At 40.9% G+C, this 144,179-nt stretch overlaps 1 protein-coding gene across 1 annotated transcript; it reads left to right on the top strand.

The window, feature by feature from the left end:
- The first annotated feature begins 36,292 nt into the window (after positions 1–36,292).
- Positions 36,293–128,940, top strand: LIN28B (lin-28 homolog B). The gene is made up of 4 exons (XM_062570998.1): positions 36,293–36,326; positions 43,951–44,138; positions 87,159–87,343; positions 128,571–128,940. Exons 1-4 carry the CDS (start codon positions 36,293–36,295, stop codon positions 128,938–128,940), a joined length of 777 nt encoding a protein of 258 aa, XP_062426982.1.
- Positions 128,941–144,179: the final 15,239 nt, after the last annotated feature.

Here is a 144,179-nt window from a genome sequence, read left to right as displayed (position 1 = left end):
GAGAAATGCGTTTGTGGAGCCTCAAAAAGTATGAAACTGCATCTCTAGCTGGAATTCATGGAAAAAATCTTCTGCAGTCTGGGATAAGTATTACTGCAAACATAGGTTGTTTGTGTGTCTGATTGAAAAGTGACTCATATACTACTGAGATCCTGTGCTTTGTAAAATTAACATGTTATGGTAGGATGTTCAAAATTTAGGAGGAAAAATTGGGGTATTCAAGCCTCTTCCTGATAGGGCACCTGTTAGGGATAAGTAGCAGTATCCCTTACTTATACTAATCCCTTGCAAATAATAACAGTGAAAAAGGTAATGGATGAAAAGCTATTGTTTCTTATTTCTCTCAGCTTCTGTCTTGTAATTTGTCTGGAAACTGTCTACTCTTTGGTGCAAGAGCAGTTTCTTTTTGAGTACTTTCTTCTCAGAAAAACAACTAGACATATTGACCACTACAGCAGTCACAAGGGGTATAGAATCACAGACTCAGGAGTTAACATACATTGATTTAGTACTCATCAATTATTTTATAATGAGTACCTCTGGAGAAATACAGGATGTCAGCAAGATAATGCAATAGCAGAACTTATCTAAAAAAAAATCTGACATAGATACTTTCTACAGAAAATGCAATGCTTCCAACATATAAAAGTCAAGGTTTCAGATCAGTCAGTCAATTATATTAATATTTTTCAACATTTCTAAATATATTCTATTAGCATTTGCCATTTAAAGAGCTTGTTTACATTGCAAAATTGATTAGAGTATTACGTCAGGTCTTATGCCAGAAACTTCTAGTGTACTTGGTTTCATGGGTAACTTTACATCAGTCAATACAATCCTAGCTCAAGTTTCATTGAAGACAGCTAATAGAGTTACTGTATTCCATTAAAGAGAGTTTTCTTTCCTTGCCTGATGCTTAACTAGCTTCTTAAATGTTCACATGTTCATTTATTCTCAGCATGCGATTTTCTAGTGTTTTAACATTTCAAGACAAAGTTATAGATCCATGTCTCTTTCAACATTAGTCTTAACTATAGACAATGATGATGAAAGATGATAATTTACAGTCCATTTCTTGCCCTGCATTCATAAGCTTACCCATTACATTCTTTACCTTCCTATTCTGTCACTTTATTTTCAACTTAAAAAATATGCCCTACGACCACCACTATCCTCATCCTTCTCTGCATCATCTACCAGTATCACTTCAAGTCTTCAGAATGCTCACTCAAGCATAAAGACAGAAAAGAAACCAATCCAAGTAAATATGACATGTACAATTACCAGTTTCCACACTATAGACACATGTTCTTTCTTGTATTATGGTGTTTTTCAGAGGACAGGATGTGGCTCAACCAAGGGAACTGGGAGATGTGTACTGTAAGATACAGGTGCTTTTAACAGCTCATGGCAAGGCCATAGAAGGATAGGATTTTCCTAACTTCAGCTTCCAAAAATTTGGAAAATGCTTTTCTTTCAGGCTTTTTTTCATTTGTTGTCCTGTACCACATTAAATCTGTACTTGACTTTCAATATTTTCAGACATCTTCCTCACCCTCTTCTTGGTCCTGGAATTTAGACATATGACAAAGTGTCTATAGCTCACTTCCTTCTTGAAATACTGGATCATGTGACAAGGGACATGCTGAGACGCAGAACTGTAGCTGGAGAGCCTTTTTTTCATCAGGTATTCCTGGTTGCTCCCCAGCCTTGTGGCCTCCATGGTCCTCCCTGCCAGACGCAGCTGTCGGGGGGCCTTTCAGTTACACCTGGTATATAGGATGCTGGAACCAGAAAAAAAAAAAGATGCAGGAGAGCCTGGGGATATATCCTGGAGGTACATGATTGTTTGGTACTATGGCATGGTACAATGGGTTAAGGTAGGTTGAGTAAGTCTCATTTTTAAAGGATGATGTGACAGATCTAGATTTGGGAAGAAAGACCATTCCCTAATACTTTTTAAAACACTTAACAAGCCTTAAACACTAGAATGTAAGTGATAACAAATAGCAACTTTATTATTATTTCTTCTTATAATATATATTTTTATTATAATATCTGTTATTGTTCAGAGAGGTTTGTTGTGGGAATATGCCATAGAATTTAACTTGGTAAATGAAGGCAACAGTGTAAATGAAGAGTTAGTCATACAGAATATGGACGTGGTTGGGACAAATAGCCATCTATAATACCCAGTCTTGTCACCCCTATCTATATCGTCATCTCATTAACTTCTTTGGAGGAGGGAGTATGGATGTGTAAAGAGATTAACCCATGGAAAATGAAGCTATGAAAAAAGCAGCTATGTTGAAGTGCCAGAAGAGGGTGATCATAGCCAAGCAGTGGCACATAGCCACAGACAGATTTGGCAAAATTTTCTCATATATTTGTTATTTGTAACTTGAGTTACAGAATCAGGGAAAAGTGACGCTCTCCAGCAAACTGCTGCCTGTAACACACCACAGAGGGCATCTTGCAGTGAAGAATGATAGCATGATAAAGTCTATAATGTTACCATCTTAATGAGACAAGAAGATGAGAATCCACAGGAAACAGCAGCAGCAAGCTAGAGGGAGATAAATGCTGTGAAGGAGTTTAACTTATCACCTACCCTTTTCTTCCAGGAAATGACTTGAATGACTTTCCCATGAACAAAGCATTACTAGCAGAGCCCCCTGTTCAGGACCTGAGTCCCAGCTGTGTCATAGGGTTGTAGGGAACTGTGCAAGCTGTCAGGACACCGTTCTGTGGCGCTGACCCAAAAATCCCAGACAGACAGAGCTTAAGCCTTGAGGTTTGAAACTTTCAAGTGTAGATGCAAGAAGGTTTAGAGCACTTTTCTGGAGGTCAGAGCCATCTGAACTGTTACATAAAAATTGCTAAGACAGCCTAGCACCCACAGCCTCTGCTTGGCTTCTACATCATTCCTACAGTCCCCAAGTTTCACAACTGACACAACTGAAATAATGCCATGCTAGAAAAAAACATGCCAGATCGCACATTAACAATATATTGTATTATCTACACATAAAAATATAGAATATAACAAGCCACTGGGATGTTTTCAATTCTTGCAATGACCTAATTTCTGAGTCGTCCTAAAAGCAGACAACAGCTAGTTTAATCTGAAACTTTTATTTTCATATTATGTTTAAATAATTAATAAAGCCACCAAATTCTTATCTAAACATACTCATTTATAAAGGTACATGTAACCATACAAAGAGAAAGATATTATTTTTTCACCTTTATCCTTTAAAAAAAATCCTCTTAATAAATAATTTTTGTCAGCCCCACAGATTTTCTATTTATAGCAAGGACACCAGATAATAAGCAGAATATTCTTCATTATAAAGGCATCAGAATCTAGCCATAAAGGGATTAATATATATATATATCCATTCATAAATTATGCCCCTATACAGATATTTAAATAGAGTGTTAGGGAGCATTTATCTCCATATAAGGCCAGATTTATACATATGGGTATGTACGTTAAGGATGCTTCAATGCACTACTAAGCAAAATCTGATTTCTGAATGTGCTAACTGTTGTGCAGGACTGGTGTACTCCAACAGTTTAATGACTGTATCTAATCCTGATTATTCCTAATCTTAAATCAGAGGAAAAAATCCTTCCCTCCCCCCCTGCAATCACATGATCTTGATTCCTGGATTATCTTATAAATACTTCATTGCTTATTAACATGAATCATTCTCTTTCTTTAAATATATATACTCTGTAGGGCATATCTTTAATTTTCTCAATCCCAAACATTGTTCTCTTATGCTAATGTCTTCTAGATCTTCTAGGTATGCTGTAGAAGAAAACATTTGGAATAATCTTATTTCTGAACATTTTTATCTTACTCCAAATACAGAGAAAATATAAGTGGAAGGAACATCATACATTGCAGAGGAACTGCACCCACTCAGTGTATTAGTTTGCCAAGTTACCTGCTTCTGAGGTAAAACAAGCAGTGCCTGGAACTAATCCTGGGCACTGGAACTGAAATGCCGATATTGCTAAATTGTGGGAGCAGTTCATGGAACAATTTTGGCCCAGGCATATCTCATATTGTAAGTAATCCCCAGCCATGGCTCGAGAATTAGCCAAGGCCAGGGACCATTTCCAACAGAGAGTTTGCATATTCCAACCCTCATTTAGAAACAAAGGCTGACACAGGCTGGTCTCTGTCATTTTGTCAGTACCAGCAAAATGCTAGTTCGTTAATAATTGACTAGTTTAGGAACAGCAGGAACTATTCAGGTGCCTAAACATTGGTGTCTCATGCAATTGTACGTACCTTAGGCATATGAGTGGGGCTAACAAATATGGCACAGGACCTACAGGACACTACTGCCCATGCTGAGCTGCAGATGGAGGCCAGGCAGGACTCCAGAGGGTGATTTGGATGGGACCCATATTCCTTGTGTCTGATGACTATGGCTTGCACCCAACAGCCAGGCTTATTCCTGTGAGAGATAGCAGCTCCAGAGCCAGTTCCATTATTGATGAAATGTGAGTTCATTTTATCTTCAAGAACTAATGATGGCTCCTAACAAAAGTCCCATCACAAGTCTGGCAGAAAGACTAATAAGCATCCCTCAAGGTGTGAGCTGCCATCGCTTTGGAGGGCATGCTCCAGCAATGTTCCCCAACATTTGCATGGAAGAATGATCCATTTTCATTGGTAAATCAAAGGAGAACAATAAACAAATAGAAAACATCATTGTACTACTGAATACTCTGGGCAGTTCTGCCTGCTTGGCCACCTCAGAAAGGATATGAAAGAGTGGCAGAGATGACCAAAGTTATGAAATTGCTCCCACACAAGGAGATTCTGAATACTTCACTTGGTAAAGACAGAGTTGGGGGTGAGGAGAAAGACATAGTAGAACTCTTTAAAATCGTGAATAGCACAGCAAAGGTGTGCACAAAGTGATTGTGGAATATCAAGTGAAATTACCAGGCAGCAAGTTCAATATGAACAAAAAGAAGTATTATTTCACACAGCACATAGGAAACTGTAGAACTGACTTCCCAGGACATTGTGGTAGCCCAAAGTATGGGTTCAAAAAGCAGCTAGAAAAAATCCTGGAAAAAAAAGGCCATCAAAGGCTGTTAAGCACGATGTTGCAAATACAACACTGGCTCTAAAGTGACAGTGGACAACAGCAGGAAAATATGAGGAGGAAAATATCACTATATGTCCTTATACGCTTTTTCTAATCATCCTGGTCATTGCTTGAGATTAGGATAGGGACCTTAGGGACCTTAAGTTTAGATCAGTAAGATCATTCTTATGTTCTGTTCTCCAACAGAGTTAAACATTGTTAATGGCTGTCAGGCCATAATTTGCACTGTCCATAATATAATGACTTTCTGTTGATTCTTCCATAACTTTTGGCCTGTTCTAATATTTGTTAACTAATACAATTACAAGGTTGAGTTTGTAATAGAAACATTATTTGCATATTTGTTTCATGACCCAAACAATTGCTCCTTAAGCATGGTTAAACAAAAATGCGTGTGTACAGTCTCCAATGGAATCATCTTACTTAGTACATGTTAATTAACTAGTGCTTAAATAGAACTGAAAATTCAGGGTGGCATTATCCAAAAAAATCTATGATTGGCATCTTTGCCATATTTAAACATATAACATATACTATATAAGTCTGAGTGAGAATGGTATATCCCATTGGACACTGGCATCATGGATATGCAAGATATGCAATTGAGTACAGTGCTAAGGACAGTGTTAAAACAACAGTGTAAAGCTTCCATGCCTGTTGTTAAAAGGATATATCATCATGACTCCAGCTCAGAGCTGGATTAACTTTGGATATACAAAAATAGCTTCAGCGGCTGTGTAAGGTGAGTTTTGACTTTGGAGATTAGTGTTTCACAGGAAGATAAGATATTCTAACAAAGTCTCTACACACAACCACTTCCGAGGAATTAATAGTTCTGAAGTCAAGCCAAATGAATTGATGAATCATCTGAGTAAAAACACTGGGAAAGCTTGACTTTATTCAGCTCTGAACCCAAATTCTACTAAATTAAGCTCTTAAAAAGTAAGTTATAAAAGAGTGAGCATCAAGGTACCAAGTCCAAGGCAGAGTTACACATAGTTTATTTATTAAATAATGATCCATATATACTTTCCTGATAGATAAATAAATTGAGTAGTGAGAACAAGTTTCCATATGTTATTATACATGTATTTTTGTCTTTTCATGTTTTCCCTTCTTTCCTTTAAACCCTGGCAGGGCATATACACTAGTGAATATCTGGTAAGAAAAGCACTACACCACCTAAAACTATGCAAGTGCAAAGAGTTTTAAAGGAGGTTCTTCTCTGTAACCACTTGAGAGTTTGGTCAATGGGCTTGTGCAGGTATGTACTTTTTAGGTATTTTACCCTCATAGTAGCATGTAAGTTTTACATTTTTGAAGCTCTAAGAATATTGCCATCATCACAATCTGAGACTTACTTAAGGGTCTACACTAGCTCTCAGTCAGCTAGGCTTTATCACTTCGACTTTCTTTTGAACAAATCTGTGCAAACAATTATTGAATCCTCAGCTGGTGTAATCTGGGATGCATGGACAGAGCTGTTATAATACGTTTTAGTGGAATATATCTTGATGAAGAAATAATTTCCAGGCTAAACGGGCATCTTAAATTTAGTCCTATGAGATCTTGGTTTCTAAATATGTCACTAAAATAATTTTCTGCAAAGTTATGTTGGGAATGAGTCTGACAGTTTATTCCATTCCATTAGTATCTTAATATCTTTAATAAGCATATTAGGAAAATATACCATGTACCAAATTACATGCAAGTGCCCCACAGGTATGGAGAGTAATGCAGTTTACTATCACCAAAGTATAAATGCTGGCTAGTTTAGAGATGGGGGAAACAGTGGAAGTGGCAGAACTGCCTGAAAGGACAACTAACCTAGAGCTATAGGGAGCAGTGAGGAAAGCACTTGCTGTGTCTTGCAAATACTGTAGACCTCCAAGGTCATTTTCCTGTTGTCCTAAAGGCATTAAGGTTTTAGTTCTGTTGAATTACTCTAGAGCACTCACTGTTTTCCCCTTCATTTATGTTCTGTGCATAAATGAGGAGTTGTGTGTAAATGAGTCCGTGCACGTGGGCTCAACAGAACTAATGAATGTGCTCAAATGTGCAGTCAATGCAGAGCTCTGTGAACATTTTTCCATATCTTTTTTGTATCTTGAAGACCAAAATAAGAAGCCTTTCACTCTTAGAAGCATGTTGTAGATTTTTAAATTTGTGGGGAGAGAGGGCAGGGGGGATCAAGGTGAGACATAGACTAGCTGAGGAAGAAAACTCATTCTATATTTGGTGTTTAAGTTACGTCATTCTTAACACTTTCCCACTCAAGTCCAGAGAACTGATAGGATTTAGTGCAAACATAATAATATAGTTTTTTTTGTTTGTTTGTTTGCTTGTTATTGCTTTTTCGGCTGATTTTTTATGGACTTATTTTTTCAGCCAGATCCACAAATGTAAGTTTTACTCTGCAAGTGCACACTGATATAACACAGGGAATGATATAACTGGAAAACTTAGGAATTTTGCTGTTGTGATTTTGAAAGCCATCTTCTGCATCAGATAAAAAAAGCTAAAATTACTGGTAAATTGCAGCAAACCTCCAACCTCTGCTTTTGAAGTCAAAACCAAAATTCTGAGAAAGGGTTTTCTGTTTGTTTTTGATGAAAGAAAGCTGACGGCCACCATCAGGCCAAAATGTTGGCAAAATCTGAGACTATAGGAGCAATTGCTGAGAGCAGTTTCACCGTCATGAAACATATTATTGCTCTGCATTTCCCTTCCTGTTGAAATTAACAATGTGGTGGTTGGAAGGTCTAATTCCTGTAGTATTTTATTGGTAAGTGAAAAAATTATCAGAGGACAGCAGAACAAAATATTCTTTAACAATCCCTTTGGAGAAAAAAAAATGGAGTTAGTACTGATCAGTGTCTCAGTGGAAAGATTTTCTTAGAAGAGAACGGTTTGTGGCATTTTCCACTTTAGATCATCCTCTTCTCTGGAAGTTTGTTCTATCTCTGTATTTCTTTGACAGAGAAAGTTTTGTCTCCAGCCTTCCCTTACTTCAACCAGAGCTTTGAATCGTCCAAGAGGAGCACAGCTGTGGTGATGCTTCAGAGGTCAGGACATAGTCTTTAATGTAGGTCACATTTGATAGATGAATTGGTTCAAAAGCCAGGGGTACAATGGCAATTTACTCCATGAAAGTTTGCCTCCAAGTATTTTGGTGTCTTTCATACACATAGCAAATGATTGTCTCAGGTTTCATTTACTTCCTGTTCTATTTTTTCCTAAGGTTCCAAGAGGGCAGGAGAGTGGGTCTGCCTACATAACCCCTCCTGGTTAGGTAAAGTTTTTTGGACCAAAATGAACTGACTAACAACCGTTATGTATTTTACACATTGCTTGTATGATGGTCTGACAGTTTTTTCAAAGGATGGACAAATACTTGGCAAGTAAGGATAGTCAGGAGGGAGTGTCAAACTGCATTTACATTACATTGTTCATTTTTCATTTACATTACAAATTACATCCACATTACATTTACATTTTATTTTTCATTAACACAGAAAAATTGTAAGTAGGAAAGGAGCAAAATTATTTAGTTTCTTCACAGTATATTGGAAAAAGCTCTTCACTTCCCTTGATGGTCTTGGAGTAGACATATTGGAAGATTGAGACAATAGCAGCATTGTTGGATGGAGTCCCTGGAGGGAAGGGGCAATCAGCTTTACACAAAATTTGGAGGATGTCAGGAGTGCCTTGGGGTGGGGGAGGAAGGAAGAATGAGAGAGCAGCTTCATTTCAAAGAGTTTGATTTGCTTCCAGTCTACTTTCTTCTGTGTCAACAGGGATTCAACAGGAGCATTCATGCAGGAGAGAGCAGGTGTCAGTCCTTCTCATGCTGGGAGAGGGCAGTACCATCGTATCTCACACTGCCATTCCACATACCGCTCCTCAGTGAACGCAATTTGTGGCGATGAGTTCATTTGTCATTAAGATGTCAGTTCCTGTCTCAGGTCAGAGTCTACATTGCCTATTTGTCAAAATTTAAAAAAAAAAAGGACCTTTGTGATTCTTCACATGCTGCTCCTCACACTTAGTAAGAGCTCTCTGTAACTACACATGCTGCTCCTCACACTTAGTAAGAGCTCTCTGTAACTACACAAAGCTATTTCATTATCCTTTTTTCAGATCGCTCCTTTAAACTTTTTCCATAATGCCTGTACAAAGTATGGCAATGGTTAGATTACTGGTGTGCTGTGATCACTGTTATCTCATTGTCTCTTGATACCTTCCTGTCAATCTTTGTTCTTATACTGAGATTGTAAACTCTTTACTGAAGATACTGTCTTTTCCTGTTGTATTTTCATGAACCCTTACACAAATAATCCTGACATTTAAATGTCAGAGAGAAGGAAAGCAAGAAAAAATGCAATTCAGCATGTCTCCTACATAATCTAATTCACTTGCTTTCTGCCTGCCTCACTCACTTTTTAGCTTTTGGTCCCCTTGAATAAACAAAAGTAGAAGACTGAAATGACTCCAGTTCAGTTTTCATGAACAGAGCCCTAAGTGTGATTCAGTGCAAGAGGATGCAGGCTCAGTTGAAAGTCTTGTCTGTTTTTAGCAAGTCTTTTTTTTTTCTTTGTGGACCCTAGAGATAATGAGAGGATAAAGCCTTTATCTTCTCCTTTCCTTATTTTTGCAATTTCTACCTTCATAGATGGTTATTGGGTAGTTAAACAAAGAAAAGAAAAAATAAGTCTTCTTTTTCTTCAGACTTAAGCTGTGCTAGCATATCTGTTATTTAGATGCTCCCTGGTCTTGCACAGCACAATGGGATGGCTCTGCAGAGCTCTGAGGCTTGTCTCCCCTTATTAAGTTTCTGTTCATGGTTGAACGGCAAAGGGATTTATAAGCAGAGTTAGATACATAGGAAGGGCTATAATGAAGGTTAGGAAGTGTTCTCTATATATCTATTAAGGAGTTACAGAAAACTCCTCATTGTGGTTTCCATTTAATTTTCTTTGAGGGTTCCACTATTAACTGTTAAGTAGAATGCATAGCATGTCATCAAGCTAAAGTATGTGTATCCCAGTATTTGTCATCTTTATACTAAGAAAACTGTATGCTAGAGGGAGTTCTCAAGGCTTTCTTGACTTTTCCTCAGATTGGCAATTATTTTTTTTTAGAACAGCAGTGGGAGTTGAGAGGCTAACAAACTTCACAAAAAAGTCCTTTCTCTAAAGACTTTTATTAAGGGATGTTTTCATTCTCGGACTATAAAAATGAAACAGAGGGATTCAGATTTCCATGAGAGAGACAATTTCTAACAGGCAAAACGGATACCCCAGATTCCATGTTCTATATTTATCTGATTATATCTGATTATATATTATATATTATATCTGAGTCACTGATTCACTTAGCAATGCTGTATAAATTATTTACCCTTTTTATGTCTTAATTTCTGTATCTCTAGAGCAAGGCTACTATTTTTAGAAGTGCCAGAAGCAACTCACTAGAAGGACACTGGGTGACAAGTAGCACTGCTACGTAATGTGGCATGTATAATTAGGAGAACACTGATCTTATCAAATTATCATCTTATAGCAGTAATAAATAATAAAAAACTTCTTAAGCCATCAAAAAAAATATCAATGAATATTCATTGAAGGAATCTTGAACCGCTCTTATGAAGCGCTGCAACTGAACACTTAATTGAGAAGAACTTAGAGTGGCAAATTTACTTACTTAAATTAGTATGTCTATGATGTTAGGCAATTTTACAACTTCGGAATTCTTTCCATTTTCCAAACTGATATTTTTTTTAAAAAATCAGCTTTTCACTCTAAGTCTTTTTATATAGAAAATATGTTTCATTACTGTGATGTTCATTCCTGTTCACTTCAGATATCTTACATTGGATTTGTTTAGTACATTGTAAATTTTACATTTTTTAAAAAAAAATGATATTGTATTGCTGGGTGACTTATCTCAAATCAGCTGATAATCAACTGTTATAATATCCCTATGCAGAATGCAAAGACCTAGGGTATGATGACTTAGTAAATCAGAGGTGTAGAAGTTATAACAAAAAGAAAATGTATAAGCATACGTGCACATCTTTTCTATCTAAAAGGCAATGAAAGCTGCAGAAACTTGCACTCATTTTATCAGGTCAGATCTAACATTTCCCTTGGCTTAATGCAAAAATGAACATTTCCTTAAACATAAAAATGTACACATGATGTTCTGTTACGGCAGGACTGTCAGCTGATGGTTTTATTCAGATCACTGTGATCTGCAATAAAATTTTAGTTGTTCAGTTGTGTCAGTTTCACTAATCACTTAACTAACTTCTAAATTTGTACAGTAAAATTTATTTTTTTAACTTTTTAAGGTTGTACTTCATAAGATAGTCAAATGAATAGGCCACTAGACTAAAAATGAAGAGACAGTAGTTCATTTTCCAACTCAGTCATAAACCCACGTGAAACAACAAGAAAATATGTTTTTTTTTTAATCTTGCACTTACATTTTCTGTGTGTAAAATTGGGAAAACGCTTCTTTTTCTTTCATGGCTGTCATAAGAAATAAAATCCACTAATGGCTATGAGGCATTCAGATACTGTAATGAGGAACATATGGGTACATCTGCAGTAGCAAACTAAACAGTGCCAGAAAATAGGTCTGAACACAGGACTACTCTAACACTGAATCAATTAGCTCTTTCCTCAGCAGTTCTAGGGTACTGCTCAGGAGTTAACCTGGAGAGAGACCATTTTCAAAAATGAGGTTGCATCTGGCCACCCTATTTGAAAGCTAGAGAGATTAATAACACAGACCTGGCTACCCCAAACCAACTGTCCCAGAGCCAGAGAAAGGTCCTCGTATGTGAGAAGAAATGTAGCCTGTTGGTCCTGAACCAACAGATGATTCATAAATTTCCTGGTGACATGATTAGCTTTACATGCCACAATATATGATATGTTACTGATTCAGGTGAGCAGATTTGAGGAAGGGAACAGTTTCCCAATCCATGAAACTTATTTTTTGGAAAGCTCTCTGCTCTGCACTGTGAAGAAAACAATGAAATTTCCACTTTTTTTTTTCTTTTTTTTAATGGAAAGACAGAGAAAAGATGGTTATCTGGTTGTCTCTACTCCCAAAAACATTTTGGGATGTCTCTATTCCCAAAACATTTTGAGATGAGAGACCAGTTCGAAATCTTGGTCTGAATCCAGCAGACAATTTGGTCAGCTCCAGTTTGTAGAATGTACTTTAACTGCACTAAGTCAGTATCATATTCCACCATTACAAACTCTATTCAGAATCCCAGCATGGAGTTACCAGGATAATTTAGCCAGATGAGCTCACTTTTCTTTCTTCTGAAGCAACCTTACCTGAGCACTGATCTTGCAGGCTCTTCCACCTGGATGAGCCCATGAAGCTATGCATAGTTCCAGCTAAACTGCAGATGTCTGCCCACACAGAAGAGTTTATCCTTATGTTTCATTCTTAATGTTGAATGATTTATACCATTTATGCTGGCTGAGATTATGTTTGTGCTCAACTCCATTTCTAGGCTGCAATTCATTTTTTGTTTAAATATGATGTCCAGCACATACACAAGGACAAGAATAGCCACAAGAATGAACTGCTGGATCATGTTCAGCTTGTTGTCCACTAGAACCCCCTAGGCCTTTTCTGCAAAGCTGTTTTCCAATTGTTCAGACCCCAGGACATACTGGTACATAAGATTATGCCTTCCCAGGTGCAGGACTTGGCATTTCTCTTTGTGGAACTTCAGGGGATCTCTGTGGCCCGTTTTCCCAGTTCCATCTGAATGGCAGCACAACCATCTCGTCTATCAACCACTCCTCCTAATTTTGCACTACAAGCGAAAAAAGAAAAAGCTCTTACAACACTCTCATTTCTGAAATTCATCTTTACACAGCCTCTCATTTCTGTAAGACAGTTTTTAGCCTCTGTGCAAGCTCTTTCTGGGGTCCATCTTGTAAAGAGAATATAGCAACAGAGATACCCAGCAACACTATGGAAACCCAGAGCAAAGCTAACATGTCTTTTAATGGAGAAAGGGGATAGACATTTCTGATTTTTTGTTGTTGTTGTTGATGTCTGTCCCCTTTTGTAGAGTGCATTTCAAGTTTACAACTCTCATCAATCCTGGAATACACTCCAAGAATGTCCTGTTCTTTGAAGAGGACTGTGACAAGCTATAAATCTGCCTTAGAGGGTCTTTTGTTGCACAGGGAACTAACCTGTAACCATTTTCTATCTCATAGTATCGATGCCAGGAAATAAAATCTTTTTTGCTTAGTAGATCTTCTTTCAAAAGTAAAGCTGAATCTTTGATAAAATCCTGCAGACTCAAAGGAACTTGGCAGAGACCTGGAAGAAGAGATATTTGCAGTGGTTTTTAGGTTTTCCTGGAAACAATCAGTGTTTGAAGAGAAGCTGGAAAAAGCAAAACCCGTACTTTTCTGTATGGCAGGTCCTGAAGCAATTAGGGTCTCCAATATGTTTGAGAGGATATAGATAGAGGTAAGAGCACTGTAAGCTCTCAGATAAGGTCGAAATATTTGAAGATATATACCCTCTCTTATACCAGTTGACTATCAACTGGTAAAGACATGTGATTCTAAAAAGTGGTTGCCCAGTGTGATTATTCACTGTTGTGTTATGGTCCTGTATATCTATATAATGAGCTGAACATGAGCCAGCAATGCACCCTTGCAGCAAAGAAAGGCAGCAGACTCCTGGGCTGCACCAGGAGGAGTGTTGCCAGCAGGTCAAGGGAGGTGATCCTTCCCCTGTCGGGGGGTGAGGTCACATCTGGTGTGCTGGCCCGGGTCCAGGCTCCCCCGTATGACAGAGACGTAGACATACTGGAGCAAGTCCAGTGAAGGGGCACACAGATGATGAAAGGAATGGAGCATCTCTCATACAAGGAGATGCTGAGAGAGCTGGAACTGTTCAGCCTGGAGAAAAAAAGTATCACGGGAATCTGATCTATAAATATCTGCTGGGGGAAGCAAAGAAGATGGAGTCAGACTCTTCTGAGTGGTATCCAGTAACGGGAGAGGAGACAATGGGCACAGATGAAATATATGAAATTCTATTTAAACATAAGAATTTTTTTATTTTATTATTATTATTATTATTATTTTCTGTGAGGGTGAACAAACACTGGAACAAGTTGCCCAGAGAGGCTGTGGAGTCTCCATCCTCGGAGATATTCAAAACCTGACTGGACACAGCCCTGAGCAGCCTGCTCTAGATGATCCTGCTTTGGGCAGGAGATCAGACCAGATGATCTTCAGAGGTCCTTTCCAGGGTCAAGCATTCTGTGCTTCTTTGGGGTATTGTTTTCTTGTTGAATGAGCACTGAAAAAAGAATTTAAAATATCCCAGAGCGAAGATTTCATCTCTTTCAGGTACAGATCTAGACTGTCTTACTTGAAAGGGAAACTGAGCAGCAGCTACATCACCACGGAGTGAAGTAAGAGATCTATGACACTCTTTCACTCAAGTCTTTGACTCATCAGGCTATTGTTACAGCTTGGAGCCTGCTGTTTCCACAGCAGGCTTCGACAGCACTATTCTTAACTGATAACAAGGCAAGTCGCTAACTAAATGAGACGTCATCAGTGTTTTGGGGTTCTTTTTTCTTTATCTTTGTTTTGATCAAAAATCTAGTCCATATAAGTAGTCATCAGAGTTCTGATAGTTTGTTGACCTTTTCTAGATACATATGTGAAATAAGGCAGTAACTTCAGTTTAATTCCTAGTACATCCAAAAGCACACATCTACTTCATCCTTGCTAGCAACTAACTTGGAAGATGGCTTACAGCACCGTAGGTTTTTTTAATTAAAAAGTAATTTACATTGTGCTAATTACTTTACAAACAGACTACAGATGTAATTCAACATACAGCTAAAGCATCACTGCCATCCAGAAATCATCTATTACTCCACTCTTTCCACCACACTCACATACTCTCACTCAATTCCAGAGAGAACCACAAGTAGGGACATACCAAGAGACCTAGCTGAAAATCCTCCTGGCTGTAAAAATTATCTTGCTGAAAAAGATATACTTCCGCCAGGTTCATTCCCCAGGCCAGTTCACTGTGAGGGATAGCTCGGGACAGAGTATTTGTTCCGGAATTAGCTCAAGACAGAGTATTTTTTTTTCTGTGGTAATGAATGACTAAAATTATGGCATAAGAATAGCTTCATTCTCTCTGTGAGAAGAGGTCAGACCTAGGAAGAGAATCAAGACCTACTTGTGAGAGCAGTATCATGTAGTTTAGACTACACCCTCTTCCAGACAGTACTCTTACTCATGAAAACAGCTCCTCCAGGCCAGGACCAAATGATTCTGGGGTCTTGCAAGAAGTATGTCCCATGTTGTACTTCCCATGTTGCAGCTACTGCAATCTGATTTTCTTTGGATGGTTGTCAATTTGTAATCTTTTAGTAATGTTATACTTGACCGTGAAAAAAAAAACAAAGGGGGGGGGGTATACCAAAGCAAGTACAAACCTTATGTGTATCAGCAAATAGCTTCTAGTATTTACTAGAATTAGTTGTCTAACGCCCTACTTATTTGTATCTTCTCGCTGTTTGAAGGCTGTATAGAGATCAGTTTTAATGTCTTTCATGAATGCTTTATCTCTTTACTTCTTTCCAGGCTCCTTTCTTCTGCTTTATGGGTCCTCTGTATTTTTCTTCTTTCTTCAGAAGAAAGCAAGCTTGAGGTTTTTTTTAACGATGATCAAGTCATCCCCTCTAAACTAACTACAATGCACATATAATTAACAATGGAAGCAAAAGGTTGAGTAAAGCAAAGGTCATGGTAATTGAGGCTGATTTCATTAGACAGTGTTGGTATGTTATTGTTCCCAGTGCAGAATTCTAGGTTTAAAGGAAGATAATGCATTCATGAAACTGGGCCACAGGAAATGATCATTCTTCTGTTAACATTGGGCCACCTGCAACTATTAGGTAATTAGGGTCATAAATGGACACTGCCAATAAATAATCTGAAAATGACAGAAGAATGGAACTATGAATATGCTTTTATTAAAATAATTAATAAACAGTTAGATTATTCCACCCTTACTTACTGGGTAAAATTTTCCTTTACAATCAGCCATACATATAAGTGTGGAAAAGTCTTTCTTCCACTGATTTGTTTCACTTCCATTTTTTTCTTTCGGTAATAAAAAAGGAATGGGAAACTCAGGACCAAACCACTGAAGGTTTTGATAAATTTAGCAAAACTAAGATTAGGAAGAGATACTTAATCAAATGAAAACTAAACTATGATAGTTGAAGAAACACACAAAAAAGCAGCTTTGAACTCTTCAGATGAATGATGTATTGCTAAGGTACTAACAAAGAACTGTTGAAAATAAGAAAAGCTGTTCTCCCTCTTTCTTTGGGGAAAAGGGCAGGTTTGAGGCTAGAAAGTACTCTCTTGGCTACATGAAGTCAATATAAATTGCAGTATTGGGGGTCTGAATTAATTTCTTTGATACTTCTGTTACCTGCAGTGGATTTTTTTCTAGCAACAGATTTAACTCTGCATTTTAATAACCTATATTATTAAGCCTAATAATGCCAGAGTTCCTGAGTATTATCGGCTGATGCCAGCACTCTGCTTCTGAGAGAGAAAAATGCCAACCTGTTGGATAAAAACAGCTGTTGGATGTTTTTATATACTTATAGTTCATCTTCCAACTCTCCAGCTGCTTAGTGTCAGCCCTGTCTCCATTCTTCCCTCATTTCCACCTGGCTCTGGCATGTAATCTTCCCTTCAGTGGCTTCATTGACTGGCCAAATATTGCCAGTAATCACACTACATGCCTTAAGTGATTGTCTGATTTTTGATGCTCCCGTTTCTCTGCCTTCCTTGCATCATCAGTACCTCGCCTCTGATTATACAGAGACCCTTTGCCTCCATTGCCATTCTGTAGCTAACTGCTTTGTTTTGAAGCTCAGCTATGTCTTTGCTATTTACATTTTTGCATATTTACAGAGTCTGTTGAGGAAAATCCTGAGATCTCTAAGTTCCCACAGCAAGCCTATCCCCCTTCCTAACTCAACTTTTACTTTGGCCAAGGAGCCCCTCCTTTCATTCCATGATTTTAATTTCTGTTATCTGTCACTTTTTTGCATTTCTGAAAGATGAAGTAGGATTCACTAAGATCTCCATTCCATGCCTCCTTCCCCACTCAGCTTTCAATATGGGCTCTTTCTGCCTGTTTTCCAGATCAGCTCTGATAGCAAGTACAATAGGACTTCAAACTATTCTGACTTTTAAAGAAACTCAGAAAAAAAAATCATAATCTATTAAAACACTATGCCTCTACTTCCATTATCCCCCCCCCCTTTTTTTTGATTAAAATAGAATGGGAAATAAGCAGTGAGACTCTCCTGTACAAAAGTGTTTTCCATTTGAGTCAGCTTAGATTTGGATCAGTTTGCTCTTTTGCAATATGGCATACCTCTGCATTTAATCTGTGAGTGAATTCTGATTGACTAGAACCAAAATCTCAGAGGTAAACCCGGAATAAACCAGAATGTTATTTTCAAGTCAATATTTTGAGCGTTTTAAGCACTGCTTATCAATTAAATTATTTTTTCTCTTGAAATTCATCATTAACAATAAAAGTGACACTGAAAACTAGTGCTCTGGAAATTATTATTCTAGTTGCATGTTGTTGTAGTCCAGTGGAGATGTAGAGAAGCTCCTTCTCCATCTTGTTAATTTCTCTACTTGGCTTTTCAGTGTTCAGTAGACTATGGAAATGCTGATCGACTTCCACAACTGCAATTAGTTCTTGTGACTAGAGTAATGGCAGATGAAAAAACAAAGTAAATGTACAAACCAACCATGGCTTACCTCCCACAGACTCATGAAGCAGGCACTTTTGCACTCTACGCCCCCAACTCCAGGTAATCATTTCCTTTCTTCACCGCTGCATACTTTGAAAAATGTTCCGTAAGTTTTTCCTACCAGCTAACAATTCCCCCCCCCCCCCTTTTTATTTTTGAGCCTAGAATTCCCTAGGGAAACTAGTTCTAACTCCTTAAATCAGGCTGCTATCAGGAGCCAGACAATCTGAGCTGACGAAAACTGCATACAATGTAATTCAATAAAACTCACAGACTAGTCTCAGGCATAATGAAATAAAATTTATTCCTAATGTAAAGCTAACATTTTCTTATGGTTGCTGCTCTTAAAGGCAAGACATATTGATTTAAAAAGCATTAATTTTAAAGTTTAACCAAGTCTACTATATATATCACTGAATTAAAAAAATGATTTTAACATGACTGTGGCTCTTTTGAAATATTTGTTTAAGTCAGAAGATTTTATGCGCTAATTCAGCTTTATTTTAAGTCTCTCATTCTGCACCAAGGGAGGCTCTTTGCTGTTGCTGTAGCTTTCAATGAGTATAAGATGAAAAGCTAAGACAAATTTTTCTTTTAAGAGAGTGCCATAACCACCAGTCTGCTAATTATTCTGCACAGGAGCATGCTCAAACCTTTCTGTTAGAAGTGGACCAAACAGGAGTGAGAATCATGAGGGCAGAAGTAGAATAAACACACACCAAAAAATTCACTGTGAACTACCACTCTGGATAGTCAGCTGGTCAGAAGGGAGACCTGAGCTCTTTTATCCCTACTGCCTACAACCATTTTTTCATTCAGCAATAGTGTAATGTAAAATATAGAAATAATTCACTATGTTATTTGTCTCTTTTGAGGGCTGGCTGTCACAGAAGAGGTCTTCATAGGTAGAGACCCCCCTCACCAAAACCGACGTCATTGTGGGGTTAAGGCCCAAAGGCTTTGTCTATACTGGTAAATGGTACAGAACCCATTTTCTGGCCTTGTGGCCAACTAGCATGGTGCATCTCACAACCATACATGGGTTTGAATCAGTTTTCTCCCCAAACAGCGTGGCCACATGCAGGCTGCTTTTTAGGGCTTGGCTTTAGCCCATGGTAGTCCCCAAGCTCCAGCCAGAATTGTTTTTGGTGAAGCCTAGTTGACTGCATACACTCAGGGCTCGCTCTATCATTTGCCCTGGCCTTGTTTAGTTTACTAGCTGAGATGTAACTGAAGAGTCCTGATAACCCTGAACAGGCAAATTAGCAGTGAGGAGCCAGGCATAAGATTTTCCAACTATGAAGCAAAATGTATTGGGGGAAACAGCCAGATAAAGAGCAATATTCAATATACTCTTTTGCCAGGAGGAAAAAAAAAAAAAAAAAAAAAAAAAAGTCATTCTCCTTGATGTGAACTTGATGTGAAAGCAATGAATGTGTGACACAAAAGAGGTCAGCTCTAAAAAGACACTCTCATTCACATTAATAATAAAGCACAGGACAAGAACTCATTTTCTGGAGTTTCAAATGCGGCCTCACTCCAGAAAGCTAAAAGCAGGATCTGCACTGATTCAGTGGATTCACAGCTTGCTCTTTGATTTGGTCTTTCGATCATCCTATCATCAGCTGATGCCATGCGAGTTTTTGACATCCACAATTCAAGTTCTGCCCAGCTTAAAAAACAAACATAACCTCAATTTTCATTCAAATTAGCATAGCAGATCCACTGAAAACGGACAGAAATGATCAGCAGATTCAAAGAAGGTAAAAGAACTACTGATCTGGAATGAAATGTAAACTTGTAAAGGTGGTAAATATTGTTTTAATGAAGGTCTGGAAAAGTGAATAGTTGAGACTTGGCAGAATGCTTTTGATTTGCCTACAATAAAGGCTTGACTGAAATGTAGCTGACCTGGCTGCAACTAAATAAATGTCTAAAAAAGGCATCTGTGATTTTTGATTACCATATTGAAAGTTCATGGGCTTAGATATCTGTCTAGATTTGCAATGGAATGATCTCGAGAATCTTGTATTAAAATTTAAAACTTCATAAAACACTGCATGATTTTCTCAAGGCCACAGAATAAAGTAGAACAGTGTATTTTTGGCACAGCTTTTCCATACTAACTTAAAGCAAAACACTTCCTTTCTTTAGCCCCATTGGCAAAAGCAAATAATAGAATAAGAGGAAGACAGAAGGAAAATAGGAAACTTCTCTAACATTTTCATTTGGATCATTGAAAAATTAGAACAGTCCCAAACGGCAAAGGAGACTAATAGCCGAAGGGAAACAGCAAGTTCGGTAACTGCATGCAGCCATTACTAGCTAAGAAAGAGAGCATAGTTTGGACTTTCAAGAGGCCTGAGTGGTTCTTGGGAAAAGAAAACAGGAAACAGAGAACAAGGCCCTCACTAGGGTCCTTCTATAGCACATTTTATATGAACTTTGCTGCCAACATGCAGGGAATTTTTAAGTTTGCAACTTTAGTAGTTTTCCTTTAATTGAGTTTTGTTGAACCACTGTTGGAAGGTACATGAAGCCACCATAAATGGTTGACAGCTAGTTGGCAGCATCAGGGGCAGCGAGGGGAGGCCTCCCGCAAGCAAAAGGGAGCCAGGAGCAAAGATGATGGCAGAGTTGGCAGGGTAGCAGCCTCATCGCCCAGGACACCATCTCATAGTGCACAAGCAAGGTGAGCAGAGATGATAGCCACGTCAGCCACGTGGCCAGACAGCCAGACTCTGCCCTGCCACAGTCTACCAGAACTCTTTATCAAATCTCTTTGGCTACTCTTTCGTCCCCATTTTCCAATCAAATATCTAATTATTTCTGCTTTCCCCACTGCGTTCCAAGCTCCCGTTTCTCTTCCTCCTTTCAATGTATCCTGTCTCCCACTAACTTCCCGTGCTTCCTCCCTTGCGGTTTTGCAGTCAGCCTCCTCCACACATACTCCTTGCCTCCTCATGCCCCTATAGACAAGAGTCCTTGCCCCTCATTGTAGTGGACTGGATGCTGCTACTTCCCACTGATCTAAATGACAGCTCTTCCAGCCAACAGTAAGGCTGGTCTTTATTAAATCGCACTTCACAAACTGCGAACTACATTGTGCTGGCAAATGAAGTGAAATGTTCTTGGCCAGTGAGTCTCAGCCTCCCCTCTCTAGTTTCTAGTCTCGACTTTTCTACCCCTGTATCGTGATCTCAGGAGATTCTTCCTCCTAATCCGTTTTTTCCTCATCCTGGCCTGCCATTTGTCTTTTTTCCATTTGAGCCAGACAGCTTCTTCCGTCATGCTTCTAGGGTGTTAGCAACAAGGGTCAGTGAAAGGATAAGACAGAGAAACTTCTTGTTTTCAGTTCCAGTACAAGAACCTGTTGGGAAAACAGGGCATCCATGGGAAGTTTTTCAGTGATTCTGTAGCCCCGGTGTGAACATGCACAATACAAGGAGGGCGAATATGTGAAACGGACCCATTCACTTTAGAAGACCAGGCGTACACGGGCTTTTCAGCACCCAGTGTTGGAAATGACTTGGGTACTCTGAGTTATAGTCAAATCTTTCTAGATTTGAGCTGTTCAGAAAGGCTCTCAGCAAGTACAATAGCAATTATGCAATGGGTTATAGCTCAGCCAAATCTGGACAGCGTTCTCACAGGAACAACAAGAAGCATACTCCTGCCCTATCAGATTTCAAGTGCCTGCTCTAAATGGTGGGACCACTACAACATTTTAAATAAAATAGTGTCTTAACACGACAAAACAGGTATTTTTTTAACCTTTCTCCTGGAAATGCCTGAGGAAAAATGTAAACAGCCTATAACAGAAGACACGGAAAATTTCATTCCAAACAGGTAGCTTGTCAAAGATATAAGCAACTGGAAAATAGTCTTAAAATGGGAATTTTGGGGGCAATTTTAGGCAATAGCTATATTTAGGCAATAGCTGACACAAACAGCCCAAAATGCTGCAGATAAAACTATACACAATCTTCAGAAGTTCCTACTCAGACCCTCATTAAGCTGGTATAAAGCAAGACTAATGAAGGGGCAGGCGATTTGGAGATGATACTGGCAGGAAAGAAAACACAGTATGATCAAAATAGGACAAGAGGATAAATGTGGAAGGATGGGAAACATGATGCAGCACAAAGCAGTGAGCACAGAAGACTGTTCAGGATAAAATGAATAAAAGTACTCTCCGGTCAGAGTAGATGTGGGAATGGAACAGAAGCAACTCCTCTTCATCTAAAATCTGTAGTTTACAGACTGGGACTGGCTTACAGAAACCCAGGAACGTGCTGAAAAACGTGCTACTTGAAACGTCATAAATTCTCTCCCCATGATCAGCATTTTTGTTCCTTCTTTTATATGTTCAGTGAGTAATTCCCACTGGCGACATCATTACAAAATGGAAAACAGCATCGTTTACTGAACGATTTTTTTTTCTCTAGAAAGATAGTGTATTGAATGATTTTATGAAATATTTTCATGAACTAGTCCAGAAACTATTTTCTGATAGCAACACAACACAAATAGACTAAATGTTTTGTTTTGCTTTGAGGGGAATAGATAGCATGAAAAAACAGAATTGTGTTTCCAATCACTACACTTCTTGCAAAAGTGCCCTTTCCTTTTGACCAGCAATGGCACATCATTTTAACATGTCACTTTATGAACCAATCTTGTACTTTATAGAACTGTTTAATCTGCATGGAAAGAGGCGGTTTTTCCACCACATCCTCAGGAGAAACCCTCTGGACAAGCCCAGTGAATGAAAGCTGAGAAATGGAAAGTAATATAAAAGAATGTGCTCTGTTCTCACATTCTTTCAAATTGTTTGCAGTTCATTATTTATTGAAAGAGTTCAATACTTTTTACTTTTCTTGTATAATTTGTTTTATAGAAACTTGTTAAAAATTTAGATTATGTCGTATGCTGAGGGCACAAAAGAAAAGCAGGAATATTTCTGAGAAAACATTTCAGCCCAAATACCATAGACTGAGAAGGAACTTGTGCTCATCTATGAAAAAATAATTAAGAAAGGAATCAAGACCATGTTTTTTTTCAAAGAAAAAAGATCCTGTATTCTCAAACTATTAGCAAAATAGTTATAGCTGTATGAGGGTAACAGATTTAGATATTGTGTATATACACAATTGTGTATATATGCTATATACATATATATATAGCATATATATGTATATACGCAGAGTGCAGACTAAAATTTAAGTAACGTGGTCAAATATTAGCAGCTAGCAAAATGTGGCTATTTAAGACTCACCTGGGAGACATAAATAAAATAAAATAACTCTCAGGATTAAGTGGAACTATGTTATCTAGTGACTCCACAAGACTCCGTCCTGAGTCTTGCAAATGTTTTTCTGTCCATCACAGAATCACAGAATTGGTAATGTTGGAAGGGACCTCTGGAGATCATCTAGTCCAACCTCCCTGCTCAGCAGGGTCACCTAGAGCATGTTAGACAGGGTTGCATCCAAGCGAGCCTTGAAGATCTCCAGAGAAGGAGACTCCACTACCTCTCTGGGCAACCTGGTCCAGTGCTCCGTCACTCTCACAGGGAAGAAATTCCCCCTCATGGTCAGGTGGAACTGCCTGTGCTTCAATTTCTGCCCATTGCCTCTTGTCCTGTCACATGGGACAACTGAAAAGAGTTTGTCCCCGCCCCTTGACACCCTTCAGGTGCCCTTCAGGTACTTGTACACATTGATAAGATCCCCCCTCAGTCTTCTCTTCCCCAGGCTGAACAGGCCCAGCTCTCGCAGCCGTTCCTCACAGGGCAGATGCTCCAGCCCTCGGATCATCTTCATAGCCCTATGCTGGACCCTCTCCAGTAGCTCCATGTCTCTCTTGTTCTGGGGAGCCCACAACTGGACACAGAACTCCAGATGAGGCCTCCCCAGGGCAGGATCACTCCCACTGACCTGCTGGCAACACTCTTCCTGATGCACCCCAGGATATCATTGGTCTTCCTGGCCACAAGGGCACATTGCTGGCTCATGGTCAACTTGTCATCCACCAGCACTCCCAGGTCCTTCTCTGCAGAGCTGTTTTCCAGCAGGTCAGCCCCCAGCCTGCACTGGTGCATGGAGTTATTCCTCCCTAGGTGCAGGACCCTGCACTTGCCCTTGTTGAACCTCATGAGGTTCCTCTCCGCCCAGCTCTCCAGCCTGTCCAGGTCTCTCTGAATGGCAGCACAGCCCTCTGGTGTATCAACCACTCCTCCCAGCTTGGTACCATCAGCAAACTTGCTGAGGAGGCACTCTGTCCCCTCATCCAGGTCATTGATGAAAAAGTTGAACAGGATGGGACCCAGTACTGAGCCCTGAGGGACGCCACTAGTCACAGGCCTTCAGCTGGACTCAGCGCCACTGACGACCCTCTGAGCTCTGCCTTTCAGCCAGTTCTCAATCCACCTCACAATCCACTCATCTCACCCACACTTCCTGAGCATCACAAAACCTTTTCAGCTAAGTAGGGCACAATGTCTGCAGGCTTGAGAGGGTACATGGCTTCTTTAACTTTAAAACACAGGCCAGAATCACACAGCAAAACTCTGTGGAAAGCTTTCATTGTGGAAAAGTTAAAAGCTATACATGGTAAATACTTCAGCACTGACTGCTACCCATGGCTGGGCCTCTCCCTAACTGTACTCAAAATGCACAGATAAATTCTTGAAAGTCTTGTTGGATTCTCAAAAAGGAAATACATAAATGAAAGCCTAAGAATTGGAAATTAGGGTCTGGAAAGGCATACCAACACCTAATGATAGAAACCTACACAGACTGAGCTCACTAGAGAGAACCAAGCTCTTCAAAAAGTCATCCTTTCCAATTGTCATGTTTTTATCTCAGCCTCTTAAGAAAATACAATGGCATTTTCTACCCATCCCTTTGCTCCCAAATAATTTTTGAACCCTTTCAACAACTTCAGCCAAATTCGATAGGAAGGCTCAAAGATACTAAGTTCCTGTAAGCGTCAGGAAAATGAGCAGTCTGAGACCACCGACCAGGGGAAAGATCACCGTGTGACCTCAGCAGTTCTCTGCTGCTGGCCGACCAGTGGCCAGGTAGGGTGAGCTCGTGGGTGTGCCCACCCCTGCGCCCGGCTCGCTGGAGGGTCCCTCCTTCCCACCTAACAGGGTGCAGGGGAGGGAGCGGGGGCTGCGGCAGCGTGCGGAGAGGGCCTGGGCAGAGGGGATGGGGAACGCACGTCCACGGGTAACCCAGCTTCGCTAGCACCACCATTTCAGCACGTTCTGCGAACCCTCCTGCGCAAAGCGCGTTCATGACAACACATAAACTGCTAACGGCATTCTGTGAATAAGCCAGGTCAAGCCTGAAAGATGAAACTCTGGGATTACAAGTCTCTCAATGCAGGAAAGGAAGCCCACCGTGGCGCAGGACATGGTGACGAGCGGGGACAGGCTCCAGACCAGCTGCGCGCTCGAAGCCTGCCGGCCTCGGGGCAGCCGAAAACACAGCGCCCGCGGGAGCCACGAGCAGCCGGCTGCGACCGCCGGGCGGGTTACGCGGTGCGTGAGCCCGGGCGCAGGAGCGAAGCCCCACGGGCCGGCAGCGAACTCGGCGAGCGGGCAGCAGGCGAGGGGGCCGCACGTGCTGCCGTCCGGGGGCCGGGCGTCGGCAGCGGCGAAGCCCCATGAAATCACGGGAGCGGGAACCCCGCCGAAGGCCGGGAGCACCGGGACGCGGCCTGCGACCCCCAGGCCACGGCGCGGGGACACCAGGCCCGGGCAGCTGCACCTCAAGAGCGCGGGGCGGTGGGCGAGGCAGGCCGGGGAGGGCCGCATGGCCGCTGCCGGCCGGCAGCGGGCGGGGTGAGGGCGGCTCCGCGCGCCGCCGCCGCCGCCGCCCGCCGGGCGCGGGCCGCCCTCGAGCGCCCCCCCCCGCGCGCGGCCGACGGGCCCCCGCCCGCCGGCGGGCAGGTGTGCGCCGGCTGCGGCGGGAGCCAGCGCTGGGGCCGCCGCCGCCCGCCCGCCCTCGCTCGCCGCCTGCCGCCGCCGCCTTCCCGGCGCGAGCAGCGCTGCCCGCTGCCGCCGCCTTCGCTCCTTCCTCCCCGCCGCGGCGCCCCCCGCCCCGGCGGCCGCCTCGCCACCGCGGCAGCCCCGGGCGCAGCCCCGCTTAGCCCGGCGACCATGGCGCGCGGGAGGTAAGCGAGCTGCCTTCACCTCGCGGCGCGGCCGGTCTCGCCCTCCCGCCGCCGCACCTGCCGCGTCCCGCCGCCCGCGGGGCCTCCGCGGGGCGCCCGGCAGGCGCCGGGGAGGGGAGGGGGGCGAAGGAGGGATTTTTTTCCCCCCTTTCCTGAGGGAAAAGTTGCTCTTAGCGGGGACAAAGTGCCTTTTCTGTTATTATTTTTGCGTGGTGTTTCCATGCGGGCGGTGGCGTGGCGGGTGTACTTCCGGGTTCACACCTTTTTCTTTTTTTTCTTTTTTCTTTTTTTTTCCTCTTTTTTCCCCCCGCCCCTCGCTGTTCGCCCCCTCTGCTGCGGGCCGCCGGGGAGCCGCGGCGGCACCGGAGCTGCAGCTAGGGGTGGGGGGTGGCGGCGCGGCTTTGCGCCTCCGTAATTCAGCCTAACGGCAGCAGCAGCGACAGCGGGGCCGCGAGGGGACAAGGGACGGCGCCGCCGCCCGCTCGGCGGGGGCGGGGGCCGCGGGGCAGCGCCCGCGGGCGGCGGCGCGGCAGCCCGACGCCAGGGGGCGGCCCGCGCCCCGCCGCCGAGGCCGCCGCGGGGTGGCGGTGCCCCGCCGGGGGGGAGGGGGCGGCGACGGGGAGCGGCCGTTGCGGAGGGGCCGGCGGAGGAGGGGAGGCGGGTGCGGCCGCAGGCCGGCTGGCGAGCGGCGGAGGCGGCCTGGCGGCCCGCAGCGCGTGACGGCGGCGCGGTGACTGCGGCCGCCGCCGGGCCGGGCGCGCCGCTGCCGGGGGTCGCGCGGGCGGGCGGGGGCTTCGGTGCGAGTGGCGGCGGGGCCGCCATTTTGAATGGTTCCCTGCGGCGCGGCGGGAGCCCGCGGCCGCCCCCCGGGCCCGGCGGCGGCTCGCCGGGCAGCGGCGGCTCGGCGTGCCGCGGCGGGAGCCGGCCGCGACGCGGGGTGGGGAGGACGAGTCGAGTGGAGGGGTGCCTCCGTCTCGCCGCGCTGTGCCGTGCCGTGTGGTGCCCGCGGCGGCGCGGAGCCGCCGCGCTCCCCCGAGGCGTGCGGCTCGGGGGACGAGCGGCGCCGGCTCGTCGCCTCCGGGCTTCGGTGCGCGTTTCCCGGGGTTTGGGTAGGTTCCGGGGTGCGGCTGTGGCTAAACACGTGCGACTTGCCTCAGTGATAAACAGTTACTAAATCCTATGAGTAGATTAATTAAAGATAAGGAAACAACTATGCAACGACTCAGGTAAATGTTTTGTTCAAGCTATAACAAAATGTGAAATGGGCATGTTTTAAATAAATCAGGGAAAACGCCAAGTTAATGTTAAATCCTTTTGCTTCAACGTATGTAAAATAGCCATTTTGAACTGGTAAACATATTGCCTGATTTGCTTCATTTACTTGTTTTCCCAGTTGTTAAGATAGTAGTACTGAGTAAATTATGCATAGCGTTCTTACAGTGATCGGGAGGAAATAGTAGTATGCTCTGCCAATTTCTTTAAAGATCTTTTACTTTTTCCTTTTATAAACAACCTTCCTTTTCTTACAAACTAAGCTTAGGGGTTTTTTTACACCTATGCAGCCTGTTTTGGAATTTCCCATCTTGCATACAACTATTGCTTGTAGTTACAGCTACAATGAAATGTGCTGTCATGAACAAAGTACCAGATAGTATGAAAGTAACTATAGTTAAATATGGTTGTGGTTAATTTAAATATAGTTATGTGTAGTTACAGTTTTAGTGGTATTTGGATCTAAGACTTAACATACAATAAGTATATATTCACTGTTAAACTGATACATGTATGCTTTGTTGTAAAAAGCTACAAAAATCATTTATTCTTTAAGATAAAATAAAAAGAACACTTCAGAGTACAATACTATCAAGCTTGTTTTGAAAATTATTCATAAATATGCAATTAAGCTGTAGTTCTTTGAAAGATTTATGATTTTTTTCCCCTCGGCATAGAGTAGGAAGAATCAATAGTGAATTAAATTATTACCTTAATTATTAATACTCCAGGAAGCCAAGTTTCCCTTGCTGTAATGAAGCAAAATATGTATGTAGTGGCAAAAGTAGTGACTGTGACTGATACCTACATTATGTAACAGTTACAAAAATGCAGTTGTAGTGCAACTCCTGCCTGTGTTTCTGTGGGAAAAACATCTGTATTCTGTTCTGTATTTAAAATCCATCCTGTCAAGGGTATATGTCTGCATCTGTTTTATCAAGACCTCATTTTTTAAAAAATCTGCAAATACATTAGTTGGCATGTACTAAACACTTAAGAAAAAGAAAAATAATGATAAAAAATGGGGAAAGAAACCCCAAGCTCTCTCCCATCTAGGCCTTAGTTACTGCTGTGTAAACCATTGCTTGTGTGCAGTTGTAAGTCACAAGCAGTGTTTCAGATCACGTCCCCAAGAGCAAAAATGAAATTTAAAGCCTCAGCAGTTAAAGGATTTGTTTTCCTTCTTCTCTCCCTCCCCTTTTTAATTCCTTAGCTGTATTTTGTTTGAATTGCAGCCAGAAAAGCTTGATTTATATGACAGTCACTGTGTGAGCCAGCAAAGTCCCAAGCGATAACTCTTACTATTGCGTTTGGATGGGAGATAGTTTCTAAAGGAACCATTTTTTCCTCAACGAGGAGTCTGAGCACCGTGCGCTGTAAGGCAGACTGCTGACTCGTTAGGCAGCCCGAGTAGCCCCCCGTTCTGCAACGCAGTTAACCCCTAGGATGGCTGGGCTCGGGGCTGGTGCGTTTTGTGCAGGCAGCGGCGTTTGCGGAGGCGGGAGCGGGCGGCGGCGGCGCCCCTCCTCTGCCCCGCCGCGCCCCTCCTCTGCCCCGCCGCGCCGTGTCGCTGGCCGGAGTGCTGAATCGAGACAGCCATGTTGATCCGTGCTGCAGCCCGCTGCGAGCCCTCCCTCGGGGCTGGGCAGCCTCAGCAGCAGGGTACCGGTAGTAAGTTCGGTTTTCATATTTTATTCATCTTGCGTATTTTGCATCGTTCACAAGGGGTCACAGTAGGTTAATGCTTTCACCAAAAGCCTTTGTACAATACACTGTATTACTTTGGTATTGCATGCTGGTGGTAAGATCAATTGCAGAAATACTATGGCACTTTTTTGTTTGAAAATGATCCCTTCTTGCAATGAAGATCTTTTTGTAGACAACTTAGAAAGTATAGCATTGCCTATATAGAATGGAAATAAAACTGAAAACAGCAACTAGACAAGAGCTTGCTATTTGCTCTTTTTAACCAGAGGTTCCCTTTATGAAAGGACTAATATCAAAACAGCATGTGACCAGTGAGAACAAAATAAAATAACCTGTGATAGCATGGGGAAGGAAGGATCAAGTAGAAACAGGTATTCATTATCAAAACACAGACATGAGCTGCCCTTTTTTTTTTTTTTAAGGACATTTCAATTTGGAAAGACATGCAGTCTGGAAGATTTTTTCTTTCTGAATTCACCTTAGGTGTTTTGGCATCTCTACTAAATAAATAAATAAAGGTATTCATTTTTGTGATTATGCTCTGGGTGCAGTTATATAGTTACATAACAGAAAGCAAGTATGTTACTCTGGTTTGATACATAAAGGTAAAGAACAACAACCGGATGTATTTGAGTTGTATGTATATAAGGAAAAAATAGTAACTTTTTAACATTCTGCTTCTAAAAATAGAATGAATTGATATGCAGGATCTTCAAATTAAAGGTCAAAGGTGACAAACCAGGACAAAGGTCATGCAGCTCATTTTCAAGCAATCAGTTTCTAGTTTTTTCATGGTTGAACAAAAGCTTAATTATACAGAAAAGCAAAGACTGTAATGTTTAACCAGTCTATTTTAGCAGAGAAATAGAGATAATTTCCTATTTCCTTGATGCTGCTTAATATGGCATTTGTGCTAGTGTTAATGATATAAAAATAGATTTGTCTAAATTTAAAATTTAAATCTGTTTCTTTAAATTAACATTTAATAGCCAGTGGTTTGTATTTCATACGGGTGAACTGAGGAGAGTGTATAGTCATTCTCCAGTTTTTCAGTGATCTTAGTAAAAAAGAAGTCTTCTGATACCACACATCGTGATTTCAGTACAAGTTAAATTGCAGAACCATGCATTTTGGCACTGGTATACATACTCATTATTTCGAGAAGATTGCTTTCCTTCCCCAAAATCCTACTTCCAGAGGTCAGTATTTTTCATGTCAATGTGCAGTAAGTACACGGTTTTACAGATTAACTTGAACATGTGAATGTGATTGTCATTTTATTTTACGCAGTGTTGTAGTCTTCCCCTACATTAGGTTCAGGTAGTTTCTTAACTATTTAAAGGGATTGTTTCAATGTTTATTTTAATAATACTACATTTACATTAAATTATGTTTTCATAAGTATTCTACATGTATTTATTAAATATATATGTAATATATAGTGTATGTACTACATGCTGTATTGCAACACCTAAAACAGTGTATGCAAAATACAGTTAAATTCCTACCCTCACATGTGTTTTTCTATCATATAGTAAGATTTTTCTTTCAGACATTACATCTCCTGGTCCTACTTCAAAGTAAATTGTGCTGTGTACTTTCATTTTATGGATTTTCATGTTTAGTTTTAGAGATCACTTTTTTTTTCTTATAAATCACTAGTGTACTGCTCTATTTTTTACTGATTTGAATTAATAAACTTATTTACACTACAGTTTATAAAAACTACCCTTGTATTATTTGGTTTGCTTAGTTCGGTTAGCCAGGTTTGTTATGTGAAACTACTGTTCCTTTCAGTTAAATTGAGAAAAAATATATCATGCAGCCTGTACTGTCCATACTTTTGGGAAAAGTGAGTATCAGTGTTTAAAGTACAGGCTCTGATGCATTCTTAAATAAAACTTTAACAGCGTTTGGACTTGATTGCTTTATCCTTTATTGAATCTCAATGTCCATATAGCAGTATTTGGTGAGCATATATTGAAATACAAACAAGGAAAAAAATAATTTTAATATTGAAAACTATTAAGGCTATTAAGGATTTCTCAAAGATAAAAAGTAAATTCCATGAAAAACAAATATTGATGTAAAGTATCTCAGAAAGGAGAAGTGTGAAAAAATTGTACTAAAGTTTATATAAAATCTTTTTTTTTAATAAAACTTGGGGTAGTACATTCGCTTTTGATGGCATGACATCAAAGTGCTAATTGGTGAGAATATTTTTATAATTTTCAATTCTCATTTTGGTTATGTAGCTTACAGTTTGTTTATAGACCAGTTTTAATTTTGGCTTAATAATGAATTTGCATTGAGAAAAAAGCATGTAAACTTTTGGATTTAAAATGTGGTTTTTCTACAATGAGTTTGAACAGTAAGTATTCAATTTAGTGTTATCATGGAGAATGCAAATTTTTTCCCATAAACTAAAACCTTAAATATTTAATTCACTCTGTTGCCAGAATAGCCCTTTCTTAATCTTTCCTTTAAAATGTATCATTTCAGTGTATCATATAGCACAGCTTTATTTTTAGTTAGATTTGATTCTCTACTTGAAAACTTACAATTTATGTAGTTTTTCATATGCATACATGAATACAAAATAAAACAGCAATCAAGCTCTGAAAGTATGTGGGTCTGTCTAGGCTCTGATGATTGTGACTTCTAAAGCTGCGAGGTGGTCTCTTTTTTATCAAAGGAATTATATTAATTAGTTTTAAAAATGTTTTAAAAATCAGACAAAGTAAATTTAATGCAGTTAGAAGGCAGATTTCTCTTAGTTTCATTTGCTTCCAAAAATACAGAATGCCATTATGTAAACCAATGTGCAACGGTTTCAGTATGTCCGTTCTAATTGTAAACCTGGAAAAAATACAGAAAATGATAACAAAATAGGGAAAACAATAGTAGTAAAGGGTGTTATGTGTTATTTAAACATTTCAAAATTTTCACATTTGAACCTTAAAAAACTAACATTGGTTGAAACATAGAGAAATAATTATTTTACCCTTTAAAAATATAGTTGCTTGAAATAAGTACTTTTAAATGCAGACTGTGTGGAATTAGATTATTCAGTATCAAATACACCAAAAATGCAAACTCTTTGCCTGATTTTGATTCTCAGATCAAAAACAATCTCTTTCAATGTGTTCTTTTAGTACATACAATTAAAGTTTTAACCTACATATATCCGAAATAGTGTTCTAATGCTAAAAAATTTACGAAAATTAATAAAAAACAATAGTATTTTATTTTAAAGAGAAACTCTGATCTTATATAAATAGTTGGCAGGCTTTCATTGGTTCTCATTCTGATACCACGGATTTTATTGCTCGTTTCTTATTGGCCAAAAGAATCAGATTCCTAACAACTGCGGAAGCACATTTTACCCTTCTCTGTTCCTGTTCCCACAATAATCCAATGACAGTGTTACCAGTGATTTAGAGGGTACAAAATTGGAATGTGTGATCTCAAAAAGTGTACTGCATTTTTTTTAAAAAAAATATACTCAAGCTCTTTTAAATATCAGCAAAGCATACTTGGACAATATTACCAAATTATTTTATTTACCACAAATTGTAATTGGTATAATTCAGATCAGTTATAAAATTGAGTCAAATTAATTTTTTTAAAAAGCTGGAAAAATATTATAGGGGAGAAGAAGAATCGTATGAAAGAAAAGCAAGTAAGAAATTATTATGACTTGACTAAAAACATATGAGAGCTTTCAACAGTTCTCTGTGATCATATAAGGAGACTGACATCTGAGTGTGCATTTTTAGGAAATTTGATTTTTTTTTTTTTTTATTTTAATTTCCTATGTATTTAAAACCAACTGTATTTTACTGAAGGGAACAAGAAAATAGAATGAGAATTAAAATGGTAAAAAAGTCTCAGGAACAGAAATTCATTACTTAGAACTCTATATTACACAATCCATGCAAGAACTCTTAAGTCAAAGTATGTGATAACATTCATCTGTAGTGTTTGAAATCAGAACATTGTGTGCATAATGCTACAACCAGAAATGGAGAATTGTTAACAAAAATAAATGATTGGTTAACTTTTACTGACTGGTTCAAAACGTGGACGACAGAGTTTGTTAATTATAAGATGCATTTTCTGAGTTAATATAGTGTCACCAATACTAAAAAAAAAAATAAAGCTGGTATTTTCCTGGGAGGGGCGATGTGCTTGCCTTTTGTACACATTTTTTTTTTTTAATTTTGCTATTTACTTTGCAGTATTCATCTTAAGTTTTTACTCCTGATAAGTGAGCAGAAAGCGCTCTTTAACATTAGAATCCCCTCCTCTCATTCCTTTGCATTACTATATTTCTCTTTTATTTATAAAATAAAGTAGTGGTAGATTTTGTTCTTTAGCATCCTGATATTATTTATAGTATCCAGTTAGACAGAAATCAGTCCCCTAGCTGTCACTGACATCTGTATGAAAGAAGGTGGTTTAACATCTTAAATTTCATCTTTAGCTTACTTCTGACTTTTTATTTAAACGGGGTAACTATAAATGTCTACTTTGCTTATACCCAAGTAAATTATATTTCTGAATTTTTAGAGAGAAAACTTACTCAAGCTAATGAGTTTATTATATGAAATTCAAAAGGTTGCTTGACAAAGAGATTTTTAATCAGTTATAAACTTACTGTTATTTTCCACTAACCAATAGTAAGTTGTCAAACTATATTAGCTATTACATTAAATTGTAGAAGGGATTATCTGTAGTAAGGGGTAGATTGCTGTTGTTAGATTTTTTTAGTAAGCCTTTAAGTGCTGCTACTCTCTGTTCGTTTGATTACCTATCCTGCAATGATTCATATAGTTTTCAAATGCATAACTTTTTTGTGCCCACAGCTACTGTATCCCTTCTAGCATGTTATGAATGCATGATTAAAATAAGGACTGCTTCCAAAGCAAGTAACTTCTCTAAAAATATCTTGCTCTCTAGTACATAAATCTCAAATAGCATTTAACTGGTATTTGCAGTTATAAAGTTCACATAAATACCACAACCATTTCAGAATTAACAAATCCCCAAATGTATTTCTGTTTTATACAGTGTAAGGAAGCGTAGGAGGGTTCACCATGAGCCATTTCAGAGCCCAAACCTCCTTTTATTTAAGCTGGTGACTAATTTTTTATGGCTTTCAATAAGATGCAGTAAGATACACACCAGTTAGTTTATAATTTAAACTAAATGAGTTCATAGAATTAAAATGTTCAAAATGAGTTCATAGAATTAAAATGTTCAGGCTTTTCTACACTAACTTGCCCTTTTGGCAAGTTTTGTGTATTGTATTAGGAAGCTATTTATAACAGGTCTTTTATAAAAATCACATCCCTTTCTTTCCTACTTATTGGTTTGTTTATGTGGCATTTTAAGATATGTGATATTTATAAGTATTTTATGGAATTATAATATGAACAAAAATAACTTCAGTTTGTGCTGTTTTCTGCTACAATTTTTAAAAACTACTTTCCCCCTTTGGGTCCCAACACCACTCCCCCAAGTATTTATTTTTAATTCCTTCATAAACTGAAATGGACTACATGTCAAAGCCAGGAACGGATCATTTACTGTATACTTGCATATTTCATTATGCTACATAAATAATGCAAGTAAATCCAAAAGATACAAAAGCCACACAGCCACAGGTTGGCAAAACAGAGAAGCAGACACAGAGATTGGGCTTCAGTGCTTGAAGGTGTAAAAGAAGGGTTAGGTTTAATGCAAGGCAAAAGTCCGCCCAATTCTAGTGAATAACTTAAGTTATAACTTAAGTTACAAAAGAAGAGAAACTGAATCTGCTTACTAGTGTTATTGCACTGAAAGGAGAGATTGTACCATCCCCTCTTCCAATTGCTGGTGTTGTAAAGGGCTCAGGATAACTGTAGGGAATAAGTAAGTTAGAGACATTTGATTCTCACTTGTTTTTGACCATTCATCTTCTGGATTTGCTCTCTATTAATAGAACATCTCATTTTTAGGAACAGAGCAGAATACCCAGTCAGAACATGCTCTGAAATTGGAAAAAGACAAATCTCAGTTTACTCTAAAAGAGAAGAATAAGGCTTCCATGCGAAAGGCAAAAGTATGCTGCACCTTGTGTGCTTTGGATGGGTTTTAGTTAAAATAGCTTGCTCAAAAGGCAGCAGAGGGAGACAAAAGAGGACAGGCTTGTAGCAGGTGAGTTTGTGCATGCTCTCTTGCCTATTATCTTTCATTTCTTAAACAAACTGGACAGCCTAAGTAATTAAGTTACTCTGAAAACTTGTTCCTTGTTGCTTCTTACCACCTGTGGTACCCTGTTTCTGCGCAGTATTTTTATTGGCATAATATAAAATTAGAATGGTCTTGCTCAACTAAATCAAAAACACACCTTCCATCTAGCTTCAGCAAAGCCACACATCTATGCTTTTATGACAGCATTTGCTATTTGAGACTGTCATCCTTTGTATTTAATTTTAAATTTGTATTTTTAATAATTATGTATTGCAATTATAAATTCTGTTCTTAAATATTATACCTGACAGAACTGAAGTCTAGAAAATTTCCTGTTGATACTCATATTGTCACCAAGTCACAGTATTTAGTAATTTGACCATGAAAGAATACTGAAGAATCACGTTCATTGTTTTTAAGATAACAAAGTATGATTGATTTGCATAAGTTGTACAATTTAAGCGTAGTAAAGGCAACAGTTACTAGTTCTTAAGTTACCTATTGCAATTAAATATTTATAAAGGAAAAGAACACCTTCCAATATCCTGCAAATCTCTGTCTTTTCCCCATGTCGTTATCAACTGTGTAGCTTTTATAAGAGATCAGTGAAAGGGACAATGCCATTAAAGGGAGGAGGGTTAAGAACAGAGCGATTTTTACGTTATGTCCTGGTTATCCAGTTGTGGTTCTGATGAGCTAGGTAAGTCTCAAACAGTTAATAAGTTTACAGGTCACTTCACAGAGTCAAAGCCCAGGCATTTTATGGCCTTCTAATGAGCCGTTAAACTGGAGAAGAGGTAATTAAATATGGTACTCAGGTACAATGTACATAGTACTGACTCCAGCTCTCTGATTTTAGGTTCCTCAGAAGACGATGAGGTCATTCAAGAAGGTCTCCTCAGGCTCAGGTTAGTCTTTTTTATAGCGTCTTACATGGCTGACTTTATAATACTGAGGTAGTGTAACATGTTTGGCCCCCTGCCTCAGAGCGTGAATGCACCCCGGTGAACTTTGGGGGTGGGAGGATCATTAATTTTTATCCACAAGATTCAAGAGTTCTTAATGAATTTTAATGAATTGTTTAATGAATTATTTTTCTGCAGAATAAATAGTTATATAAGGAATGCTTAGTGACAGTAGCCCACTGTTAAATTATCTATTGCAAACCGTATGAGCCCAGTGTTTTTAAAGGGATTCTTGATCTATCAGAAGAGTGTTATTTACAGATGGCCGTAAACATTACAGTCGCGGAGCAGATTTGAATTCCCCGAGTTACTTTTATCATACTTTTCACAAACGCTGGTTGGGCGCTCTGAGGAGGCAGTGCCTCTCACCGAGGCTCGGCTATACGCGCAGGCAGGCGGGCGGTTACCGCACCCGAATGGCGGCAGTGCCAGCCTGCCCGATCCTCAGCCGCCGCCCAACGGCCGCCGGCCACCTCGGCCGGCGCCGGGAGGCACCTTGGGCAGCACCCGCGGCCGTTGCCCGGGGCGGGAGGGGCTCGCGGCGGCCGCCGCGGCGCATGCGTGAGGCGGGCGGCGGCGGCGGCGGGGTGCTCCCGCCCGTGGGGCGTGCGCTCGGCCCCGGGCGCGGCACCGGTGTCTCCGCGGCCGGGCGCGGCGGCGGCCCTGTCCGGAGCCTTTCCTGCCCGTGCTGCGCTCCCCGTGTGGCGATAGGTAGCCGCGGCCGGGGGTTGCCCCACGGCGCTTCCAATTTACCTGCGCGCAGGGCCGGTCCCGTGAGCGTGTGCAGCGGTGCCCGGCAGGCTGCCGAGCCCCACGGGCTGGCGGCGGCTAAAGTGCGTTGCGCCGCAGCGGGCGCATTAGCGCCCCGCGCCGAGGCGCGCAAGCACGTTCAGCGCAGCCCTTAACGCCGTGGTGAAGCAGCCGGGGGCGGCACCGGGAGCGCGGCTGCGAGGGGCCGGCGCAGCCTTTAATCCCGGGGGTAAGCCTTGCCCTCGTCCTGTCCTCTCCATACATTGGCGGGGGGATAGGACAGTGGAGTCGTGCAGTTTGCTGCCTGTTCGGGTTACGCTGGGTGGGCAGCGGAATACAGATCGTCTGCCGGCACTGACGGAGGTCTCCTCGGAGGGCGGGATTGTAGAGCCTCCTTAAATCGGACCAGGGAAGCAGTCCTTATCAGTTGCAAATCCACAGCTGAAAAACTGTTAATGTACGTGAGACCACATCCTGCAGGGAGCTCTCGGAGTGCTTTCGGTGTCCTAATGCCCTCGGATTACATTCAGGATTAGAGCACTTTCGAATATTTTAAAAATGCCTCTCGCAGACTATCGACGGTGCAAACAAAAATCCACGGAATGCACCGTAAACTGTCCAAGAACGGTTTTCAGGAACTGACAGCCACAGCATTTCACTTATAGAAACAGAAAATATTTTTAAGGGATTTACTTTAAACGATACTCCTATTGCATATGAAAATAACACCTCCTGCAAACTACCGTGTAACTCCTTCAGCGAGAATCTCCTCGTCTCTTAACTGCGAAGCAAAACAGGCGCTTTAAAATACCATGCGCCGGCGTAAGCGCGGTTCATGAGTGTTGTGTAATTTTCCCGCATCCTCCTGCTTCGGGTTTAAAAGATTAAAAGCGGCAACTTTCGCGCCGGCCGTTGGGGCGGCTCCGCGCGCAAGTGTCGCTGGTTTTGCGCCGTAGCGTGGCGCCGGCTCCGCAAAACGTGCTGCGGGGCGGGCGGCTGCCGGCGCCGACCCCGACCCCGGCGGGAGGGGCCAGAGCGCTTTCTTGTGATTAAAGGGTTTTTTGGTTAAACAAGCTGTCGTCATTATAAAACGGATAGCTTCGTATCCCGGGCATGCGTCTGCAGGGTAAATCCCATTCCTCGTCGTGTATGAAAATAGGTAATTAATTGGGCGGAGTTGGCTTTTTTTTTCTGGAAATCTGAAATAAGTTATTTGTTTAATATCATTCCCGTAAGACGCTCGATGTCGGGGAAAAGAATTTAACATCTGGGAGGCGGTTCGGCACGACCGAGCCCTAGTGTCTGAAATGCGCGGCGAGGCAAGTGGCCGCATTCTCCATTTGAAAGAAGCCGCATCTTCTGGAAACGTTAAACAAAAGAGTTAAAACAAAGCCCTGCGCGGGTGGCGGAGGGAGGGGAGGGGAGGGGAGGGGAAGGGGGAACCGCAGGGGAAAACCCGTCGCCTCAGGCGCCGCCGCCGCCCGCGCGGGCACGGACGGAGCGGCCGCAGCGGCGGGCGCGCAGCGTCTTGCCGGGGCAGTGAGGCGGCGGGGAAGGCGTCCCCGCGGAGCCGCTCCCGCGGGGAAGGCGCTGCCCTCGACCCGAGCTCTCCGCCGCGCAACCGCGGCAGCGGCGGAAGGGGAAGGCGGTTTTGGCGCCCAAACCGTAGGTGAGAGGGTTTTGGCGGGAAGCGCCGCTGCCCCAGGAGCGCCTCTGCTCCCGCTGCCGCCCTGCCTCCCCCACGCCCCCATCCCACCCTTCTGGCCCCCGCGGTGATCACACAAGACCGCACACGTCCGTCACCCGCCGCCTCAGCACGGCGAAGCCCAAGTCCCTTCCTCAGGGGCTTCCCGCCCCCGTGCGTCTCGGCACAGGCGGGCGCGCGCACACGCGCGGCGGGTAACGACTCGCAGAGGACGTTAAACGGCCCTCGGTGGCCTATGCGCCAGGGGCGCGGTGCGGCGGGGTGACGGCCCGCGGGGCAAGCCCTGCCGGGCGGCGATCCCGCAGCACCCGGCACCCGGGGCGGCGCGGCGGCGGGGCTCTGCTCTCGGGCGAGTCGGGCCCCGCCGCGGGGTCGCTTTCCCAGCGAGGGAAACCTGCCTCTGCGGGGAGGGGAGGGGGGATGTGGCCCTCGGCGGCGGGGCTTCCCCTCCGCCGCTTAGCGAGAGCTCCGGTTTTAATAGAAACCATCGCGGAAAGACCGCGGACGTTTCGCTCGCTCAAGCCTAAGCGGGGCGCGGGGGCCGCCGGCTCTGTGCCAGGCTGCAGCCACGGCGAGCAGGCGGGAGCGCGGCGGCGGCTGTGCCGGGCTGCGCGGCGGCGGCTGCTCGGGGCGCTTTGAGCGGGGAAGCGCCGGCGGCACCGCGGGCGCCGCTCTCCCGTGCGAAACGCGCGCCTTGGCGCGGATGCGCGCCAGGGGGTGGAGGCGGCGGTGGCTGTTCGTTGGGGTGTGTATGCGGGATAGGAGGAATCACAACTGGGACATAAAAAGTTCTAAGAAGGCGACGAATTGGAAGATCAACACCACCGATCTTGGCTTCGCAGTTTCAAGGGAGCTCTTACTGTGCTTTTATACAGATAGTGATCCAGCTTCCTGTTATTTACCAAAGTTAGCATCTGTTTAGAGGGATGTACAAACAGGGTTATCTTTCCACACGTGAAATATATATTAAACTAAATTTCCCCTACCTGGCTTGCTCTGTAGATTTTTTTCCTCTTTATCTTTTTATCTCTTCCACCCTACCCCCACGTATTGATGACTGAGCCTTTATGAATGAATTTTGGAATGGTGCTAGTGGGTTGGGGTTCTGTTCTTTTTTTTTTTTTTTTTTTTTTTTTTTTTTTTTTTCCGGAGAGTTCCCAGCTGGCAACAGCTCTCTACCTTCCACAAAACTTGAAAGGATGATGTCCCTTGCAGGAAATGAATGAGTCGATAACATCTGACACCAGTGACCAGTCCAGTGACCCCAACCTTAATTCCACTAATACTGGAGGCCTGCAAATCTCAGTAAAGACCCTTTCCAAATTTCCCTCCCTCTCTCTTTCCATTTTATGAAATCTGCATTTATTTTGCAATGTAGGAAATACTTTGCAACTAGTATATTTGCATTCAATTTTTTTTCCATTTTGTAGTCTTACATTTATTCCTTGGAAACTTCCTATCATATTGAATTTTAATTCAAATAAAACATGCTAACAAAAGACAGTTTTTCCATTTAATGAACTCAATGAACTTATTTGTGCCTGTTAACCAATATTCTAGTCTCAAAGGAATTTTTATACCAAATGTTGTTATAAGAAATCAATCGGAACAAATAAGGACTTTAAAACTGTATGAAGCAGAACATTTTCTACCTTTTGAAGACTGGAGTAAAGAGAACTAACATTTGATAAATACACTTGCTCTGCTACAAGAAAGGGAGTTTTAGGCATTTCAGATAAGTATTGTAACCATTTTTTTTCTTCAGGTAACCTTAATTTTGTTCAAAGCTGGACTTTCGCCTATGTTAAACCTCACATATTTATTATATATTAGAAATCGTCACGGTCATAACATGCAAGCATATAAAATTACTGGTGATTTAATCTTGTAAAATAATCGCTATTGTAAAGGGGGAAGGGAGGTTACAAGCAAAGAAAATGGTATATTGCACGAATGCGTAAGGCAGGTCAGTGTAGGAAGTCGACCTCCACTGTTGAAATAACCTATAGGAAATTTACGGTTGAAGACTGCAAAGGAATTTCAGGATTTAAAGCTTCTGCTCCACTTGCCAGATTGCTTGTATTTTTACACTTTTGCCCACCCTCGCTTCTTTCTACCCAAGGATCACACTGAGCACCATGGTATTTCACACACAAATCAGAGGAGAGCACGGGAATTTACGCTTTCCTGAAAGGCAACAACTGGAGTAAACAGGCCCATCGGGGCAAAGGCATCCCCCTTAATTGGGCAGACTGATCGACGCCACTTCCAAAACAACAGCAAGTGCTTTGCAAATTCGTAAACCCCATTTATTCAAGTCCTGCACGGATCAGTTTGCTGCTTTGGCTTTTATTTGTGGGTGTGGGTGTGTGTCCATGGGATAAGAGAGGATGCGGGGGGAGGGGGAAGAGAAGGAAGGGATTTTAATAAGAAAATAATTGAGCCCAGATTTTAACAAGTTATAGGCAACGTTTAAAGGTTACACAACACTGGATGTAAAGTGAGGTTGTATGTGAGTAGATGAGCAGGACAGAAAAAACAAAACGTTGTTTTCATGATTTTATCTGAATCTTTACTCGAAAACAGAAAAGGCAGACGGGGAAGGAACAGAATATTCTCACTTAATTAGAGGTTGGGGCGGTTTAAACTCTTAAAAATTATTACTTAAAATTGACTTGGCCGTAAAGGCAACAGTGGGAAGGGCTTGCGAGTTCACACAGTTTATAGCTGTGTACCTGTGAGAGTGGAAGAGCAGTGGGTTTGTAAAGGGGTCTGTCGAGGCTGTTACCAAGCCAGTTACATACAACGCGTTTGTCCTCGGGGTTGCATCCCCCACCCGCTAGTAGCGAAGATTTGAAGCTGCAGTCCCCGATCAGCATTATTCCTCTCCTCTTTGTCTTCTTCCTCCTGCCTTTTTTTTTTTTTTTTTCCGCCTTCCTCCTTTCTAGCAAATCCTTTTCTCTGTCAGTCCTCCTCCTCCTCCCCCCATCGCCTGCCTCCCTTCCTCCCCCCCCTCCTCCCTCTCCTCCGCGCTCCCGGGGAACAATCGCTGCTGATTGAGGTTCGCTCTAATACCAGGCTTGAAAACTGGGCTCTTATTTAGGAAGTCATTAATCACATCCCCTCCCCCGGAAAGAGATGGCGGAGAAACCTGTGAAGTACAATTCCTCACCCCATCCCCCCTCCAGAACTGCTGTGAAACGCTGGGACCCCCGGCACATTCTGGGCCAAATTAAGGGGATACGGCGTTTCCGCTCCGCTCGTAACCTCGCTGCGGGCTCCGCGCCGCGCAGCGCAGCACCGCGGGCGCGCGGCGGCCCCGCGCGCGGGGGGAGGCGGCTGGCGCGCCCGCGCCGGCGGCGCCCCCGCGGGGCCGGGCGGTTGCCGCCAGGTGCCGCCGCCGCGCGCCCGCGGTTCCGCGCGCCCGCGGTTCCGCACGCGCCGCGGGCGCTCCCGCGGCGCGCCGCCGCCGGCCCCAGGTGGGGGCAGCGGCCGGGGCGGCGGCGACCGGGAGTAGGCACTGCCGGCGGCACGTGCTGGCGCGGATGCCCGCAGCCCGCCGCGTGCACGGGCGCAGCGTTTGCGCACGTCTTACGCGCGTTTGTGCCTGCGCGCATCCCAACAAGCTCAGCCGCGTGCCCGCCCCTTCTGAAATTCGGTGTAATGCGAGATGCAGAAATACACTCATCTTCCTACATATGTGTGCGCGCACAGGAGTGCAGAAACCCCAAAACACGTCATCTCGCTTTCCCGTAAAGAAGCGTGCAGATTAGCTGTCGAAAAAGAAGAAAAAAAGAAAAGCGCTTGAAATTTCTCGTTCATTCATAAATTATTTTGGTGTGTCAGCGTAGTTGAAATGGCGATTGGCTGCTCCTGCCTCTTGCCAACCCCTTAAGGATCCGATGTGAAATTAGTAGCAAGAAAGCATGTAATTGACAAAGTCACGTGTGCGCAGGGGGCCAGAAACTGAGCGAGAGAGAAGGGGAAAAATCAAAAGAGGGAAAGCACATTAGACCATGCGAGCTAAATTTGTGATCGTTCAAAATCAGGATGTTAGATTAATGCAGAAGACCACTTCGATCCAAAGGGAAAGTTTTCATCTCACGAGTTTGGAGCAGAGGGCCCGTGGGGCAACATGGCCGAAGGTTAATTTTCTTTTTCTATTGTTTTACTCTGATTTTCGCTCGCTCGTTCGCTCGCTCCTTTTCTCTCTCTCTCTCGTCCCCCCCCCACCCCCCTTACCCCCCTTTTAACCCAACTATGCATTACCCCTTTTTATCAGCTCGCGCAAGGGGGCTTTCTACAAACCTATTGTTGCAGATCTCAAAAACTGTTCCGTACCGCCCACACCGATTCACGACTTGAAAAGCTTTCAGGGGGCTATTGTTTGAATTGTTCCTGTTTGATTAAGCACAGTTTCGGCGGTGTGGGATGAGAAAACGGTTGTACACCTGTCCCCCCAACTTTAATCGAAAGTTTATTCCAAGGAGGGATGGATGCACGTTGGAAAATAGTGGTTTCAGCGCGGCATGTGCAATAAGCAGTTGTTGTGCAATCTGCCCAATTTTGCTTATTCTCTTTCCTCCACCCCTCCTCACCCAGCCTCCCCCCTCGCCCCCGGCCCCGCGCCTTCCAAGGAGAGACTAATTTGGCTGAGGATTTCTGTTGGGAAATGGGATCGGTCTTAAACCAGCAATATTCAAGTAAAGTATCGCGTTCTGTGCTGTAATGTGGCTGAAAGATGGAGTTAAATGGAAAAATACACGTATGTACAGAAACGTGGGCTGCGCAAAGAGAGAGGGAGAGAGCCTCTCTATGCTGGGCTTCCCCTCTGCAACCTCTGGTGATTTAATTTTTTGACTTATTTTAGGGAGAAGGTTGCTTGTTTTAGCATTTGGGGGTGGAAGCGCGGTGGGGGGGAAGCTGTTTTCGCAATTTGTTTTTGGTTTTGGTTTGTTTGCTTTATATTTTTCTGTTTTTTTCTGTAGCAAGTCCTTTATACAGTGGCAAAAGGATGTTACCAGAATTTAACTCTTCGCTTTGCATCTTGTCCCCCCCTCCTTTCTTTTTCTCTCCCCCCCTCCTCCCCCCCGGGCTTTCCCTCTTCCTCAGCAGGGGCGAGTAAAGGTGGAGACGAGCCCGGGAAGTTGCCGGAGCAGGAAGAAGAGGAGGAATCCCAGGTTTTGCACGGAACGGGCCATTGCAAATGGTTCAATGTGAGAATGGGATTCGGGTTCATCTCCATGAGCAATCGAGAGGGAAGCCCCTTGGAGTCTCCAGTTGATGTCTTTGTACACCAAGTAAGACCCGTTTCTGTCCTCCATCTCAGCCTGCCGCACTCTGTTGAGCTCGGTGGGGTTCCGGTTTCATGTGAAGTTACCTAGTTTTCCTAGATATTTAAATATATCTGTAATTAAAAACTGGCCGTAGGTCGAGGTTTTTTTGGCAGCATCTGATATGAGTAAATAAGGTTGTGAGATTGCGCTTAGGCTCTTCCTGGAGATTTGTGCAAAATGGTAATGTTGTTTCGCCGTATCTTACCCCGTGATTAGGAAATCTTCCTCTACTTTTTACTTAATTTTAAGTGCCACATCTTTCTATTTTACAAGGTCTAACATTTGTTACTTGATCAGGCATAGAACACTTTTTCTGAAAAGTGATGAAAATTAAACTCATGGAAGGATAAATACACGTCCTTTTCATTTAAATATAATTTGAGCATATTTTAAAACTCTTTTCGCGTAAGCTTCGAATTGCTTTTTTTAAAAGTTTATCTACGTTAGCGAAATTAAAATATAGTCTTATTTTGCAGTAATTCAGACCTGAGAGCGTCCACATGGTAATGCACTGCAGCAACTGCGTGGTTAGTTAGTTTGTTTGTTTGTTTGTTGGAAATAATCTCCTTGGGAAAAAAAGTAACGATTAAGAAGAAAGACCCAAACCAGTCTCTGCAAGGCTGTTGGACTAAGAAAACCCATATCGCCATTGCTTTTGTTTTTAAACACACTTGCGTGGGCAGTGTTCACATTTTGAACGTGTAAACTTGTGTGAATGCCTTCACGTGAAGGAGTTTCAGACGCAAAAGCTATAAAATCACGAAATTAAGGGAACTTTTCCAAAGTCGGGGCATGGTTTGTTAAGAAGGGGCATGCGTGCACCTTCCGTGGCCCTTGTGTTAGCCTCTCCAGTTGCAACAGTGCTGCTTTGAATTTCACCAGTCTTCTCAGAAATGTGGAGGTGCTCAAAGAGGAGAAGAGCAGGATCTGCTAGGTAGAGAGACCATTTTGGGTCCGGCTAGGGCCATGTTAGGGAGGCAAAAGGCAACTTAACTTTTTACGTAGTTGTCCATTTTCTATGACGTTTGCAATGAAAAGTGGGAGGGGGGGGGTCGTGCCATGCCTGTATGGCGAGTCCGTCTCTCTGCTTCCGTCTGCGGGCCTGCCCTTATTTTGTGGTAACTTTTTCCCCAGGCTTGTTCGAGGAATATGCTGTTCTTTTTCAATTAATAAAAAGGTGACTAGAGCTTTGAAGCAGGGGCTCCTTTCTGCAGCATGTAGCTTTGCTCCTCGTGCTGGTGGAGAGGTGGATTTCTAGCCTCGCTGTGTGGCGTGTCCTGTCCCCAGAGCCCGGACAGTATTAGCTGTTTACAGTTGAAATGACATACAAAGTGTGAAAGCAAATAACAAATTTGCTTTTCATGTAAAAGCTATACAAAAGGGTTTAAATTCTTACACTTCCTGCTTTGTACTGGTGTGTGAGGTGCTCCCCTCTTTGCTGCTACTATTTAGAACTGAATTAATGAAATCCTTCCCCAAGTAGCAGAATTTTTCCTCCTTTCCCCCTTTCTTCTTTTCTTTGTACCTTTTTAAGTCATTAAATTGCACTTTACAGTCCTATGAATTTATAGATGAAAGAAAACTTTTTCTTCATCTAATTTTCTCTTAACACTCTTTATTCTCTTTGCTCCTCAAATAGTACAAAAAAAAATACTTGAAACATACCACTGTTGTTAATAAATAAATATTCTAGGAAACAATGATTTTCTTAGAGCTAATTAAATAGAGAAGTGCTGAACTTGTCAGGTAGTGTTGTTCCATAATGAAAAAGTATTCATAGCAAATAATAAAAAGGATGTGGTATATTTGGAAGTCTGTTTTCAGGTGTGTCCCCTAAAAGATGTAGCCTCCTACAAGAAGGAAATGTTACATAAACTGTACATCTCAGTCATTTTGAGTATTTTTTAGAGATATATCATACTGAGTGAATTTATTAGTAGTCCACAATGGGTTGCTCTTGCAACGAAGAAAATACCTTATGTTTCTCACCTTTTTCTTCCTGCTGAAATCTACACTTAAGCTTCATGGTGACATTAATCTTCTGTCCATCAGTCAAAAGTAGAAAATGTCTGTTTAATGTAATGGGGAGAAGCTGAATCTATTTTGTTTCAGAGTACACTTTAGATAATTTATTTTGCTATGTAGAATACTTTGTGTTGGCTGATCAGCTGAGCAGAGGTAACAGTAGCAGCCAGAGCATAAAATATCTTTAAATTAGTAATGTTATTTAAAGGGGGGGGGGTCATGCTTTTACAAACAGAGCCTATTGCTTGAACAGTGATTGTACTCTATTCTTAATAGTTTTATGCATTTGAAAAATTTAATCGTGTGAAAAGTCCCTTTGAGGCAAAGCATTAGTTTATTAATCTGTCAGAACAAAATATTGCTGTTTAGAACTGCTTTGAAAATGGTTGTTAAAGTGTGTGCCCATAGTGTAGTGTGCATTCACCTATTCTGCAATGTATATAGCTACTAAAATCATATAGATTCAAACTGTCTTTAAGTGGAGGAAGAAGCTACTGTGTTGTTTAGTGCAAGTCCTGTCAAAGGTAGTTAGAACCCTAATAACAGTTATACTCACTGACTTTACCTTCTTTTCTTGGTGAAGTTGTGCCAAGTTTGAGATCTTGCTACGAGCAAAAAACTTTTTAGATAGTGAGTGAAAATTCCTGTAATAGTTTAAGCTCATTATGCCTAGTTTTGTGAACTTGCAGCATATAATTTATTTTTTCTTTTTTCTTGGAGTTTCTTTCGGTAATTTAAAGATTATAGTAATATTTTCCTTAAGCCAGTGCTTTCCTAACTGCATACGTTTACAAGGATGATAGTTGTGTTTGAACCCCTCTTCTTCCTTATGCAGTGAAAATTCTGTTCATGAAACAGCTGCAGTGTTGAGGCTTTAAACCCCTGCCTTTTAAGACCTTCTTTCAGCACTAATCATTTTGATTGATCTTCTCTGAACTACCTTTAGTTTGGTGTTACCTTTCTGGTAATGAAGTACCTAGAGCTAGACACATTATTTCAGGTAGAAACATGTTAGCGATACTTTATGTGCATCTCTGTGTGTTTGTGCAATGTAAATAGGGTGCATTTGTGTACATTTACACTCTTGTCCTTTCTTAGAGATGTAAGCCGTATAAGAATAATGCTAAGTCACCTGTTGGAACCATTCAGTGTCACATAAAAATTACAAATCCTAAAAACTGTTTAATTTTTCTGAACTCTGCCATGTCAAATGCAGTAACGTGACTGGTCCATTATGTTTCTTCTACATAAAATGAACGCTAGCAAAGTCAGTCTTGTGTAACACTGTTATATCCAATGAGTGTGCACCTTACCGAATTTGGCTCAGTACTGCTGCTAGCATTGTTAATTGGTTAATGTGGAATGTATAATATATCTACTTTCATTCAAATTCTGCCCTTAGTTGTGTGTGAACTGTTCTTGTTAAAGATTATTTACTGAAACATGTATTTGTCAAAGGGTAAAACTGAGACTGCTGAGGTGAGATAAGTGAAACCTCTTCTGATGCACGTGGAAAAAAGGTGTTCATTGCCGTGAACTAAGAGAACAGTTTGAGTCCTGAGAGAATCAGGACAAGGATGGTTTGTTGTTTGTTTAACTGCATATTCAAAGTTGTACACACAACTCTGAGTACAACTTTTTTAGATGCTGGCTCATCCACAGTGTAGACGCTGTGGATTCTTTTGCGTACATTTTGTATGAGTTGTGTTGGAGAAGTGTTAATTTCCTTGTGCTTGGCATGAAGCTCAAAGGTCAAAGATAGTAGTGAAGGATGGGATGCTAGATGTAAAGAGATGCATTTGAATCCATATTTGTGAATAACAAAGGTTATAATTTCATTCTGCTTCTGAGTGAGGGTGGATTTTTCAGTTTAGAAGACATTAACTTTGACTTGGCTTTATATTCCAAAATTATCATTGTGTTAAGAGCTTGATTTAAGGATTTCTGAACTAGGACCTTAAACACAATCTTTCCTTGGGATCCTCTTTTACGGGTTTGGGAGAGGAAGGAAGGGAGGAGCAGCAGACAGGACTTGGTATATTTTGTTTTCTCATTAACAGGAATATGGTTGGTTTAAAATTTTTCACTTTCATCTGAACTTTCTTGCAGTTAATGCAAGTCCTATTACTACCAGTTACTGTTTCTACGGGATTTGATTAAAAGTAGAAGACATTATTTCTTTTCTTCCAGAGAATCTTTCTGCATTTACAATGGTTTGTTTTATAAACTTTGCTCCTATTTATTATTCGTTGCAAATATGTAGAAAAGGGGGGAGAGGAGAATTTCTGAGAATATTCAGTTATGATTGTAAAGAGGCAGAAGAATAAATAGGAAGTTATGCAGCATCTGAAATGTTTTTTCCTGTAATTTGACTGACCATCCTTTTTGATGCTGAGTAAGATGCCTAATCCTTGAGGTCCTATTTATTTTAGTCATAGCTGAAGTACTTATACTGTAAGATACACAAGACTGGGCACGGCACAATACCCTGAATACAGGCTCTCTCTAATATTATGAGACATAGGATCCTATGCTTGTACAAGGATGGATTCATTCATTAGCACAACTTTTCCATTTCACCATTATTATGCTAGAAGCTTGTAAAAGCTACTTAATTGCTCAGGGTAACTGGAAGGTCTGGGCAAGCAAGTGAGATCAATAATAGGTTGTTCTTTGTTGTTAAATGCGACCTAGCAATGGCACTTTGAAGTACAGAGGTCTCCGTGCAGCATACGCTATTCCAAACCCGTCTCCCTTGTCTCCTGATGGGGAGCAGGCAAGCCCAGTCCTAATCAAAACAAAACTGGCTAGCAGGATTTAGAGAGGAAAGCTAAGGAAGGAAGCAAATGTGGAATAAACATGTGTCCACAGTGAGCATGTGTGTAAGAGATCTGGCGGAGGTCAGATCTACAGAAAAATATGGGTGTCACAGACTGCTCAGCAACCCCATTCCATATCAGATCTGTAATGAGGAATCTGTTGGAGGTCCCAAGTCAAGCTTAGGCCCGCAGCAGTTGTGTGCACAGAGAAAGCTGACTTTAAATTGCGGGGACCACAAACTTGTGATGTAGAGTAGTGCAGCCTTGTTTTGTTTTGTTTGCTTGTTTTTGCAATTCTGCCTGCTAATTAGACCAAGTCCTACATTTCAGGCTCTACCTATGGGCACAGAGACAGATGGCGAAAAAACTTAGAGGTTTAGATAGTTGACTGAAGCAACTTGTCTTTTGGAATTTTAATTTATGGAGTTGTCATCTGTGATAAGTACATTTCAGATTTAATATGTTTACATCTAAAGCCAACATTACCATGCATCGATCTATCAACATTTTAAATCTATCAACAGTATTTAACAATATCTAAGTGAATGGGACGTCTGATTAAACCAAAACGGTGTTGATTCAGCTCAGGTTTCACTAAGCAGGTTTAAATATTTAATGTTTACAAGCAAAAATCACAAATGTTCCAAAGACAGAAGTCTGTAATGGGACTATTTTGTCTTTAAAGAGATTTTTCTCTTTGACAGAGGAGTAAGTAAACCCTTTCCAGAGCATGCTATCCTCCTTTTTTTCCAAAACTAAGGAAGTTGTGCACAGGGCTTGGGATGTTGGAAGGAAGAGGATATTTTGTCTGGGGCACAAACAGAAGATATCAAAGCAGATATATGAGCCTAAGCTAAGAGGAAATGAATTGTCAAATTGGAAAAAAATGTTGCTATTGTTGCAAGACGTCTTGGTTTACAACTAGATCACTTAGGTAGTAAGTATCGAGACCTGTTCGGAGTTTTATTGTAGACACTCCATAAAATATACACCATCCAAATATGGTTTATGTTGTCTTCCTATATGTAACCCATTTTAGTGAGGGCCTGTCATCTTTCTCCCATGACATCAATAGAAGCAAAAGTAGGCCCCTGAAGGTTTACAAAGGTATATAAAAGTGCCTGGAAAGGTTTGATCTAAAGATGATCTAAGGAACCTAGAAACAAAGAGGGTAAAGACCATTTATGATGTGTCTTAAATGAACCCAAAGAAGTGAGAGTATGCTGGGTTTAAGATTTTTTTTTCCTCTCATTAAATCAACTGAAAGCTATAACTGATACTTAGCTCTTTTCAGTGGACAATTACACAGGACAGGTCTGGACTAGAAGTGTTTGCCTGCTGGATATCACTGGCAAAGGCAACGGATCCTTAAATTGCTTTTATATTAGAAGAGTATCAGTAAACACCCCTTTATGGAGGGTGGAGAAGTGCTTTTGATTGTATGATCTTAATTAGTTGTAGAAATTGGTGTCCTGGCAGTTCCTTAGATTATTTTGGCTGGTCTTGATTTGGGAGGAGAGGGGGATAACTCCTCTTGGGAGATGGCTGGAGTCCAGAGATGGCTCAGCTGCTTGCGGAGCAGCTGCAGAAACTGCTGCAAGTTTTACAGTCATCTGTATTAAAGAAAAGTGGCAGTGATTTTGATTTTTCTTAACATGCAAAGCTGTAACATGCAGCAGGTCAGCAGCTGCTCTGCAAGCAGCTGAGTTGTCTGTGCAGTAGCAGTGTGGTGAACAGGTGGAGGCTGAGACTCCTACAGCCACCCTTTTTTGTGAGAGTCCAAGGCAATGGTTTTGTGTTGACAATTTACATTTGGCAGCAGTGCTGCTAAAGTGAGCTTCAAGAGCATTTATAGGTCTCACCCTCTTGGGCCAGCACAAGTGCTCGTGCAGCTGCATGGAGAACCTGGCTGGGGAACTCCTTGTTCTGTTGTTCAGCTGCATTAGTTTTCGTATTGGATAAACCACGTGGACCCATGAATAAGGCTGGGCAGAAGTGGCACTGTGGTGGCTGAGGATGTGGAGAAGCTGCTAGGACAAAGTGAGGGTATTGGAGGAAACAGTTTGGAGCTACTGTCACAGAAATGTGAATGAAGTCTCCCCTGAAAGCAGAGGAATGCAGTGCATTCAGGACTGGATTAGAAGTGGACTGAAATGAAGTGCAGCCTCCTATGGTGCAAAATGGCAGAATACTGGTATTAACTTCTGGGGTGGAAGAGAGAATGAAGGTCACCGTGACTTAAAAAAGAAAAAGGAAAGAAAGAAAGAAAGAAAAAGGAAAAAAAAGGGGGGAGGGGGTGAATATGTGCGGATGCAGGAACCAGCTCAAGGCCTTGAGCTCATTCTGGGAAGTGAAACGTTCCAGGAATCATCTTCACATCACACTTGAGCTCGTAGAGATGGGTGGAGTATTTTTTTTGTTTTTTGTTTGTTTTTTTTTTCTGATTATAAGTAATCAGAAAAGGCTGTGGTATTCAAATTTATTAAATTGCTGGTTTAAACAGTATTTTTTAACAAAAAGGATTGTGACAATAATGCATGTTTCTTATTGCTCCAAAACAGAAATAAATTTATCAATAGGACATATTCATAGTAAGTAGGTGTATCTTCTCAGTAGATAGGTGAAAGCTATAGCGAAATTAGATGTATATTTGATAATCTGAGAAATGCAGCTACCTAATTATTTATCTCATATGTATAACTTTTCAAATGCATCAAAATATTTAATATTCAAAGTTTTTTTTTGTGTGAGAGTAGGTAGAATATCTCTGTTATCAGTACAGGAACAGTCAATCAAGAAAATCACATAGATAATTTGTAGGCCAAAGATCTAATTTAGTGTTCGAATAATATTTTGGAAGGAGGGAGACGGAAAGGTTTGGTTTGATTTTGATGGCATCAGATGTTAGTATTTCTTGTACTTGTCAACATTTCATTTCCATACATTTTTTTACTTTTAAACTATGATTTAAATATAGTGATCATTTAGTTGGGTTTTAAATGTCTTTCTTTAAAAAATGCTATTGAGGCAGGTGCTTATTTTGAATATCTCCTAACATTTTAAGTTTAAGATGTTCACAAATTCCTTTCATCAGTCCTTTGTGACATTTTCTATGTATTTTCTCAGTATTTGCATAAAACAACATGTGGAAGGCATAACTTCATTCACTTCAGTCAAAAGTGAATTGATTAAATATGGAAATATAGCTAGATCATTTAATATATTTGATTAAAATAATAACTGTGTTATTATTCTTAGAGGATTTTTAGTGATGTTTCCCTTTTACTTCTATTAATATTTTTCATTATTATATGAAATAATGAAATAAAAGTCTTTCAGCCAAATCCCGTTCACTATACTTAATTGGGAAGTTCTGTTTTGCTTTCAGGAGGTATCTGAGTAAATTCATGTACAATTAATATTTAGAATATATGATTAGTTTACAAAATCTATATTCCATGAGTATGATGGAATTTATGATAGTGTGTTAGAAAACACTAATGTTGTAATTACATTCATGAGTATTTCTCATGAACATAACTGATAGTGGCTTTCTCATCAAAGGCCCTTTTCTAATTAGTTACGGTAATTTATAGGTATTCAGCTTTGAGTTTTCTTTTTTTTTTCTGAGTTGCTTTTATTATAGTGCCACTTGAGGCTACTTTAATATTTGTATTATAACTTCCTTTGTTTATGAGTATATAAATTCATGTACCAAAATAATCCCTGGACTGAAGTTGAGCATAAAAGTGATAGTGCTTGTGTATTTTAGCAAATTAGAATACACATGAACTTAGTTGTTTTCGAAGTGCAGGTGTTTTTAAAATGAATAGTTCACCTGTGCTATAATTTTAAAACTGTTTTACTTCATTTTACAACTGTATTTTGCAAGCTAATAATCAAGATCTCAGTTGCCTTTATAGGCTATTCCTAATAATACAATATTGATGAAAATAGAGGATTTTAAAAAGCCTCTGCTGAACATGTGTAGTAATTTCTGAATATTTTAGAGTCATATTTGAAATATAAAAAAATTATATAAAGGTTTTAATCTAGAAGGTACTTACTAGAAAGACCCAAGCTAACTTCTGAAGGCTTTGGATTAGACTCTTAAGAAACTCCCAATATTTAACGTTTAGGTGTATATTGGTATCTGCACTGTTTAATTACCTAGTGTAAGGGACAAAGGTTGCGCATTTTGAGAACTGATCATCAATGGTCAGTTGATAACATCGAAGGTCTTACGTAGCAGTTTGCTTACCCCCTTCCCCCACACCAAATACAGTCAGAAAATCCTGTGAACTGAGGTTTGGGAATGATTTGAACAGCAGATAGAAATTTATCCGTAACGTAATTTTAAATCATTTCATCCTTCTGTTCTTGTGGATATTACAATGCAGATGAGCCAAATTCTACCGTATTTTCTCACAGGAGGCAGTCCCACTGACCTGTGAAACCTTTTCAGTAAACTGGACAGCATTTGTGTGGATTAGGAGCGTATTTTAAGCCTATCACATGAAAGTTCTGCCTGAAAGTATTCGGTTTATGCCTTTTGCTTCTGTAATTGTGTTTTGTTGTGTTCAAAACTTTGGGGGCCTTATGATGATCTCATTTGTTCCCTTTATGATTCCTAAAATGTAAAAATAAAGTAGGATTTTGTTGAGTGATGCGTAATTAAAAGTTAACATAAGATCCTTAAAATCATAAAATTTAATATGATGTGTGTGCATGAACTTGATATTTATGTAACTTTATATACTTTACACAAAATGCTATTTTTTTGGTACTGCGAATGTATAACATTTAATGTCTTACATAGCTAAATTCAGATGACCACTGATCTGCCAGACTGCTTTGATGCAAAGCTCATGGTCTGATAAGGTCTTTTTAATTTTCCTATTAAAAAATTGCTTAGTCCACAAACATTCCATCAAGGGAGGAAAGGGTAGAAGAAATATGTGAAATGCTCCCAATTTGAGTAAGACCTGACACCGTGTGTACATACAGGTTCTGCTTAAGAGGACTTGAATTTCACCATTTCAGTTAAAAAATGCCTTGAACAACTGTTTGGAAATCCAGGGAATGTTGGGGCCACCTGTATGGACAGGCTTCCTATTGCTAGCAGGGCTAATATGATATCATAGGTATAGGAAAATGCTCTGAAAAGCTTTGTAACCACCATATTGTCTATTTGTGCTCACAAGGAGGAAGGTGGGAGCCCTCCTGGCACAGCCCTTTCCCATCTGCCAGCTTTTTGCTGGGCACCGTTTCCATCACCTGGAGCTCCTGGCCAGGAAAAGGGGCATCGGGGGGAGGCGACATACCTGAGCCCCCCATTCAAAACGGGAGGTGGTGCACAGTTCACAGATTCGGAGGGGTGATATAGTCCTTAACTCTGTGTAAATTAAGTTTGTCAAAAAGTTATCATTTCAGAAAATAGTTCTCCAGTACAGTGATTAAAGCCTCCTTTGGCTGTTACAAACGTGATATTTTATTTGCTCGCTTTATGGTTTGTGTTTGTGTTAATATTAAAAAACACTTTCTTACTAGCTGTTCTGTATGAATCAAAATCACAGTTGTTTTCACAAGGGATCTTTCACAAAAAAAATTTTAATGAGTAGGAAATGTAGGGTAGACATTAAACCGATAAACCAGAAGTTTTTATTGTATGGTTTCTTGAATACTGGTCTGCATGTATGTTTTATGCATATTTTTTTAATTAATTAACGAGATGTTTAACTAGGTATTCTGTTTGTTGTATGTGATTCTGGTTTAGGAAATGGAATATTACTACAACCCTGAAACAAAGAAGTAAAATAATTTTTAGAAAGGTTTTTGACTGGCTTCAAGAATTAGTGATACCAGTTGTTTAAGATTAAAAAAAAATAACTTGTAAAGTGACTGGTCTGAATTTGAGGCAGATAAATGAATAAACAACATTAGTAATTTGGAATTTTATTATATAGAACTTTGCTTATCACCATTGATTATAATGGAACTATTTACAACGATAAAAGATTGTGGGATTGATCTGTACATAACGTTAGAGCAGAAGATTTTAAAGGTAGATTGTCAAGATGATAATCATATTTTGTCTGAATCTTGAATATGCTATATTTGAAGATAAAATCTTTGCTTAATCTGTTTTGAATATGATTTTGTTTTGATTCATGCTTCTGTTAATACTCAATGCAGCAATAAATACCACAATTTTCCTAGTATTTGCAGGATCACTAAGTTGTCCTGGATTGTAGGCTACTAAAAGCACAAAGAAAGTAGGCTCCTCCTTGCAATACCTTCTTTCGCTCAAGAATAAAAAAATCTACTAAACAAACTGTCTGAAATGTGATGTATGAGAATTTAAAATGTTTTAAGTTATTTAAATACAAAGAAATCAGGTTGAGAAAATGCCTTTAAAATTGGTCTAGGCATTTGTTATCTTCAGTAGAAATTAGTAAAGGATTTTGTACAAAATATATACATTTTCTACTTTCATATGATGTCTTTGTATTCAGTGACTATTTACAGCTATTTTAGGAAGACTGAATAATTTTTAAGAAGTTTGTGGTTTGTTTTGAACAGCAAAGCTTCTTTATGTTTAATAATGTAATTGCTGGATATCTTCCCCAAATAATTTTTACATTAATCTTCAATATTTTATTTTCCTGAGCAAGTATATGGCTATTAAAATTGCAGATCATTTTAAAGAGAATGATTTATTTTTGTAATGGAGCTTTTTCACTTTTACTAGTAAATATTGACAGTTTAATAAGCTGCTGACTTATTCCATGGTTATGGGTATGCTTTACTGTTACTCTTCCTTACATGGGAAGTACCTTCTCAAATAATATTTTTTTACCTGAGGACAACTATAAGTAGACAAAGATCAGACTCTAACATGGCCGCAGCACTATACTTTTGCCAAAAATTGATATCTTTTAGTGTTCGTTGTTCAAAGTATACTCAATTTTTAAAATCTTGTATGATCACCTACATGTTAATATAATTATTTCATAATCAGCAATTGTTTTTATTTTGATTTCATATAAAGAGGTATTATGCTTTTAGAATTTGTTTTCCTTTTATTCATATTTAGTTTAAAATTGAATCTTTATCCATAGTATGTTCACTGATTAGAAAACAGGAGCTAAAACAGCATTGACTTCAATGGGTGTCATGAAGTGTAGTTATAGTATATTTCTCTTCAGGAGTATTGAGGTAATTGGCATACTATGATTGGTTTCTCTTCTGATATTCCTGATTTAAGGATGATGGATGTAATTACCTAATAATTCTTGCAAAATGTTCAACTTTGGTTTAATTGCTTTTTAATCTTTTTTCCATTTAATTTGCATTTTAAACATTCAGTATTTTCTAGTTACCCCATAAGACCAAATATTACTAAAAATAAGAGATGAAATGCTGACTGGGTACTATCAAAGGCAAAATGGCCAAGAATTTTCAGTAGGTATGCACAATTTTCTCTCAATGATTTTTCGTTTTGTTGGAGACTTGAGGTATTTAAAACTAAAAAGTTTGATCAAATAAAAATACAGGGGTTTTTTTGTGTGCATTGGGCATATTTGTTCCTAATATGTGTTGGCTAGTGTTTACAACCTTTAAAATTCCCCCCCCCCCCAAAAAAAAATCTTACTTATGTAAAAGTATCATTTGTATGAACTTATTATATATGAACATTTGTTCATACGAATTCCATGCAGCACACTCAGCTGTGCAGAATTAAGAGAAATGTGACTCCTCTTTATTTACATCTTATATGGTAGAATATGCTCTGTTGGTTTCCTTTGTTCATTTTCACCCGGGTCTTGATTAGTTTGAGTGTAGCTTTGCCATTTTGTAGAGAAGTTTGAAATTCCTGGAATTTCTGATTTAAAAGAAGACTGACTTGAAATATGATTATATACCGAAAGGATGTAAAAGAATAAAGATATGTACTGGTTTCTATAGCTTTGTCCACATAAGTTAGCATATAAAAAATGTAGTGCTTTTTTGTTGTTGTTGTTTCTCTATATAATTTTGTTAAACAATTGGCATTTAATTTGTTTAATTTATTTAAATTTATACATCTCACTAGCATTCTGTTCTTCTGGGCACATTGTTATCTCTTTATATCAAATTGTGTAAGATTACAGAGAAAAATAGCAAATATTTTCCTCTCATTGAATCTGTATGGAATAAATCATCATATGATAAATGTACATATTTAAAAATACAGAAAACAGTAATTCTTGCTACCTTTAAGAACGTAATTAAAAATACTGATTACCTTTATGGTAAAATATTTTTGATACATTTACTAGACAAAATGTTTTCTTTGTTAAAAACTGCTGCCAGATTTTGTTTTTTTTTTTTTTAGTTTCTATGAATTTGACTTTTATAAAGCTCTTTCTTGTTTCAATGTTGCAGTCAAAATGTTACCTTTACAAAGCTACATCCAAATTTTAAGAAGTGAAATCAGCAAAATGAATTAAAATGTTGAAGTACAATGAAAATAGTTCAGGGTGAACTAATACAAAATACTTTAAAATACTTGCACGCACGCCTTGTTTGCAATTTCTGCAGTGTTCCTGCTTCTTTCAAGAAGTATGTTTAACAACAATGTAGGTCAGTTTGCAACTGCTGCATACAGGAATGGCGGAGACCAATGCTCATTTTCCCTTCTGGATCAGTGCATTCCAAATCCATATAATTACTATCTAGAAGGGGCCAAAAATAAAGATTCTGGGTCTTTTCTGCTCACTGACAAGATTTGCCAGTCAGCTTTTGAGTTCTCTGTTGTGCTACTCATGATATGGGTGGAGAAAAATCCAGCCATGCAGAGATTCAGCCATAGTTTTTCTTGCTGTAGATGTTTATTTATTCTCTGCTTGGTCTCCTATATTCCGGTAGTACAGGTTGCTTCTGACAGCATGCAAGCTGCTTGTTTCACACTGCCTTTGTAATGAAGGTGCTGTAGGGAAAATCCTGTTAGTACCTCCATTGGCTCAAAATGATGCGTGAATGGAATCACTGCAATTTTTTTTGTTGTTGTTTCTCTTATGCATCCTTTTATCTGAGATCACTGTGAGCTGTAAACAAGGGCATCAGCAAATACAATAAACAAAACGGAGGATTTCAGATGCCACGGCTTTTTAATGCATAGATTAACTGATTGATGTAAAGACAGAAATGATCCAGTTCTGCCGTTTTTCACACCCCTGACAAAATAGGTGGGAGGATTGCGGGTTTTTTTTCTTTTTCTTTTTTTTTCTTTCTTTCTTTTAACGAAGCGGTATGAACCCATCACCAGTGTTAATATTTAGCCAAAAGAATTCGGACATAGGAATTTACCCAGGCAAATCAGCTCTTTAAAAATAGCGAGGTGTGTAGGACTGCTTTCTTTCTAGACGGCCGCTGCCCCTGGCGGCGCGGGCAGCGCGGGGGGCGCAGCGGGGCGGGGGCGCGGCGCGGCGGGCGCAGCCGCCGGCTCCCCTTGCAGACCCTCCTCGGCCACCCGGGGAAGGCAGGGTCACGGCTCCGCGTCAGTGACTGATGTGGAAGATTAAAATATTTTTATTACTCTCTTTATTATTTTATTTAATAAAGGGTAATTTAGCGCGCAGTGCAGAACTGGGAATGCTGCTTAGTATCTCTGAGAGTCCGAATCAGGGTACCTCAGACACCTTGCTGCGGGTCTGAGTTGCTTGAGGTGGCCATCCTTTCTAAACAGGTTTAAGGCTGCACGTTTCCCTTTCGGCAATAAAATGCTCTCCATCAGGTGAGAGCGCCGTGCTGCGAAAACGCTAGTGCAGTGCGAAGGCAGAGGATGGTGTTTTCCCCTTCTGGGACAATTTACCATCAGCTGCAGAGCAATCAATCTCCTGCAAATGCAAATTAAAGAATTAGCAAAAAGAAGAGCAGCGCGCTGGGGTATGTTTCCGTTTTCCCGAAGGTTTACGCCGGTGCTCAGCACCACAGTAGCATGTGTGTTCACATGGGGAGCTACGGAACAGTTTTAAACTGCAGCGGGCTTAAAGCCGCCCCCCAGCGCTTTGTCCGTGCCTCCGCATCCCAGCGAAGATGCGCAGCGCTGGCGGGAGCCCGCGGGACCACCCAGCCGCACCGGCACCGCCGCCTCCGCCCCCGCCCAGGGGCGCCCGCGGCGGCGGCGGGCGGCAGCGGGCGGCGGCCGCCCAAGATGGCGGCAGCACCCGCGGCGGCACCAACCGCCGCTCCCGCCGCCGCCCCCAGCCGGTTCGGCCCGGTCCGGCCCGGCCCGGCCTGGCGGGCGGGGCCCCGCGCGCCGTCACCTCGGGCCACGCAGGCGCCCCCGCGCCGGTAGTGCCCAGCTTTGTTTCTGCGGAGAAAGGGTCCCCCTTCCCCCTTCCTTTCCCCAGAAAGGGAAGAAAACACTTCTTTTTTTTTTCCTCTTTTTTTTTCCCTTCACTGCTTTCGTCACGTGGTTTCCCTTTTCGTGAGTCACGGGCAGGGTTGGAGGTGAATCAGAGTGAGGCAGACGTGAGAAATCTCCTTTTAACGTTCCTGTGAGACCGGCTCGGAACGGCTCTTCGCGGAGCTGGCGGCGCCGCGTCCGCGCTGACACAAACCCGCCGGCTGGGCTGGAAACGCGCCGCCTCGCGCGAAACCTCGCGGCTGGAGGGAGGGTGGCACGGCCACCCCCGCACCCCGCCGGCGCCCCGGCCCGAATCATGCCTGCCTCTCTCTGCGGCTTGCAGCGCCGAGCTCGGCGAAAACGCGTTTCCTCGCCCACCTGGCAGCCACCGTTTTCGGAGGACGCGCAGCGCCCGGCCCTGCCCGGGGGCGGGGGGGAGCCACCCGCCTCACAGCGCTGCCTGCAGCTCGCACAAAAATGATAGACGCGTCTTAACGGCGAGATTGCAGTGCTTTACCGGGGGAGGGGGAAGGCGCTGGCTTTTCTTCTTTCCCCCGCTCGCATTTAAAAACTGCTTTGAAGGCAAATGCCACCTCCTCCACACGAACGGATGAAACCAGAGCAGTGTAACGTTTTGTGTTTGCAAGATACCGTTCTTTGAGGGCTTTGCTGCTCTTCAGAGTAAAAAGAGAAATATGTAAGGACATGAGTAAAAAAAAAAAAAAAAAAAAAAAAAGGGATTAGATCTTAGTCCTCACAGTAAATAGTTAGATTTCCTCTCCTAATAGTCAAGCAAAACGTGCTACTAAGTAATACCTTGTGTTCAGGAAGGCATTTACATAAATTTGGGAGATTCTTGAGATTTTTTAAATAACTACATTTAGGGGGGATTTTAAATGTTGCAAACTGCAACAACCGGTTATCTTGCTAAACTTGCTTTAGCATAATTTTACCATTAAAATTACTATAATTCTCAGGGTTTTTTTTTCACCTCATGGCTTACAGTTTCTCTCCAACTTCAGAATTTTGTAACATCCCAACACAAAGAAAGCCTTTGCAAAGTATTCAGCAGAATTATCTGCTTGTTTGTTTTGAAGAACAGTCATTCATGCTGAGAAGTCGTTCAAAAAGATTAATGATTGTAGGATTCCAATCTTGCAAACACTTGTTCTTTTAAGTAAGAACTATTCATGTAAATAAGAGTTTCAAGATTAGAACTTGATAACTATGTCACTTCTGTAACTATTCATTCCTAAAAACACTCTTCTGCTTTAGGCTGGCCTTGGGCAAAGTTCCCCATGGACTCAATAGGATTTTTTTTTCCTCTTGTGTGAGGACCATAGTTTCACTGCTTAAAATATTTTTTAAAGATTTGAGGCAAGGATTGATGGGCTATTGCCTTTTTTTGGGGGGGTTGTGTGTGTATGTGTATGTATGTATGTATATACATACATACATATATATACATACATACATCACTTCCACATGGACAGTTCTGCTGCAAAGGAAATGTAAGCAAGAAATCTTTTATAGCTTGGGTCTTAATACGTAGATTCTTTCATGTGTGTAGGTGGGTTGTATAAAATAGTTTTACAAGCTCTCTGATTATACTTTATAATGTATTAGTATATCAGAAAAATAGATTTTATACCTTTGAAAATATAGAATGTGCTTATAGACCTTAAGTGGTGTGTAATGATTCCTCATGCTCTAACACATTCTCCTATGGAATGGGTTGGGTGTAATTCCATAGACTAGGATAAATTTGTGGCAGTTAACAACATCCTCCCACATCAGTATCCAGCCCTCTGTAATCTCAGCCTTTTCTTGATAATATTTTTATTTGCAATTGATTCCTTTGGATGCATTTGTTATGAAGGGAATTGGTAGTGATAAAACCCTAAGCTCTTTTTCGTGGTTTCAAAATAAAGTAGTGCTGGGATTCGAGGCTACTTCACTTGTATTGTTAGTTTCAAATGGGTGGCATAGGCTTTTTAAAAGTGGTAGTGAAGCAGAAGTATTTCAGATTTCAAATACAGATACCTCTGCTTCTGATTTCCTGTAGATATGATTATTTCACATGTGTTGTCTGGTTATGGATTTTTAATTAGACATAGGGACATTTTACAAAATGTAAATTTTACTATTCTGTACTGTGCATGCTAGATTACTAAAGTGTTTAGATAATGTTTCTTTGGGATTGGCAACTTAAGTTAAACTTTCCTCTGCAAATTTTTCTGTCCCTTTTTAATGTTAATATTAAAAGTTGCTTTGCAATCCCCAAAGAGTAGAAATGCTTTTCAGAAAGCACAGATCTCTGAGAGACCCTTGATTGTTATTCCATTTAGCAGTGCTTTAATGACATTTTGATTGGTACACACCAGATTTCTTGTTACTGTTTTTCTAAGTACCAGAGTTAAGCAGCACCGTTATTTTAAAAATAAGTAAGCATATCCATTAATCTTGAAGGAAAAAATCTTTACTGAAGATGTGATACACTCTTTAAAAAAAGAAAAAGAGAGAGAGAAAGAAAATCCTTGCTTGCTCTAACCCTGCAGTTTAATTACTGCCTTAAGCCACCTAACTGCAGGGTTATGCCAGAAGAGGTAGTCCCACCCCTTCCTCCACCCTGGCTACATATTCCCACCCAGCCTCCTGTGTCAATTCTTTTGCCTTGTACAGCTGCAGGAGGAGTCACAATCACTTGCTGTTTGAGATAAAACTAGTTGTTTATTTTGAATGTTTAATTTGTATCAGCAAGCTCATAGGACTTTTCTTTTGCCACATGACAATTACAACTAGCTTAAGGAAAGCAACATGGAAGCATACAGCCTGGTGAAATATAGGATGCAACCATTCATTTAGTTTCAGGGCACTAGTAGGACTTAATTTTCAAGGAACTGAAACAAAATAAAATGAGAGGTCTTGGTCCACCTTTGGTCCTGCTGATTTTAGCTCACTAACTGGGCAAAAATCCCAGTTTTTCTGGATGACTAGAAAAAGCCAAATGAGTTAAATCAACTCCTAGAAGAGTCAAAGGAATGAAAGTGCTGGAACAAGGCCAGCAGCATAGCAAGACCGCTGATGACTGCATCTTATCTCAGTCTTCCGTTGGCAGCACTAATTGTGAAACTGCACCTTTTCTCACCAATATACTTTGTTACTGGTCTAGCGTTCAGTTTCCTGGAAAGAGACATTAACGGTCTATTCCTGCAAATAGATAGGCATTTCTCTGATTTTTAATAGAAGTATTTGGGAGTGAGTTTCCTATTTGCCACTGGCAAAACTTAATTTGTGAATGTCCTGCTGGTGTTTAAATAGCAGATATAACTGAGCTGTTTCCTTCCCAGGCGCACCATTTACTTCAACACTCTGACAGGAACAAAATAGATTCCCTGAAAGACTGTCCATGATTTAAAATCTCTTAGTGGTCCCATTATATTGTAAATTACCTGAACTCAGTGGCTGCTTTGACTAAAGTTTAGGACTAACCAGTATCAGTAGCCATAAACAGCTCTGCTTGGAAGCAGGCTTTACAGTGTGTGCAGCAACACCGTTCAGCGCTGCTTAGCAGTTTTGGAGCCAGATGGGTTGTGAATTGCAGCTACACAGCTGGCTGTGTAAATGCACTTGAGATGGAACTTGTTTCCTTTTTTAATGAACACTTGAAAAATACTTTCACAGAAATACACTACTGAACTGTCTTGAATGAACTGAAAAGTGTTTTTAAACAAATATTTGTTCTTACGTACATGCATACGCTGATCGTTCGTGATATTCAGTCCTGCAAAGCACAAATTACCTGGGCCATACCTAGAAAGTTAAGAAATCCTTTTTACTTTGATAGACTTGGCTGATGAAGGTCCTGAATTAAGCTCTCTGCAGCAGTCCTTTCTTGCATAGCAAGTTTCAAGTTGAACTCTTTATTTATTTGAGAGTATGTGGGACTGAATCCTGTCCATGCAGCATTGTTGAAATTATGGCAGGAATATTGAAGTTATGGCAGGGACTGCATAAGCATAACCTGGGCACATTTAGTATGGTGTACTGAAGATCTGGAGATCCAGTTGCCATGGATTTAAAGCAATGTCAGAATGATGTTCTAGTTGATAAAAAGAATGATTATTTTCAAATTTTATTTTGTTTATTGACCCCAAGTTGCTGGCTGAGGTGTGCCAGTAGCACATTAAAGACACAATATTTTGCTACTGTACATTAGATTCCACGTCTTTCCCCAAGATGTTCTTGGTTAGGAAGTAATACACGTGTATGTAAATTGAGCCTTTATTTCTAAATTCTGTATCTAGGCTCGTTTCTCAAGTGACTCCCAAAGGATGTGCTGTGTCAGGGCAGCTGTGCCACACAGACAGCAGAGGAGCAGCCTCTGCCTTTCTGGTAGCAAACCATCTGGGGAGCCCGGCAGGAGGGAGCCCCTCTGGCAACTGAGGGGCAGCGGACAAAGTGGGAGACATCCAGCATTTTTTTTTTATGGCACTGCTGACAGTCTGCGCTGGACAGGGTCAGTGTGTTTTGGGAGAAACTGCTGCATGTGGCTGTTTTTAATTGAGAAAAAAAGTATGTCCTTGATACTGAAGTTTTGTGAGATGTTTCTCTGTACAGATGAATCACTGCTACTGTGTGGAGCCTATCCAGAAGCAAAGCTCTGTGTATAATAGCATTTGATCAGGATCCTCATAATAAGATGATGTGTCATGTATAAAATCATCAGTGGTTTGGATGTGTAGCTGCTTGTGGGTACATCTAGGTATTTATTTTAGAAGCAAAAACTGCCAAAAGCTGCTATAAAATCTTTGATCAACTGCAGCATGTAACTGTGAGGAAATCATTAAACTATTCCATAACCTTCAGCATAGGCCATTGGTTGATTAAAGTAATTTGGAACTTTCTCTTGCAAAAAAATAATGTGATGCACCTTATTTCTGTGTACTGATATTAAGTATGTGTTCTAAGAGGATCATAACCCTAAACAATTGCCTTAATATACGACTGAATAAGGTAGGTATGGCTATTTCTGGTGCACCGAGGAGAATAAGAAAGGTTTCAATGTTAAGTATATTATAACAAATTGAATTATTTGAAGCATTACTCTTGCAAATATTGAGTTAAATGAGCAAAATACCTTTATGTGTAGATAGGTTTTCAGGTCATTAGTGATTTCCAAACTTCAGATAGTTATAGATCAGTAACTATGGTGACATTAAACAGTAAACAACCTATTTATTTTTGGTGGTTGGAGGAGGAGTTGCATGCTGATCTGCTGTGTTCAAAATATGATGCTAACAAATGGAAAACTTGATTTAAGAAAGATTAAGCTACATACTAGAAAATGCCCCTTAGAGGGACTGCAAGCCACAAAGTAATGTTTGAAAAGCTATGACTATAAAATGTAAGTCAAGTTTACATTTTAAAAGTACTTGTATGTCACAGAATCCTGCTTATTTTTACCAAGTGAAACTATTTGATATCGATTTGATATCTAGATTTCTCTGAAAAATAAAAAAAGTAAATCTCTAACTGCATGAACAAGAAACTTTAAACTCTCTCCTCTCCATTAGGTCAGCATTTTAGCCTAAATTCTTGATTTATTTACTCATAGCATATTTTAATTATACTTTCTTTTAACCAGTTTATAGTAAATAAATCTCTTCCGAATCACCATTTGAAACTTTTGGGGCTTGACCAAGGAAGACTTCTGTTCTTTAACACCTTTTTTATTCGCTAGTAGTGGTAAGAAAACTCGACTTCAGTAGAACTGAGCAGAATATGCAGTAGGCACTTCTGCTGGCTTTCCTTCATCTTCTGAGGGTGCCCCGCTCCTGGCCCCTTCTCCATTTTGTTTTCCTTTCTCGCTTGTGCTCTCTCTTGACCTCGCTCTGAGGCCGTGGCTACACAAGACACTGGTAGGATCAGAAAACGCCACCATTGGATTAAGGTGTGAGTGCAGAAGTCAGGAAAAAGACTGCAAGGGTAGCGGGAAAGAGAGGGTCTACTGTCCTGTCTGTAGAATAATAGAATAATCTTACACTGGGGTTTAAGGTTTTGTACAGATTGTTCAACATATAATACTGAAAGATGATGAGACTGTTAAAAAAAATCACAAAAAATAATATTTAAAAGCCCTCCCACGGTGAAATGGTAAGCAGGCTCCATACAGAATTACTGTTTTGCTTCCAATTTTCTGAGTTTGGAACAGGTTTGTCTAAGATAAACCCTTGAAAAACATGGATCACAATTTAACTATTAAACAATCCTTACAAATAATTGCATTTTATTTATTTGTAAGAAATGATATTTCTGATCAGTGTGTAGTTTCCCCTTTTCATTCAGAAATTGACCTTAACTTCGTATTTTGCAGTAATGACATTTTAAAACCTTACATTAATGTATTTAACTAAAGTCTTGGTGTTAGTATTTTGAATTCAGCATTCTGTAGAACAGTGTTGTCATTTACAGGCTAAAGTAGAGAGTATTTCTACTTTTTGTGATTAAAATATACTTACATATAGTCATTTGATTAAATGAGCAGGCTACTTTAAAGTGCTCTGGAGGGTGCTTCTGTGAACATGTAGGAGAAGTTCATGTGCCTGTTATTCTTATCTCTCCAAAGTCATATTCATCTTTTATTTCCTTGGATTTTAACACTTCTAACTGTTAACACCTTATGCATCTGACCATCGGAGAGGTATTCTGCAGTCAGGATTAAATTTTCGTGTTTAGCGGTGTGCACCCTCTCTGTGTGCAATGAGGGTGGGACATTGCTTGTTTCACAAGTTTTGTACAGGATTTGCTTATAAAATCTCTTGAAGACTCTGCTGAAGTGACTTAAAATAGTCTTTTAAGAGAAAATAATTGTCTTTCATTGATTCGTAATTTTTTATACCTATAGGACTGCTTTCTAAACATGTCTGACTATGGGTTCAGTTTCTCAGTTCCTGTTCATTGATTACATTGAAAAGTTGTGCAGAAATGACTGTCCGTGTTTAGTACGGGAACAAAATTAAGAAATGCAAGAGAGGATTGCTGCTGAGCTGTGCTCACTCACATACCAGGGCACAGGTTTTTGGTTAAATTGAGGCACCAGCCAGGTAACTGTCCTTACTGAAGACACCTACGTGGTCAGTAGCAGAAAGTCTGCCATGTCTTAGTAACCAGCTTAGTATTACTCATCTTGTGGGCTTTGAGCCTGTACCTTGTAGTGAATAAGCCAGGGTCAGGAGCAGGCTGGGGCAGTGGCTTGTGATCTTCCATGTAGTAGGAGAGATGACATGTTCTCGCTCAGCTTTTTTTCCCCGTAGCGACAACTACACCTCGTGCAGAAGAGCATTTGCTAGGCATTGCTCCAGTAGGCAGCTTGAAAACAGCTGCCCTCTGCGGTTTCTTGGGGAAAAGAGTATGGGGAAAGAAAAAGTTTGGCTAGATGGATGTTAAATTATGCTGTGCCATCTTGCCTCAGGGCCGGAGAATGATCCCTGACTTATTTAATTAGCGGTGCATTCGTAGCCCAAGACCCTGAGGGGCAGAGGGGTAGAAGAGACTTAGTGGCTGCCAGCAGACGTAGTCAGGGCTCCATGAATCACGATACTTTTATGGTAACAGTAAAATTTTTGTAGCGCATACTGTTCTGCTGATTTGTATTCCTTTTCTCTTCACCTTCCTATTTCTTCCTGTTTATTAAGAGATCACAAAGATGGCCTGTAGGTATTTTATTTTGTTTCCAAAAGGGTTAGACATCACTTAGTTAAAAAAAAAAGAAAAAAAAAAAAAAAAAAAAAAAGGTTGAGAAGCCCTACAGTGGGTAGGTAAACCTGTGCAGCAGTTAGCTTGTAGTTTCTTAGTGTCTCAGAACTGTGTTTTAGTGGAAGCAGCTCTGGTGCCTGTGGATTGATGTCAATCATATTTTATCAATAATAGTCTATTATAAATAATTTTAGATTAACTTCTTTACAGTATGCAAAAAAAGTTAATTTTCTCTTCTTTTAGATAACACATTTGAAAAAGAGTATTCATGTTGTTAATAGTGAATTAACAGGTCATTTAATAGAATAGAGATCTTTTTGTTAGAAATACAGATGGCTAATCAACTTTTTTTCTAAGGACAATTCTGGAATATATCTACCCCATGCAAGCAGCATGGCGTTTGGGAAGGTGGAATCACTGGTTTTTTTGGCAGCTGTGGGGTTTTGTGTCAGCTTGAAGCAAGGGTAGAACTCTGTCCTGAGTTATGTACTGTTTGATGTGATTGAGTGAAGTACTTGTGCAATGTGGGAGGTAACAGCAATTCACTGAGTACATGTGCAAATGCCATGTGTGGATGCAGTGACTCATGTTAATGCAATTATCTCATTGTAATTGAGTTAAGTACAATTGATTTAACAGTAGTGAAGATGAGCCCACTCTTACAGACTAACTAAAATGTGAATTCATATTTGATTGTCAAGGTTACTGATTCTTGCAGGATGCTGAAAACTTTCTTCATAATACAGTGAAGGAAGAATGTGCTTAACTTCAGCCGTATCCTCAGTCCATGTGGAGCTTCTCTAGGCTGGTGGTTTTCATTTCCTTGCATATATTTTGTAGATACTATGTGAGCTGTAGATACTGCATTTTCTGCAGAGTGGGAAGGATCAGCACCTTGTGCACAGTACCATTCCGTTGGTTTTGTTATTTTGTAGGCTGAGCTCTGGTATTGATGTAGCATTATCTGTTCTTGTCACTTCATTACTTTTTTTTTTTTTTTTAATTTCATGGCAATGATTTTTAAAGACCCAGGGTGCATTGCTCAGTAATCTTAATCTTTACTCAAAAATATTTTTCATTCATGCTTTGTATTACTTTCTATTTATTAAGAAACTCAGCCCTTTACCCACAATTACTTAGTGATCACCATCTCAAACTCAGCATGTTAGCATTTAGTAATTATGGTTTTGAAGGCAGTGGATGTATCAGCTGCAGTGTGAAGATGGTACAGGAAAGGGCTTGAAAAATGGCCTGACTATTTTGATTGGCTTATCTGTTCATCAGAAGCACACAGAAGTTTTGATGCAAAATCAGATATATCAGATACAAATTGTATAGGTACGATCACGTTGCATCAATACAAACAGTTTTATTACCCAGTGGAGCTTTATTTTCATTTTGAATAACTCTTTATTTGCACAGAGAAGTCTGTACTGGTATTTGCAGTTACTGGTGAAAGGTTTTGTCACAAACTCCAGATTTTTCATCAAGAGTTCCCTTGTATTCCTTTGAATTCTGAATGTAGTATGTGATTTTACTTGAATGGAACATGCCAGGGAGAAAACTGGTTTTTAAGTTATTACTTCCTAAATTTCATGGACTCTTGGGTGGTTTGGATGACAGGTACTCTGAAGATATGGCTTGACAATACAGTTTAGCCCATCAGATGGCTAGCTGCATTAGAAGGAGTGGTCTCATGTGCTTTGCTCTTCTAGCAGTGGCCCCAGCTCCACAATGATTCCATATAGCCAGCTAAACCAGCGATATATATATATATAAAAAAAGTTCTTTTGTAGAATTTATTTTGTGCTAGCTTAGCTACCTTAACTAGCAATGAGTCAGACAAATGCCAGAGGTGGTACAATGGAGGGGGATAGGAATCTGCATCTGGAGTTGGGAAGAGAATGGGGCTGCTCTCTTTTGGAGCAGCAAGATAAAAGATTGGTTTCCATGTAGTAACGTCAAACTGTGGAGTTGATATTACTCAGATGATATAATCTGCATGGCCACCTCATTTCTTGGTGAGTCAAACTACAGGTCAATTCTATGGGTACTACTAGGTACAATTTAGAGATAATTTCCTTTCCTGAAAGGGACATCATTTAAATAAAATGACATTAATGAGTTTATATGACTAATTCTAATATTTTGGTTTTGTTGTCATTCTAGAAATGCTCAGTTTCTGAACTAAAATGCCCTGTTTATATAGAAATATCATACCTTCCTGTCTTTGTCCATGCATAATCCTAGGAATTTGTTAAGATATTATAGATTCAGACTACTGTATGAAGACCCAGGTATTTTTTTTACATGCACAGTTAGTGTGTAATGTAATTTACTTTTAATTTTTTTTAAAGACTAAAATGTCATATTTCATCCAAAAAACCTGCCTGTGTAGCTTTTCATATTAAGTGAAGTGGAGCAGAACACAATAGGGGCAAAACAAGTGATTGTGAGTATACTATAGTATAAAACATAGATTAGTCTGTGTTGTAAATCTAAGCACATTATTAAGCATATTACCATTTTTTTCGTAAGAAATTCCAGTTAAGCTAAACTGTTCTGTTAAAACAGGATAAGGAAGTTAAAAAATAATGCTGATATTTAGATAGAATGTGATTAAGTCAAAAGATTCAAGATTTGGAGGGAGGCCATATTAAAACCATTTATGCAGTATTACTGTTTGATGTAAAAAAATGTACACAGAACAGAAACAACAACTGTGTATAGAGATGACACTTAAGTATGACAGTTATTTAGTGTTTTACTGGACTGTTCTTACTTGGAAAGTCACTGGCGAGCTTCCTTTCACTACCCTGACCATCATACACTTACTTGACTGATCATACGTAGCTGGTTCTGTGTCCCTTTCACCAGACAACAAATGATTTTGCGACTGGTTTTGATTTGTTGTGATAAGCCTTTATTCTGTAATTCTCTATAGTATCAGGCAATGAGCAATGGTAGAGACCAGAAGATTAGATAAGTGTATTTTTGTTATTTCCCATGAGAGATCTCTGTGGTTTAGGTGTCTTTGAGAACACTTCATAGTATACTTTTTATTCAATGGCAAAACCAGCTTCAAAAAGTTTCAGACACTCATTTTCCTTCTGTACCATTTCAAAAGTGGGCAGAGGGATTGTTAGTTTTTAAAAGCTTCGTCTAAAGGACAGCGAAGCTACGCAAACGGGTCATAAATCAGCCTAAATGCGTGGAGCAGGGATGCAACAAATGAGGAAGTTCACAGCTTCCCCTATAGAGTAGCTTTGCCAGAACAGAAAATATTAATGGAAGTACATCTTCTGATTCAGATAAAGAAAAGGAAAATGAGATTTTTGACTAGGACTGACCTGAATAGGTATAACAAATAACAGCAGTACAATTACATCAACAGACGTAAGTGCCCATTCTTACACTTAAAGAAGACTTTTCAGTCAGGTTAGGTAATGTTATTTAAGACTGAAAAAAACCACTTATGCCACGTCAAGGTATCCATGTGGTGGTTTTTACAGGTTTAACTGTAAATCTGCAGTTGAATGGAAAATATGAACATTATACTGATATAAGATTTCTTGCATCTTCAACTGCTCCTAGTTCTAGTTGCTTACAGGAAGAAGCCTGGGGTCTTGAGTCTGTGGAGAATCATGCATCACATAGCTCTGTATACATTATGGTGTACCTTTTCTGTGAATGGGGGGGCCTCCAGCTAAAGAAAACCGTGCTTTTTAAAATATCTTAACTTCCTGCCAAGAGTTGTCCCCTCCCACCTCTTTTCAAATTTCTCATGCTTATTGTTAAGCCTTAGGGGCTCAGTTCTCTGGGAAAACTGAGGATGATTAATCAAGCTAATTTGTATTATCTTTAAAAAAACAAACTATCTAACTTCAATTTTGTGTAGTCGTGACTTTCAGTTCTCTTTTTAACCTTTTCTGGAATTTCATACTTCAGAAATATCTTGCCTGTCTGCACCACAGACATTTATGCACCTGATTAATCTCCAGTTATTTTTGAGATAGGAAATATTCCTGTGTCCATAAAACAAAGCCAACCGCAAGAAATCCCAAATGGTATATAAACTGCAGAAATTTCACAGGTGACTAATCATGAACATAATCTTAGGCTTTTCATGCATTCTTAACATGACTATTCACATGACTGAGTGGTCATGTGTAAGCGGTCTGGGAGGTGCCAGAGTAGTATATAGGTATAAAGAAAACTATTTTTTCATTTGTTCTTAAGCTCTATTAATTGGGGCATGTGTTTAAGAAAGTGAGACAGATTATATAGGATTGACCTCAAAATGGTTCACATCTGCTCACCTAAACACGTTTGAAAATCTCACAAATTTTTTCCTGAATCACTGTCCAGGAGCAGAGTATTTCCTGAGCCTGTGTGATCCTGTAGACTGAATTATACTGTCTGTATTTTGGAAGAGGTTGCTGTCGTTCAGTCCCAACTGTCCTGTGCAAGTTTCTCCCCTGGGGTGTGGAAGCACACTCTGAATATGCTTCAAGCTCTTGATGTCTGGTCTGCTGACTGGCTACACTAGTGTAGCAGTGTTTTCTGGTGCTCCACAGGCTGCCAAGCTTTTACGTGTTGGATTGTGCAGCCTCACATCCACACTTTGATAGACAATATAATCGTGTTCTGTAACAACGACAAGGAGGTACAAAAGCTTTGTCTTTTCTTCTTTACCCTGCTGTGTGAGGCAGTGGTCAGCCTCTGGAACTGGTGCATTTCCTCTTCATGTCCACAGCCATTAGCAGTTTGTTTTTTGAACCTTCAGAATACCAAATAGCTTTAGCAGGTTAAATCTGTCTGCGTAATGAACAGAAGTGCAAGGGCTCCACCACAAAAGATTTTCCTAGACTGTTGCTGTCTAATTAGGGACATGTTTATTGTGTTATCCAAAGCTCTGAAACATTTTTTCTAGAGGAGGTCTTAGCTTCACCTTGGTATCAATGCCTTCTTTGTCCTGTGGTCAATGAAATTCTTACCTGCTCGTTTATTTATGCCTTCGATCCTATACATGTTTTGTAAGAGGAAACGAAACTCTTCATTGTTCATATTTCAATCTGCCCAAGGGCAGGTCTGCTGCTCAGTTCTTCCTTGTGCATCAAAGTGGGATCCCAGGGCTCTCAGGCCTTTTCTCTCACGATGATGGAAGATGGGCCATCCAGATCTATATTTCATGTATTTCATAGTACGGAGCCTGGATAACTCCTGAAAACTGGTTGAAACCTCTTCCTGCGTATCTATAGCAGGGAGAATTCTGCCAAAACTATCTGAGGGTGGAAAAAATTTTGTCTGAGTGAGCGAAATCTCACTCGACTTAAAAGTGAGTGTGTGCTCCAGCTATCCAAGCTGGGTGAAAATAAAGCACGATGGTCTATGTCGTGTTCTGACCACAGGTCTTCTCTAACTCTGTATTTCAGTAGTGATGGGGCTCTAGCCAAGGTGGAGAATGAACAGCCTTTCAGGTAGGATTGCCACGTGTGCTGTTGACAATCTGTTTGCCACTACTCATTCTCATTAAAGATATTATGGGGCGGGGGGGATGGCAGATGATGCGGGCAGTGGTAGCAAATCTTCCGTATATAGTGTTCTGAGGATTCACTCTCAGTTTCTACTCAAGGTTTTCCTGTTATTTCACTTAACATTTTCATCTACCATCTTCCCAAAGCCTCATTTACCAAGAGCTGAGTCATTCCCGCATATGTAGGATGTAATGATAGCTTTGTTTTTTCGACTTTTCCTGGTGAGCTTGCTTTGCTATGTCTCCACAGCTATCTGTCACTATAACTGAAAGTGAAAATATAATAGTTGCTATACAAAGACTGTATAAATGGATGCTGGCCCATGCTCTGATTAATCTACAGGTAATGATTACAGCTAATTTAACCAGAGCCCAAGTAATTGCTTGGTAGCCTTTCTTCCGCCATGCTTTTATTTCCAATTCTGTTATCTTCCTCTCCAAATGGACTGTCTCGGAGGAAGCTGCTGGCGAGAGGGTGTGTTTGACTTGTAACCACTTTTCTACCTAGATACTTTTTGGTGGAATGAGAGGTGCATTAGCACTGTGCACACTGAAGTAGTAAGTGCTGAGCACAGATATTGTCAGTCAACAGAGTTCTTGGAGGCGTGTGTCCATGTGCACGTTTTGCTTCTTTCCCACATGTCCCTTGAAATTCTGTAGTTCATCCTTTAAATATAGGACAGAGAAGCCTGTAACACTGAATGCGGAAAGGTGCTGGGCATGTGTGTCCAGTGTAGGTACTGTGTAGGTACTGCCTGGGAGAAAAGCCTTTGTGATTAAATAGTTTTGAGGTTAAATAGTTTGAGGTGCCTGAGTTCAGGCAGTTGCAGAACTGAACTTACTAGCAATTACTTTTTTCCGTCAGCAAGAAGTTTTCAGCTAACCTATTATACTTCGTAATGGGTGCTTGGTGTGGCATAATGTTTAGTTTTGCCTCTGATTCGTCTATTTCATAAACCCAGGTTGTGGTGTTTCCTTCAAGTTGCACGCAGGTAAGTGCGTGCACATGTGCACACACACACAAACTGAGGAAAAGCTAATTTTGTGCAGTCAATGAGAAAAATGCAGAGAATTCTGAAGTTGAAGTTGCATCTAGGAAGTTGCAGCTGCAACTCTACCCGCTCCTTTTATTTATCTCACTTTAATGTGTATTTATTTGATTACATGATCACCTATTACTCCCCCTGTAACACAATATATCATGCTTTCTTCAACTACTGAGGGTTGTGTCTTACATGGTAACCAATAAATATGTACCAGTGCACATTGGATCATAAGATATGTTACTGACAAGAATTTAAATAATAATACACAGAATTAGTTATATTTCCTACAACTCAACTCTGTTTTTTGCATCTTAGTTATTGTGTGATGTACATCTGGTTTTAACCTGTTGAGCTCTCTGACTAAAAAAAAAAAAAAAAAAAAAAAAAAAAAAAAGAATTTGGGTTTTTGGGTTTACTTGTAGTATTAAAAGCAAACAATGAAGAGAGCAGGCAACTTTTATAGAATTGCCCATAGAAGAGTAAAATAGATCATAAAGATTTCAAGCTATATTCTGTTTAGCATGAGGTTCAGGTTTTTTAGCCGTTGGTAGAGGTATTTTTGGTTGGTTGGTTTTTTTTGGCTTAGTTGCTTTTACTGATGATAAGTCTGTGAGATGAGACAGTGGCATTAATACGGCAAAACAATGCAAACATAAATATATTGTAATGAAAGGACTTAAATTTTTATAGCTATGCTTTTTTTTTACACATGTAGAATGTATTGTTGTTAGGAAGAAAAGTTTCCAGCCAGAACTGAGAGGAATAAAATCAATAAATAGAGAAATGTTCTATTGTTATTACTGACAGCTACAATATAAATAAAGTTCTTAGAAGTTAAGAAAACATAACTGTTACAAAGCCAGTATCCTTCATCTTGTGATACCCTGTTCTGAAAAGGACATTTAGAAGATGCTCTTTGTCACTCATCATTCATAAAACAGAATTTAATTGATAGGATAGAATCTGTACTTCTAATTTGGAGGGAGTCTCTGTGGAGATACTAGAAATTTGAGTGTGTTGCACATAGAACTGGTACCCTATGTAAGAATATGCTTTTAGTTTAAAGATTAATGCAGACGAGTGCGCATCTCAGTCATATTGAAAGGATATTACTAGATGATGCAGTTAGACTGCAAAATTTGTGTTTGGAAGGATTTCCATTGTGGAATATTTGCTGTATTATAGTTACATTATAACTAGTCACTTGTCTGTATTTATTAATGAGATGCGTCTATTATGTTTGATATGTAAGAAACTCACACAGGCAAAGAAATTCAAAAGCTGATGCCTCTGGGTCTCTTCTCCTCCCATTAGTGTTGATGAGAGCTGTGTTAACAGATTGGAAGGGGAATTGTCCTTAAGGAATCCCTTTGTGCCTTTGTGCTGCAGTTTGTCTGACCCTCTTGCAGGAGGCCTCAGAAAAAAATGGATTTCTTTGGGTTAGTGTTGTAGAATTAGGGCATAAAAATGACAGACTCAGTATTGGAGTCTTAAGTAATATTTAAGTAACAGTATCTTGTAATGTCTAATCTGAACCAAAGACAATATTACTGTTCTTATTTTCATTAATGTGCTGTTTGCATGATTCTCCAGTTTCACAATTACTTCCTCAATAAGTATAAGTCTATAGAAAGGGATTATTTTAAGAGTCAAGCTTTTCAGGTATTTCTGAATATCTATTGCACTACATGATGCTACTAAATTTAATTTTTTTTTGTAGTTAAAATCCTTTGTCTTGTGCAATAAAAATGACTTCAATGTGCCTGCTATTTGCTATAGAAGGATTTTGCCTTAAATACTATTATTCTATCAGAGTAAGTTCCGAGGAATTTCACTGAATCATGGGATGCATCCTTTGTGGCAGAATACAGCTTACACTGTGGTAACAGAATTGTATCACAACCAATCTTTTCCATCTGTTTTGAAAATGCAACTATTTAGATAATTGTATTGCTCAGTTAAATTATAAATTAAATGCTCTCCAAAATAATATTTTAAAGGTGCTGCTAAGTTCAACTTACTTTTTGAACCATCAATGCTATCTTCTTCTACTGTTAGGTATTTCTAAAAATAATTAATTTAAAGTCACCCACTCATTTCCTGTTATATCCAGACTCTGTTAGAGACTACTAGTTTCACTGCACTCTAGTACCTTTAAACTGTAGTGTATTTAGATGATCCATCATTCCCCTCCCCCCCCACCAAAAAAAAGAAAATGATAAAGATTTAGAAGATAAAATGACTTTGTGCTCATTCTTCTTTCAGGACAGAAGTGTTCTTTTATATCTGAATGAGCTAATCAAGAGTTGTAGTTCTGAGAAAATTGTATCTAAGATATAACTGACTATAGTTTTTAGATAGGATTAATGGGATATATCAATACTAAGTACTTGATTTAAAAAAAAGAATAATTAGTGCATAATCTGCAATGGAAGGAATAGCCAGGGAGGATCAACCATGATAAAAATTATATACAGAAATACGAGAGAACTTGAATCCTAGGTCAGGGGTTGTTAATGCTGCATAGTTGCTGCTGTTTTTTTTTGTTTTTTTTTTTTTTTTTTTCATTTGTTACAAAAGTAAATTAAGCATTTTGGTTTTACATCAGAGATAACATTGTAAAAATAATTGTTCCTTTAAAAAAAAGCTCCAGTTTAAAAGTTCAGCCTATTTTTGAGCAATTACATTCTAACCCCGCTAATTTTGTCAGATATTCCTGTCTTATTTTTCTGTGCATGAAGTCATGTTAGTGATTTTGTTTTTAAGTAGATATTCTAATCAATATTTGGTTTCTCTTTTTATATTGGCATTCAATTTAATCAAATTAAAAAAATAATTAGTAAGTGTAGGTTCCGACTTCCAAACACTTTAGCACCAATGGTCTATTGCCCATTGATAAATGATGTCTTCTTGTATAATTTGTGCAGGATCTTGCACAGTGAAACTCCAGTTCTGAATGGGGTGGTGCGAATATCTGTATTCTAAAAGCAAAAACAATATTGGCCCAAAAGTTTGAGAATAGTTTGCAAAAAGTTCTTATTTCCAAGATAAAAGATTTTTATCTTGGGATTGCTTAGGTCATCATTGCTCCCAGTTGGCTAAGATATCATCTGTGCTCACTCAGTCCGCTGCTTGCAGTAGTTTGCAGATGGCTTTCTTAAGAATGAGAGGAGTTCCCTGAAGCACAGAGGGGCGTTAGCCTACCACAGGTGACGGGTAGCTGTGGTGGTGAGAGGACGGTTCTTCATGGCTCCAGCCCGCAGGTGGCTGGGCCCACCAGTGGAGGTGATGGCTGGAGCACTGCTAACACGTACCCACAGCGGGCTGTGGGCCCAGCTCCTGGGCCTTCACAGCCTGGGAGAGCATCTGAAATCTGCTGTACAGCAGCTTCAAGACACTTTGGCCACTCTAACTGTTAGCCACCTCTTCTCCGCAGATTGGCTTCCCCTTCCCTTTTAGCTTCCCTGAACTTGAATCTTCAGTTATGCTGTTGCCGCAGCCCACAAGGAGCAGGCTGTCCTGCCTTGGGGTTTTAGCAGGATCCAACCCTTCTCCATCCCTGCCCATTGGGCAAGTCAGGTTGCTGGCTCCCAGCATGATCCAGCCATGCTTCTCTCACCTCGCTCTATCCTTTCTCATTCCTACATTTGCACCCCAACTTCCTGTTCACAAGATCCTTTCTGACCTTGGTATGCTTTAACCTGTCTCTATCAGTATGACCCAGCTACCCCCCCCCCAAGACTGCAAAGCTGATGGCAGCTACCCTGCTATGCCAGGGAAGAAAGAGGCAGGTCAGTGTAATGAGGATATTTTCTGTCAAGAGGCGAGGATAAGCTGAACCGTTTTATCCAGGTTCCAGGTTCCATCTGTACAGCTAATTTGCTGAACCAGTTGTATGAAATGCCTTTTTCTCTCAACATTAGTCTGTGGTGGCTTGTAAGCTACTGTAATCAACGGTCTTAGCTGTCAGTTTACCACTGAGATGTTAGACACTCAGTTTTCTCATGCAAAGCTAAAATGCCAAAATGTGAAGGAACCTTTCTGTCTGCGTTTCCCTGGTGCTAGATTTCTATGCTGCTTTTTCCCTTAAAGATTAAGGACAGCTTCCTGAGAGAGTGATGTTAAGGATTTGCAGCAAGAAAACTTGACCTTTTTTTTTAGGCCACTGTCATGCAGGGAAAGGAAAAGATGTGTGTGCAAGGAGATATCCTGCTACAGCTGAATTAGCACAGCACAACTTGGGCCTGATTTCTTTTTAATTATATCCAGTCTCTTGGGATGCTAGGATGTGGTAAGGCAGATGGATAGGAAAACTTATATGCTAAAACATTTTGTGGCATAGGGCATTGTCATTCCCAGGCATGGAGGGATGTAGAGGAGCACACGAATGAAGTTTATAGACATAGGCAGGAGGGGAAAACAGGTACTGAGGTTGGTCCTGAAGATGCGATTAGCAACTGTAGAAGCGTGTAGTCAATCTGGACGAACTGGAGTCTCAATGCCACACCTTCCTCCAGGAAAAAAAAGAGAAAAGAAAAAGGTCTAGGACTTTGTTTGATACTTCCTTTCTTCAGATAATAGAACAAGAGCTGCAAGAACTGCTTCTTTTGATCTCTGCCTGGAAGGTTTGGGCTATTTTGACACAAGGGCAAATTGAAATATACTCTGCCCAGGTTGACACTAAAAAAAAATATGCTGCTCACCATTGTCATGATGTTTTTAGTGTACTGCCCTCAGGGAAAGAGTTAAAACATGCCCACTGTCTAGCCCTTCCTGTTTTCTCCCCAGTCAGAAAGGTCTGTGCCTGAGAGTTTGCTGGACTGAATTGAATAAAAGGGTGCCTTCGAGTGCCTGTTAATGTGGACCCTGGGGGCTCTTGTTTCATGCAGGAAGAAAAAGAACCTCCTCCTAATGAAAACAGAAAAGAGGATAACCTGCCCTATTTAATGATTGCATAAAAGGTCATGTTCGCTTGTTCCTAATCTTCGTAGAAAGACCCTTTGGGTTTCTGCAGGACTGCCTTACAACAACCAAGAGCATCTGTAGCAGAAAATGGGGACTTCTGCTGCATGAAGTGACTGTGATCATATGAACATGGAATAGCTCAGTGGGAGAAAAATAAAGAGAAGGGCCAACATCCAGGCATATCCCTAGGCTCCCTGGAGAAAGGGCATGAAGCCCGTAAAGTCAGCCACCAGTGAAGGAAAGCTCATGAGGAGGCAAAGATGGAGATGTTCGTTTGACCGTTGTGAGACAGTCAAAGAAGAGCTTCTGAGTGGGTGGACTTCTGAGGACATTACAAACCTGCTAGGGTTACTGGTATGCTCTCAGGATGTCCCTGAGGCAATGCAAGTGGCAAACTAGCAAGCTGCTGCCAAAAGAGGCAGTCCTGCTGCGCGTGGCAGTCCCTCCTCTCCTGCCCTAGCTGCACAGCCACGCAGCTGCTTTTGAGGCGTGCTGGTGTTTTTCTGACTCTGCAGGGATCCAGTGCAGCGAGCTGACTCGCAGAAAACACTACGAAGAAACGGTAAACGGTTTTCTATACGGCTTCCTGGGCGAGTGAGGCTGAGGTAGAGGAACAGGAACTGCCTTTTGAATTGGTTGAACTGAACGCTAAAGCTCTACCTTGTGCCTAGCAGGGTTGGTGAGAAAATGCTTAAACTAAGTAATGGGAGAAGAAAACCATCAGCAGAGGCTGGCTCAATTTTCATGCCTGATTTTAAAACACACATGAAGGAAAACTGGATAAATCATAATTGGACAAGTGGTAACAACAAAGAAGAGAAAAAAAATAGTAGTAGAATACCAGTCAAGTAAGTGCTACACTCACAGAAAATTATACTTAATATAGCTACGAAGTGGGGTGAGGTCAGGGAGAAGCAAATAAGATGTTTATTATCCAGATTCTTCTTATTAGTATACAAAACTAGAACAGCTGGTGTTGAACATGTAACTGGATATTATAGAGGCAGTGGAAATACAGTCCAGTAGCATTCATAGCCTGAATACAAATACTGAGAATGAGGCAGAAAGTTAGTAAGATGTCATGAAAGAAGTGGTATCATGTAAAGAAATAAACAGAAGCATGGATACAATAGACTCTGTTTGGTCAAAATCACTTTGGGAAGTAATTCTAAATGACCTGTTGTAGACCTCTAGGTTAGGATTTATGTACAGATAATATAATAATATTATGAGAGAGAAGCACCAATGGTGTTGTGTAATATTGTAGGCTACTTAGGCTAGATTTATGTTTAAACACAAATGTTTATTATAATGATGTGGTATTTCTGCATATGACAGTCAATAGTTTTCTTCCCAAAACAATAATTCAGAATATAAATAATGCTGTTTTGGTTTTGGAAAGAATTGAAGACTTTACAGAACTGATCTAAAAAAAAAAGAAAGAAAAAAGACAAAATATGGACTGGATTAATTTGGTTTAAATTAAATGAGATGATGAAAAGTCAGTGACTTAATTTTTTTCAAAGGCATGATTTTAAGAGAAATGATGAGCAAAACTGAGTGAGCTAAAGTACTTTAGACTTAAATAGAGAAAAAGCTTTGACTATCTGAAGTCTGAATACCAAGTAATTAAAAAGGAAAAGAATTCTGGGGAAAATTACCCAGATCTTTTGAGCAGAGAACCTTCTCCTAGGAAGGAAATTGGCAGTAAAAAAGTGATATGAGAGGAAGGAGTAGATTATCAAAGAAAGTGGTCGTGGAGGTCAGAAAGTATCATGGTGAAACAAGAACTGAAAATGTTAAGTGGAGTTAGAATTTACTAAGATCCTCAGAGTTAAAGAAGTTAGTAAAAGTTTCTTTAGATATAAAAAATAAATGGAGAAAAAAAGAAATCAGGCCGCTGTATGGGAAGGGTGGTTTTGAATTAAAGTGAGCCTATTGTACAAAAACTAAGTAAATATCTTTGCACACTTCTCAGTAAGAAGAGTATGGCAACAGTGATAGGATGATTAGTGGGAATGAAGTTATGAAAATGACTGCATTTGAGGTGGGAATTCAAGACACAGAAAAAAACTCTAAGTAAATAAGAATGTGAGTTAGTGTTGCACCAGCTGCATTACAGCAACTGCATACATACCACTTCTTTCCCAGTAAATATCAAGTAACTTGAAATAGCTTATTCTATCCAGGAAATATTGTGTTCTAGTAATATACAGCCAAAATGTAAATCTTTGAGAAATGCAGAGTGTTTCATAGCTTTATTTTTTAAATAAATTTTCAGTTGAAATCTTCCTATATAGTATGCTGAGCTTTACAGAAAAAAATCTAGTATTGCAGTTCGTTCTCGCTTGTGGATTTTTCCTTTTTACCTATAATATGAAGGAAAACATTTTAATCTCAGTAGTTACAATTTGCTTTGGTACATGTGCAGTACATACTTTGGTGCTCATTCAGCTATTCCTCAAACATATTTGTCTCACTGAACAACAGAAATGTGTTGTTTTTTCCTCTTCCTCATGTACTCCACCCCCCCCCCCATTTTTTTTAATGGAGTTTGTTTCCCGTCAGATTAGTGGGTTAAATTGGTTTATGGGGAAGACAGAAGTGCCAGATTTGATGCAAGATAAGCTTCCTCCAGCAAAAAGCCCTTTAGTTCAGTGGAAGCGAGGAAGAGGAGGGAGCAATGAAGTTGTTGGATGGCTTATGAGTACCCAGCCTTAGCTTTCTGTGTTAATCAAAGGTATGTGTTGCCTTTTGAGAGGCTATTGTTTAATGTGGATTTTTTTGGTTTAATTTTGGAGTTTCTTTGTTTGCTTTAGCATTCTATCTGCAAAAATACATTATCTTCGCAAACCTTTAAAGTTAGTGGACTCTTGCAGCCATACCTGTATCATGCAATTTACGCTGTTTTGCAACACTTCCACTAACATTTACAGTGCACAATAATTACATTCTTCTGTTTATGACCTAATACAGGTAAGAACACTTGTACAGATCCAGTGTTAATTGTTTTACCTCTGTGTCCTTTTACTCTGTGTGGTAGAACAGTCTTCAGAATTACTCCTGAGATTGCTAACTCCAGACAGAACCATACAGGATGGTTTTGGAGAGAATTTCTTCCAGTGTTCAGTGCAGTTGAGCTTTCCTTCATGTCTGAATTTAATTGTAATTAATTTGTAGAGATAAAACATTTTCTTACTTAGCAGGCATATAAATGGCAACTGGCCATGGTACCAACCGATCAAAAGGAAGACAGATACGGAAAGCAAACTATTCTAAGCTGAATTGCCCCTAGATAACATTTTTTTTCCTTAAGAATTTCATGTCTACAACAGCAGTTGTGTAAGGCCCTGTTTAGAAATGACAAAAAAATAAATTTTGCAGAGGAGCTTATTGGGAACCTGTTCTGCCTTCCCTGCACACGTTGATAGAAGTTATGTGCACTTACTAAGAGGGGAATAGACTCCTGTGATGAGCTTTAATTCCAAAGCTGCTTTTGTAGAAGGAAGTGAGAGTTGTAAGCACTTCCTGACGCTGCCAAGAAAATGGTAATTTTCTTTGCAACACAGATTGCTAATACAGATTGTATTTATTATAGATCTTTTTTGTTTGTCTCAGACTAGGGAATACTTTTCAAGAACTTAAGGGTATTGGGGGTTTGTTGTTGCTGAGACTCTTACAAAATTGCTAGCTTTTTGAGCAAAGCTGTTGCTTTTGACAGAGATACGTGAGACTATTATAGGCCAAACTGAAAAGAAATATTAAGATAACCTAAAAAAACCCAAAAAACAAACAACAACAAAAAAAACCTCAAAAGCCTATCACAGTAAAAAAAAGGGGGGGGGCGCGGAACAAGCACCAATCTGAAATCACTATATTGGCTGCAGGTAAAAATAACAACAAAGTCTATGACAGCTGAGAGAAAGGGGGAAAAGCATGTTGCTTTTAATTTTGCCTTTGTTAATTGGCCATGTGCCCATATACCCTATTCATGTCTCCAGGAATGGTTCACTGACTTGAAGCTCTGGCTGACTTTAATTGTGTGGGGTTTATTTATTTAAGTAACATGAGTAAAATATCGAGCTAGTCAGAGCTTCTTAACGTTTGATTTAAATAGTAAACTTCACATTTTTTTTTTCTAAGTCTTTTAAAGCCTGTGTCCCTCTTAATTTTTCTTATATTTTTTGCTGGTTTCCAAAAGCCATCTTTTCAATGTGGATTTGAATTGTTTTGCACCTTCAAAGAATCTCGCTGAGGGCTGGCTGACAGCATAGTATATATTTACACAATGTCAGCAACAAATCCATCTATAACATTGAAACAAACTGTTGAGCTATATTAAAGGACGGTACTATGCAAGTCATTTGGATTTTTTTCCTCTATTTTTGGCATTTCTCTTTTTGGAAAAGCAAACATGCAGAAAATTACATTTGCATAATACATGATTTATCAAAACATGGTAGTTTTTTCCATAGTCTTGTTTTTTTAAATTAGAAAAATCCTCTTGTAAATATTGTGGGTTGTTTGGAAATTAAAGTTCTGCAGCTAAAGCAGTGAAATGAGAAAAATAAAAGCATTTTACAATAATAATGCCCTATTTTAGGTTAGGGGTTTCTGCCTTTTACTGTACTTTTTTTCTTTTCAAGTAAAGTAGAATACTAATGATTTGTGCATATCATATGTCAGCATCTTGGAGTTTGTTTTGTAAGCAGTGAAACCTGGAAAGGGAAAATGCATAAGCCTTGCTGTAGATTTAAATCTCTCTTCATTAAGTTGTAATTAAAAATAGACAAAAACATCCATGGCGTCTTTGGTCTTATTGGGAAATATTGCTTTCTGCTTGAGGTTCCCTTGTGATTAGCACAGATCTGTGTTGCAATGACTGTCTTATTTTGGAACATTTAACCATATACATTTGCCTGGGACAAAACACGTTTTGTATAGTTCTGTCCTCTTGCAAAGATCTCCCCTTGTGACCGCTGCAGAACTGGGAGGTGTGGATAGACCTATGGATGGGTTCATTCCGCAGGCAAAATCTGTCATTTCAGGCGATGGGTGGTGGGGTCATCTCCTGCACAGACGCTGAGCTTCCATGTTTCTTCGTTGTGATCTTGCTGCCCTTACTGCTGTTCAGACATTTTGCCATGGAGCCCTTCCTCGGAGCGATGCTGCCTTCCTGGGTGGTTTTGCTTTATCAGTTTATAGAGAATTCCTGTCTCCCAGTTCTGCTGGGGGTGTTGCATGCTTCTTTCTTCATACGTTATGCTTTCACTTCCCAAAGTTGCCATGTTTATGGTTCAGGGAGCTGTTACTATACACATTTCTTCTTTCCTGTTCTCCCCCCTGCCTTTTTAGTGCCCAACCTCTCACCTAGAAAGTCAAGTATTTGTCTCCCGCTTAACACTGTTACGACATTTGGTGGAAGAGCCACGTGAACCAGAGCTGCATGGCTGGATAAGCAGAAGTAGCCTTCGTTCTAGCCAATGGAACTGTGTTCTTGCTTATTTTTGACTACTGGAAAAGTTATATAGAATTGAGTCCCTTTTCTCAGACTTACATTTGTAGTTTCTTGTCGCATTATGAGTGATTGCAACTGGGTGGAGTGTGAGAACTCGGCTGGTCTGATACTTGGGTTTTTTGAAGCAAAAGTATGTGTGCTCTCACGTGGTTTCATTGAAATGAATGTTTCCAAGTGCTTTGTAATCATTAGTTTAGTTTGTCACTGCTGTGTGAAATAGACTTTGTAGTAGTGTCCCTCTTTAGGAAGACAGGCAAAGGTTAAGACAGGCAACTCTGTTCCAGAACCAGGAACTGGAATCACATTTTCTAGCCTTGGGTGGGATCCAGATCCAAATTAAGACATCTGAACTATGGAAAAATGTAAGGTGGAAGGGACTTCTGGAGGTCATCTAGTCTGACCTGTTGAAAACAGGGCCTTAGATTTGGTTATTTAGGGCTCTGGTTAGGGCCCTGTCAAGCTGAATCTTAGCTGTTTCCAGGAAGGGAAATTCCATCCAGATACAGGGAAAAACTCTTTGCTGTGAGAACACCTAAACTGAGAAGCCTAGAGAAGTGGTCAAATTTCCCTTCCTGGAAACAGCTAAGATTCAGCTCGACAGGGCCCTAAATAACCTAAAGCAACTTGTACCTGTTCCCTCTTGTCCTGTCCTAAGTGCATCCTATTGAAGAGTATCTGTGTCTTCTGTATGGCTACGTAGGTGTCAATTCTTGTGCTCTGTTAAAAATCAAAGAAGATATGGTGTCAGTGTAGCCTGCAGAGGAAAACATCTGAACAGCTGCCTGGGGTGAGATTTAGATGCCTGAACAGGAGTGTCTAGTGCCATCTGCATGAGGCTGGCAGCTATGACACAGAAGTTACGGGTGACCCATACTCTTCTGAAGAAGCAGGTAGAACTAGCCACAAGTACTCCACAATAACTAAACTGACGCACAATGCCTATGCTTAGCCAACTGATTTCCCAGTCTAGATGTCTTTTAAAACTCACTGAAGGGATTGACTACAGTGATTGCAATAGAAGTTTAAGTGCTGTGGACATGAGAGCATGTGGGCACTTAAATTTTAGATGTCTTAATCTAGTGTTGCATCCTACCTGTCTTGACTTCTGACGTTCTCGGTGTGTTTTCCTTGGAAGACTTAAGATGTGGTGATACAAATAAAGACTGTTTTGTCATACATTCTCATAGGGTGATAAGCAAATTGTTGGTGTCTCTGTGATATGCCTGTACCGTTTTGAAAGAAGTCACAAGCATTTTGTCAAGCCCGAACTGAAGTTGAATCTGCATTATTTGAATATAAGCCTTAATCCCAAGAACAGGTTTTAACCCAGTTTAAGGCCATGCTGGACAACTGAAGTACCCTGACCTGAACGTCTGCTATCGGTCCCTTTTATCCTTGAGAAGCTGTCACGTCCACCACTGGACAGACAGCTGAGCTTCAGATCTTTTCTACAAGGGTCCTGATATCTCATGCTGAAAACGTGGATGAGGTTTGCAGACAGCCTGAGCTCAGACTGCCTCAATGATAGTGTCACGGTGCTGCCGATCTCCTTACAACTGTAATGTAGACGCAGGGATTGTGGTCTCTGTCAGGGATTGCAGCAGACATGGATAGTAGATGTGACTTACACAGTCAAGTGTAAGTGGCTTTTTTGACATGTAGTTGAGTGAGAAGGTGTCTGCGGTGAAGATTCCCTTCTTGACTCTTCAAGAAGGTTCAGCTAAGTGAATGCTGGAGAACTGAGTAAGAATCAATCAAGATACATTTTTCTCTTTGCTATGAAGAGTTCATGAGCAAAGGAAGAAAACATGTTTTGTAACTCTTGTGCAAAACCCAAAAACAAACAAACAAAAAAACCCAAACAGATGTTTGGAAGTTACCAGGGATTTTGTATTACTTTCTGTAAGTCCAGCTGATCTCATTCGTGTAATGCGTAACTTTTAAATAAATGTTTAAATGTTTAAAATAAATGTTTAAAACTTCAGATGTTTAAAATCTTTAGTGCAACCAGTGTCTATCATATTATTTATTTATTTATTTGTCTCACTTAATTTGATGAACATTTCATTTAAGAGTTTGGTTCATCAGATCTGTCCTGGGGTAGAGCTAGTGTTCTACATAATTTGTAGGAATTCAGATTAGAGTAACATTTTCATTACACTAAAATCAACAGCAAGCTCCTATTGACTACAGCCTCTCCTAGACTTTGCTGGTCTAGATCTGGTTTTGTAATACAAAAAGATTTATCTGTATTTGTTTTTATCACTTGCTCTAGTGACAATGATTTTCTTTTCTGTGAATTAAAGTACAAATCCATATGTAAATCATGCCAACAAGATGAGATTTTTTTGGTAGTGAACAGAAATTTAGCAGCTCAGTAGGGATATTTGAATTGGTATTTTTAGTTGACTTTGCCAGGAGCATCTTACTTCAGTCTTTTGTGTTCGTTGATATCTTTGATTCAGACCAGCAGAACTGCATCCCAAATACAAGGAAAACAGATGACAATGATTTTGATCAGAAACTAATTTGCTCAGAAATGAGCTGTTGCTCCTTTTCCATTTCATTAAAAAAGCTTTTTCAGTTAACAATGTCTTAACAGAGTCTGAAACCCAAACAATCATAAGAACACAGCATTTACTGTACCTTCTTCAATCCACAGTGTTCAACACGGAAAAGGAAAATATTATTTTGGTTTTATTCTTTCTGAAAATAAGATATTGTTATTTGTTTAGTGTTGAGTAGTGTTTTCAGTGTGTCCAGGACTGTAATTTGTACTATCATCTGCTAGCTCGTGCAGAGGGAACTGTTATACAGCCTGTATGTATTCCAGGGTAGTAGACAGGGTCGTTTGTCCTGCTGATTATGAATGTAAATATTGTTTTTAAGGCAATGGTAACCAAGAGTATTTTTCCTATTTACAGAGCAAGCTTTACATGGAAGGATTTAGAAGCCTAAAAGAAGGAGAACCAGTGGAATTTACTTTTAAGAAATCTTCCAAAGGCCTTGAATCAATACGGGTAACAGGCCCTGGTGGGAGCCCCTGTTTAGGAAGTGAAAGACGACCCAAAGGGAAGACAGTACAAAAAAGAAAACCAAAGGGAGATAGGTAATTACCTTACTTTGCTATTCCCCCCCCCCCTCCTTTTTCTTTTGTTCTTTGCAAGTTTTTCTCAAAGTTATGTTTTCAGCATTTATTCATTTGTGAAAGGAAACCCTTCTATGTAAATCTGGCTTTTATATGTAGCCTAGTCATTTGTTTATACTTATTAAACTGTACCTGTACAACTACATAAATCAGACGATTGGTTTTACTTCAGAAGGTGTATGTTGGATTAGAAGGAGCCTGCAGAGGAATGTAATATTCTTTTGAAAATATTAGACTGAAATATTAGACTATTAGACTGAAAAGAGAGGTCAGCCTGAATACAGATGAAGTAATGTCACATTTAGTTGAGAACTGTGCATGCTAAAGAGTGTATCATGTGCAGCAGGGTTTTTGACTCTGCATCAGTAGTTTTATACAGAAGGAAGTATAGGTAGTACAGCTAAGGTTGAAAGTCTAGTATTAATGAGGTGTATGTAATTTGATTAATTATATTTTTACTTAGTGAACAGAATATCAAGTGTTTTCAAAAGCCTTATTGCCTGATGGTCTGCAGAATGGTTTATTGTTTTAATAATGTGTTAACATTTTACAGTTTAGCCTTCAGAGCTGCACATCCTTGCAAGTACAGCATCAGACCTTGTGTACTATTCCACTTTACTTTCTACCTCTAATGGCTTGAAGAAATTGTATAGTACTCTTAACTCTGAAGCCACTTGCACCTGGTTCCCCAAGGGCAGTCATTTTGCCCCAAAGCTCTTGTATTTATGTGAATATCACTTTTACCTGAATCTTCCCCCCCCCTTTTTTTTTATGATATTGCCAAGCCCCCAGTAGCTGCAACAACTGAGGTGAGTACTTAGTACATCTCAGGATCCTAGTAAGAGCATCCCAAGAGCTGAGTTTTCCCTTGCAGTATTTGATTTATGGCATGACTTGGAGACAGCTCTTTTCCATTACAAATCTTAAAACACAATATAGCTTGGGAAAGAGAGGATCACCTGAAAAGTGCAGCCCTGGCTCTGGAAACTGGGAATTAGAAATCTTATCTCTTTCTCTTTGCCAGGTACAGAAGAGCTTTACTTGTCCCTACCTCCATTATAGGACTTCTTTAAGACTTCTTTTGGGGTTCCACCCCCTGCCCCACCATTTTTTTTTAAAGACTTGATGCAACGTGATAGTTGTCCCTCTTTTCACTGTCTCTGTAAAAGTTAGAGGCCATGAACAAAATTTATTGCTGCTGAGTGGCTGCTGTAGCAGATCAGAGTCCACAACCACAAGAGGAGACTGTGTAAGCAGGACAAAGCTTTCTTTTTGATTGGTCAGCATATCTGACCTTTCAAAGTTGTGTTGCATGCAATGGCTGTTAAAAATCCTTTTTTTTTTTCTTTTTTTTTTTTCCCTTTAAGATAGTCTCCAGTATAGTTGTTCTTTATCAGTTGGAAAAATTTTCCATGGACTGTAACTACTAATCTGTTATCAGCATTACCATTATTACTGATGTTTCATGTTATGGTAACAAAGTTGGTAGTCATGCTATCATGTTACTGTTGTCCTGTTTGTTGCACATGCATATGAGGGAAGACAGTCCTTGCTTCAAAAAGCCCTTGAAATTTAAATGGGCAGCATGTAATTAGACCAGGAAAAGAATTACATATTTAAGGAGACACTGATTTGAACAAATTTATGCATCTATAGTGCAGAGTGGTGGCAATGCAAAGAAAGTAGTTCTTTTGTAAGATAATTCATATCAACATAAGTTATCTAAAATAAATGGGATGAATCTTGCCTCTTGGCTATTTCTCTTTGTGGGCTAAAAGGGAGCCTAGTTGCAGTGCTGTAGATAATTATCTTATAGGTCTCTGAAGTTAAGTGAGATGAATCCCGCTCTCAGTTATGTTTTGTTGTAGCTAAAGCATAGAAAAAATTGGACAGATGCACCTTGAAAAATGGTGCAGGGGTATGATTACTGATACAGTGCACTCTTTCATGTTTCATCTGCCCTTAAAGAAGGAAAAATTCAAAATTAAATTGGATTTGCATATGAAAATGTGGGCAAAAGCATCTACTCAATTCTGCTGTCATCAAAATTCTAGTTATGCTTAAGAACAGAAAACACCGAACATCTGAAGTAGCATTGACATTTTCACTCGGTGAGGAGTAGTGTCTTTGCTTTGTCATTTTGAATAACCTGTCCGGTAAAAAAGCATTTCCAACATGTATAAGGGAAAATGTATTTCAGATTTCTATGCTGCCATATATTTATATGTATATCTATATATATACATACAGATTGCTCTGGGCTAAAGGGCAGGTTTCTGAATGAGAGTTGGTTGTGATTCCAGCCAAACAAATGGTCGGATCTGAACTGCTGCGTTATGCCAGCACTGCAGAGCGGTGGCCCTGGGGTCTAGGGCTTGCCTGCCTGCGTTACGTTGCTTTGCAACAGACTGCAGCTTCCTGTGTAGGAGCTCTTAACGCGTGCTGAACACAGTGTGTTTTGCTTAACTTCAGAGTAAGCTGTCTTGACACAAAGGAGTGCTGTGCTGCTCCTTAAGATTAAGACTGCTGGGCGTTGATGCCAAAAAAAGTTAAAGCACTGTGAATTCACACCGAAATCCGCTGTTCAGTAACTTGTAGACAAGTCCATGAAATCTTGAGATTTGCAGTATAATAAATGAAATGAGAACCTAGCCCACCCTCTCAGGATAAGGTTCAGAAAAAAAAGAAAAAAAAAAGGAAAAAACTCAGGTTGCATTTCTATTTGTTTTGCTATAGTTTAATTTTAAGAGACTGGGAAACTTTCAAGGGAAAATGGGTGAAAATTTAAAATCATTTTTTTTAAGACAAACATTTCCAGTGTTTGAGACCTCGAGGCATTATGCAGACTCTCTAAAAACTCCTAATAGAAACCCAAAGTTGAATACTTTTTCAGCAGAGTGTCTGTAATGTTGAATCTGCTTTGCTTGGAATTAACCTCAGGTAGAACATTTTGGAAAAAAACTTTCTGATTCTGAAGTATAGATAACTTTGCACCAAATGAAAGTAATAACATCAAGCAAGAAGAAGGGACAAGGGAGAAAGAATTAAGGGTATAGCTTCATCTCTCAATTCTAGTTCAGCAAGTTTCTGTCCCATGCTATGCTCCACTAACAGCACATTTGTGGCAGGGAAGCTTTCTGGCATGGGTGAACCATAAACTGTATCAGCGAGTGGTTTGCATTTAAACGTATAATAAAAAACTGTGTTTGTTGTAAGGTTCTGGTTTTGACATGACTAATTTTACCCATTTGGTTTACAGGACAGCCCTGTAAGTAAATTCTGAGGAAGGGATCCCAGAGCCACTGGGAATGAGGGAGGTTAATGAAGCGTTGCCACTGGAGAAATTGTAATGCTCGGTTATGTTCTGGCAATATTACTACTGAAAGAAAGGTATACTCCTAGCTCAGCTGGCTAAATAGCAATGAGCACTGCAGCATAGATGTAGCATTTAAGAACTTTTTTTCCAGTGTAGACATCTGTTAGAGAGAGAATACTAGGGAAAAAAGGTGATTTTGTTTCAAGATGTAATAAATGATGTTTGTCAGTAAGTCTTAGATGTGACCAAAAGCATAATTTTTCAAATAAAAATGTATTTTGTAAACCACTAATTGAAATATAGCCATTGGGGTGGAGGGAAAGGGCTATAAACAAGTAATAAAATACTTCCCTGATGAACTGTCATTTAAAATTAGTTTGTCTCTGAGTAAGCTAGTAAAGGGATTTAGTATCTGAAGACATTCTACAGATGATTCAAAATTAGACTATAATGAGAAGATCTTAAAGCTTTTCTCATATACCACTTTACAGGCTTATGGACCACCTGTTAAACTGTTGTGAGATAGGCAAAGTTAATGGCAATGTGGTGTACTGTTGAGCAGATTTAGGTTGAAGTTGACAGGGTATTGGAAAGCTAGTTTGAGGAAGAAGAGTTACAGGATGGAAAGTCACTTCAAGCTTCAGATTGCATCGGAGTCCACCTCTGCCAAATATAACTTGTTCAAGTGAATAATTTAATTTTCATAGAAAAGTCTCCTATGATTCATGCTCATAAAAGCGTGCTTGAAAGGTGGGTGGGGATGAGGCGGGTGAGGAGAGCCCATCTAACCTGGAGCCAGGAGGCAAGGCAAGGCTGGCAACGCACTGTGGCTGTACCCGAAGGGGCACTTTCAGCCCCGCTCTGCCTTCGCCCCCTTTATTTGTTGGGGTTGGTTTTATGAATGAGTTTGTTGTGGGGTCAGATGAGGGGCTGCTCGCACCAGGGTGGCAGGGGAAGCGCTGCATCAGGGGAGGGGGCTGCGGCACAGGAGGACGACAGCCCTTTGGGGAGGCAGAGCGGCACTGGGCCCACTGCAACACAGGGCGGCATCAAGGCCAGAGGGGGGCAAATGGTAGGAGAGAGAATTGCAAACGTTTCTCTTGGCTGTTTTCTTTTCCTTTTTTTATTTATTTCACTGTGATCCTGTGGGATGTCTAGTTCCTGTTTCCAGTCTGTTTGAGCCCCTCTCAAGTTCTGGGGATCATGAGGACCACCGCATGTTTAGTTTTCTTGCATAAAAACTGCTATGTGAAGTGAAGTCCCTCTTTCCCAGTATCCTGTTTCCAACAATAGCCTATATTTAAGGAGTGAAGGTAGGAAGTGGGGAAATACACTTTCCTATCTTAGTGATTTTGGTGTTTCTTCAGTATCAACACCTAAAAGACAAACAGATGTTGCTTTTAATATCTTAGGAGAGCTGGACAGCACTTCTTCTTGGATCCTTAAGCGGAGTCTGAGATTATTTGTACAGAGTTTTATATATTTATAATTTATATTATTTGCACATATTTAGACAATAAGCTAGAAAGAATAACCTCTTTCTAGCCTATCTATTCTAGCCTGTTTCTAACAGTTTTTAATACTTGTTCCTTTCTTCAGATTGATAATATTTTGGAAGACTTAGCAACAGTCTAGGTTTTTCTGAAAGTGAGTTACAACCAGAAGGCTTTTTAAATGGGGTTAAAAGATAAATTTTTCACTTGATACTTTGGAAGGGAGAATTGAAATCTGGCTAGCAAATGCATCTAAGAACGAGGAGGTTACCTTCCCTTACATTTGTGTAAACCCATCAAATCTAAGTTATAGGCCACTGAAAAGTGCCATTGCGTGTATTCATTAAATAGTCCTTGTTAAAATGTCCAAATCATCCATCTGTGTTTAAGAAAGCTCAGAAACCAGAGAGTTCCTGCATACCAAATACTCAAGCGTGCTTCCCAGCCTCAGAATGTCCAACGTGGCTGGAGAAGAATGGGATCTCTAAGACGGGATATTTTCTTCGTCAAAAGAAGGTGAAAGGCAGATGGCCTAAGGAAAAAAAGACAAAACAGCTGCCACTGACTGGTGTGTATAGTGCCTGACATCCATGGATCATACACTATTGGGCATGATTTCTTCTCTAGCCTTAGGATGTACATAAACTTCAGTCAGTTCTGGAAATACCGGTTGTAGTAGCCAGAGAATAAATACCCCAGATCAAGGGCACAAGCAGGAAACCCTCATCTGTCAGAAAAGGGAGAACCCAGGCTAGCATAGCTTCTACCCCCAGATCTAGCACGTGGCGCCAGCAGTTGCCTTCTTCAAGGGATAATGACTTTTTCTTGCTGTCTACTTCTATACCACCATCAGTAGTGAGCCAGGATGCAGAGCTGAAAGATCAGCACTCAAATATCGGAGCTAGGAATAGGGATTGTTACAGTTGTGCCTAATAGTATACATAGTATCAGAATACAACTTTTCCTTTCATAGGAGACTTAGGAAATTGTTACAAAATTGAAAACCTTGAGATACTATTTAATTTGCAAAGGCAAGTGCTAATAGATACAGGATAGAAAGCTTGATTTAGTGACTTACCAACTGTACTGCTTTGAAGACCACAACCAGTCACAGCTATTTTGGGGTATCTGGGCACACCACTGTAGTGTGCTGGGTGAACATTTCCTCACTCATTTGAGGGGCTGCTTTTTGTTTCACACGTTTTTAATAATGAAGTTCACTATAAGGCAACTTGAAATAAAGAGAGTTTTTTGTTTTTGTTTTTTTTTTCCAGGTCATATGTCGCTTCTTTGACCATATAGTGGGTCCATACAGTGGTTCAGCCTGCTCTCTTGGGTGAAAGAACTGGGCTGTGCTGTAAGGCTGAACCAAATGCACTTAAATATGGGCTTACCTTTGAGCTTAAATGTCTTCTGCTAGGACTGTTCATGTGCTTTAAGTGAAGCATATTTCTGTGCAAGACCTGGGAAGCTGGTAGCAAGTTTGCCCAATTTTCACTAAGTCATGTCCAAGCCTGATATACTTCACTGGGAGCTTGTATTAAGAACAGAATAGAGCCAGAATAAAGATGCTTCTAATGTCTGTTTGTATGTGTGTACAACTAAGAAGAGACAGTCCCCAAATTTTTCGTAGTATTTATAAGAAATCCAAATTTGATGCTAAAGTAAGTAGATATAATTCCAAAAATGTACAAGGAACAGATGAAGTGAGTAGGAAGGTGTCATTTTTATACAGCCTCATATGAAGCAGAACTATTTCTGCACAGCAGATGGATCTCTTAAGTACATACTCTGTTTGCAGAATATTTTTCTTTAATTGGATGTCTGTTCAGGCCTCATGTGTTTTCTGAGTATTTCACCCCCTTCACTGAGGGACAAGCTATTGCTTATCTACAGTATAATACAAACATATGTTCAGACCTTTACTGCGGTGTACTAATATGCTTACTGATCATACCGTAGTTTTACTTTGGTCTGGGCAAGCAATTACTACGAAAAGTATTGCAGGCAATTTAGAAGCTGTTTTGTTTTAATATGCCCGGCTGCAAATCGCAGCAGGCCAGGAGCTGCTTTTAAGTAACGAAGCCATGGGGCAGCAACACGGAGGAGAGGGAAGGAGCAGACACCTATAGGTGGTAACCGTGTTAGCCATCCCAACTGAACTGGCTGCTGTTACGAATTTAAGAGTGTAACTCTTCTGAAAACATTTTCTTGTTTTTACTTTAGTAAGACAAACACATGCTTTACTGGTGGTTTTCTTTCTTTCTTTTTTTTTTTTTTTTTTTTTTTTTACTTTGTTTTGGGGAAGGTTTTTAGGAGTGGGGGGAAAGAAGCTATTTCATATGATGAGAAGAGATAAACACCATTGTGCACACTGATTATTTAAAAATTAAGGGTATGCTGAATAAAGATATTTTTGTTAGTACATTTATATATCTCAAAAAACTTCATGAAAAATCAAAGAACAAATATTTCTTTCAATAAGAAAGAAGGCAGTTAAGATTAAAATCCATTGCTCTCTGCTGGCACACACCTACTTCCTTTTTGACTCATGAGAGCTCATTTTGCACAGAGTTACTAGTGAGCATAGTGCTTAATACTGTTAATTCAAGAAGAAAGCACTGCAGACTTTATGAAACAGACGTAAACTGATTTTTCTAGTCCTGAAGTAATGATTCTTTATCTCTTAAGGAATTTAGGAGCAAGAAAGAATTGGAGTTTTACATTTGGGACTTTTGCACAGTTTGACGGAGATTATGCTAGTTTAAATAGGAAATAGTTTAATAGTATTTCAGTAAATAATTTGAAAAACATTCTGTTTCTGAAAATCTTTCTAAAGTAACTTCTCTCTCCCTTAATTTAGATTTCTCGCACACTTTTTAATTGTTTATTATGTTTTATAAATCTTACTATGATTCGTATTATATTTTATTTCATTATTATACTATTATTTGAATCTTTCAAGTGGACAACTGTGAAGGAAAAAAAGTGCGTGCATTTCCACAGCACAGTTCAGTACGCATTTAAGCCCATGATTTCAAAGTGATAGGTAAGAGGGCATAATTTGAAGATTTCCCTGCTAGTGGAAGTTTCTGTTTAAGCTGGTATTGACCCTGACCAACAGACTGTTCTCCTTTTTGCTCCTGTGATGCTCCGTAGCTGTCAATGGACTGAGAACAGAACTGGACAAAACTGTAATGTCTGTGTGTGCTTCAAAAAGATGCACAGCCTCTGCAATATTTCACTACAAAACTGTTCAGTGTAAATATTTAAGCTCCAAATTCCTTTTATTATAGGAAAACAGTTGAATTTCCTTGCTTTTCTTGATGTGTTGCATTCCAGCATCACCTAGCAAAGGTACTCAAAGCATGTAGTAAATATATAACACTAGGAAAGATGATAGTGGTGATTTCAGATGATGGGAAAAAATGCCATATATGTTAACCTGTTTTAAAAAATACAAAGAACCTGAAAGTAGGAGAAAACTTAATTAAAGCATAGTTGCTAAAAGCAGATATTCCCAAAATTTTGCCTTTCGTTTACCTCAGATGATGAACTGAAGCTCTTCAGAACTAATAAAAGTTCTGGAGCCCTTTAACTTCAAATCAGTAAAGTCTGTGCAGTAATCTAATTTCAGAATCACTACAACTGTTTCTTTTATAGACAGTGACTTCATATTTCTATCCTTGACATTTTAAGATCAACCCTACTTAAATATGAATCACTAAAAATGTGAATTTACTTCAATACCTTGTCAAGAAGCGTAGCAGCTCATTATGTAAGAGGAATGTGTCACAGGGGTAGTCATCCCTGCAGTGGTGGCACAGTCACCCTACTGTCATTCCCCTCCCTTTTTTTAATGATTGTGCCTACAGGGTGCTAAAGCGCTCTCCAAACAAGCTGTAGGACCTGTAGGACCTGGCAGGAAGGGTGGATATTTTTGGCCCAAGATACCGGTTTAAGCCACCCTCATGCAGTGACTTCATCCTGAGGTAGCAGAAACGGGTGGGACTTGGTGGTCGCTTCTCCAGATTACTGGGAGCTGTTAAGAGACAGTGGAGCTCAAAAAGAAACTTGCCTGAGCTAGCCATGATCCCACAAGCACGATGACAGGGACAGGAAAATGCAATGAGGACAATGAACAGAGAGCAGATTAGCAAGGAGAAGGTACATGAACACGAGCATGTCTAATCTGGAAGGAGAGGGAAGAGAAGTGCTGGGGGAGGGAGGCCAGCACAACTGGCACTGCTGAGGGTTGTGGGGAGCATTGAACACAGCCAACATGAGAAGTACAGAGTTTCCCAGGCCTCCACGTTGTAACTTAAAAGCTAGTAGTTAGGGCAGTCTTCAGGGAGAGCAGAGAAATCTTTGAAATCCCCTCAGGCAGAACCGGGAACTGAATCAAGGTTCTGTCCATTTTGAAAGGTTGCTTGAAGCCTGGAGCTAGCGTGTGGAGAGCTGGCACTCAGGTGGGAAGGAGGCACCTCCTTTGCCGCTCTGCAGAGATGGAGGTGACTCCAGGAGATCTGGGAGTGCTGCTTGGACATAGGCCTTCCTGCAGTAGTCCGCTCACTGTGTGTTCCTCATTTACTATGTGGCAAACATGAGACATCTGGATTTTGTTTTGCAGAACCACCACATACTCCCAGCTGCAACTGTTGCTCAGTTTGGGTTTGGCCTCAGACGTATCAGGTGCTATAAGATACCAAGTGCTCTATTACAGGCTCTAGCATTTCAAATTGGGCACCTAAAGTAAGACTGCTTTAGAAAATCACAGAATCAGTAAGATTGGAAGGGACCTCTGGAGATCACCTAGTCCAACCTCTCTGCTCAGCAGGGTCACCTAGAGCAGGTTAGACAGGGTTGCATCCAGGCGGGCCTTGAAGATCTCCAGAGAAGGAGACTCCACAACCTCTCTGGGAAACCTGGTCCAGTGCTCCGTCACTCTCACAGGGAAGAAATTCCCCCTCACGGTCAGGCGGAACTTCCTGTGCTTCAGTTTGTGCCCATTTCCTCTTGTCCTGTCACATGGAACAACTGAAAAGAGTTTGTCCCCGTCCCCTTGACACCCTCCCTCAGGTACTTGTACACATTGATAAGATCCCCCCTCAGTCTTCTCTTCCCCAGGCTGAACAGGCCCAGCTCTCGCAGCCGTTCCTCATAGGGCAGATGCTCCAGCCCTCTGATCATCTTTGTAGCCCTACGCTGGACTCTCTCCAGTAGCTCCATGTCTCTCTTGTACTACTGGGGAGCCCAGAACTGGACACAGGACTCGAGATGAGGCCTCCCCAGGGCTGAGTAGAGGGGCAGGATCACCTCCCTCCACCTGCTGGCAACACTCTTCCCGATGCACCCCAGGAGACCATTGGACTTCCTGGCCACAAGGGCACATTGCTGGCTCATGGTCAAATGGTTTTAGCATTTTTTCTTGTGCTCCAGAATCCTGTGTGTTACCTTGAAATCAGTGAAACCACTCAATTTCATAGAAAACTTGCCAAATAATTAATGTTTGTAATGTGTGAATGTATCTTAAAGAGAGCCTCAAGCAAAGTTAATACTTTTCTTTAATGTTCAATGTTTAAGTGGATATAGTGGTGAGTCCAGGCGTTGAACTGAGTAGGAGAAAGAGGAAATATTCAATAACCACCAGCAGCTTTATGCAGCATATGAGAAAAGGCCATCGTCATATGGTTTTATAGTATAGTGTCAGCGTGTAGTTTACAGGCTGTTACTACAACATAAATTATTTCCTCCTTTTCTGAATACTGAATTTCTAGGTAATGGGTAGAAATTAGCCTGAATGCCATTGCTAGGGTTGAGCGTTTGGGCTGCTTTTTGCTTTGAAACCATACTGGGATGTTCTATGGCAAGGATGAAAGAGCTATTTTTGCAGATGAAATTACACATACCCAAGAAAGAGCAAAGGTGGCAGTGGCAGAGCTGGAGTAACAGCGACGCGAGGCTGGCATTATTGGTGAAGTGGATGGAGCTCAGTAACCGACCTGTGGAACAGCTGAGGAAGAAAGAGTTGTGAAGGGTCACTATGAAATATGGGAGTGAGCTATACAATTTCTTTTCTTTGATCTCTGTTCGTTTATAATCTTATCGGTATTGAGTCTCCTGGCACTACATCTTTTACAATGAATGGTTGAAAGTACCAAAAATTGATTTAAATTGCATTGCTCTTGAGCTGAATGGCTTTCTTTAGCCTAGAAGTAACTTGGAGTTGTACTCTTTCAGCTGTTGGACAGTTTAAATGCTCACCATTTAATTTACTTTAGACAGTTTTGAAAACAATAGCAAACCACAGACTGCTCTTGTTTTATTGTCTGCAATTAATGTTGCAACAGCCTTTGCATCAAAGTTTAACTAGAGTGCTTTGATTTCCCCAGTGATAAATGGGTAACTTTCAGCCAGTATAGAAAGTTGAAATAGTTAAATGTTTCAAATTCAGCTTCAGATTTGCTAGTGTTTAAATTCAGTGTTTCTGCCTTTTTATTGTGCTAAATTGTAATCGTACAAAACAAAGAGAATAGAGTGAGTGCGCCAGTGTGCATGTCTGCATAATGAGACTGGTTGTTCTTTACAATTACAGAGTTTTACTTCTGCTTCTTCTTATAATGGTAGGGAGTCATCAGCAGTTGGTGATAGGATTAGAAATCATGCATAGCTCAAATGTGTAGAAAATTCTGTTCATCTACTTTTTTGAAGGTTTAATTTTATTTCAATTTGCTTTACTGAGTTGACTGAAATAAATCACTTCTTTTCATTAATTATATGAAAGAGTGTTTAATTTGTCTTTGGTCTAGTTCATTTCTTCCAGTTTTTGCACTTAAATACACTTTGGGGGAATCATGATTAGTTCCTTGCATAATCAGTGTTAAGAATATGTACCTATGTCCCGTCTTAATAGTTATTTAAAATGTGCTAATCACTTTAGTTTTTCTAATTCAAAAAAGAATCCATAAAGTGTTTTAATTTACTTTTTGTTAAACAGTTCGATTGGAGCTTGTTAAATGGGTAAGTATCATTCCTCATTTTAAGAATTTTTGCCCTTAAGTACATTGCGCAACTTAAAATTTTTTATTGGTGCTGAGAAATATTTTTGTCAAATGGGACTTTTGTGTTATACCTATATTTCTGATTCACTGGAATGAAGTTGTCTTTCTCCTTTGCAATCTATACTTTTCATTTATGTGTAGAAAAGAAATGTCCTGCATTTTTTTCATGAGACTTGTATATGCATTGACAAACAAGGGATCTGTTGTAAGACTGATTTTGGCAAGTAAATAAAAGAGTAGTCTCCCCAAGAATCATTAAAATTTGTGTAAGCTGCTGCTGTTTTATTTTTTGAGTTAGCTATACCATGCTTTTACCCATACAAGAAAACAAAATGTGTTTTAAAATGCCTGTGAGGGAAAAATACTACCTCAGAATGTAAAGTTTACAAATATTTAGAACATACTCATTCGTGGTTAAAGAAGCTGCCTGTAAATTCTCTCTCTTCTAGAGCTTTCCCTTTTTATCTCTGAAGTTCAGTCATTATTTTATGTCGGTTCCGTTGGGTTTTGTTACATTTTTTTCCTATCAGACAAATTAATTCCTGTTGTTTAGTGCTAGTCCTTTTAGGGCGTTTGCGACTCTCATGCATCAAGTTTGTGTTTTAGAAGGTATGTGGAGCCAGATTTTGGAATTTGCTTTTTTAGTGGCTCTTTTGTGGAGGAGAAATCTTTCAGGCATGAATTGATAGTGCAGATCTTTTGAGGTCCGTCGGGGCTAACCTATGACCTCCGTTCCCGGGAGGTCAGCGTCTGAGGGCAACAGATTAAGGCAGTTAAAAGATTGGAATGGGAACTGGGATGGAAAAATTAGCCAGCACATTTTGGGTGGAAAACATCAAAGTCATCAGACAATTTGCTTATTTTAAACTTGGTTTAAGGGTAACAAGCTAATTGTACTGTGTTTGTTGATGCAAGCAATTTATATTATCTGAGGAGATTAACACTGAAGAATTTTTTTTTTAATTGGAGAGTTGTAATGTCCCTTAAGGATAAGCATGCTGTGTATTTTGTGTACTAAATGCTTTTTTCCAACATTTTTAATATAATAATTCAAGATCTGATCCTGCACTCTCTGTATACTCCACTAGCTCTTTTTCTTATACATGGCATCACTGACACCAGGAGGAATCATTACATGGGTGTAATAAGTGTTGCAGAATCTGGATCTTGCTTGCAATCTGCTAAAGACCCCTCACTCTCATTGGAGGATACAGGTGCTCTGTGTACGCGGGAAATATTATTCTTATGTTAAAAATTCCTGATCCTGATGCTTGATGACGTTTGTGAGCATCTGTTTTTCTTACAGCTTTTCAGACGTGAATTCTTTTTGAATGCAAACATGTCACCAATGAATGTTCTTTCAGAGACTATAAATTGCTTTAAAAGAAAACAGCATTGTCTGTTTATTCTTGTCGGTCAATTTAAAATTTATCAGGATATATTAAAAAAAGAGCAAGGACTAATTTTCATCTGCAGAATTGATTTCAGAGACATTATAATCTAGAAGAAGGCAACTTCCTTCATATGAAAATTGTGCAAGTGTGAGGATACATGTAACCAATTACAGTTTGTTTAAAGAACAAATAAAGTGGCTTCAGTATCACATGCAGGAAGAAAAGACATAGTGTTTCAGTGGGGGCAAATGCACTCAGGGGAAAGAAAAAGAAAAAAAGGAAAAAAAAAAAAAAGGGCATGGTCTTGCAGCTCAGGCTCTGACTAGCAGTATGTAGATTCCGGTATTTCTGCTGCAGTAACGTCTACTGATTAAATCAAAATACTATAAAATACAGTTAAGCTCAAGCAGGCAGCCATCTGTATGTCTCAGTGTCTAATCTTGGCACATTATTATCATTCTTTTGGTAGTAAAGAGTAAGAGATGCATGAGGTTTAAACCGCTCATTCACAGCCTCATAACTTCCCAAACGATTTCACTGAAGGTTGAAACCTTCCCTTTGCAGTTCTAGCTCTGGCTTGAATTTGAGGTAGATCGAGCAAAGCGATCGCCGTCGCGGAAGGAAAAGAAGAGGATGCGGCAGGAGCTGCTGTGAACTGCAGCAGCCTCTGCACTGTTCTCCTGGATGCAGCAAATGGCCAAAGCTCCTGGCCGCAGCCAGGGGTGCCCCCCACCCCCGGGTGCTCCCCACCCCCGGGAGGACCACCGCGGCCAGCTGGGCCCCCCATCGCTGGGAGTACCAGTGCAACCAGGTGTGCTCCCCAGCACAGGGCAAGGGGGGGAGTTTGAAGGGACAGGAGCAACCCTGAAGGTCCTGGGAGACCTGTTGCTCCAGTTGGACTCCAGGACTAAAGCGGGGTGGTTTCTGATCAGCCATTTTGTGATTCTTCCTTGTCAACCGTGCCTGCGGTTGAATAAATAGGCAGGACGGATGGGGAATGGCTTTGTTAACCCAGTCACGAGAACGCGTGATGACGATCACCAGGGATCACTGAGAAGGAACAAAACACTTGGAATAGCAAGGGAAAAACAGTTAGGCAGCTCCAGAGACGTGTGTCTGACATGACTGCGGATAGCTTGCTTGTTTGCCTGTGCCCCTTCCTGGACCCTCCCTCTCTTCTGTCTGCCTAGGTAGCCTAGATGGGAAACTCTTAGTTCATGTAGTGCTTAGGGAATCACTGCTGTCTTACATTGCAGTAATGATCCTGATCCGTGGTCGTTTGAATTATTAGAGAGCAATGCTTTTTTTTTCTTTAATCTGGGAAACCTCTTCCACAGGATTTTCATTGGGAGTGTGTGTCCTGTTTTAGCAATTCCGACATCCTGTCCATAAGCTTACTTTCCCTAATTATCTTTTAGAGACCCTTTAGAAGTAGTCTGTATATTCCTAAGATCCACAGATAGAAATTTAGTGTGTGTGGGTGGGGGAGGGGGGTCTTCACTAAATTGTTGTTGGATTGGTTATAAGCGGGTGAAGAAAGGACTCCAAAGCTGGTGTGTAGTAGCTTGCAAGGAGGAGTTTGCAGAGTCTGAGGAAAAGAAAGATCAAAACTCAAGAAGCTGAAAAAACAAATTTTTAGTAACTTGGAAATGTTATTTTGGGTTTTTTATGATTAAGACCTGCTTCATCATTTTTGCTTGATCTACTTAAGAAATAGGTAGAGAATCCGTATCCTCACTTTCTTTGCATGTTCTTTTCACAACAAAAATTGCTGTAAGCGATGGACAAAATTTAGCAGAGGTACTGAGAGTAGTATTTTCGGGTTTATGTGCTGGTGAAGGTTGAAATTGCTGCTAGTGCAGTTTTACCAGTAGGTTTCTGTCTGCATTCCCAATGCTCTTAGAGACAGTGTCTCCGAATGGACTTTTTAATTTGCCTCAGCTGAGTCATTTCCTTACCGTGAGCTGCTATAAAGAGATGATTTCTTAGGCTCTGCTTTCTAGGGTTTAGCCTGTACTGCCCCCCTTCTTTTCAAAACAAGAACTCATCAGAAAGTACCTTTTGTATGAATGAGTTGAGTTCAGAAGGTTTCAGAAATCTGGATTATCAGTGGTCTTTTTTTTGTTGAAAGGGCTACTGTTTTTTTTTGAGTTTCTCTGCTGTTAATTTGAAAATGAAAAAGCCAACAAAGAGTCAGATGTTGTTTTTCTTTGTAGGTAGCGGTTATAGTTGTTTCACAACTGCTAAGTGAACTTGAATGCCTATGAGATACTTCAGGTGATAGCTATTAAAATTTTACAGTATTTTTTATATATCTCATTTTTCTTAATGACTTGATTTGTGGCTTAATTCCTGCAGAATAATTAATCAAACTTCAAAGCTTTTGAATTAGACAGAAAAATAGTAGGCTTTACGCTGGTGTAATGTTAAGATGCATTTTATAGAAGATTGACTTTAATTGTGAAAAGCCAGAAGGTCAGATCTGTTGCATTCACAATATATTTATGAAAGGTTGCCTCAACTGCATTGAAGAAAGTGGGTATCAAACAGGAGATGACATAATCAGAGATGTTCAGAATGAGATGCACCTATTGGTGACCTCATCAATTAAAAATATGCAGTTTTTATAATTGCAAGGTAAAAATGACAGGAACAGATTAATGCTTTTTGCGTATTGTCGTATTTCCTTTCTATACTGAACTTTTGCCAGGTAAACTCTGCAATATGCCTGTGAGGCAAAATGAAGCTATATCAGCATATCTGTGATGACTTAACTCTCGTTAGGACAAGTAACAATACGAGTAAAGATGTAATGATACAGGCTTTTTGCATGTATGGTCTTGTCCCTCTAAGGTCATTCGAGAGAGTTCACAAAGATGCAAACATTTCTTGAAATACAGGTTATGACTGAAACTGTAAATGAAAAGTATATGAAAGACAAGGTGATATTAGTGTTGGAAATTATTGATGCGCTATATGCATTGTAAAGCGCAATAATTACGGTAGTGGAAACATCCAGCTGCTATAATGAGATGCTGGATTGGGAACAGGGTATCACCGTGTTCCCTCCCTGTAGTAGCAGGCAGTAAATTTACTTAAGCTTGCATCTTTTGTTACAGTGTAGAGGACTGCAGTTTGTGTGTGGTATATAAACCTGTTTTCATTTAATTTGCAATTGTTGTCTTAAAGCAGATTCCCATTTATTAAAAAAAATCTACAGGGACTGCTTCTTGTTGATTCTCACTGAGAAAACTTAAAATAAGTCTATTCCACCACCACCTCCCCCAAAAAAGTGTTTTATTAAAAGATAGTTCAAGTTTGTCAGTTTAAAAGTCCTTATTTCCTTGAAGTTTTCAGCTGTTCCCTCTGAAATGGCATAAGGACTTGCACATGAGTATGTCAAAACTGTGTGTGATAACTGGGAGCAGAACTGGGATGGAAGTGAAGGGAGGGGAGCGTGCTGGGCGGTGAATGGGCTCTCCGAGTGGGGACCAGCTTGTCGGTGGGATTGGGGCAGACTGGATTAAAGGAGAGTGGTGGGCAGAGCTCACCTCCTCGCACAGCTGGAGGTAGCAGGGGTGCTTCTGATCTGATGCTTTCCATGAACTGATGACTTTCAATGTCCATGGACTGGTGTCTAACGTATTTCTGCCTGGAATCAGAAATATTGTAGCTCTTGCTTTCCTTTTGTCCCTGTTTTTTTCCTCAGGAAGATGAGGAATAGTTTGAGAAGCTTCTTTAACGTGCATATTTTATATGATCCAGGGGAAGTGGAGTGCCCAGCATGGGTCAGCTGTGGCCATGCGTAATAGCTGCCAAGAGACAGAGTGCTAGCACGGCTTGTACCAGTGTGCTCTGCACTGCTAGTCCAGGGTGTGCGACGAGCCAAGGCTCTCCTCGGGTGAGACACAACTCTTTATCAGGGCAGATGAGGATTACCTTGATGTTCCAGGCTTGTGCTCCCGTGGCTGCGGCTGCCCAGGGGCCGCGGGGCCGTGCAGGTGGCCTGAGGATGCGGGTTGTGCTGTTGCCCTGCAGGAGGTGGAGGAGCCACCTCAGGTTTCCCAGGTCGGCCCTCCTGGGAGAGGACACGTGCTGCACAACACTGTGAAAAGACGGACACGTGTACGGTTCCCTCCCTGGCATTTCAGACAGCCACTCATGACACTGCCAAATGCACACCAGGCCAGAGCCTGCTTGGATGGTCGGGAAATACAGCTAGGAGAGTTCTCCTGAGATACATCATGGATATGGCCCTGGAGACTCGTTTGGCAGAATGTGCTAATAACTTAATTCTGCCTGTATTGCAGCCTCTCCCTACAGAGACAGAGACTCAACGGAGAAAAGATGAAGGCCCGTGGTCAGGTCTGGTTGGCATTTCTTTACCAAGCGCAATTCGATTGATATATACCCCTCAGCAGATGGGGTACGATCAGCAGAGATGATCGAGGCCCCAACTGTGAAGCATACTCTCAAGCCATACTCTCTCACAAGGGAAATTCAAGACAGATTCCTTCAGATTTGGTGTTTGCAATTTATTATGTTCATAATTTGATGAATGGTGAAGTTCTTCAAACACGCGGTAAATATGACTTATTGTCAAAGTAGTTATTGAACAGCCTGTGATTTTTTTTTCCTTTATATGTGCTTGTAAATTACTTATGCTGAATATCAAGATCTTAACCTTCAGCAGCTGGCTTGGTATCTTATACTTGTGTCAATTACTACATAACCATGACTTGGGATTCTTCCTCTTCATACACTACATTCTCCAGGGACACAAAGCTAATGTTAAGCAACACCTAATGCAGGTTTGCCATAACTGTCCTGTGCAGTCAGCCCAAAGACTCGGGCAGCTGTGTTTCACAATCCAAATAATTTTTTGTGGTTCACAAGTTATACCTTTTAGGATGTTTTTCCTTGTTAGAGAGACACTATTAAGCTGAAAATACTAAAAGTTTGAGAAAATGCTGCATCAGTAGCTTTAGATATAAAGGATTTTTTAATTGTTTATTTGCCTCTGCTGTGCTCTACATGTAGAAGAAACAGTAATCTGTAGTAAGAAACAAGTAACTTGTTGTCCAAGTAATGGACAACATAACAGATTTAATCCCTATTCATTATTTTTCCTATAGAGTGACTGTATCTTCAGAAGAAGTGGATGCTGCCTTTGATTCTGGAAGCGTGTTCTCTCTAAGGGTACAGTTTCACATTACAGTAAGCTGGCTGGCTGTGTTACCTTAAGGTTGCCCCACAGCAACCTTAAGTTCCTCTCCGTGCAGGGTCGATGATGCTGATCTAATCCCACAGAGAGTCAATTCAGGGAGCAAAGCTGAAAGAAACTAATCCTGCAAAAAAAGTACTGAGAAGCAGTGAAAATGGGTAGGGTGCTGGTGGAACAAGGAACACCTCTTGATAACAGCTCAGCATTGGGTTGGTTTAACCGTAATAGGAAACCATATGAGAAAGTCGGCATGAAACATGTTCTGTTTTCTGGTCAGCGTGGCAGAGATCTTCCCTGAAAAGTGATGGTGGCTCTGTGGCTTCCACACTGCAAGTATTAGGTATTTTGCTGTCATTGATGGCAGGTGGTTGTTTAAGAATCCATGAAGTTCAGTGAAGGAAAGAAGCAGGAACACAAAACCACAAACTCAGTTGGTTTTGGCCTCGATAAGGCCATAGGTATAAATAGGCATTGGCAGCACTTTGTGAAGAGTTTGGGGAATGGTCCAGACAAGACCTTTGCTATCTGAGCTGTCGATATCAGACCACCAAGCAAATCTGAAATAAATGATCTCATTCCACATCAGTTCCCCGCGAGAACGATGTTCTTTGTTGCTAGCGGTGCAGCAGCTTATGGTTTTCCTCATCAGAGAAAGAAAACAGGGTGGGGACAGCAAATCCCACCTATTTTAGATGCTTTTGTGCCCCTGCACCATTAACCCATCTATTAAACTGTACTGTGAAGTGAGAAGGCCAGGAGAACTGAGGCTCTCAGAAACAGATTGCTTATTTAAGACTAACCAGGAAGTCTGTGACAGACTGGGAATGTGAACAGCATTCCCCAACCCTGTGTTTCTGACATCCTTCTGAGTCTAAAGAGGGGTTTTTAAAAGCCACAATGACCAAGTTTAATTTACTGTTTATTTTAAGTGATCCATTTAATTTTTTTTCTATCTCTGTTAGCATTAATTATAACCGCTGCAAATGTTGTGAAGACAAAATATGTATTAAAACTAGCATTTCCTATTGTAGTGTTCTACAATTTCCCACGAATCATAATGAATGAATGTAAAACAAATGCCTTAAAAGGAAACTCTGATCCGGATTTTTAAATAATTTTTGATAGTTAGAGTTCCTTCTGTAATAAGGACATGATAGCAGCAGCTAAAGGTTTGATGTATTGATTAACCCCCTTTCTTTAAGTTTCCTGCGAGACAGCTTAAGCTTTTCTCGTAGTCAGCACCAGAGGAAGGTTACCAACTTCACTAATTTGTGCTGCCAGACTTCCTACAAAAAAAGAAACATGTGCATACACATGTGATACTAACCCTGGAGGCAAGAGGTAGGATAAGGTGTGGAGGTGCAATCTGCTATCTCCAAAAGAAACAAAGCTTCGGGAAGTCTAACATACTCAAATCAGGGGGTCCGTATAACCTCCACCCTGGCAGGCGGAAGAAGCAGCAAGCGTCGTGTCAGCCCAGGTTCTGAGCAGCGCTCACTTGGGGATAGTAACTTGCTGCTAGCGACTGCTTGTCCAAGAAGGGAATAAAAGCAGCAGACAGCAGCAGGCTAGTCCCTCTCTTCCCAAAAGATCTACTGAAGCCTCACATACTGCTAATGGAGAAGACCTGGAACAATTTGAAACAAGGGTAAAGTGCAGTGTCGGTTTACCAGAGGTAAACTGGACCTTACCTAGCATTTGTATTGCGTTAACTAGATGGTTTCGTTTTTCTTAGACAGCGGAAATGTACTAGCTGTAATCCATTTACTCTTCAAAAATGATCTGTTGGAGCGCATGAGGAAAAATCATTAGTTAAAGTAAGCTTTACCACTCGACCTTGTCTTTGAACCTCTTCTCCTCCCCTGTGATTTATGAATTGGAATTAGATCTGTTTTGAGCAACATGATGATTGTAAAACTGCCATACCTTGTGCCATGTATCTCACTGAGCCACTCGTAGCATCAAGGCAAAACATTGTGGACTTTAAGGATGACCTTATGAAAAATATTCAAGTTAAAAACTCTCCCAAGTTGCACCCTGCTATTTATGTAAAAGATAAAGGGGCAAGGGACAGGATTTAAGTTGGCCTTGTTGCTGTAGGGAGAAAGTAGAGGTTATTACGTCCTGCTTTTCCTGCTGATGTGTCTTTCCTGTAGTTCCTTAGTTAATTGTACTTCCTCCTTGGCAGCTAGCCACGGTTGCCCCAAAGCTTTTATGTCAAATTATAGGAACACCGGGAAGCGGTTTGCTTGGCATTTTTCCTGCTTTTGGGTAGCGCCTGGCAAAGGATGCACTGTTCTTCGTGACGTTGGCTGGAGGAGCTTGGGGAAAGAAAAGACAAGAAATGATCAGTTCCTTGTTTCCCTACCCCCATTCATGCTAAAGCAGGCTCTGCTAGCACTATTCAGCTTCTAGTCCCAAAGACTCGTAAACCAGCTGGGAGCAGCAGGAACATAATAGATTCCAGTGGATAGTGTGCCTCCTACGCCAGATGAGGGTTTGGTGGGGGGCTTTCCTGCCCGCCGCAGCCGGTCTAAGTGCAAAAGCTGGTAACTTGGAGCAGCTCAGGGAACCTGCTCCGAAGCACCGGCTCTGGCTTCCCAATCCTTTTGATAATCTGCTTAGCCCAGGGTCGAAAAGGCTACTGCTGCTGTCGTTTTGGTAACGGTAGATAATTGTTCGCAGTGTTCCTCTAATACTCTTCATATAATTACAAAAATCGCATTGTACTCGTGAGTAACGTGTCTAAGTTCTCTCCCAAGGAGGCAGTCAGATTATTTGGGGCTCAGTGGTACAGTTTGGACATTTCTGGCTGCAGTGTCCCTTACGTGTGATGCAGTTTGCTTTTTTGGTGGCAGGCCATTGGAGAAGAGGGGCTCAAAGGGTGGCTCAGCTCATTTACAGTAACGTGCACCATATCTAGAGAGACCAATACTCCCATCTCCTAACCACAGACCAGGAGGGTCTTTGCATTCTCTTCCACCACACGTGAACTTAGCTTAAAAGGCCAGCTGTAGTCTTGTGTTTTGTCACTGCTGCTGTTACATGCATTGCAATTTTCTACCAGCAAATGTCTTAAGTTGCTGGATTCAAGCAGTGTAAGATGTTACTTTTACATCGCAAGCACTGTACAGATAGGTCTTGTTATTCTTGTTATCTAACAGTGCACAAGTTTTTGCTTTCCTTTAATTCTTGGGCTAAAGAGTCTGTTTTGTAATATCCTTGCTCAATACTCTTTTCAGTTCCATTTTCATCTTAAGACACAAGAAGAGCACAAGGCAGAGAAATATTACCAAATTTTAAGAAGGTGACAATCTGGAACAAAAAACATGCATGCACAGTTTGCCGACTATTGTTGGAATTTCATCATAACGTATCTTGTTTGCATAGGAAAGAAATTAGGGCCCAACTTTAGATGAAGTTAGTGGTAATTATTCATATGGTTAAGAGCTGTTGGGTCAGGATCTGAGACTGCCAGGAAGATTATGAGAAATTGCAATGAGTAAAGGGGAAATGAAACTGAGGTAGAGTATGTTGTGCTTCACAGGACACAGTTAGGGCTTGGTTTCACTCAAGGCTGATAGATAAGGATTTTAAGAAGGGCGGGGGGGGGGAATGGGGCAGTAGAAGGGACCTGCTGCTGCTGCTAACAACCATTAAAAAAAAAAAAAAAAAAAAAAAAAAAAAACAAAGCCAGCTGCTCTCAGAGCAGAGTTTGATCCTTTCCATGCCTTTAGCAGCACAGCTTTATATATTCAGAGGAAGGGAATTCATGAGGACGTGTGGACCCACACCGTGGCATCGCACAGGAACATGCGCCAGAACGATGGGTGGCCTCGGAGGTTGCATCTGGCTCACCCTTAACAAGGTTAATGCTGAGTGGGTTTTCTTGGCCACGTTGTGCACGGGTTACCCTTCAGACGCTCTAACTTCAGAGCTGCGCCGGAGGGAGCGCAACTCTAAACGCGTGTGGTAAACGTATTTGGTATTGACCCCTTCTGAAAGATACATAGTGATGTTATTTAGGTAATGTATAAGTACTTTTTAGGGAGTGCAGCATTTATTTGGCTGAGTCGTAAAAAAAAAAAAAAAAAAAAAAAAAAAAGAATTTTGTCAGCAAATTAGAATTACAGTCAAATCTTATTTACTCAAAATATTTTGAGGACACAATAACATTAGCAACTGGATTCAGCTAACAACAGAAATTACTAAAGGCCTGAGAAATGTTGCATACCACCAGAATTTATACTAGGATAACCTTAGAACTCCTATCCACAATTAGGCTCATAGGCTATTGATGCATAAAAATGTATTCTGATGTGAGGCTTTCCATTTTTAGAGCCATCAAAGTACTGCGCTGGTTATATAGTTAACCATGACAAATACTGACCTTTTTTAAAAAAAAATCGGCTCAAATGCACATTTAGATAAAACAAATTTTCATACCCTTTAATATGTTTTAATAATGCTCATTGTAACTACAAACATTAATAAATTTAATAAATTACCAGTAAAAAAAAATACACAAGCTTGTACTTCACAAGATAGTAAAAGAGAGAGGCCCCTTTTCTATACCTGTAGGACAGACTGAGCTTATGACTGCCGTGGGCAGGTACCCTTCACGTAATGTTCTTCATTCTTTTTTTTCCCATCCAAATCACTGATTTTTCATCCAAAAACTCATCTGTCTTTCAAGCAGTGTTGAATATGTGTGCTTGATTACAAAATTTCCTGTCATTTGTCAAGGAAAAAATATTTAGTGACCTTCTATAAGGTATTACACCTGAAATGTTTTAGTATCTTGTAGTGGTTTCTAGCAGTATTCTGTTGATATCATATCCCAGTGATATTTTTGGTGGTCTTATTTCACTGTTGATGTGAAGTCCTAGCTTTTCTGGCTTTTATTTTGTGTTAATTATATTCATGGAACAGAGAAATCTCCACAGAGAGCCGGCTGTATATATCAATACATGTTGGCCAGTCATATTGGAGAATTGTAGAATTTCTACATATTGTAGAAATTATGCTCTTTGTCTCTCAGCTTTGAGGTGTTTGAAGGGAACCTGACCATTCTACAGGTTTTTCTGTTCTTCAATAAAAATTAAGTCATTGTTAATCTCAAGGGATGAGTACCAAAGTTGATTATTCAGTTGTGAAGCTGCTTTGTGTGTAAGACGAGCATTTGAGCAATTAACTCGGTGGTAAAGATATAGAGTCGTTTAAGTTCACACGTATGTTCACACGCATATATTGCTAAGCTCATCCTTCTGTAGGCTGTCTACTGTGAGTGAGGATAATGGGAATACATTTACTGTTACTACAGAGATGCAAAGGAGGATCCATAGAGTGGGGTGAATTTTACAACTACAAGTACTACAAGAAACCTGACTTTCTCTCTGTTCTTTCACCCCACATTTTTTTATTTTAATTACACAGTGGAACTTTATAACTCCTTTTAAAGCTAACAGTTAAAATCGCGTACAGTAAAGGTAGCATAAATTTTTAACTCTCAGTTTTCCTCACTACATGAGCAGCGTCATTTAGAAAGGCCATGAGCAAGTAACCTGTCCCAAGCTTCACCAAGTTTTGAGTGATCTTTTTCTGTGCAGCATCTCTGATGGGTGAGCCGTATATGTCAGGAATGCTGCTAAAAGATCTGGCTTCAGGCCTCACTACTACTAAACAACTCTATGGTTGTTTTGTGGTTTCCAGACTTTGCCAGTGGGTGAGCCAGATTTGCTGAAGGTGAGCGACTTCCTCCTCAGTTACATGTCATTAATGGAGGGGATGATGTGACCGAGTCCCTGTTCATCCTTCTCCTTCCTCAGTTTGCCAGCTCCTTGACCATCCCCATTGCGCCTGTGTGCTGCCCTTTTATATCACTTACAAAAAGAGGAGTATCCTTAAAAAACAATTTAATTTCTGACTGTATGCACTACAGAGCTATAATCGTAACCATGGCTATTGTAAGATGCCGCTACAGACCGAGCGTGTCAAACTTGCAGAGCTCCTCTCTCTTCTTCAAAGGCTTCGTGCCTGCCACGTTTGAGGGAACCACAGGCAAAGTAAATGGAGCCGAGAAGTTATCTCATGACTAACTGGGCACAAACCATTGACATTATTCTCTTTTCTCTTCTGCTTATAGCTACCAAACTGCTCTCCATCTGTGAGCGGCAGCTGTTCACTCAGACTCTATCTTCACAGTAGCCTCTGAAAGAAAATATTCAGAAAGCTATGCTGAGACCTGAAAGAATATGTTTTCTCTGACTCCATACAAAGCATTGCAGTGAAAGGGAAATGAGGAAAGAATAATACAGCAAGGATAATCTGTAAAGGATTTTTAGAAGAAAAATTGCCTAGTTGCAAGGAGTACTTCCATGTGTGTAAGACAGGGAATGCCCAAGCTATGCTAGGTGTGAATGAAGAGAGAGTTCACAAAAAGAAGGATTAGTTGGCCTGAAATAGAGATGATTGGTTTTATGGAAAATGCATAAAAGAATGATATTAAAACCTGTTTACTTAGCAGAGGAAAAAGAATGCATCTCTGCAGACTCTACTTGACTCAAAGCACACTTTGCAGACAACTCAGCTCCTATTTCTGTCAGTAAAGTTCTTTTCTAGCTCATTGTCTCAAGCTGAAAGGGAATTTAGCTGCAGCCACCTCATTTACCGAACTACGTCCAACATCTGCATCTTTTGTCTGAGTTTCTTTAAAATATAACTTTGTTTCCCCTTTTCCTGCACTGATTGGTGTGATTCTGTTGTACATCCTTCACAGCCACTTTTGCTGATGCGGATGAGATAAATATTATGATTGATATATTCATTAATCCAAGTAAAAAGCCAATATAATTTGTGTAAGACAGATTTCTTTAAGTAATACGCACTGTGCCAAATATTTAATATGTAGCCCTCCTTGACCGAAAGGAAAAGGCAGTTCTGCCTCTAACTTGTCCTTACACTTTTGGAAAGCCTTGAGCATGAACATGGTTTGGAGAACATCATCAAAGTTTTGTATGATTTCTGTACTCTAACCACTAAGAAGTAGGAGATGCAGGGTGTGGTTGCACGTTACAGTTCCTCTGGCCGCAGCATTTGCGGATGATAGCAAATCAGCCTCACAGCTCGCTCTCCGCCCTCCTGCCAGTGTTTATCACACCCGTGGCTGTGCCAATGCAATGGTTTATGATTTCGCTTTGAATATGGAGGTGTGACGTGAGCCAAGTTAAACACAAACTCCAAACTGAAAAAAGGAGATGAATTAACTTGGCCCACTTCAGCAATCCAATTTACAGTGCGCACCCGCAGACAGTTGTTTCAGCCCAGCTGTGGGCACAGTAAACTGCAGGAACGTGCATTTGCAGATCCCTCCTGTAGCTTTGCCAGTAGAGAGACTGTGCTAGGGGCCTACAGCCCCAGATTCTCCCTTCTGGGGAAGGCATTCACATCTACGATTCCCACTTCTCAGGGCAGGCCGTAACCACTGGGCTGCACTTGGTGAAGGAGAGTGTGACACCAGCATGGTGAGCCTATTTCTGTATTTTAAATGAAAAAGTTACTTAGGTCAGAGCTAGTATTTTGTCAAAAGAATCTTTGCAGCTGCTTGTTGCTTATAAAAGAATAATAGGAGCCAAGTTAGGTGTTGAGCTGAGAACATCAAATTCCCATTCTCAGAAGGGGATTGCATCCATTGATGTTTTTATCTCTTGCAACTCAAAATAGAACAAATAAGCTAAAGAGTAGATATTTTCATTCCCAAATGTCCTCCTATAGCTACATTTAGTTGTAGGTGTGCAAGAAGCTGTTTGTTCAGCAAGACAAACAGGATTTTCTTTCCTGTGTATTCTACTTCAGATGTCACATTGGAAGTGATGTTCTCTGCAAATGGTGTCTTGATGGATCATGAGGCCAAACAGTTGCGTGTTTTCAGTTGTCACTGCAGAAAGATGTGGGAGGGAAATGTTGGACAAAGGGAAGAGTGAAAGATTCTCCTGTAAAGAAGGCTTGTCTGCAGTACTTGGTGAAGTTAAATACTTCTTAGGTAGCTGTCAGGACATAGTTGTTGAATGTGCAGGCAGGGCAATTGCACTATAATCTAGACACTGGGCTACAAACTAGAGATGGTGTTAGGAGAGCATTAAAAATTGGCTGGATAAGCAGAAGGATCCATGGCTGTGGCACTAAGCAACACTAGAATCTGGAAAGCTGTAGTTCATCTTCAAGAGTACCAGTTGTGTAGTTACTGCAGCTGACTCTCCTCAGGAGTTTTTGAAAGCAGATCATGTCTTTGGAGGTGTTCTACTTGAAAAAACAGAATGTTTACTGGGGCTTTATCTTCCAATTATCTTCATATCACCAAAGAAAAATTATGAATGAAATATGAAGTAGTTGGCCTGGAGTCTCTGCAGCTGTCCTGCTCACTGCCTACTCTAGACTGGCATGGTGTACTTGACCAGGATCCCTGGCAGTTAGCTGCACCCCATCTAGCATGGCATACGGTTGCTGGCTTGTTTTGCTGTACGGAGGGTGAAAACAGAAGGGGCACCCCAGGAGCCCTCACTGGCGCTGCCAAGACAGCAAAGGTGGCATTCACACTGTGCAAAGCTTTGCAGGAAATTAGGATGAAAGCTAAACGAAGTATTTAGTTTAAGGCATTCTGGCTGAGCCTTTTACACCATGAAAGAAGTGTGTGTGTTTCACATGTCTAATTCTCATTTTTGTGCTTCCCTTTAACAGAGAATGAAAAAGAAGTGTGGAGGGTTCTTTTGTGTTTATGTGGAAAATTACAATTAAGTTCTTGATATCCCTCCTATTCCATTTAATGTTTGGATCACAGATGTGAATGAAACAACTTTTTACAACTTGTCTATTATAGTTTTCATTGTGATAGTTGGACAGCTGTGAAATAGCTGTAACAAGCAGGACACTTCAAGATCAGATATTGTGCAGTATCCAGGATGTGCCTGATTCCAGCTCTAATTCACTGAATCCCTATTAATTTGTGGCACGATCACCATAATATTAGACACCGTCATACCACAATATGTTTGCTTCCTTGCTTTTCCAGGTGTAATCCTGAGGGGCACAGACTTAGGTCCTCAAAGCATTGAGGAACCTGATTGCCACTGAAGTCAACAAGAGTTAGGCATTTAAATACTGTTAAACGTTTGATCATACATGACAGGGTCACATAGGAAGCCTGTGGCAAAGAAAACTGATACCATGTTCTCATGTCTGAGGCAAGAACTTCAGCCAGTGGAGACCGTTTCTCCTATTCAGGTGGCACTAAGAAGAGGCTATTCCTTCCTTAGTGTTCTGCAAACCACATTAGTATTTCAAGAGAAATTCCTGCTATGATTTCCAGCTGCTTTCACTTAAAAAAAGAACCCCACAAACTAATCCTCTGGAAGTCCATTATTAGCATCTGTTTTTCAGGTCTAGTTTCCCAAAGGTTCTTTCCGTATTTTTTCTGTCTCACTTAGGACTTTTGCTACAGAGAGCCTGGGAAAGGTAAGACTTCTCCTAAGGGAAATTCGTTGACTGTGCTTGAGGCAAAGTGTCCTGGGTGGGGGCCACAGTCTTCCTCCACTCTATAGTTATTTGGAATCAGTTATTTCCAGGTATTTCAGATGTTTAGAATTAGAAGTTTGTAAGGAAGAGGGTCAAAAGGGCAGAATTTAGGATCAAGGCTTTCTGGCCTTTCACGTTTTCAAAAGTGAGGCTGGTTTAATAAACACTTGGTATCCAGGAAGTATCCAGGAATAGTGTGGGAATTAAGTGTCAGACTTTTAGGGGTCTGGGCCTTGGTCTTCTAAGGCTAAAAAAGTACTGCAATTTTCAACCACATATAAGGAGTTGGGTTCCTAGATTCAGTATTTGGGTACTACAAAAAACCTCAAAACCTCATATATCTGCAGCCTGCACGCTCTGTCTCCTATCACTCACTGAGCCAGAAACTCAGTGCTTTAGCTTACTGCTGAGCCCTGCAGTATTTATCAAGCTAGTTTCCAAGCCCTTCTTTCGCTTGCTTGGCCCGAAATGGTGAGCATGCTTTTGACCTGCACAAAAGGCACCTGATTGCCACGTACCTGGAAGTGCTCCATCAGTGTGAAATACAGGTTGAATGCAAGTCTTCCCTCCGTCAGGAGGCTGTCCTGAGCTCCACATGCTTGTTGATGAGGCCTTTAAGAAGCCTTAATAGGTTGTAGGTAAGATACAGGGCTTTTTCTTAGTTGATTACTGTGTGGGGAAGGGCAATGATAGACTTGTTCCGGGAGAATTACATCCAGTGCTTGAAGCAACAGCACAAGATATAGGGGAAGGAGGTGATGAAGCGGGGAAGACTGAACCTGAGAAGAAGGGCCAGCAGCGGTAGAGGGTCTGGACAGCACATCGCGGAGTGTAGCTGGAAAGCATAAGACATGTCGTAAGACTGATGCTGATGTTTTTACAATGCTATGGTAATAGCGATACCTAATATTAACACCTGGTATTACTTGTTATGGCACAAATTTAGAGTTGTGACACCCGTATGCCGCCCCTCAGCAGCAACTGTGAGAAAGGGTTTGTGCTCGGGGTGCTGAGTGAGCAGGGGAGAGGGGCCCGACTCCAGCCTGGTGCCAAGCTGCTGGACTCCCTCACTATGTCTGCTGGCGTTCTCCCTTCCTCACCAGCTAGCCATGGACATTTATCCAGACTGGCAAAAAAGGTCCAGTTCTTTATTTAGCTGTGGGTTCAAATCTGCCTCTCCAGTTGGTTTAGCTGCAATATTTTAGGGTCTCGTGGAAGAAGGATACTACTCTCAATTTTTCTTTCTGAAATTCTGTCACTGGAATAATTAACTCCTCACTGACCAGTTAACGTTGACTCCATGTCCTCATAGCGGTATGGCCAAATAGTCACCCCAAACCAGCATTTTAGTCAGTGTTTCATTAAGATGTTTGATGAGCAACCTATAGACCTCTATGGATTTGACATGCAGGTGTTCATTCGTAGCCACTAGAGCATGGCCCAGTCACCTTTCCCCATCTTTTAACCTGCTTCCAGCTCCTGGGATTAGGATTGGAGGTGAGGAAGGAGACAGGCTAACAGAATAACTGCATAGTCCTTTATTTTACTAGAAGTCGGGATTTGCGTGCTGAAATTGAAGAACTCGTATCCGTTCCCCCTGCAGAAATTCAGTGTGTTGCTGGCTTGTGAATATGTCACATAAGTGATTGCAGAGGTGCATATGCCCCTTTCAGCCCCCAGCCAGAGGTCAGATTTATCCCTGACAACGTAAGGGCTTGCATTAAAAATGTGTAGCCCCTTTTGCCCCAGTGTACTTCTGGTCTTAACATGCAGTTTTCTGGCCTTGCATGGTGACTTCTAGCAGACAACTGGGGTTTCTAGTAAGGGAGGATACTTGTTTTAGAGTACAGAGGAAATGCTAAGGTGTAGGCACAGTGCTGCCATAGTCGCTGTTCTGCTTTGTAGCAGTTTACAAGAGAGTAAATTCAGGACTTTCATCATTGCAGTTGTGGCTCAGGTACGAATAATTACCAAAAACTGCAGATGATTTATTAATGCTGTGCTCAGTAAGCATAACCACTGAGTGTTTCGTACTGTTGTTCTTAGGCCAGTGCACTGGCAACGTCCAAATACTGATCTGTGTCCCATTGCGTTGATCGCAACCGAGGTTCCTTATTTGAGTTGTTCTTTGTTTGCAGACATTTTATGTAAGTCGAAGGTGGCTATTTTATCCAAACTCCTGCATCAGTCATGCCAGGAATGTTGATCCTTGGCCTGTCTTCTGAAATTATTCATTCTTTCTTAAGCTGAAAGGCCGAGTCTAGATAGCCAAAAGAATCATAACACGTCATTCCTCTTCCTTACCTGTAATTCTTTGGGTTTCTTTTTTAAACTCTGTGATTTATGCAATGCTATATTTCCAAGTGCTATAACCCGGAATAATCTCGGTGAAGTTACTGAAGTTGCTATGGTTTTATACTCATGTCACTGAGAGCAGAATTAAGACCATTAAGATATCTTCCCAGAAACAGACCATTTTAAAAGTTGTATTTATGTCTTTGTTACCATTTTACTGGTGTGATATCACTTAAATCTGCACACAGCTAAGAGGGATAAAATGATCTAGTTTACTCCATAGTGGAATTCTTTCAGTTACAGTTCAATATTTTGAACCATACACAGAATTAACAGAATTCAGAGAAGTATTAAGTCAGACCTTTGATTAGAGATATCCCATCCTTAGGCCAAGTAATTAGTTGACTGGCATGTGTTAATTTTGTCAGCTATTAGAGTCAGGCGTGGGCATTTGGTTAGTTTCTAATTTTCTGTGCACAACTGCATTTTTAAATTTTTTTTCTGTACACAATTACAGAGAGAATTAACAGCCAAAATAAATCTGGTGGTAAAATAGGGTAGAATAGTAGAAAACAATGAGAATTATTTCACTTCCTATTCTCAGGGATCAGGGAGTATGGAACAAAAGAAATACCTACCTGAAGTGGGAATTAGGTGCTTTAGCATTTGAGGTTTAATCCCATTGCTGCTAAAATCCTCTTTTAACACTTCACTGTTGCTCCTGCATTTTGATGTGAGAAGTTTCTAAGTGCTAAGATTAAAATTTCTCTTTAAAACATTGAAAACAGCTTAAAAATGTGTTACGGAAAATGCTGCGCACAACCATTTAGTGATAACATCAGTGTGTGGAGCCAGTCCATTTTAGACAGCTTAGGGCACAAGTTTGGAAAAGTGAATTAAGAACCAACTGCTTTCTTTCTCGGTCAGTCGATCGAAGCGATACAGATTTCCCTTACCGGTCAAATGTGGCCATGGAGCATCCGAATGCCCTAATTCTTCTTGCAGGTATCGAGCACACGAACTTAGCGATCAAGGAAAACCACCCACCGTGCTCGTGTCCTCTCGATCCGCAGCAGAGAGAAGGAAGCCCTGCGTGTTGCTTCATGTGACGTGACGTAGTCTGTCCTTTCCACAAGCCAGGGAGCAAACCCCTGCAGAGGTAACTGGCTTGGTCTCCTGACAGTGGATGTGTCAGGCGGTGAAGTCCTCCTGTTTCTGAAGAGCGAAAGGGAGGTGTGAGTTACTGGACAAATCCTGCACATGTTCATGCAGGTCATCTCATTCAGTGAACGAGATAGTTGAACTTTTTTGAGAATGCGTGTCAAGGCTAGGGACTGTGTCGGTCTGTATTGCTGCTGCCAGACGTTTCAGAAACCCAGCGTGCAAGTGTGTGATACTGATTTATAAGGGATGCCCCAAGTGAGATGACTCTAAAACCAGTATTTTAACATGCTAGATGCATTGAGATGTCTTTTACTTACTTGTTTTACACCATCAGATATTATATTTTGTGTGCTGGGCAGGAGAAGAGGGGAGATGTGTATGTGTATACTGGTGTACTGTTTTTTTTTTGATAAAAAATTAAAAGGGTTTTGTTAAGGTTGCAGTGTGAGGTGTTCCAAAGTTAGAAAGTTTCATATTTACACTGGTTTATACAGCCTCAGTGTTTTTTCCTTTGTGTGTATGTGCTGCATAAGGCAGGCTTGGAAACCTTTCCTGTCAGGTGTAAGAAATGATCCTACAGTTAAAGGCTGTATGATTTTTGATCTTGTATGAGTAATAATGATCTTTTAAGTACCATTTTATATATGATTTCCAAGAGGAGAAAGAGCAGCTTGCAAAAGAAACTCTGCAGACAGCTATTTAAAGAAAGAAAAAGAAAAGATAGACACTTCATATCCCTGCTTCATCTTCAGCTGTGTTCAAGTCTGCAGCACAAACCAATACTGGGCTATAAGAATTCAGGGGCAACAGCAAGCGGGGGAGTTATAGCTGCTGATCCTCTTCCTCAGCCTTTGGGAGAGGGAGATTTTGGAGAAGAAGAGTGGGTTATGAACTCCCAGGCCAGCCAGTCTTCTCCTCTTCCTGCTCTTCCTCCTCCTCCTCCACCACTACTTGCTTGGCTGCTCCCAGCTATTACCAGGAAGCCGTTTGCTGCTTGCTGCTGTTGTGGTAGCAGCTGTATCAGCCAGATATTAGAAGACTTGTCATCAGCTGCCTTTGCCATTTGCTGCTAACGTTGGTGACAAGGTAAGGAACAAAAGGGAAATGGCAATTCTGAATAATTAATTTGCAGTTACCCACTACCCTTTTATTTTATCTGTGGATTAACTGATCTATGGATGCAGAAACACTGGAACTGGCTCTGCGCAGGGGCAGATAAGGTCAGGCGCACTTCTTAGCTCAGGAACAGCATCTCAGCAACCCAGGAAGAGTTGAGCTGTTTTTATGCATCCTGACCCACGTGAGCAGGAGGCTCAAGCCACCTCCGTGAAGGTTTCTGGTGTTCCTGAACTGAGCTTCTGCAACCAGGGGTGCTTTCAACCATAGCCAGCCAAGGTCCGCGTGGTTCGGGCTCAGCCCTGGCCACCGCTACGGCTGTGGGCACTGCGCCCCACGCGGCTCCGGCAGTGCCTTTCCCCAGCGCGCCCCCACGCCACAGCCTTGCCCCGAGTCAGCCCTCATGGCAGCCTCCCCGCCACCGGGGACCCCGGCAAATATTTATTGGTGCTACATTTTTAAGTACTGCATACTGAACGGTTTTAATTTAAAATTCCCTTTTTTCTTTTATTCTCAGAAATCAAGGCTTGCAAAGGCAACTTGTGGTAGAGAATATTTGTGCACGTGTGGTTTTGTAATGCAGAAAGATCGACAGTATCAGACTTACTTGAAATCACAATATAACATTTCACGTATGAAATGTGTGATACATGACTGTTTAAAACATAACTTAAACCCTAGCTGATCTTGTATCTGCTTTATCTGGATGGTTTAAGACCATTAACATATGTACATTCTTTCCATACCATATTGATACAATGGGAGCAAACCTGTCTTTTACATTATTTTTTAAGAAAAAACCTCACTCAGTAGATTGTTATTTCAGAAGTTCTTAACTCACAATATAAAGAAAAACATTTAATAGTAGCAAATGAAAGTGCATCTGAAGCATTCCTCCTGGAGGCTGCATTTCATGAGGATTTTTATGTGATTATGGGAAAATAACTTCCCTCCGTGCCTGTGGAGAGGGCTGAGTGGATGGCACAGGGAAGATTCCGTGGAAAGCAAGAAAGAATGGAAACGCCGCGGAGGTTATTTTGTGAGAGCCAGTGCCCGTGCCGTCCTCTCCATTTTTGCGGAGGAAAAAAAGACCGCATTTCCTGCGTTTTGAACCGCCTTTCTGTTTCATTCTTCCTCTTGCTTCTCAAAAAAAAAAAAAAAAAAAAAAAGGCGAAAAAGAAAAAAAAAAGAAGAAAGAAAGAAATCCACTTTCCGGTACTGTCATATTAGCGCATTCTAAACAAATGATTTCCTTGCAAATTTATGTTAATAGTATCCCGAAAGCCGGGTTTATCGGACGAGCGCCCCACGTTGTTTGCCGAGGGGGTGGGTGGGAAATGCAAACAACAAAAGAACAGACCCGATTGATATCGCTTCGGAGGTACACGGGGGAAATAGATTGATTTCCGACCCACCGCAGAACGCTATTCGATCTGATGAGTTTACAGTTAGGCAATTTTGTTTATTTGTTTGCGATGAGCGTGAACATCATCAATATTCCACCCTGGGCTATTGGAAGCCTTGCAGAAAGTGGCTGTGTGTCAGCGACGCCGGGGTTATCTGCAAGATGGAAGAAGGCAACCTTAAAAAAATGAAGGGACTGTGTTTTTCCCGCAAAACTGAATGTCTTGGATCTGATCGGTTATCCTTGTGTTGTAGGGTTTGGTGGAGAAATAGATAAATGAGCGCTTTTATTTTATTTCACCTTTTTTTTTTTTTTTTTAAAGAAGATGATCTTTCTATTAATCTCAAGAAGCTAGTCACACAGTACATTTGCAAACTGAATTTTGCTCCAGAATAAGAGTCTGCACCTAACTTCCTCAGCAGGTTGCCTTTTGCACGGTGTTTTGCACAAATGAGGGGGTCAGAGCAGCCTATGGGCACCGGCTCAGGATACGTCTCAATTTGGCCCTGAGGTACCACACTCTCAATTTCCAGTGGATTGAAAATGCACCATTTGCTATTGCTTATACTTAAGCATATACTTAGCTTAAAATACCTATGATTTTAAAATTAAACTGTTTTTTCCTTTTTTTTTTCATGCATTAGCAAATGATATTGTTAGTGAAGCGCTGCCTTAGTGTCACACTGCTTGCCGGGCACATCATAAATATTCAACTGAAGCCTCCAAATGGTCTGTTCTATAGTTTATTTAAAGATAATTTCCGTTGACCCCGAATGATTTGAAATGTGGTGTTTTGAATACTAATATGCTGTTAGGCCATTTTCAAAGTTACCTGTATTCTCGCTGCGTTCAAGTACGAGTTAAGAATTAAAATGGCTTTAAAACCAAGAACATGCCTGCGAGGAGAAACCACACGGCTATATCCCGCAGGACGCAGGGAGCCGCGTGCATGGCTTTACTCTTCTCGTGTCTCTCGCACCACTGACTCCTGATGTTTTTGTCTCGGGGGGAGGGGGGGAGTAAATAAAGAGGAAAAAAAAGGGGAGAAAAACAGGCAGCAGTGAAGGGAGGCCAGCACGCGTTTATTTACAGTATTTCCCGGCGGGGGCTGCGCGGCAGCGTGGGGCGCTGCACCGCGCGGGAGGGAGGGACCGGCGGTGCGGGCGGCAGAGGGGCAGACCCCTGCGGGGCTCCCGCCGCTCGTGCCACCCGTTAACGGGACTGGAAATGCTCTTTACGTTGTAAGGACCGGGGAGCAATGCCCTCTTTAAAAAAAAAAAAGGTGTGTATATATATATATATATATATATATATATATATATATATATATACACACACTCAACTGACTCGCTGGTAATCAGGTTAGATGTTTTAACTGCTGGTTGCTCATGTTATAGCTGTGCTAAATAATAGTGACTTGTGCATTTAAAATGCTGCATTGGCAGGATCTGTTCTTTGGAGTGCCGATCGCAGGGTTTAATATCCCGGATTTGCTTGCGAGACTGGAGAGTTGCACCGGAGCAGATGCGAGGCTGCTCCGAAGCCTCAGCGCCGCTGTCCCCTCCTCCCGCCGCCGGCCCTCGGGGCGCGGAGGAAGACTCCCTTTTGCACCCAGCCGGAGCAGCTGGAGCAGCTGCCCGTGCTGCAAGAAGCGGCGTTTCTTTAGGTCTGCGGAGAAGCTAATGACTAAAAAAAAGACTGTGTGCTCGGGCACACTTTTCAGCATCGCCTTTGGTCATTTTACATGCTTGTCGCTGCTCAGTTGACGCTGAGTACGTAGTAAAAAACCTCTCACTTGGCTGCGGCGTTAGAATAACATCCCATTTCTCGAAGCGTTTAAACTACCAGGCAGAGCGCTGTTCCCCAGCACGCAGGTTTTGTTATCTGATAGCGTTCAAAAAGGACGAACAAAAAAGGAGCTGGTAAGAGAGCATCTTAGTGAATTATTTTAGACACCCTGCACCATGCCGACACCCTTTTTCTTCCCTCTGCTCTCCCTGACAAGATGTTTAAAACCAAAAAAAAAAAAAAAAAAAACAAACAAAAAAAAAAACACACCCCAACAACAACAAAGAGGGTAATTTTAAAGCTTTTTCTCCCAACGGATAATGGCGTGGAGCCACCCGGACGATTCTCTACTTGTCCTGTGCGGAGGATTATTGTCCAAATCATATTGCAAAGCGGCATGAAGGAACAAGCAGCGGTTCCTGCCCTCCTTGCTGCTGAGCTCAGCTGAGCTTTCTGGGGCCAGTGTAGCTGAAAGGGCAGCGATATTGTCGCTGTAAAAGTGAGCGGGCTGGGGAAGGCTTCCCAGGTAGGGGCTGAGTGCTGGGGAAATGGAAAAAAAAGCTGAAGGCCAGAGAGTAGTATATTTTGCATTTGCTTGTGGAATGAAATATTTTAAATAAATTTCAGTCACTGGCTTATTACAATGAATATGGCATATTTTACATTGGGTTCTGTAGGCTTTTTATTCATATATTTCCTCTGATATGTATAGTTTTCAGTGTAATCACAAATCCATAACAAACAAGAATTTGGAAGAAAAAAATGTTTCTAGCCTTGCTGTATGCTCTTACCTTTCTGCATTAGTTGGTGTTAATGCTGCTGTTTCCTTGCTGATGTTTTTAGAGCGTGCAGAATATTCAAATATAATGCAGAATATTCAAATGTAATACAAGGTCTTCAAGGCATTCCTTTCATTCAAATATCCATCCTTTTCTATACCAAAAACTAATCCTCATCCACCTTCCTTTTGGTATGGAAAGGATTCCCAGTTAGGATAATTGCTACCTCTTTATGTACTTTGCTGTATTACTTTGCAGGCATGAAGCCACCTAGTAAATTATAAGAGCCTACTGTGAAAAGACTTTCCTTTTTATAGCAAATCTTTCTTGCTGTTGCTTTTTTTATGAAGCTTACTTCTACTATAACTGCACTTTCTAGGGCTTTTTGTGATTTATTCATCCCATTATGTAATTTATATATAAACTTAGCGCGTTTTAAGTGTCTATGCTAACCTGCACTATTTCCATGGTGCTTCTGAAGTGAATAAATATTTATTATAACTTTACCAATTCAGACTTCCTGCAAGCACACTCCAGTGAGCACGTGTTAGTTTTCGCGGCAGGCGCCAGCCCGTCGTACGTTGTCCTGCGTACCCAGGCGTACAGAGATGCGAGCACGCATCCCGTGTCCTCCGCCGTCAGGTTTCTGTGCGTTGCAGCGAAAGATCACGCAGCAGCGGCGAGCAAAGAGCCGGAGCGCTGTGAACCGACGGAGCGGCACCGTGTCTTGGCAAGTGTGGGTGACGCCACGTGGTGGCACCGTGTCTTGGCGAGCGTGGGTGACGCCACGTGGTGGCACCTACGTTCATGAGCTCTGCGGCGGCCACCGCTTCCATTTTGGTGCAAACCCCTCGTGTTTCGGAGCGGGCCGTGAGCCCTCCTCCTGGGAAGAACATGGAATAAATAGCTAAAGGATCTGCATAAACACCACCCTCCTGTTTAAGTCCCGGCACACCCAGGCTAGCACGTATATATTCTAATGAAGCACTTCAGCCAGATGCCTGAGTTGTCTAGCGACAAAAACATGCCTGGAAAGCCAAATCTTTGTTTAGTTCAGACTGCTGCTGCTAAGAGTTTTATTTTGTGGTGACATTTTGTCAGTGATTTGAGCAAATCCAGGGAATTACAGTATTTTGCAAGCCAGATGTGATGATAAATTTGACGTGTGAAAGGCGGCTGAGGCCCCTGGAGTGGAAGCAGGGCCCCAAGAGCAGGTTTTTGGTCAGCTGGAGAGGTGAGATGCTTCGCTGAGCTGGCTCAAGCGGTGCAAACCAGAGTGACTGACTGATCAAACTGATTTGTCCGGGGCTGCCGCCTCTCTGCTGCCGGGGCCTCGTAACCCACTTCCAGACTTCTCTTTTTTTCAAACACACTAAATAAATGTACTATTAAGGGAAGGAAGCAAGCACAAATGCAGTTACAGCTCTGAAATTTCTGTTGGCTGAATGAAATGTGTGATTTCCAGAATGTCTAAACTCTCTTGTATTTACCTGTAAGTACACTACTAGAAACAAATGAGCAAGATATTAATAAGCAGCATTCTTTTCTTCATTCAAACCTGAAATATATATAATAATTACACTATATACTACGATATTATATATAATAATTGTAATACTTAATAACGATACATTTTTTAACATAATGGGAAACCTTTTATTGTTTAGGTCTTAGATTGAAATTGTTGTGTATCTGGTCTTTCCTTGCTAAGCAGATGAATACTAAGTGGCAATTGGGCTTGCACATATATGTATTTTTGTTATTCAAGAAAAAGCTTATATTCTGTATCTCTGCCAGGGTGTCAGAGTGTACGCGGACAGACTGGTGTAAGCAGGGTCTTGCGTTGAAAGATAACATAAAACTTTGACATGAAAATGGAACCAGTTCACCTGAACTGCAGTATTGCAGTAGGCATGGAAGTGCAGAGTTCAGTGTAAAAGAGGTTTGTTTTTAATCTTAGGGGAAGATAGGACAGTTGAATTACGTGAACGTTCCCTGAGAGGATAATGAAGTTCTGTGCAACATTTAAATTCTCTAAGTTATAAATCAGTCCTGTAGAACATGACATCATGCCGTGGGCAACGAAAGCTGTTTTTTCATTTGTCTTTTTAAAAAAATACTCAGTTAGTATCTTGCTCACAGTGAAGAAGAGACGATAAGGTGGTGGTATTCGGGGATTGTTTCTATGAGTAGATTTGCAAGTGTTAATAGCTGTTTTGCAACGTTGTTGTAAACTACGTAGATTTTATCAAAAGCATTTCTTCAAAAGGTAAAGCATATTTTATAGGTGAGACTCTAGCTGTACATGCAGTTTTGCATGTGCTAAACTTCATGTCTTTGCGTAGACTAATTGTAGCTGGATCAGTGCTTGGTTAGTTCCCAGGGAGCTGAAAATTTAAAATATTTTGATGTATGCTTGAGCTAAAACATGTTATACTACTTTGAACACATAGTTAAGTATTTTTGAATGCTTCATTTGACCCCATCAGGCACTGAGTATTCGTGCGCTCGTTTTTTAAATTACTTGATAGTTAAATGGAAGCACAAAAAATTGTCATCACTGGTTTAATTCTTTTCAGTAAAATGTTAAATGTAACAAATTAAATTTATATATCCTCACTGCAAATATTTATGAAACAAAGAAACAGAAGCCGTAGAAGAATAGCCAGTACTTGTAGAAAGCTAAGTTGTAAACATGACCAGCATAGGATCCTCAAGCCAAAAGCTGATAATTATTTCTCTGCAGTGTGTCTGAATAATGTATTTCAAGGATTCACATACCTAGCATGTGTTACAAATTAACATTATTCGTACCTAGCATGTGTTATAAGTTAACATTATTCAGTAAGGAGTTGTTTGAAATTTCATTAAGATTCCCCTGGTTAACAAGATTAATAGAAGAGTACTTACATTTTAGCCATTTTTAAGAGTCAGCAAAAAAAAGCCATTACTAAGTGCTAGCCCTGTGGAGTAAGTGCTCTGCGGTTTGTCTGCCTCTGGGTAGTCACTCTTTTGAAGATGACACCCAGGGTCACCACCACTTGCATGTGGTTTGGGAATTTCGAGAGAAAACAAACAAACCCTGGTTTATGACTCTTGCAAAGGCTTTATTTATTTTGTTTTGAATTGAAACCGTAAAAGCCATTACTAACCCTTCGAAATACAAGCATTGTAAAAGTTCAGCTGCCACCCTTCCCTTATCATGCCTTAACTGTGCCAGAAGTTGCCAGCCCTTGTGGACTTAGGCAAGATCTTTTATTAGGCCAAATAGCTTTTGAGCGCACACATACGTGGAGAAAGGGCTTTTGCACAGCCATCGCCTGGTTCAGGTGCTCCTTCTCCTCTGAGGAAAGCTCTGTTTCAGGAGGTGAGTCTACTGGAGCCTTATCCCATGTAGTGACAGGGACATCAGGGCCCCCAAATTGCCTCCATGTCCCATCTGAGCCTTTTCCCTTGCCAGGTCAGGCCAGGAGAGGCGCTCCTCCTGCCCGGAGCCCTCTCCTTCCTCCCAGTAATCTGCCCCGCATTTGGGTTCCTCTCCTTGAAAGTAGCGTGTCCTTTTGGAAAGACTTGCCAAAGTCTGAGGCAAATCGTTAGTGAAGGCTGAGTATCTTTCACTATCAGTCTGTGTCTCCTCGATCTGGCAACTCACAGCCTGCAAAGTAAAACCCATCTCTCTGGAAGGATGAAGGAGAAAGCCCTTGGTGACTACTTCTTCTTCCCCTCCCCTCTTTGAAATTAGTCATGTCAGTCATTGGAAATAATTGGTGCTCAAATGAGGTTAATGTTATAAATACTTGAGCAAATACAAATGCTTGCGGCAGTGGCAGAATATTTGAATATTTGGTGCCCTCTAGTGGGCCTTGAGTTACCAGGACTCCGTTTTGCGACGTGTCTGGAGGCTCTGTCTGTGGTGAAGGAACAAAACAGCTTCTGTAGTTTGGCAAGAACTACCAAGCGGGGATTTTGGATTCGTGACTTTAATATCTTACCGTTGTGGTATTTGTGAAACTTTTTATGTCTAACAGGGTTTTTTTTTTTTTTTTGATCTAGTTGCACAGTGCTGGTGATTGATGGCTCCTACACCGTGAGGCTCTTGCAATGTTGTCCTTGGGCTGCATGGGCTGACTGTATAGACAGCTGAGGGCAGCGAGGCATTTAAAGACTTTCAGAAAGGCGTCATTAGGCACCTGTTTGCATCTGTAAGTGCCTCTGACTTAGCCCTTGTCAGTCAATAGAGAGGTCCCACTAAAAACAAGTGAGGATCTGTTTCAGGGCTGTCCTGACTTTTGAGCAGTAAAGGGTTTTTGAAAAGGAGTACTAACTGACATGATTGATGGTAACAGAATCCAATTGTAAATAAAAGGTATTTTTTGACAGCAGCGTGGCAGAGGGGTACATTCCAGGTGACTTAAAAAGCACAGGTGAAATACATGTTAGCCCCTGGCAATGGAATATCAGTGCAGAAACTCTCACTGTTTTACCTGCAGATCCTGCGCACACTCTCAGTAGGTTTACAGTACACAGAAAATCGTACAATTTGATGTTACATCTTATAACCAGCTGTCTGTCTTCATTTTTAGATGCTACAACTGTGGTGGCCTTGATCATCACGCTAAAGAATGTAGTCTACCTCCACAGCCAAAGAAGTGCCATTACTGTCAGAGCATCATGCACATGGTGGCTAACTGCCCCCATAAAACTGTTTCACAACAGCCCACTAGTTCTCAGGGAAGACATGAAGCTGACCCACAGCCTTCCACTTCTGCCTTCCTGAGAGAAGGGGGAGCAACGTACGGCTATTCATCTCCATCGTATTCTCAGGAGGGAAGGTCAGAGATCTCCGAGCGTTCAGGCAGGTCACCACAAGAAGCTTCTTCAAGTAAGTTATCTGCGTCACCTGAAGAACCAAGCAGAAAGGGGCCTTCTGTTCAGAAAAGGAAAAAAACTTAAGAGCTTTTGTCATAACTTTCCATTTTCTTTATCCTCTTGGGATGTCTACCTCATGCAATACAGGGGAAATTATTTCATAATCAGTAGCTGACCTGGAATTTTAACTACTGTTGAGGAACTGTGAATTTTTATTTTCTTTAGTAGACAAATCACTCCAAGCAAAATACATATGAGCAGGGTGTGTTAAGTTTTACCTTCTGTATGTGTGTGTATGAGTGTGCACGCGCGCGTGTGTATGTATACATATCTATAAATATATATATTTTCCATCAAACACTCTCCAGCTCCCACAATACATTATTGTGAAGCAATACAGTATCCAAATGTTCCTGAATTCATTCTGAGAAGCTATTTTTAGACACACTCAAAAAAAAAAAAAAAAACAAACAAGAAAACCCAAGAAATCTCTCATGCAAGCACACCAATACTGAAAAACTACACACAGAACTGAGATTCTAAGACTGTGACTTTTCTTTTGAACCAAAGGATACTTTCATATTTTAAAGCTGCCATATGGTACTAAAGATACTAAGACATCCCCATAGCCTCCATTTGAATTATTTTCTTTCTCGTATCTATGAAGTATCAATGCCTTCCCCCTCACTGTGCCCGTGAAGGGCAGTGTCATGAGTAAATACGGCTCTCCTTGCCACCATCCTTTGTTGATGAGGAGTTTAAAGCTCCAGGAAAGACAATGAATGTGTAGTTTCTGTGCTGGTTTCTCAAAACATTTTGTTAAATTAATGTGGTTGTAAATGTAATTTAGATGACTGTTGTGTAGGGGAGAATGTATAAGTTGTTACAGACCCTTTTGAGTGGTATCAGGACACCATCCTGTTTAACCCTCTGTATTCTGTGAAAGTTTAGAGGACCTTGGTGGTGGTGGCAGCAGCAGCAGCAACTTCTTTTGGTCCCAAGTAGTCTCTATCAATCTGAAGGGACTTATCCCTTGTTTACTATTGAAAGGTCATGGAGAGAACTCCCTAGGGATTTTGTTGTTGTTGTCTGCTTTGTTTTTTAAAGAAAAAGAAATGCAAAGCTAATAAGATCCTGGGATAAATAATTCTTTAAGAATAACAGTAGATGGGTACTTGCAGTTGCTCAGCCAGCCTCCCTTGATGATACAGCGCACGTATGGTAAAGAATGACAGGAGTCTGCTGCAGAGCAGCTTTAGTGCAGGGACCTGCACACTTGCCAGAAGCCCTGGGCATCATCTACTTCTTACAAAACAGAGACTGTTGCTGGCCAGCCTTTGCCTAGTGTGTGCTGGGACCACACGCTTCATTAAAGATGAGAAAGATTGGTGGCCTCAGAGTGAGACTCCCTGGGCTGCAGCCCTTGCTCGGGGTTAATGGAGTTGGAGTCTATCAAAACTTCAAGTCATGTTCCATTTGTAACGTCTCAATTACCAAGTCATACGTAAGATAACATACTTTGACAAATCCCATTGCAGATGTAAGTTAATTAGAGAAACCTGTATAATCCTTAACATTGGCAATAAACATAGGCTGTTAAAGCTTGAAAGAGTCAGGTAGGTTTAAGCTCAGATAATCAAGAAGCAGCCTGCATGAAAGGCCACAGTGAGCCGAAGTCCTGTCTGCGGTAACAGATAGTTACAGCAGGTACGCGGCTGGCTCGTTATGTGGCCTTCCCCCTTCCCGCTTGTCCTGCCAGAGGAGACTTTTACTGTTGCTGCTGCTGCTGCTTCAGTAAAGAGGTAGTAATCAAATGCCTCAGTGAAGGGCACAATTTCAAGAAAATTATTTTGTGTGAATTCCTTGCCAGTGTTTGCGAGAATCTTGATGGTTTATACTGAAGTTCTCAGTATGCTAATGCAAAGCTTACCTTTGACGATATTGAATGTGATATATCTATAGAGAACTTCCTTGCCTTACGTAAGGATAGTAAACTTATTTAAATTATGTAGACAAATCAAAGTGGCATTGCTTAACCTTCTAGCCGGTGTAAAAACCAGGTTAAACAGCAAAGATGCAAAACTTAGGTCACTTTGAAAATTTAAACCAAAGTTCCTTATAGAAATAGGCAATTGTGGATTTGAAAACTGGTCATTCCCTGTTTGTATGTAAGAAGTTCAGAGCTGAGATGATAAGGAAATAATTTCATCATGCAGATTTTTAGTGGTGCTGTTTGAAATCATTACGCGCACCAAAGTCAGACTGAACTGCTAAGAGCACATACCAAACCCTATCTTATTGAAAGCTTAAGGTTTTATTTTTATATATTAGAATGTTATCACTATGACATAACATACTCAGGACAAAGAACTTTGCTCAGGGAATATACCATGTGATGTTTTTTCTTTACAGAATAGTCTACAGACCTGCTTACTCAGAACAAACCAAATAGACTTAGACCTTTTTATCTCTATATAAGTATTATGTACTGATATTAGTAACTACCTCTGAGTTGACATAGACCTACATTTCTGATAATCAGATCTCAGCATTTTGTATTATAAGTTCCTGTGAAACGTTGAAGTGGTATTCTGTACTGGTTGCTTATGTGAGCATTTGTGTCTACATTCACAGGGTCTGAGTTTTCAGAGATGCTGGGCAACCACAGCTCCCATTGACTTCCAGTTGGAGTTTTTGGTGCTTAGCCTTTCTAGAAGGGAAGGGAGGGGGGTGGGAGTGGGGATGGAGGGGGAATCAGAAAAACAGAAAAACATCAAGCCCAATTTGTTTACATAGGTGACAATAAAAATATTATTCTGTTTACAGCAAAAGGCTACCTCATATTTACTGTGTAAACACACCTTTGTGCTGCTCTGGCCTTAAAGGTGGCTGTTGATCTATGGTACATACTTTCTATCTGTACTAAATGTGTAACTGGTAATTCACCACTGCATACATTATGGCAAATACTTGTTTAAGATGAAGCATCTATTTGAAATTATGAGAAGTCTCCAAACATTTCTTTAAAAGTTTTTATTTTTCTGTCTAAAGGATTATGGGCACTGTTCACAAAAATAAATACATCTCCAGAAAAAAAGAGATAAAAACATACATGCCTAAGTTAAACATATAGCAGCATGAGCTGTGGCAGGTAACTACTTAGCACTGGGCTGCTGCAGAAAAATCTAATTATATTCCTTCAATAGACTGCTCCAAATAAGCAAAGTATCCTTTAAAAGAGGAGGCACAGACTTGAATTTGGGATTTTTTCCTTTGCATCTAAGGATGAAATTAATATTCTACAGCTTGCCTGAGCCTTTATTTCCCCTATTCACCAGCCTGTCCTTGCCAGAATACCTCATAATAAAACTGGTTTGAGCAGAAATAGTTCAAATTTCTGCTCAGAGAGATCTTTTTTCTTGTAACAATACTGGAGATAAGGTTAAACCCATAACAAGAGTATCTCTCCATTCCATCCCCTCACCCCAAAATACTCAATTTGATTTAATCTTAAGAGACATTATGAATTTTTTTTTTCTCCCTCAAGGAGATATAATGGTATATTTTACACACTACAGAAAAGAGGCCATGAGGAAGATGTATATTTGGAAGAAGAGCCAAATAACTTTTTACTATAGCTAATGGTAAATCTGGCATTATAATATCATCTGAAATATTTTGCTTTTAGCCAGCTTTCAGGGAGTGCCAAACAAGACATTTGGATCCTATCTCTTCCCTTCGTGGGCCACCTTTTTTGGTTCATTTTTGCTTTGCACCAGTGCTGGAGTTCCTGCTTAGTCATACTTAGTTTTGTGAATAGAGCCCCATAAAAAGTGTTTATAGATCGTGTAACATTCTTTGTAAGAAGAATTATAAAAGAACATGGGAAATCTCATTGAGTCTTAAATTTAATTTAATTAATTTATCTGTAAGAAATGTTTATCATAAAAAATATATATGTATTCCCCTGTGCTAGATATAAAAGTAATTGGGAAGATATGTACGTGTGCAGATGCACTGATTTTAATTTTCTAGAAGTCTTAATGAGATTTGATTATTGTTTTAGAAACAAGCAGAGCCTTGTTAAATGCATCAATCTTATTTGCTTAGTATGTCAACAGCCTCTTCTTTAAGAAACGTTGGTTGTGTTACCCCTGTTATAACTATTGACTAATAATAAGAGGTTGATCTATGAACACACTTTCTGTTTTATACTAAAACAGAGCTGTAAGATAGCAGCTCTTGTAGTGTTTTTACGAGAACGTTGAAAAGTACCAAGGTATTTGCTACCATTGTCATTAAACCAAATGTAAGAGTAACCAGCTTTACAAAGGATAATGGTTTTGACTACCTCTTGGATTACTAAATTAAGCAACAACTGGCTGACAAACATCACCAGACTGGCTTAAACTAGTATGTGTTGCTTGTGGTAATAGTAACAATAACCATACTAGAGACCAAAGTGAACACTGATTTCTATATGTCTTTAATACTGTGTCTTATCTAGTGTTTTTAAATTATCTTCTGTAGTATAGAATACCTCATTGTCCATTTTGACTTGTATGTTGTTTACAAGGTGAAATAAAAGAAAAATCACTTGAATTTTATGTTTTAGAAAAAAAAAAGACAGTTGAAGTTTTGAAGGTCATTTCACCTGTTTACTGTCTCGAAGGACTAAAGCACTGATTGCCTTTCTACATATCATGTATTTTATATTCTCATTTCATGCCTAATGTCTTTTTTTTTCCCTGTCAGTCATGGATATTGTGAGGTTTAAAAGAATTACTTGATTAAAAATAAAACATATAACGTTGGCATTTACAGCAAGCTTTGGAGATTTTCTTTATTTGCATGATAAAAAAAAACAGCATACAATCACTATGCAGATTTCTCATATGCATCTCTGTTCACTTAGTTTTAGGATTCTGTCTTTGGAAAAGGTAATTTTGGTGATATAAATTGTTGCTTGGGGAGGGAGAAATAAATGATTAATTGCATGCCTGGATTGTATCAGCAAGGCTGCAGAAATTGCACCCAAAACCATATCCAGCTATCAAATTTAAGATGCAAGATTATCACTTTTGATACTTCTTCTCTGTGGGAGTACCTGACCAAACATTCAGGTTATTCTCTGGGATGAAAATGTTTAGGTATTTAAAAGTCTCATCCCATCTTTGTTACTTGTTCTATGATCTGTAATTATTGTACATAACTATTAGATGCTAATTTAATTTTTTTTTTTTTTTAATGAAGATGCTGTCATCTGTCGTTGCCTGGAAATTCATCTCTAAATTACATAGTAGTATTTTAGTGAATTTGCTAGCATTAGGGGTTGAAAATGCTAGCTACATGGCCTTAAGTTTTTCAGTGGAGGGCACTACTTACAGATGATCAAAAACAGTATTTAACAATCTTTACTAAACAGAAAGCAGAAAGGTTTCTTTATTTGTACAAACCTATCTTCATAGAGGGTTATCATCTACTCACTCCACAATCATCTATGCTTCTAGACATGTAAACCTCACTTGTTTGCTTGTTTTTTTTTTTTTTTGGGGGGGGGGGTTAATTTGTAGTCTGAAAAGCAGTGAGCTATGAACACATTCCCCTGCTACTTGCAGCATAATGGTTTCATCACGTTCCTGGAAAGGGCAGGAGGTGACTTTGAATCCCCATGGCTAAGAGCGCCAGTGTCCCATTTCCTGGACTAATCGCCAAGTGCAAGGCTTTCCCCGAAACATCTCAAGAACATGTTTGCTGAAGATGACCATTCGCCTATGCCTGCTCTTCACCTGCCCTCGTGGCCCACATCTCTGGGGCAGGCGGGGGCACCTCGGCCCCCATGGGCGCAGCCAGGCACCACCGAGGCCCCAAATAACTCTAGGTGTGTGCAAAGCCCTAGGGACACTTGCCAGTAAAAGAGAGGAACCTCCCCTGGAGCTGAGCGTAGCCGTGGTTGAAACTGAGGTGCTGGGGCGGGGGGGCAACATCTGCTGTTCCTCCTCCAGTGTGCGTGCCTGCCTTCCTCCCTCTCCCCAGCAGCTGTAGCTGGACAACATTCACCCTGACAGTGTCTCCCCCAAGTTTCTACAAACTACTGCCCTCCTTCTGAAGGCAGGGAATTGTGTCCGTGCGTTAGGCAAGGGCAGGTTATCCAGAGTACCCAAATCCCTTGCTGCAAGCCCAATCCACCACCACCAACCCTGCAGACGAGACACAAGTGCCACACGGAGTTAACGGCGGTGGTGAGCTCTGCCAGCGAAGGGAAGTGCTGGGCTTGGAGCCTCCGCAATTAGTCAATGGAGTAGCATCAAAATCACAGCCGGCCTTCAAAAATTACCAAAGCAGCGTTTTCATTTGCTTGCCTGTTCTGCAATTCTTAGGATTCATGTTTCTGACATGGTTCCATCCTTTCCGTAACCCTAAGTTTGTAAACAAATTTAGTTTCCCTAGTGAGTTGTATTTTTCCTGCAATCTGCTGGTTCCTTGGTGACACTAGAGACAGGTACTTCAAAATTACTCAGTACCTATCTTCCCCCCCACTCACCTCCAATAATAAAAATAGCCCAAATGCAAATAATTTCACACACTTTCTGGCTGCATATTCAAAATCCTCCCTGCACGCTGGCACATGAAGGCCCTGCAAGGCGAGGGGAGGACTTGTTCTGCAGGGCTGATTGCACAGAGCGGTTTCTGTAGAGCCCCCATCACCTTTCGGTGCTGCTGCTCTGTTAACAGGCAGCAGGTCCCTTTTTGGTGTGCTGCTTGTTCAGGATTTAGCCCCAGACACCTGACCTAGATATTCAGTGCTGCAGTAGCCAAACAGTTCATAAACTGATGAAGATAAACTGGTGTGATAACTTGCATTTTACCAGCCAGGAGAAAACAAGGACCAAGCAGCAAGAGTTAAAAGTGTTTTTCCATTTGTTTAGGTTTTTTAGGCATCCAGCTTTAGATGCTTACAACACAGTTTTCCAAACGATCCAGCAGTTCAGTCAGTTCGACCTGCTGCATGACATGAGCTATTAAATTCAAGGCAGTTAGTACTGTATCAAACTAGAGCACTAAGCTTTAACTAGAACTTTTTTCTTTCCGCTTGGCTGCTTTAAGTATATTTTCCAGTTGGGCTTCAGATCAGGCCTGAACACTCCTGAGAAACAGGAAATGCTCCACTTTGTGGCAGCTTGTTCTAATCACTTCCCTGTTAACATGTAGTGCCTAATTTCCAACTTCTCTAGTCTCAACTTCCAGCCATTCACCTTTTCCCACTAGAATAAATAGTTCCTTTGTAAGCTGGTAAGTTCACAGTAAGAAAATGCACAACACTAATTTTGGAAAATAGACTGTACTTTTTTTTTTTTTTTTTTTTTTTTTTTTTTTGGTGTGGGGGGGGTGTCCCTGCTCAAAGTCGAGAGAGGCTGCAATACTTCGCCATGAGCGTTATGCCTGGGCAACTGCTGCCTCCACGCAACCCCGTCTTTTGGCATTGCACACTGCGCACCAGCACTCACCACTATCCTTGCTGCGCAAGGTCGCGCATTGCGAAGATGAGGGTAAAAGCCTGCTGCTGGAAACATCCACTGAAACCTGTTACCTGCAGAGAGAGGCCACATCTCACCTGCTGTCCTCCTCCTGTTAACGGTTCTTCCCATCGATCCTGGAAACCTGCAAGAGAGAGGCTGAAATTCAGCTTCCTTACTCCAGCGGCACCTCTGGAGGCAGCAGCAGATTTATTTTTTGAATCCACAATTTTCTGTCATGCAACTTGTCAAGGCAGCAAAGCTGGTAGCAAAGCCTAACATTCTTGCAGCTTGGCTCCGAGATAAGCATTTTCTGAGCACTCAGGCAACTGGTGAGATTTTTGGTACTGAGAATGACAACGAACTTACCATCTTAGAGGCTTAAGCAGAGATGCTTTTTTTTTTTTTTTTTTTTTTTTTTTCCCTACAAGCACCAGAAGTTCTTCAAACAAAGAGGTAGTGACAGTGCTTTCCAAGGAACAGATATTAGAATTGATTTCCAGCTGTCTTCAAAATATCTGGATTTTGGAAGCTGCTCTCTTGATGGTTAATAGCAGTTAACCCACCTTCTTCAACCCTCTCAGCTATTCCTGAGAAATCCTTGAAAACAAAACTTTTGAGTTTGGATACTGTGGGCCTTAGAACTAGTTTATATTAAACCTGTTTAAAGTGATCTTCCAAGCAGGGGCTTCCTGTAATTTTTCATACTTCACTGAGGTCCTAAATCTAATGCAGGGAAGAGAGCTTCCTTGCCTCTTTCTATGTGGGTACCCAGGGAACAGGAGTTATTTCGAGCCAATAATACAAAGTACATCTTAGCTTGCCCTCCTACAGCCATGAGGACACCCGAACAGCTCTGTCACTCCCATGAATTGCACAAGGACTTTCTATACTCATTCAAAAAAAATCAATTTCCTGGAATACCACCACTAAAACGTATGAGATGGAAAGTGGAATGACAGGGTACAAGAAGAAAAGGGCTGATGGCAGAATAAAAGCAGCAGGTCAGGATCTGACCTCCTTGCAGCTGTTTTTTTTCCAGCAGCAGAGAGATGCTGGCAGGAGCTCAGGTCCACACAGCGCTTGGGGTCCCTCAAACATCTCACTGGAGCATCTCAGACCAGCATGAGCCCTGCTGGGACCCACCTAGCCATTGCTTGGCTCCTCCGAAGTGTAGATCTAGCTTATCCCAAATAGCTTCAGCTCCGTTGTTTTCTCTGAGGCTGGAATAAGCGAATGGGGAAAGCATTTGGATCATTGTGAACTTTTGTTGGAAGGGTTTCCTCAACTGGCTCCTCTCTTGGAGATAGAAGATAGAAAGAGGTCCACCTTTATTATTCACCTGCAAGTACTCCACCCCCTCCCTCCATCTCTGATTCATGGGCTCAACAAGGTCCCCACAGCCAGGTCACAGGTCGGTACAGAGGACAAGCCTTTGCTCCCATAAAAAGATTGAAGTTTTGCAAGTGCAGCTTCAGCAGCTCTTGGAAAACTCCCACCTCTTCTGAAACAGGAGGCCTGGAAAACTGCAGCAGCAGTGACACAGGGGGGAGACTAGAGGCCAGGAAATCAGTGCTCCTGCACTTAGTTCTCAGGACATTGCTCAGCTTCCCCAAGGTCTTTAAATTAGGCACTGATTTACTCCTCCAGAGCACCTGCAAGGCAGATACCTTGCTAACTATTCAGATCTTCCCATCTGTCTTTAATTATTTTTAAGTCAGTGCTTAATTGTCATTATTGTTGTTATTAACAGTCGCCAAGTAACTGCCTTTTTCTTTAAGGCCTGGGAGAAGATTTTACCAGTACATTTCATATTACAATTAGTGTTAGACATACATACAAAGGTCTAATGATTCTCACTCTTCTATATTTTTTTCCCCCATTTTAGAGTGTTTTACACAGGAATAGGTCTCTGAAACAACTTATTTTTACAGTTAGAAAAAAATTCATGCACATTAATAGCTACATTAGAAGCCAAATCCAAAGAATTATACTCAGTCAACCAAAAGGAACCTTTTTTTTTTTTTTTTTTTTTACTGCATTGAGTCACCACATTCCTGTTTTGAATACCTGCTATGAATTACTAGAAAAACCAGACTATCCACAGAAACTATTTGTACGAACTCTTGCCAATAGCCAATCAGTCTGGACACATCAGAGCAGGCTAGTAAAGCGCCCACAAATAACAGCCGCGACGTGAACCCGCAGCCTCGAATTATTAACCCAGCTGTTCTCGGGACGTGAGAAACTAAGAAAAATCCGAGTTTCGTGCCGGTGTCCGAGACAAATGCTCCGGAGGAGGAAGGCGCCGGCATTGCCACAGCTGCCCCGCGCCTGCCGGCGACGCAGGGAGGGCACGGGGAGGCCGGGAGCGCGCTGCGCGCAGAACGGGCCTCCCCAGCGCCGCGGCGGCCGCCGCCGCCCCCGCGTCCCGCCGGGCGCCGGGCACGGCCCGCTCGGCCTCCCCTCCGCAGCCGGGGCGCCCTTCGACTCCCGCGGAAGAACGAGCGGCTGCGAGCGGGGAGCCGGCCCGCGGAGGCGCGGGAGGCTCAAGGCAGCGCTCGACGCTGCCCGGCTCCCCGAGGGCGGCTGCTTCGTCCTTAAAACTCCTCTCCCTCTCGCACGTGCACTCGGTGTTTAAGCTCAAAGCGAGAAGGGGGTGCCGGGCTGCCCACCCCCAGGGGCTGACTCACCTCATTCAGGATTTTGTGAAGCCCTGCTGACTTTATTCCCGCGTAAAAGCTGCCTCCTGCCCAGTGCAAAGATGCGCCTTTGAGCGTGCCACCACGCAGTGACCCAGCAGGATCTGTAGATGAAGGACATCCCCGTAAGTGACGCAGCTGGTCCAAGGGGAATCCCAGAGGCGACGGCTGCAGCGTCGCTGTTACCAGCGTTACTTAATGCAGACGGGCAGCGTGCACAAGCACGCGCAGTTTATACACGGAAGTCTCCCCAAAAGGGTACGTGACCCCCCCTTGCAAATGATGGATGTTCCTGTGAAAGCAGTAAAGCCTGTCTCATATAATTTTTAACTCAAGGTGAACAAGTAGGATCATACAGGTTATAGACTGCAACAGTTCATTTATGACTTTGACAAATACGTCCCCCCTCGATTTGTGAGCCAGTCTTAGGATTCACGGGGACACAAGTCAATTTTGGTGTGCCTGGCGCTGGCAGGAGCATTCATCTCCTTAACACCCTCAGCTCACTCTTGCCAGACAGTGGGAACTGGTGTCTGACAGTGAAATCTCTGCTTTATTCGTGTTGCAAGTTGAAATAAGAAAAGCCCAGATGCCTTGAGGCACAGATACAAGAAAAAGAAGCGGAGTTTAGATAACCTTCCCAGCTCCCCTGGATTACATTACATTGCCCAGGTGAAAGGACGTGCATGACCAGCACTTTGCTCATAGTGGCACAGCAGATCCAGAGTGTTTAGGGTAAGTGCATGCTTATTTTACTTTCCCAGTTCACCTACATGCCAACACAACCACTATATTACTTTTCTCTTCCTGCCACAGTGCTCTCAGTCTGCGTTTCAGCAAAGATAAGTTGAAACAGGAAAATTGTTATTTTCCCCTCACATTTTCATGCAATTACTAACATTACAAGTGACATGTATTTTCATATTCCTCTTCCTCTTGAAACATGTCCACATAGACCTTCTCCACTTCAACTGAAGTTCAAGATAAGGTTTGTGCTCAGCAGTGAAAATGCCCAGCTGGAGCTGGTTCTCACCTTTGCCAACTACATCAGTGACCTTCCTCTCCGAAAGCAGTGGTCAGCAGTTCAGTCTGTTCAGCCCTCTCTGCACTGATGGAGGAATGGAGAGTACTTAGAAAATGCAGATGACATGAAGCTAAAAGGGATGACTGCAGGCACTTTGGAGGCTATGGTTAGAATAGGGGCATACCGAATTAGTGGGATGGAATTCAATAATGCCAAGCAGGGGACACTGCACTTCCAGAGGATGTAATACACAGGGAGTGTGGGTTATCTGGCAGTGCTGCAGGAAAAAATAAGGAAATTGTGATGAGCCAACTACTGAATCTGTATAATAACATGTAGCTGTTGCTGAAAAAAGGTTTGTTTTAGAATGTACACACAAGAACATATATGCAAACATCTGAGGGAATTATTCTGTTCTGGGGTCGCTGCCAAGGACCCAGCTGGTGTTGGGGAACATATATAAGGAGATATCAGCTAGTACAAGTAATAAATGCAAGAAATCCTGCCAGCTATAAAGATAGGTTGAAAAAAGAAAATGTAGTTGTCCCTCTTTTAGCAGCCTCCTAATATGAGGAAGGTTGATTCAAAGGGACTAGTGAACAATCATCTCCAAGTCAAAAGTAGAGGGAAAAAAGGCTTCTCAAAACTCATTTCTTTTGCAGCAGTTTTAAATAGATTAGCAGTAGGTAAGCACTGGAACATGTACCTATGGATTTTAAGACCCTATGAGATGCAGATTCTCTGATCAGGCCAGAGAAACGCAGACCAAAGGAGTTCAAAGTATCCTCATGCTGCCCTCAAGCAGGGGGATCAAGAAGGGACAAGATCCCTTCTTGAACTGAGTAATGGGAGTTTCTGACACTTGGAAAAAAGAGCAGCGGCAGGATGCACCAAGGAGGTGATACAAGAGACTGAGGGCTTTCAGTCACCAGCTCTGCTTTGTCTGAGTTTACTCTGACACAGTGGATCTGCAGATGGGAATTCATTCTCATGCACTGCAGTGACAGAAGCAAACTCCAACAGCTAGGCTTCAACTACTGAAGAAAACTGTATTTTTCAGAGTGGTGGGTATATGTTTTATTCTGGTGTTCCTGCTCTGAGTGTATGAAGGAATCAGGACCATTGGTGAAAGGGGAGAACAGAAAGCTGGGAACTTGCATGTCTTAGTGTTGCCACACCATTATCTGGCATTCCCTCCCATACTGCACAACGTACCAAATTCATAACATACAAGGCTTTAAAAGAGTAATATCTCACTAAAATAATCATGAGGGTAACATTCACTCTGACAGTCATAACATTCACAATTCCTTGAATAACAGCTCATTAGATGTTATCTTTTTCACTTCACACTTCCAGAGCTAGGTTTGAATATTAATGCATTAAAGTTAATATTCATAGTATTTAATCAATACAACCGGTGAGGAGAACAAAAAGACTGTAAGAAACCATACAAGGAGGTTTGATTTTCCTTAAACTGAAGTTCAGAGTAGAGCTGGAGAGTGGAAATTCCACATGCCAGTGGAAATTCCCCAGAAACATTTCCCTCTTAAAAAAAAAAAAAAAAAAAAAAGCACAAAAAACCCTCCTATTTCAAAAACTGTTAAAATGACTTCCATACTGTTTATATTTCCCTTCTCAGTTTGATTCTGTTGGGAGTTTACCATTATTTTCAGCTGTCAGAACTTGTTAGTACTTCTAAAATGCACTTTGTATTGTCATAAATATGACGTTAGACAAGAGCAGACCTGAAAATCAGTGACTTCAGGGTGCCAACAGCTTCGTCAACATTCCTCCCATGGTACAATTAAGCTATTGACCACACGCTTGACTTTCCTGTCATTTCTCAGTGTGGCCTGGTTCATCTAGTTCAGAGAGGTAGAGAAGGTGTCTGTAAGAGGAAGGCAGGAATCAGGGGGAGATGCAAGGTGTACATTGCACACTCTGCTTGTGGCACCCTGTTGTAGCCCTGTGCATCTTTAACGGGAACATCTAGCGAAGCTGTTGCAGGGACATCTCGCAGATCTATCAGTTATCGAAACAATTCTGTTTGTTTCATTGTTTCCCCTCTCCCTCCAATGGCTTATGAGCATAACAATATTTATTACTCACCCAAGCCTGGAGAAGCTTTACCTACTTCATTTTGGCACCACGAGGGACATTCTATGTTCCTTCGGCTCGTTGCCATGCCTGGAGTTTGCCTGCACTTTCACAACTTTGCGAAATCAACATTTTGCCAATTAATTTTTTTGGCTTCTCAATAATATTCACAGCATCTGTAAAAAATGAGTTTTATCCCCAGCAGAGGCTGCTGTTTATCTGCGTAATTGTCTTATACCATTCACAATTTTTAGGTTTCTCCTGTGCTGAGGGAGCAGCATGAATTCCTGAGGTGCTCTTATGCACAACTGGCTTCTGCTGCAACATCTGACATCCCACTGAGCTCAGCTCCAGTCATACCAGCCTGTTGCACTGAAGGAAACACACTTGTGGTGAATGAGTGCAATCTAGGAAAAGTTCAGGAGTGGATTTGAACAACAAATATAACTTGAAAAGCTGCCCCCCCGTGTCCACCTTGCCTGTACCTGCAGCACCGAAGAATTACTAATTCAGGTCTCTTCGCTGTTTCCATTTTTAAGCTAACATAAACAAAACAAACTGTCTTCTGAGGTGATTATGATTAGTGGAGAGGAGATGAGCTAGTAAAAGTCCTGTCTCTGAGCAGTACAAAGTGTTTCTACCTCCCTCATTAGGAAGTGACTGCCTGCATTAAGCCTCCAAGCAAACCCTTGAGAGATCAGAAAATTACCATTTCTGTATCTGATTTAGCTAGGAACAGGTATGCTACATACTCTTTCTAAATTTAAGCCAGCAACCTAGCTGAATAACAGTGTCCACCGGTCTCAGGGGCCTGGGATTCCTGAGAATGAACCTCTAAAGACTGAGGCAAAGAAGTCATTGAGTACACTGGCCTTTTCTGTGTCCTTTCTGTGTGACCTGATTTCCTGCCCCATTCAGCCCATATTTCCCTAGTTTTCCTTTGCTGCTGATATGCCTATAGAAGCCCTTCTTGTTGTCCCTCACATCCTTCACTGGATTCAGCTCCGGGTGGGCTTTATCTCTCTCACACCACTGCTTCATGCTCAGTGTTTCTGTTTTCCTCCTGGGGCACTTGCGTCTGCTTCTACCTCTTGTACACTTACATTTTATGTTTTAGTCAGGAGCTCCCTTTTCATCCATGCAAGCCTCCTGCTGCCTTTGCATGACTGCCTGTACTTGGGTTAGACCTTTCTCAAGGTTAGAGGAGGTGATCCTTGAAAATCAACCAGCTCTTCTGGACCTCTCTTCCATCCATGGCCATATCCCATGGGATTCTTCTAAGCAGATCCCTAAACAGGCCGAAGTTTGCTCTCCTGAAGTCCAGGGTTGTGATCCTGCTCTTTGCCCCTTTCCCTTCCCTAAGGACTGTGTACTCTACCTTCTTGTGGTTGCTGTCAAGGCTGCCCCCAACTTTTACATCCTTGGCCAGTTCTTCCTGGTTTGTAAGACTGAGGCCCAGCAGAGCACCTTCCCTCATAGGATCATCTAGCACCTCTGTTAGGAAACTTGTCAGAAACCTCCTGGATTGCTTGTGCCCTGCTGTGCTGTCCTTCTAGCATATATCCTGGTAGTTAAAGTCCTCCATGAGTACCAGGGCCTGCAAACGTGAGGCTTCTTCCAGTTGTCTGATGAAAACCTCATCTGCTTCTTTTCCTGAACAGGTGGTCTGTAGCAGACTCCCACCACAATGTAACCTACGTTGTTCTGCCCACTAATCCAGCCCATAAGCTCTTAGCTGCCTCCTCACCCATCTCTAGGCAGAGCTCTGTGCATTCCTGCTGCTCTTTCATACATAGGGCAATTTCCTTTCCTTGCTGTCCCAGACTGCACTTCCTAAAGAGCCTGTAACAACCAAGAGCTGCCCTCCAGTTATGTGAGCTCTCCCACCACATCTCTGTGATCACGACGAGATCCGCAAGGCTAGCCCTGCAACTGCACACAGTTCGTTTGCTCCCCATGCCATGGGCATTAGTGTACAGG

The sequence above is a fragment of the Rhea pennata genome, chromosome 3, assembly GCF_028389875.1.
Source record: "Rhea pennata isolate bPtePen1 chromosome 3, bPtePen1.pri, whole genome shotgun sequence".
Taxonomy (NCBI): Eukaryota; Metazoa; Chordata; class Aves; order Rheiformes; family Rheidae; genus Rhea; species Rhea pennata.
Note: the sequence above shows the minus strand (reverse complement) of the source record. Positions and strands in the feature narration are given on the sequence as shown.

Bases quoted from the DNA above. Each gene is read 5' to 3' on its own strand.
- LIN28B (XM_062570998.1), top strand. From the start codon at position 36,293: ATGAGGTCATTCAAGAAGGTCTCCTCAGGCTCAG. The intron at 36,327-43,950 runs GTTAGTCTTTTT...CCTCTTCCTCAG, and splicing joins GAAGGTCTCCTCAGGCTCAG to CAGGGGCGAGTAAAGGTGGA. The intron at 87,344-128,570 runs GTAATTACCTTA...CTTCATTTTTAG, and splicing joins AGAAAACCAAAGGGAGATAG to ATGCTACAACTGTGGTGGCC.